This window comes from Schistocerca americana, chromosome 11, assembly GCF_021461395.2.
Source record: "Schistocerca americana isolate TAMUIC-IGC-003095 chromosome 11, iqSchAmer2.1, whole genome shotgun sequence".
Lineage (NCBI taxonomy): Eukaryota > Metazoa > Arthropoda > Insecta > Orthoptera > Acrididae > Schistocerca > Schistocerca americana.
Window position 1 is genome coordinate 117,711,838 of NC_060129.1, and position 144,179 is coordinate 117,856,016.

General features: G+C 42.0%; 1 long non-coding RNA gene across 1 annotated transcript; it reads left to right on the forward strand.

Moving 5' to 3' along the window:
• The first annotated feature begins 10,543 nt into the window (after nt 1-10,543).
• On the forward strand, nt 10,544-114,381 carry LOC124554201. Its single transcript, XR_006968288.1, has 3 exons — nt 10,544-10,596; nt 100,322-100,384; nt 114,346-114,381. It is a non-coding gene; the product is annotated as an uncharacterized LOC124554201 (long non-coding RNA).
• Nucleotides 114,382-144,179: the final 29,798 nt, after the last annotated feature.

Below are 144,179 nucleotides of genomic sequence, written 5' to 3' on the forward strand. Positions count from 1 at the left end.
CGGAAATGAAAGAGGAAGCCGCCTGGTCGAATTTTGCACAGAGCACAACATAATCATAACTAACACTTGGTTTAAGAATCATGAAAGAAGGTTGTATACATGGAAGAACCCTGGAGATACTAAAAGGTATCAGATAGATTATATAATGGTAAGACAGAGATTTAGGAACCAGGTTTTAGATTGTAAGACATTTCCAGGGGCAGATGTGGACTCTGACCACAATCTATTGGTTATGAACTGTAGATTAAAACTGAAGAAACTGCAAAAAGGTGGGAATTTAAGGAGATGGGACCTGGATAAACTAAAAGAACCAGAGGTTGTACAGAGATTCAGGGAGAGCATAAGGGAGCAATTGACAGGAATGGGGGAAATAAATACAGTAGAAGAAGAATGGGTAGCTTTGAGGGATGAAGTAGTGAAGGCAGCAGAGGATCAAGTAGGTAAAAAGACGAGGGCTAGTAGAAATCCTTGGGTAACAGAAGAAATATTGAATTTAATTGATGAAAGGAGAAAATATAAAAATGCAGTAAGTGAAACAGGCAAAAAGGAATACAAACGTCTCAAAAATGAGATCGACAGGAAGTGCAAAATGGTTAAGCAGGGATGGCTAGAGGACAAATGTTAGGATGTAGAGGCCTATCTCACTAGGGGTAAGATAGATACCGCCTACAGGAAAATTAAAGAGACTTTTGGAGATAAGAGAACGACTTGTATGAATATCAAGAGCTCAGATGGAAACCCAGTTCTAAGCAAAGAAGGGAAAGCAGAAAGGTGGAAGGAGTATATAGAGGGTCTATACAAGGGCGATGTACTTGAGGACAATATTATGGAAATGGAAGAGGATGTAGATGAAGATGAAATGGGAGATATGATACTGCGTGAAGAGTTTGACAGAGCACTGAAAGACCTGAGTCGAAACAAGGCCCCCGGAGTAGACAATATTCCATTGGAACTACTGACGGCCGTGGGAGAGCCAGTCCTGACAAAACTCTACCATCTGGTGAGCAAGATGTATGAAATAGGCGAAATACCCTCAGACTTCAAGAAGAATATAATAATTCCAATCCCAAAGAAAGCAGGTGTTGACAGATGTGAAAATTACCGAACTATCAGCTTAATAAGTCACAGCTGCAAAATACTAACACGAATTCTTTACAGACGAATGGAAAAACTAGTAGAAGCCAACCTCGGGCAAGATCAGTTTGGATTCCGTAGAAACACTGGAACACGTGAGGCAATACTGACCTTACGACTTATCTTAGAAGAAAGATTAAGGAAAGGAAAACTTACGTTTCTAGCATTTGTAGACTTAGAGAAAGCTTTTGACAACGTTGACTGGAATACTCTCTTTCAAATTCTAAAGGTGGCAGGGGTAAAATACAGGGAGCGAAAGGCTATTTACAATTTGTACAGAAACCAGATGGCAGTTATAAGAGTCGAGGGACATGAAAGGGAAGCAGTGGTTGGGAAGGGAGTAAGACAGGGTTGTAGCCTCTCCCCGATGTTGTTCAATCTGTATATTGAGCAAGCAGTAAAGGAAACAAAAGAAAAATTCGGAGTAGGTATTAAAATTCATGGAGAAGAAATAAAAACTTTGAAGTTCGCCGATGACATTGTAATTCTGTCAGAGACAGCAAAGGACTTGGAAGAGCAGTTGAATGGAATGGACAGTGTCTTGAAAGGAGGATATAAGATGAACATCAACAAAAGCAAAACAAAGATAATGTAATGTAGTCTAATTAAGTCGGGTGATGCTGAGGGAATTAGATTAGGAAATGAGGCACTTAAAGTAGTAAAGGAGTTTTGCTATTTGGGGAGCAAAATAACTGATGATGGTCGAAGTAGAGAGGATATAAAATGTAGGCTGGCAATGGCAAGGAAAGCGTTTCTGAAGAAGAGAAATTTGTTAACATCCAGTATTGATTTAAGTGTCAGGAAGTCATTTCTGAAAGTATTCATATGGAGTGTAGCCATGTTTGGAAGTGAAACATGGACGATAACTAGTTCGGACAAGAAGAGAATAGAAGCTTTTGAAATGTGGTGCTACAGAAGAATGCTGAAGATTAGATGGGTAGATCACATAACTAATGAGGAAGTATTGAATAGGATTGGGGAGAAGAGAAGTTTGTGTCACAACTTGACCAGAAGAAGGGATCGGTTGGTAGGACATGTTCTGAGGCATCAAGGGATCACCAATTTAGTATTGGAGGGCAGCGTGGAGGGTAAAAATCGTAGAGGGAGACGAAGAGATGAATACACTAAGCAGATTCAGAAGGATGTAGGTTGCAGTAGGTACTGGGAGATGAAAAATCTTGCACAGGATAGAGTAGCATGGAGAGCTGCATCAAACCAGTCTCAGGACTGAAGACCACAACAACAACAACAACAACTATATTACGCTGTAATAACAAACCTATTTTTCTATTGCAACATGAGTTATATTGTGTTATATGTATGATTTTGTCTGTTGCCTTAATGGCCTAACGACAGTAAAATTATTCTATTCTATGAAGTTTGCGGCTCTTCCTGGCCTGGAAAAGTACTGACTAAACCACAGGACTAGGCATTATCCACCTCGAAATTTGCGAACATACACAACACTTCCTATCTTAAACAAGCAACAGTACGACCAATGTAGCTGGAAACATTATGCGACTCGCTTCCTACCTATTACGAACTTCAGACAGTGACAAGAGTCGAGGGTATCGGCAGGCGGTGAATCGAGCTGACATCTGTTGGCGACGCCAAGCACCATTGGTGCTTTGTGTATCATTTATTTTATTACAGACTAAGGCGTGTGGAAGCAAAATGGTGTTAACAACATTTCCTTCACTACCTCAATTACTTATTTATACTTTGTTAAAAGAATAGCTATAAGCATCCATATTTCTTGATATTTTATGAAGAGAGAACACACAGTGACAAGAGTTGAGGGTATCGCCAGGCGATGAGTCGAGCTGACATCTGTTGGCGATGCCAACCAACACTGGTGCTTTGGGTATTGTTGATTTTATTACACAACAAGATGTGTAGAAGCAAATTGCTGTTAACAACAATATTTCCTTTACTACCTCAATTACTTAATTCTACTTCGTTAATACAATAGCTATAAGCGTGCATATTTTTTGATATTTTATGAAGAGAATATTTCATACCCAGTAATTCTTGTGGTATATGTACTGCTTATTTTCAGCACCAGCACCAGTAATAACCGTTTGTTTTAAATGGGTTTTAATAGACTGTAAAATTTTTGTAGGATGAGGATCATGTGATCCACGTCATTTATATAGGTAAACAGGATATTAGCGAGCGCATGTAGCATAATAATACTTTGTGATAATGGTCCTGTAAGTTACGAATTTATTGTCTTGTGTTTTCGAACTTAAGAATGAAGTTCCTTTATCAATGTACTTGCTATCCATTCTCCTACATACATGTAACGACCACATCCAATTCATTTCATGCAAAGCCGTAATTACGCCCACCACTCCTGACCCATGTATATTGTCCTGTCCTCCTCAGTAATTCGCAACACGCATGTCCACATAGCTCTCAAACCAACCCTCAGACTTCGAATAGTTCTCTCGCATTGAAACTCACGGGATTGTCTCATTGCTAATAGTCCAAACTGCTAATTGCTGTACTTCTAAACATACCGTTCGCACAGATTGGCGGTTTGGTTTTGAAAACATTCATTACTTTACAGTATAGCATCCCAGTCATCATCTCCAGTTACCATAAAAAAAATAGCTTTATCCTCTATGACTTCACCCATTTGGCAAATTCTACGTTGCTTTTTATCTTGGTGAACTACATTTCAAGCATACTTTCAAACTTACTACCTTAGGTTCATACCTCGATTTCCATGTTTTTTTGTGCTTTCGGTTGCAAACAACAAAGTGGAAAGGAAGGTGCTTGGCATAAAATTATTTCACCGTTTCGTCTCACCGAATGAAACTCGCTGTCAGCCAATGAGCTAATGATGTAAAGTGGTGGTTAAATGAAATGAATTTCTATTTTCATTCCAACTGGTTTGGAGTCAGTCTTCTCTCGCTCCAGTTATGATGACAAGAAGGTAATTTTTATATTATTATTATTATTCACAGACATAGCAGTGCATCCATTGCGTTTAGTAGTGAAGGCCCGGACGCAAAGAACAGCACAGGAGGTGTAATGGTGGGGACACTCTGCGTAGTGAAAAGGAGTGACGCGAGAGGGCAGCAGTTGCTAACAGTGGCGAGCACCATTCCCCCACGTAGTACGGACAGGTGCTGACAGAGGGCAAGCGCGAGGTGCAGAGCAGACTCATCTCCAAGTCCTGCGAGTTCCTGCTAGTCTGGTCCTCCACTGCACAGCACAACATCCCAACGTACCAGGAGAGAAAAGCAAGCGACTGGACAACGAATGAACGCAGTGGTTCTTTGTTGTGTTCCCTCCACGACTGCAGACTGCAAGCATTTCACAGAAATCTGACAGGGATTTTATCCGGTTAATAAATAAAACATGTAAAGGTCTGGAACAACAAGGCGACATTTGAGGGTTGGATTCCCTCACTTCCTGATCGAGGACTCACACTGCCTGGGCTACACTCAGGGTGTATCTTCGACGTGGAAGAGCCCTAACCATGCCTGTTGTGTAGTCACCTGTCTGAACACATTCACTGCTGCCCGCCGTCCCCGCCCAGTGCTCGTCACCGCCCCCCGTTTTAGTTCCTTTTCTACTTCGGCGACTCGTGTCGCCCTTGGGCACTGCCTGCAATCATGGACACCCCAACTACCACCATCATCTACACTTCCCGTTCACCTGCCCCCACTGTAACATCATGGAGTGCTTCCTCTGGGATTCACCCGTCTCATCCACCTCCCCTACTCACAGTCTCCTCCCCATCTATCTCCTCCTCATCACTGTATCCCCACCTGTATGTCACTCTTGCACTTACCCCTGCTCCTGCACCTGCTGCTGCCCCTGCCCCTGCTCCCACCCCCGCTTCCGCTCCTGTCGCTCGCCGAGACGACTTTCCCCCCCTCCCCCCTGCACACCCACACCCCTACAACTACGCATGCTTCCCTCGCCCGAGTCACTGCCCACCGCGCCACAGTCGCCGCCACAGAGCACCCTACCCTCTCACCCGGTGCTACTGCCTCACAGGAGGGCTTCACACCACCTCCCCATCCATCCAATACTTCATCCCTCCTCCCAGGCAACACCCGCAAAAAATCTTCCAAACTGCCCAGTGGCGACCTCTCCTCTACTCCCTTATCCAAAAAGCCACTGCCCGCCCCACCTCCCTCTGACCCCACCATGGATACCACCCCACCTCCCTCCTCTCCAGCCCCCTTCATGTATACCATTGTTCTAGCCAACCCTGATCCAAAATTCCTGGATGCCTGGATGCCCTCACCCTTGAAATCCGGAAGTACATCCCCAGTGCACCCATCACCCAAATTATCCCTCGCAGAGACTCTGTTGTCATCAAGTTTCCCTCTCCCTCTTTCCACACTGATCTTCTCTGGCATCTTCCCTGCATCACCTTAGGGCCCCATGCATACCTCACCCCATTCCTTACATCTTCCTCTCCTTGTCAGCCCCAACCCCCTCGTCGTCCGCTGACCATCACCGCCATCATCACAAAACTTGGCCCTGTGGTTTCGGACGCTGGGGTGTTGGCAGAACTGGATGCCTACCCCGCCCTCGAAGTCCGTTCGGCCCGCTGTATTTACAACTCCTCTGGCCCTACTTTCTTCATGCGTATATTTATAGAGTCCGCCTCCTCCATCGACCACCTCCTCACACAGGGCACCCTGATTTTCAACCGCCGCCACCCTGTTGACCTGTCCCGTTCCCCTCCTCAATCCTACTGCTGCCAGCGCTGTCTCCTGTACAACGACCACCTCACCCAAAACTGCAAGAACCCCCTTCACCTGCCCTGATTGTAAAGCCTCTCACTTCCTTAAACAGTGTCCCAACCTCGCCTCCCCCCCTTCCTGCAACACCTGCAACAAACCTCACCCCACCTATTCCTCCAAATGCAAAGCCAAACCCCCTCCCACCAACCCTGAACTCACTGTCCCCGTTCGCCCCACCAACCCATCCATCCCCCCTAACAATTCCCTCTGCCCTCCCCCTATGGTAGAAGATATCATCCGGTTCCTCACCATCGTCCTGCAGAACATCCACCCCTTCCAGTGCCCCCATACTCCAGCAGATTTCCCTTGCTGCCCACTCTCTTTTCCACTTAAACATTTATGCCACCTATTCCCACAACCAGGCCCACTTTACCTCCACCTGCCTCGACACCCTCGTTTAAGCCCCTCTCTCCCCTTCCCAGTACCTCAACATTCACTGCCTCCCTGCAAACAAATACCTCTTCATGCATACCCTCTCCCAGCACCAGGTTGACTCCTTCATCCTTAACGAAACCTTCCCCCAATCCCACCATGTTGTCCGCACCTCCCCCTATCTCCTTCACCATACTGACAATCCCCTTCCCCTAGCCCGAGGTGGGGTTGCTATAGGCCACCTCAAGCATCTCCTGTCCGGCCACAACCCCTCCTCAATGACCTGACCGAACACCTTCTCCTCAGCCTATTCCTTGTTCCTCTCCCACAGCACACCCATCCTGAAAGTAACTCCACCCCCCCATGTTATCCTCGCCTCCCCCAACCTCCTTGGTCGCATTGCCATTGATGTCCTCAATCCCGTTGGTAGTGACCATCTCCCTGTCCTTCTCACCATCTCTTCTACCCGTCCCACCCCTGCAGCCACCTGTCCAGCTACCCCCCCAAAGTCTGTCCATGACTGCTGCCGTGCCACTTGGGATGCCTACCGGGAATCCATTGCCTTACAGGTCGAAAGCCACCCCCTCACCTTCCACCACCCAGCTGACATCACCCATGCCCCTTCCTTCCTTCAGAAGACCATCACTGACGCTGTGGAGGCTCATGCCCTACCAAACTCATCCACTCTCACTGCCCTATGCTTCCTCCACAGGCCGTCCTTCTTCTGCGTGAATCCCGCAGGCTATACCACTCCTTCCTCCGCACCCGTGACTGGGATACACTCACCTGCCACTGGCAATTACAGCAACACATCTGGAACCTCCTTACAGCAAAGAAACGCCACGACTGGCGCCAGACATGCACATGCCTCAACTCCACCCTCCCTGTCAATTCCCCCAAGTACTGGTCAGCCTTCCACTGCCTTACTGGTAGCCATCCCACCCTGCATTACCCCATCCTCCATGATGATTGACCCTTTCCTGACAACCTCAGTAAGGCTAACTATTTTGCTTCCCACCTATCTGAGGTCTTCTCCATTCCCACATTCCTGACAATCCCCATTTTGATTACTCCCTCATCCCCACTGTCCTTGACCGCACTGACCTGTGTCCCCCCGCTCGCCCCTAGCTTCCAGTACTTGGATCGGTTACCCCCCTCAGACATCAACTCTCCCATCACCACACATGACATCACACTCGTCCTCAGCTACAAATGCAACACCACCCCTGGTCATAATGGCGTCACCTACCACCACCTCAACGAATCCCCCCTCCCATCCTTCTTGGCTGTCCTTGCTACCCTGTACAATGTCCTCCTCTCCACTGGCTTTTACCCCAACCTATGGAAGATATCCCATGTCCTGCTGTTCCGTAAGCCCAGTAAATACGCTCTGATACCGCTTCCTATTGTCGCATGTGCCTCATCTCGATGTTCAGTAAGGTTTTCGAAACTATCCTCTCCCATCATATTCACCACCATGTTAAACAGCATCACCTCCTTACCCTTCCCCAGTGTGGCTTCTGGTCTACCTTCTCAGTCAAACGACCAGCTCCTTAACCTTACCAATCTTCTTTCCCTGCAACTTAACTCCCGTCGCTCTGCTATCTTTGTTTCCCTTGACCTCCAGAATGCCTACTATCATGCCTGGCATCCCGGGCTCCTCTTCCAACTCCAGACCTATGGTCTCCCTATCAATTTCGTCCATCTCGTTGCTTCCTTCCTCTCCCGTCATCCCTCCTATGTCACTATCCACAATTCTATCTCCTGTACCTTCTATCCCTCCGCCATCATAACCCGAGGCTCCATTCTTTCCCCTCTCCTCTATCTCCTGTACACTGCTGATATGCCCAAACCTCCCCACATGTTCATCTCCTCCAATTTGCTGATGACACCTCCTTCCTGGTCCTTTATCTTACTCTTCAATGGTCCCAATGTACTCTCTAAACCCACCTTGACCAATTGACAACTTGGTGCAACCAGCGATTCCTCCGTATCAACCCCTCCGAGAACCAGGCAATCATCATAGGTCACATCACCCGCTCGTTCTGTCTCCATGATTTTTACCTCACCATTTATGGCCGTCCTATCCACCTCACTCCTACCTCAAATACCTTAGCCTCACCCGTGACCGCCACCTCATCTGGACTCCCCATCTCCTTACCATCCAACACAAAGCTCACAACAGACTCTGCCTCCTAAAACTCCTGTCCAGCTGGACATGGGGACTGCATTCTTCCACCGTCCTTTACACCTACAAATCCTTGATCTGCCCCATCCTCTGTTATGCCAGTGTCAGTTGGATTTCTGCCCTGCCAGCTTCTACAAAGCCCTCCAAATCCTAGAACGCCATGCACTCCTCCTCACCTTCTGTATCCACCTTCCGTATCCGCCTTCCGTCCCTCATGCGCATCCTCTATGACCTCATACTCTTCCCCCACCTTCTCCTTTTCTTGAACACATCTGCACCATGTATATTGTCTGCTGACTTGATCGCCCAAAACCCCCTCGTGTCCCACTTCCTCTCCACCCCCAGCCTGTTGCCGCACCTTTACCATTGTGTCCCACCGTCTCTCCATCTCCATCCACCTCCTTTCCCAATGCAACTTCCCACACCTAACCCCCTCGGATGATGCGCTTCACCCTAACATTTACCCCCTACCAACTCTAATCCCACCTTCGTCCTTCCTCCTCCTCAGGGCTTCCTCTACACCCCCCCACCCTTCCTCTGAGCAGTTTTCCCCCTCCAACAGCACCTCCGAATCCTGTGCTCCCCTTCTGTGTCTTGCACATCATCCTGCCTTGTCTTCCCTCTTCATCTCCCGCCCTGCCCGTCTCCAACCTCTTGGTGTGCCCCCTGACCACCTTTTCCTCATCCTCCCACCCCCACCCCACTTCCCCTCTTTTTCCCTCCTCTCCGACCTCCAGTCCCTCGGCAGGTCCCTACCAGTTGATTTTATTCTTTGTGAGTGTGCCGAGCAGGATTAGCCGAGCAGTCTAAGGTACTGCAGTCATGGACTGTGCAGCTGGTCCCGGCGGAGGTTCGAGTCCTCCCTCGGGCATGGGTGTGTGTTTGTCCTTAGGATAATTTAGGTTAAGTAGTGTGTAAGCTTAGGGACTGATGACCTTAGCAGTTAAGTCCCATAAGATTTCACACACATTTGAACATTTTTTTGTGAGTGTTCTGTTGTTCCTGTGGTCTTATTTTTTTTTAAGTGTCTCACGCTGTGTGATTTTTATACTGTGGACAACTTTTAACTTGTGTTTGACTACTGTGATTGTAAGTGCACAACAAATTGCCAGCTGTGTTCTTTTAACTTTATGTCGACTTTTTAACTGTCCCCCAGTGCATTGCCCCCTATTGGTGTATATTTTAACTCCCATCATGCCCATCTAATGTGTCTTTATGGCCACCTTATATCCCCTTTCTTTGTAAGCGTTCCCCTTTCATGTTTCTTGTAAAACCGTTTGGCTGAAGAGCAGTGGACTGTGCTGCTGCTAGCCCTCTCCTGACTATGGGGCAGAAGGATGTAATTTCAATACAGAAAAAAAAAATTGTTATATTTCACAGGCAGACACGAGAAAAAGATAGTAATGAAAACTCAACCCCCACCCCCATACATCACTCTCTTCTCGGAATCGTAATACAAACGCTCCCACTCATGTTCTCCAGGAATGTGAAACTCTTACTGCACGTAAGAAGCGCACCACTGTAATAAGTGTTTTTTTTTCTGTTTCCCTAGCATTTCATTTGATACAATATGTTATGAATTATGGAATTATTAACAGAAATTTCCTAATACTTTTGGTGCTAACGAACGCAGCTTTGTTTTTCGCCACCAATCGAATGCTCCAGTGGCTGCCACTGCGACACAGTTACGTAAAATGAAATAAAACTATTTTACACTAAACATATGCGGCGAAACACCGATACAAACAACGTCCGCCATTCTGTCACACACTCCGTCAAGCAAAATTTCTCGGAAAACACTTCAAACGCTATCTTTGACGAAAACGTCAAATGACTCAGTATACTGTCAAATGTTTGACATATTTAGTAAAGATTGACAAATTACTTGATCACATTCGGAAGTCTCAAAAGTTAACACACTGCGTACGATCACTGTGGCTGCCAATAGTATGTGACTCGATTTCGGGTAGTGACGAACTAGAGACGGCGATAGGAGACCGGGTTAAGATGATCGCCATGTTTTCCCGGCAGCGTATAGAGCTGACATCTGTCGGCGACGCCGAGCAACAGTGCAGCACGCATCAGCTGTGTGGATCTCGCAAGAAGAAGTTCAGCAGGAAAATACCGAAAGTAAGAGATATATTGTTATCGATATCAATTAATTATTTTTAGTTGCTTATCATAATTGGATTAAGTTCCATTATCTGTTAACAGCTTGTGAAGAGAATAATTCACACCCAGCAACGTACTTGCTAATGTGTTCGTTATATAGCGAAAACGAATTGAAGAAGGTTTATCTTGTTACAACTATTGTGCATAGAGATATTTTTGTAGGACGCAGACTATGTGATCTGCGTCGTAGAAATGGTCAATGTGAAGTGCGTAACTGTACTTTAGAAAACGTAATAGTTAAGTTTTGTAACCTTACAGGTAGTGATGGGCTAAACTGCGATTTTCCGATATCAGTGATTTCTGTGAATGCTACTTTTCAGTATCTGTTATTCTTAACTGTGATTTGTCGCAGTTAAGAGTCGCAGTTAAGGAACCTAAGTCGCGTATCCCTCCGCCACTGCTACTTCTGCTACTTCCGCGATTTCTGCGACTTCTGCTACTTCTGCGACTTCTGCGATTTCTGCTACTTCTGCGATTTCTGTGACTTCTGCTACTTCTGCGATTTCTGTGACTTCTGCTACTTCTGCGATTTCTGTGACTTCTGCTACTTCTGCGATTTCTGTGACTCCTGCGATTGCTGCGACGTACCACCGTATGAAAAAGTTACATTTGTCCACACAGAAAATTGCATCTCAACAAACCTGTCATTGGTAAGTATGTTTTACGTTTATTCTTCCGTTGGCTTTAATTTTGTATTAAAGAAACAACTGTGAAAATATTAATAGTGTAATTAATATGTAAGTAGCCGCACAGTACCGTAATAGTTCGTGTTTAGAAAATGAATTCTAACATATTGTTATGTTCATAGGTACCTGAACTACATTTCAGTCACTCAGTAAAGTGATAATTCAAAATATCATTGTCAACAGATCTGAAGAAATTGCCAGTCTTTAGACCGTTTTCGTCAGACGACAGGTTAGTTTCTAAGCGTTTTGATGGACTTAATTACTTCAGTGAGATCGTTCTTGCGAATGTGATATAGCAAATATTAGCAAATGTGATATAGCAAATATTAGCAATCTACTCTGTCAATTATATTGCTAGTAATTAGTGACAGCAAAAATTGTTTAATAATCCTTGTGTTTTTGCAGACGCAGTTCTGACTGATTACTGGTTGCTGTACATATCTATCCACATCAAGGCTGTTGAGAGAGACTCGTGAAGATTCAAGACAGCTCTTAGAGGATTTGCAGTTTAAAAGTGAAATAATTATGAAATAAGTGTATGACTGATTAAAGTGTTTGATTGAAGTTGTTGTGCGATTTTAAAGGAATAATAAATGTTAAATACATTGAGTGAATAATAAAAATCTCATTTTCCACATGTTAAGCCGTCCTATACCCGTAATTTTCCGCCACTTATTTATTGGTAAACACTTGTTGGAGAGTGACATGCCGCCCCCCCCCCCCCCCTTTCTCCACAATCTTGGTGTGACACTGACCTGTAGCATATCCCGAAGTCTACAATATGCATTTTGAGGCTGTTGATATGAAAGTGGGAAGTACAGATCTTCCAGTTAAATCAGGAATAGCTTAGTGCATTACTTGAAAGTGACACAGGAAAAGCTTACTTATGTAGGTGGTAGTAGTGTCGGCAAAAAGTTCTTGTGTGTGAAGTTGTCATGTAGAACTCCAGGTGTAAAACTTTTCTCCCGAGTCTTGAACTGTGAGGCATTCATATGACTGTTTTCATTTCTCTACACTTATACAGATGTCTGAGTTCTGCTGTGTTAACATTGCAAAGTCCTGTAGGCATGTGGAGTATTAACCAAAACTGTCATATTGGAAGCAGAATCAAACACATTTGTTACGTTACTCGATATTTTCAGGAGAAAAAGGCAATGTCGCTTCTTATTAATATAATACATTCAGAGTCACAGCAGTATTTGACCAACCATAACTGATGCTGAATGTGCATGTCGTCATATAATATGAAGAGCTTATTTCAATAGTGGTACAAGTCCATTACCTACACTTTTCTGTCTATAATGCTTCTGAAATTAGTGATCCAAACAAACATAAATAAAGGCTCATCTCTAGCAAGAAGCCATATGGTGAATATTTCTGGTATCTCAACTGCAGATTTTTCAGCACTCATTTAACTTTACGACTCTATATCCCAAAATTAACAAAAATGGACTTGTACCACTATTGAAATAAACCCTTCACATGCACACACAGCACATCGATCTCGTGAGGCACAAGGCTCTCATAACGTACATACGTCGGTCAACAGATGACACTAGGAGAAGTATGTTAACTGCGCTTTTTAGTTGCTACTTGCGACTCTTAGTTGCGATTTGTCACGGAAATCGCAGATTGACTCGGTAGCGAATAGCGTAGTATGAACTTTGCTCAACAGATGGCAGTGCTAACTGCGCTTTTTAGTTGCTACTTGCGACTCTTAGTTGCGACTTGTCACGGAAATCGCAGTTAGACTCCATAGCGTATCGCAGAGATGGACGTAGTACGAACTTTGACCCACAGATGGCACTGTTAACCGCGCTTTTTAGTTGCTACTTGCGACTCTTAGTTGCGACTTGTCACGGAAATCGCAGTTAGACTCCATAGCGTACCGCAGAGATGGACGTAGTACGAACTTTGACCCACAGATGGCACTGTTAACCGCGCTTTCTAGTTGCTACTTGCGACTCTTAGTTGCGACTTGTCACGGAAATCGCAGTTAGACTCCATAGCGTATCGCAGAGATGGACGTAGTACGAACTTTGACCCACAGATGGCACTGTTAACCGCGCTTTTTAGTTGCTACTTGCGACTCTTAGTTGCGACTTGTCACGGAAATCGCAGTTAGACTCCATAGCGTACCGCAGAGATGGACGTAGTACGAACTTCGGCCAACAGATGCCACTGTTAACCGCGCTTTTTAGTTGCTACTTGCGACTCTTAGTTGCGACCATGGAGGTAAAAGTAAGAGGAGTTGTCATGACGTCACAAACTTGAAGCCGACCCAAGTCAAGATCCGCCATGTTAGCTACCCCAAAACACTCGCTTCTGGTAGTTTGATTTCGTGTAGTCGTGAAGTGTTTTGATAAAAAATGCCGGCTTGCGTCGCTTACTGGTGTATTAATCGTTCTGATTGTAGTCTAAAGTTTAAACAAATCACATTTCATCCCTAAGTGGACTTATTTAATCGCTATTTTTTTATATATACTTGAAATTCTGATGCACTGTGAAGTAATACAGTATGGTTTTATTTCTGTGATTTGACTTTAGATTTCCTATCAGTCCAATGCGAAGAACTCTCTGGAGGTGAGCAATACACTTGGTTTTCATTGTTTGGTTATTCCCAAGTAACTGAAAAGTCCTGGCAATAAATATCCTGGAAATGTAGACTAATGTTTTAAAATCCGATAATTTAATATAAAAGTAGTGTAACTTCATGTAGTTAATTAAATCTTCAGTAAAATCTGTGGAACACATGTTACAGTGGTTAAATTATGAGTACTTAAGGTTTACATATTTGTTAAAGCAAAGTTCCCTATCAATGTCCAGGCTACTTAGATCATTATATTAATCACTGTGTTGTCGTGTTAACCTGTAAATTGCTGTTATTTGCCACACTGAATGTCACTTGGTATGTACAATTTAAAAACAAAGTAGATGTGTAAACTATGATGGGCCTGACAATCTTAAATTCCGTTTTTTTCCCTTCGTAATTTAACGAACCTTTCACTTTGTTGACATGACAGCTGGCTTGTTTATATCGTCCCTGCATACATCTATGGGACACCAAAGGAAATAAGGCAAGTTTCTTGCAAACCTGAACATTTGAAAATGCAACGAATACAAATCGGTGCCTGTAAACTATCAATCATTGTTTTGGAGTTCTGGCTTTATCAATTATCGGCACACACACAATGAAAGTGAACAGAAATGGATTATGAAAGCACGCTTTTCACAGCACATACTTCTCTTCTCGGTTATTCGTTGTATAAACAAAAAGGAATTACAGTACTGAGGCCAGAAGCTTCATATTTTGGTGTCGTATTACTGCATCGAATATGCATTTAAGACCAGAAAAACGATTGAAGTTGCATTCCTTATGCTGTGTTGTTCACTAAAACAGTGTAACATGTACTATATAAAATAAATATCGCGTGCACACGACAGAAATAACGAACACGAAAGAATTGTAAACACTCGTCTGCTAATGTTTTGGGGGATCCAAGATGGCGGCAGGCCCCACCCACTGGCTTCAAAACAACGTACAGCGTAAGTCTGTAGCGCCATCTCCCCTTATTCTACCTCCATGGTTGCGACTTGTCACTGAAATCGCAGAAAGCAGTGCTAAATTCGACCAATAGATGGCTCACGTCTTTGAATGTGAAATACTACTTGCGACTGCTAACTGTGACTGAAATCGCAGTTAGATTCTGTAAAGTTGCTACTGTGATATCTGTGACTTCTCAGTCACTGTGATTTCTAACAGATACGCGATTTCCTGCCCACCACTACTTACAGGCCTTGACATTATATTAGTGATGGGTTAAACTGCGATTTTCCGATATCAGTGATTACTGTGAATGCTACTTTTCAGTAACTGTTATTCTTAACAGTGATTTGTCGCAGTTAAGAGTCGCAGTTAAGGAACCTAGGTCGTGTATCCCTCCGCCACTGCTATTTCTGCGATTTCTGCTACTTCCGCGATTTCTGCGACTTCTGCGATTTCTGTGACTCCTGCGATTTCTGCGACTTACCACCGTATGAAAAAGTTGCATCTGTCCACACAGAAAATTGCATCTCAACAAACCTGTCATTGGTAAGTATGTTTTACGTTTGTTCTTTCGTTGGCTTTAATTTTCTATTGGAGATGCAACTGTGAGAATATTAATAGTGTAATTAATATGTAAGTAGCCATACAGTAGCGTAATAGTTCGTGTTTATAAAATGAATTCTAACATATTGTTACGTTCACAGGTACGCGGACTACATTTTAGTCACTCAGTAAAGTGATAACTCAAAATATCATTGTCAACAGATCTGGACGAATTGCCACTGCGTCTTTAGACCGTTTTCGTCAGACGAGAGGTTAGTTTCTAAGTGTTTCGATGGACTTAATTACTTCAGTGAGATCGTTCTTCCAAATGTGAAATATACCCCATTGAGTAGCTTTCATTACAGCAAATTTTAGCAATCTACTCTGTTAATTATATTACTTGTAATTAGTGACAGCAAAAATTGTTTAATAATCCTTCTGATTTTGCAGACACAGTTCTGACTCTGATTACTGGTTGCTGTACGTATCTATCCACATAAAGGCTGTTAACACAGACTCGTGAAGATTCAAGACAGCTCTTAGAAGATTTTGCAGTTTAAAAGTGACATAATTGTGAAATAAGTGTGCAGATGAGTGATTAAACTGTGTTTCATTGAAGTTGTTGTGCGATTTTAAAGGAATAATAAATGTTAAATACAGTGAGTGAATAATGAAAATCTAATTTTCCACATGTTTAAGCCGTCCTATACCCGTAATTTTCCGCCGCTTATTTACTGGTAAACACTAGTTGGAGAGTGACATGCCGCCCCCATCCCCCTCCCCCCTGTATCCTCAATCTTGGTGTGACACTGACCTGTAACATATCCCAAAGTCTACAATATGCATTTTGAGGCTGTTGATATGAAAGTGGGAAGTACAGATCTTACATTTAAATCAGAAATAGCTTAAGTGCATTACTTGAAAGTAACACAGGAAAAGCTTACTTATGTAGGTGGTAGTAGTGTCGGCAAAAAGTTCTTGTGTGTGAAGTTGCCATGTAGAATACCAGGTGTAAAACTTTTATCCCGAGTCTTGAACTGTGTCGGAACAATAGTGAGGCATTCATATGACCCAATAATACTGTTTTCATTTCACTACACTGATACAGATGTCTGAGTTCCTCTGTGTTAACATTGCAAAGTCCTGTAGGTATGTGGAGTATTAAGCAAAACTGTCATTTTGGAAGCAGAGTCAAACACATTTGTTACGTTACTTGATATTTTCAGGAGAAAAAGGCAATGTTGCTTCTTATTAATATAATACTTTCAGAGTCACAGCTGTGTTTGACCAACCATAACTGATGCTGAATGTGCATGTCGTCATATAATGTGAAGGGCTTATTTCAATAGTGGTACAAGTCCATTACCTCCACTTTTCTGTCTATAATGCTTTTGAAATTAATGATCCAAACAAACATAAATAAAGGTTCATCTCTAGCAAGAAGCCATATTTCTGGTATCTCAACTGCAGATTTTTCAGCGCTCATTTAACTTTACGACTCTGTATCTCAAAATGAACAAAAATGGACTTGTACCACTAATGAAATAAGTCCTTCACATGCACACACCGCACACCGATCTCATGAGGCACAAGGCTCTCATAACTACGTACGTACGTCGGTCAACAGATGGCACTAGTAAAAGAATGTTAACTGCGCTCTTTAGTTGCTACTTGCGACTCTTAGTTGTGATTTGTCACAGAAATCGCAGTTTCTCGGTAGCGAATAGCGCAGTATGAACTTTGCTCAACAGATGGCACTGCTAACTGCGCTTTTTAGTTGCTACTTGCGACTCTTAGTTGCGACTTGTCACAGAAATCGCAGTTAGACTCGATATCGTATCGCAGAGATGGACGTAGTACGAACTTTCGCCAACAGATGGCACTGCTAATTGCGCTTTTTAGTTGCTACTTGCGACTCTTAGTTGCGACTTGTCACGGAAATCGCAGTTGGACTCTATAGCGTACCGTAGAGATGGACGTAGTACCAACTTTGGCCAACAGATGGCACTGTTAACTGCGCTTTTTAGTTGCTACTTGCGATTCTTAGTCGTGACTTGTCACGGAAATCGCAGTTGGACTCGACTGCGAATCGCAGAGACGAGCGCAGTACAAACTATGGCTAACAGATGCCACAGTTAACCGCGCTTTTTAGTTGCTACTTGCGACTCTTAGTTGCGACTTGTCACTGAAATCGCAGAAAGCGGTGCTAAATTCGACCAATAGATGGCTCACGTCTTTGAATGTGAAATACTACTTGCGACTGCTAACTGTGACTGAAATCGCAGTTAGATTCTGTAAAGTTGTTATTGTGATATCTGCGACTTCTCAGTCACTGTGATTTCTAACAGATACGCGATTTCCTGCCCACCACTACATTATATCATCTTGAGTGTATGTTGCATAAATATGGTCATAAAAACACAATGAGGTGGGAGAGCATCGCTCATATTGCAGAAAGCATGAAACTTTCACTTAGGTGTCTTGGCAGTTACGTATTGCAGCAAATGCACTGCTTTCGTGTCGTGACTTAGACACTTTCCAATTGGCTGAGGACACTCTTTTGTATGTTCGACGTAACAGATTTTGGCAAACTCGTTTCCCTGTATTCTAGTGCCCAATTTTGATAGGTTTTGTGAGGGATAATTTGTATGTGCTCTAGTAGAGCATATCTTCAGATATAATTTATTGAGATTGCGTTCTGGGAATCGAGGTACTGAATTACCATTTGTGAGTGTGTCACTCACCCTTTTCTTACTCGCAGTTAAATTTTCCATTGTTTGTCACCCAGAGCAGGATGCAAAGTAACTGATGCATACAGATCAAAAAATTGCCATAGCAGATTGGACCATATAGCACAATGGTCAAATATGGCAGTTTTTCATCAAATATTCACAAGTTAACAGGATGCACCTCATAATATGTACATTTGTTAGAACTGAAAAACATGTTAAAACATTTCAAGGTAACTGAAATGCAGAGTTCAGTATGTTTTCTTGAAGTATAAAATCCATACTGAAATTTAAAACAATTCATACAGTGAAATGCGTTTGTGGTACTCATATCATGGCAGATCTGGCTCTACACGACTAACCGTTCTTGCCAAATAAGTTTGTATGAGGTACAGGCATATGGAGTTCCCTCAAGTACTCACTACAAGCAGATATATTTTCATTTTCTTAAAACTTCCCCAGGAAATCAGAGATGAAGTTAAGTTGCTGTTGAAATGCAATTTTTATCACAGTACCTGAACGCAAAAACAAAAGTATCAAATTATTTTGTGGATTTGCCTCAGAATTATTTATGATACACAAGTATTATTATGCCTATAGTGTAATAAACAAACATAGCACCTGTACAAAATTAAACACATAAACATATTCATACAAAAAACATATAATTATTCTCAAACACACATATAAATAACATACTCAAAAAAATTAAACTCACTGAATGAAGTGTTTTCTGTGTACAAAAAATTTGAGAAAAATGTTCTTGTAAGATTTTGTGGACTAAACAAAATACAGTCAAATACAAATTCAGTGCACATTGTCCAGAAGAGAACAACATCAACTGAAATTTTACTGTTTCATTTCTGAGTAGGTCTACTGTATCTATTCTGAGTTGTAGTTTAGAAATACCATTTTTGTGTCTGTAATTGGCTGAAGGCTTTGCTTGCATCATTAAATTTAGTGTATGTGCAAAACAAAGTACATGCTACCATTTGCACATCATCACTGCCTACACCATATTATGTGCATTATCTGTAGTGTAAGCTACAATTTTATTGGTAATACCCCGAGTTTAAGTCGTATTTTGCAAGTCACAGGAAATGTTGTCAGCTGTATGCTTGTCATGGAATTCAAAACTACACTCCTGGAAATGGAAAAAAGAACACATTGACACCGTTGTGTCAGACCCACCATACTTGCTCCGGACACTGCGAGAGGGCTGTACAAGCAATGATCACACGCACGGCACAGCGGACACACCAGGAACCACGGTGTTGGCCGTCGAATGGCGCTAGCTGCGCAGCATTTGTGCACCGCCGCCGTCAGTGTCAGCCAGTTTGCCGTGGCATACGGAGCTCCATCGCAGTCTTTAACACTGGTAGCATGCCGCGACAGCGTGGACGTGAACCGTATGTGCAGTTGACGGACTTCGAGCGAGGGCGTATAGTGGGCATGCGGGAGGCCGGGTGGACGTACCGCCGAATTGCTCAACACGTGGGGTGTGAGGTCTCCACTGTACATCGATGTTGTCGTCAGTGGTCGGCGGAAGATGCACGCGCCCGTCGACCTGGGACCGGACCGCAGCGACGCACGGATGCACGCCAAGACCGTAGGATCCTACGCAGTGCCGTAGGGGACCGCACCGCCACTTCCCAGCAAATTAGGGACACTGTTGCTCCTGGGGTATCGGCGAGGACCATTCGCAACCGTCTCCATGAAGCTGGGCTACGGTCCCGCACACCGTTAGGCCGTCTTCCGCTCACGCCCCAACATCGTGCAGCCCGCCTCCAGTGGTGTCGCGACAGGTGTGAATGGAGGGACGAATGGAGACGTGTCGTCTTCAGCGATGAGAGTCGCTTCTGCCTTGGTGCCAATGATGGTCGTATGCGTGTTTGGCGCCGTGCAGGTGAGCGCCACAATCAGGACTGCATACGACCGAGGCACACAGGGCCAACACCCGGCATCATGGTGTGGGGAGCGATCTCCTACACTGGCCGTACACCACTGGTGATCGTCGAGGGGACACTGAATAGTGCACGGTACATCCAAACCGTCATCGAACCCATCGTTCTACCATTCCTACACCGGCAAGGGAACTTGCTGTTCCAACAGGACAATGCACGTCCGCATGTATCCCGTGCCACCCAACGTGCTCTAGAAGGTGTAAGTCAACTACCCTGGCCAGCAAGATCTCCGGATCTGTCCCCCATTGAGCATGTTTGGGAGTGGATGAAGCGTCGTCTCACGCGGTCTGCACGTCCAGCACGAACGCTGGTCCAACTGAGGCGCCAGGTGGAAATGGCATGGCAAGCCGTTCCACAGGACTACATCCAGCATCTCTACGATCGTCTCCATGGGAGAATAGCAGCCTGCATTGCTGCGAAAAGTGGATATACACTGTACTAGTGCCGACATTGTGCATGCTCTGTTGCCTGTGTCTATGTGCCTGTGGTTCTGTCAGTGTGATCATGTGATGTATCTGACCCCAGGAATGTGTCAATAAAGTTTCCCCTTCCTGGGACAATGAATTCACGGTGTTCTTATTTCAATTTCCAGGAGTGTAGATAACAAATATGAGTTGCAGTTTTCATCAATGAAGTGATCAGTCACAGTGATAAAGCAGATGTAGGATGCAGCTTGCACTGCAGATCTTACTCGCACTGGTGTGTTGTCGAACACCTGAGAGGGTAAACTGTTGGAGAGTGTTTTTCTATTGGGAGGTACATAGTTTTCGTTTAATAAATAAGTAATTTTTCTAAACTCTACACTCTCAACTACATTAAATGGAAAATATTCTTTAAAAACAAATCTTAAAATCTGTTAGTCTATTTTGGCTCATTTGGATGAAGTCTTGGTGTAAATCACTAATCTTTGTTTCTCTACCACACCTACTCAGAACTGAATCTTGCACAGATTGTTCATCTTGACGCACAGGCACTGAAATAGATTCCTGAACAGTTGCTTTGGTAACTGAACTGGCTTCGTCACTGCCCAGATTCATAAAAACTGATTTCGAACGAGTGTCACTTAAATTAACTGTTTGATCCTTATATCGCAAATGTCTGTTTAAGCAGCTTTTAAACGTCAACACTGCCGAGCACAAGCTACATTTAACTTTTTCAGGATTCATCTTCATAAAATAATCCCACACCGGGCTTCGTAATGCCATAGTCGAACACAGAAGAGTCAACATTAACGGAAATGGAGGCGGGAGCAAACCGCAGAAACAGCAGGTTCATTGTGGAGAATAGGCACATTGACTATAGCCTCAAAAATAACGCCACGTAATTCGAATAAATAACAAAATACAAAAGAAAAAAATTCTGTCCCCCAAAGCATTTCGAACCATTACTATAAATCGAACATGCTTCCCAGCCCTTCCTGTTCACCATTACACCATCAATGATTCATCAATCAGATTGCTTGTAATATGATTACTGTACATGAACAGACAAGCGTATGTTATAAGAGATGTGTAATTTAACTGAATGTTTTTTACACATTTAATACGCACATCAAAAAAAGTATTGCATCACCCCAGTTGCCAGAACTCCTGGAGATAGACATTCACTGTGAATATTGTATCACAGACACAGTCCCTTTGATTGTTCAGAGATGTCACTAAACACGCCCAAAGATGTAAACAACCATGCACGAGCAGAGCCTAAACACGTCCAAAGATGTAAACAACCATGCATTAGAAGCACCTATTAGACAGATGGGGTCCGACAGCCAATCAGTTCCAGTCATTCCACCAGGAAGAAGGTACACGGCTCATGTTGTCTGTAGTTCAACCATGCCTAGATGGTCAATACCGCGGTTCTATCGCCTCCGCATTGTTACTTTGTGCCAGGAAGGGCTCTCAACTAGGTAAGTATCCAGGCGTCTCGGTGTGAACCAAAGTGATGTTATTCGGACATGGAGGAGATACAGAGAGACGGGAACTGTCGATGGCATGCCTCGCTCAGGCCGCCCGAGGGCTACTACTGCAGTGGATGACCGCTACCTACGGATTATGGCTCGGAGTAACCCTGACAGCAACGCCACCATGTTGAGTAATGGTTTTTGTGCAGCCACAGGATGTTGTGTTATGACTCAAACTGTGCACAATAGGCTGCATGATGTACAACTTCACTGCCGACGTCCATGACGAGGTCCATCTTTGCAGCCACAACACAATGCAGCACAATACACATGTGCTCATCAACATGCCAAATGGATCGCTTAGGATTGGCATCATGTTCTCTTCACCGATTGGTATCGCATATGTCTTCAACCAGACAATCGTCGGAGACGCGTTTGGAGGCAACCTGGTCAGGCTGAACGCCTTAGACACACTGTCCAGCGAGTGCAGAAAGGTAGAGTTTCCCTGATGTTTTGGGGTAGCATTATGTGGGGCCGTAATGACCGTATGATACGTAAATGCCATCCTCAGACCGATAGTGCAACGATATCGACAGTATATTGGGGAGGCATTCGTCTTCATGGATGACAATTCACGCCCCCATAGTGCACATCTTGTGAATGACTTCCTTCATGGTAACGACATCGCTCGATTAGAGTGGCCAGCATGTTCTCCAGACATGAACCCTATCCATCATGCCTGGGATAGATTAGAAAGGGCTGTATAGGGACGACGTGACCCACCAGCCACTCTGAGGGATCTATGCTGAATGGCCACTGGGGAATGGGACAATCTGGACCAACAGTGCCTTGATGAATTTGTGGGTAGTATGCCACGACGAATACAGGCATGCATCAATGCAAGAGGACATGCTATGGGTATTTGAGGTATTGCTCCCACCATTAGTTCCGTTCGTGTTGGTTCTTCTGTCTTCGGCTATGACATTATGAAGCCCAGTGTGGGATTATTTTATGAAGATGAATCGTGAAAAAATTAAATGTAACTTGTACTCGGCAATGTTGTCGTTTAAAAGTAGTTCAACTTCTTGCTTAAACAGACATTTGCGACATAAGGATCCAACATTAATTTAAGTAAAACTCGTTCAAAACCAGTTTTTTATGAATCTGGGCAGTGACGAAGCCAGTTCAGTTATAAGGTAGTTATAATTTCGCGCCTTACAAGCACTTTGGCGTGATATACAACCAGAATTAGGTATCGTTTGATAGGTTGTACATCGTATATTTGAAAATTTAAAGAAGATTGACATTGTCACGTACACCTTGTAAATAGTTGTTAATTCTTATTGCATGAAAGGTGACGGAGTGTCTTTATTATCAAAATGGCGTAATGAATGATTGCCTATACTAGTAGAGGTTGGAATGCCAGTGGAAATGAAACGGCAGCCATAACTCAAGCCCTGGGTGGAAAAGGCCGCACAGGTGCGTTGTTCCTGCTTAACGCAGGAAGTAGCCAAGACGGACGGTCGGAGCAGCTGAGCGCTGAAGCACAATACAGCGGCAGCTGGTTAGTGTTGTAGAGGGGCTTGAAAGGTAACCGAATAATACTTCGGAATCTCTGAAAATCTGGGACGCAGCAGAGAGGAACGAGGAAGCTTTACCTCGGAAATCACACAGTCTGGGATATTTCCGAGGATTTTTATTCTGAGAAGCGTACCATTGTATGTATTCCTAATTAACGGGAATAAGTATTTCCTCACAAACTTTCCGCGCTGGACGACGAAAGACTAAAACATGGTTGGTCGGTGTTTGGAAGAATCGGTAGAGAGAGAGAATATTCCGTGGTTTCGAGAATATGATTCGCTTTCTGCAGTCACGAGGGAGGGGAGCTGAGCTTTGCTGGGAAGCCAGCAGTGGAGACAAAGTGGGTCTTCCGTTTTGAGCGCCCGTGTTTGACGGTCGTTCAGTATCAGTTTTGTTGGTACAGATGGACTTGCAGTCTTTGCTCTCAAGAGATTTTATAGTTAACACGGTTCGGCACAGTACTATTGCTAACTTACAGGGTTCTGGACTTCGCCTCCGGATAGAGAGTAGGCGTTGAGTACACACGTTCAGTGATTGAGAGCACTTCTGTTTCTTCTCATGTAGAGACGTTATCTGAATTCCTCCCTTGTGGCTGGGAGTTCGCGTTTCTTGTCTGTAGAACACAGAAAAGAGAAGGCAGTATTAGATTATACTAGTCAGAGGACCGCCTTCTGCCGTCCTAGTGTTTGAAAGAGCTTTTATTCTGTGTCTGGAGTTCTTGCACCATCGCAGACTTGTACGAGAACCATCACTCCAAAATACTGGACGCAGTACATATGGTGATATTGCTAATTGCTTCGGCGTCATGGATTGTGCGGCTGGTCCCGGCGGAGGTTCGAGTCCTCCCTCAGGCATGGGTGTGTGTGTTTGTACTTAGGATAATTTAGGTTAAGTAGTGTGTAAGCTTAGGGACTGATGACCTTAGCAGTTGAATCCCATAAGATTTCACACACATTTGAACATTTTTTTGCCTCGGCATATTATGGCTGTAAAGCTAAACAGCTGTGATTACATAAGTTGTATTTCCATTGAGGTTGCACACCACTGTAGATCATCTTTGAAAGTATTGTCTTGGTACGTAGATGTCAGTCATCTCTCGTTATTTGTATTAGATTGCGTAGCCATAAAAAGGGGCAGATTTGGGCAATGTGTTAGGAAATTCATTTGTATCTCTTATGTCCATTGGACATTGATATATAAACATTTTTAATATATAAAGGGGTTTTAATCTACAATAAATGTATAAGAAGAAACAGCATTTATCATTTTGTAGTTACTAGACTCATGTTCATAAATTAAGGATAATGCTGATACATGGTGAAAAAACGCTCTGGTGGGTGGTTGTGGGTTCAAATCACCTCGGGGTATGACCATGCGGTGCATTTGACCTGCGCTCGTCGTACGGTGGCACTGGCAGCAGTCCACATACGCAGAGGTGTGTTGGTGCATGTCAGAGTATGATGGAGCGAGTAAGCGTGCAGACGTTTTCCGACGTGCTAATGGTGACTGTGTGTTGAAAATGGCTCAAAGAACACATAATGATGACGTTACGAGGGGTACAATACTAGGACGACTGGAGGCTGGTCAAACACAGCAGGTCGTAGCACGGGCCCTCTGTGTGCCACAAAGTGTGATCTCAAGATTATGGCAACTACTCCAGCAGACAGGAAACATGTCCAGGCGCTACAGTACGGGACATCCACAGTGTACAACACCACAAGAAGACCGATATCTCACCATCAGTGAACACAGACGGCCACGGAGTACTGCAGATAGCTTTCCTCGGGATCTTACCGCAGCCACTGGAACAGTTGTCTTCAGACACACTGTCTACAGACGACTGAACAGACGTGGTTTATCCACCCAAAGACCTGCAAGGTGCATTCCACTGACCCCTGGTCACAGGAGAGCCTGGAAAGAGTGGTGTCAACAACACAGTAAATGGTCATTGGAACAATGGTCGCAGGTTATGTTCACGGACGACTCCAGGTATAGTCTGAACAGTGATTCTCGCCGGGTTTTCGTCTGGTGAGAACCAGGAACCAGATACCAACCCCTTAATGTTCTTGAAAGGGACCTGTATGGTGGTCGTGGTTTGATGGTGTGGGATGGGATTATGTTTGGCGCACACACACACACACCTGCATGTCTTTGACAGAGGAACTGTAACAGGTCAGGTGTATCGGGACATCATTTTGCACCAGTATGTTCGCCTTTTGGGGGGTGCAGTGGGTCCCACCTTCCTCTTGATGGATGATAACGCACAGCCTCACTGAGCTGCCATCATGGAGGAGTACCTTGAAACGGAAGATATCAAGCGAATGGAGTGGCCTGCCTGTTCTCCAGTCCTAAACCCCACTAAGCACGTCTGGGATGCTCTCGGTCGATGTATCGCAGCATGTCTTCAAACCCCTACTACAATTCAGGAGCTCCGACAGGCACTGGTGCAAGAATGGGAGGCTATACCCCAGCAGCTGCACGACCACCTGATCCAGAGTGTGCCAACCTGTTGTGTGGCTTGTGTAGTGCACGGTGATCATATCCCATATTGATGTCGGTGTATATGCGCAGAAAACAGTGGCGTTTTGTAGCACATGTGTTTCGGGACGGTTTTCTCAACTTATCATCAATACTGTGTACTTAAAGATCTGTGTCTCGTGTGTTCCCTATGTGCCTATGCTATTAGCGCCAGTTTTGTGTAGTGCCACGTTATGTGGCGCTACATTCTGCAATTATCCTTAATTTATGAGCATGAGTGTAGTTTCACTGATTATTCATTTATTTTTATGTTTTAATTTATATGTTAAAGAGCAAGAAGGAGGAGATAATATCCCCATTAACAGATCTGCTTCAGGGGGTAGTCAGACAGGGCCAAATCTTCATTTTCGCATTCAGTATTTTCTGTTGTGCACATTCATTTTATACCCACCTGGAGTAGCATCTTGGATATGGCTTGCCCTACCAGGATTCTTCTTAGAGTCTTCTGATAGTAGTCATAAAGTGGCTTGAAACCACGGAAATTTTGAAAAAAATTTTTCCCATTTATAATGTTTAGGTGTTATTGATTGTGATCACCAGCCTGCGTGTATAGTCTGCAGTGGTAAAGTCACGCAATAACATTAAAAATAATATTTGTGTTTTTTATAGTATTTTTTCAGAGGCGTTGCATATCAGCCCGCTGGTTGCAATATATTGATATTTCTGTTGTCAAATGGCTCAAATGGCTCTAAGCACTATGGGACTTAACATCTGAGGTCATCAGTCCCCTAGACTTAGAACTAACTAACCTAAGGACATCACACAAATCCATGTCCGAGGCAGGATTCGAACCTGCGACCGTAGCAGCAGCACGGGTCCGGACTGAAGCGCCTAAAGCCGCTCGGCCACAGCGGCCGGCATTTCTGTTGGCATTTGCCATTGTATTTTGTTTGTATTGTAATGACACTGCTCGTCCACGACGTTGCCATTAGTTTAGCTTCTTTGTTGTAGATATTTTATGTTACATGCCCATTACATAATTAATGTGGGTAGAGTAAATTGTGTGTACTTTTAAGAGTGAACCCTTATCAGGAATCACTCCATGATAACTAGGGCGAAAGCGCGCTTAGTAGCAAAACAGATCACTAGTTGTAACAATATACAAATGGCAGGTACACGAGGCAATCAAGAAAGCAAATGGGATGAGAAAGCTTTGTTGGCAGCACAATGCAAAGGTGAGGAGAATACCGGTCGAAGGGAACTTTTTGACGATGATAGACACAGTCAAGTCCGTGGTAGGCAATCTGATAGCGAAGATGAGGAACAGAGACACACTGAGGCAATCGTGAAGATATGTGTCCATAATGTAGGAATTACTCAACGACGACTCCCTACCCAGAGGCGGAGTGCAGAATCCTATAAGTTTGCAATAGTACAGTGCCGATCCGTCTAACGCTGAACGCGGGACAATCGTGGTAGATCGCCGTCAGTGACATCGACACGAGCCAGCATATCAGGGGCAGGCGATGATGACTTTCTTGAATACTAAGAAATGGGAGGGAAAAGGCACAAGATCGCCTAAGAGTATAGGAAGAGAAAGTCACAATAGGAGAGAAGAGCTAGGTAACTCAGGTGTGCTGGACATCCTTGCATACCTAAAAGCAATGAGAAATGAAATGGGGAATAAAATTCAAGTCAAATAAAAAAGGGAATGATGAAGGACGCTCTGAAATGGGAAATAATATTCATAACGTTAGTGCTGAAATGGGTACTAAAATTCAAAACGTTAGTGCCGAAATTGGAAGTAAAATTCAAAACTTTACTGCTGAAATGGGATGTAAAATTCAAAACGTTTGTGTCGAAATTCAGTCGATAAAACTTGAAACGATGGAAGTGAAAAAAGAGGTGGTGACGCTCCGAACAAATCTACACTACTGGCCATTAAAATTGCTACACCAAAAAGAAATGCAGCTGATAAACGGGTATTCATTGGACTAATATTTTATACTAGAACTGACATGTGATTACATTTTCACGCAATTTGGCTGCATAGATCCTAAGAAATCAGTACCCAGAACAACCACCTCTGGCCGTAATAACGGCCTTGATACGCCTGGGCATTGAGTCAAACAGAGCTCGGATGGCGTGTACAGGTACAGCTGCCCATGCACCTTCAACATGATACCACAGTTCATCAAGAGTAGTGACTGGCATATTGTGACGAGCCAGTTGCTCGGCCACCATTGACCAGACGTTTTCAGTTGGTGAGAGATCTGGAGAATGTGCTGGCCAGGGCAGCAGTCGAACATTTTCTGTATCCAGAAAGGCCCGTAAAGGACCTGCAACATGCGGTCGTGCCTTATCCAGCTGAAATGTAGGGTTTCACAGGGATCGAATGAAGGGTAGAGCCACGGGTCGTAACACATCTGAAATGTAACGTCCACTGTTCAAAGTGCCGTCAATGCGAACAAGAGGTGACCGAGACGTGTAACCAATGGCACCCCATACCATCACGCCGGGTGATACGCCAGTATGGCGATGACGGATACACGCTTCCAATGTGCATTCACCGCGATGTTGCCTAACACGGATGCGACCATCATGATGCTGTAAACAGAACCTGGATTCATCCGAAAAAATGACGTTTTGCCATTCGTGCCCCCAGGTTCGTCGTCGAGTACACCATCGCGGGCGCTCCTGTCTGTGATGCAGCGTCAAGGGTAACCGCAGCCACGGTCTCCGAGCTGATAGTCCGTGCTGCTGCAAACGTCGTCGAACTGTTCGTGCAGATGGTTGTTGTCTTGCAAACGTCCCCATCTGTTGACTCAGGGATCGAGACGTGGCTGCACGATCCGTTACAGCCGTGCGGATAAGATGCATCTCATCTCGACTGTTAGTGATACGAGGCTGTTGGGATCCAGCATGGCGTTCCGTATTACCCTCCTGAACCCACTGGTTCCATATTCTGCTAACAGTCATTGGATCTCGACCGACGCGAGCAGCAATGTCGTGATGCGATAAACCGCAATCGCGATAGGCTACAATCCGACCTTTATCAAAGTCGGAAACGTGATGGTACGCATTTCTCCTCCTTACACGAGGCATCACAACAACGTTTCACCAAGCAACGCCGGTCAACTGGTGTTTGTGTATGAGAAATCGGTTGGAAACTTTCCTCATGTCAGCACGTTGTAGGTGTCGCCACCGCCGCCAAACCTTGTGTGAATGTTCTGAAAAGCTAATCATTTGCATATCACAGCATCCTCTTCCTGTCGGTTAAATTTCGCGTCTGTAGCACGTCATCTTCGTGGTGTAGCAATTTTAATGGCCAGTAGTGTATATAGTGAGCAATTATGTTATTGCACTGAAGGGATATGTAGATTTATCAATATTTTCTGTGCTGTTATCATGTTAAAAGAGGTTCTATAGTTCATAAAAGGGCAGGATGTCGAGAGTGAGAAAATTAGGGTATGTTTCTGTGTGTAGGCTAAAACTACATGCACAGCAAGCTGAGCATACAATTTGAATGGTGTCTGGCGTTTAAGATGTGCTATCTGTCCATGAAGGAATAAAGTAAAAATGAGAAACGTGTGGAACTGAAAAATAAAAATAAAAAAATAAAAAGTTTTAAAGATGTGTGAATAGGTAAATTTATTACCCAATTGAGGAGGAACATGTTATGAGAGAATTTCTGCATTTTGAAAAGATTTTAGAACCACTTCATGAAATGAGTGTCTATTTTCCATGTTTAGCAATGGGGCAACAAATGAGTGACTTGCTAGTAGTGGTTTGCGGAGACACGCAGGTGTGTCGTCCAAGTATGATTTGTCTTCATCCAGAGAAACGAGAGTTCACTAGGTGGCCTGCTCCACGTGGCTACACGAGAGCGCACCGTTATTTATATATGGAAGTGTTGTATTTATGCTGTTCAGAGAGACGGAAGGGGCTGGAAAGATAAACGGGTAATACTTCGGAAACTCTGAAAATCTTGGACGCAGCAGAGACGGACGAGGAAGCGTTACCTCGGAAATCACGCAGGCTGGGTTATTTCCGAGGAATTTTTACTCTGAGAAGCGTACCATTTTATGTATTCCTAATTAACGGGGATAGGTATTTCCTTGAAAACTTTCTGCGCTGAACGACAAAAGACTAAAATTGGTTGGTCGGCGTTTGGAAGAATTTATATAGAGAGAGAGAATATTCCGTGGTTTCGAGAATATGATTCGCTTTCTGCAGTTATGAGGGAGGGGAGCCAAGCTTTGCTGGGAAGCCAACAGTGGAGAGAAAGTAGCTCTTCCGTTTTGAGCGCACGTGTTTGACGGTCGATCAGTATCAGCTTTATTGGTACAGACGGACTTGCAGTCTTTGCTCTAAAGAGACTTTATAATTAGGCGGTTAGGCACTGTACTGTTGCAAACTTACACAAAATTCTGGACTTCGCCTCCGGGTAGGTAGTTGTCGCTAAGTACCCACGTTCAGTGATTGAGAGCACTTCTTCTGTCTATGCTCATGTCTATTGGACACTGATAAATAAACATTTTTAATATATAAAGGGGTTTTAATCTACCACAAATGTATAAGAAAATACAGCATTTATCATTTTGTAGTTACTAATTCCTTTAATCATTCATCTATGTTTGTGTTGTAATTTTTATGTTGAAGAACAAGAAGGAGCAGATCTTAAGATCTGCTGCAGGGGGTAGACAGACAGAGCCAAATCTTCATTTTTGCTTTCAGTATTTTCTGTTCTACACACTCATTTTACACCTGCGTGGGGTAGCTTGTGCGTCAAGATGAACAATATATGCAAGATCCAGGTTTGGGTAAGTGTGGCAGACAAACAGAGATTACTGGAATTGTATCAAGACTTCATCCAAACAATCCAAAATAGACGAACAGATTTTAAGTTTTGTTGTTAATGAATATCTTCCATTTAATGTAGCTGAGAGTGTGGAATTTAGAAAAATGACTCATCTATTAACTGAAAACTATGTTCCTCCCAGTAGAAAATCACTCTCCAACAGTTAACACTCTCAGGTGTTCGACAACACACTTGTGCAAGGAAGATCTGCAGGGCAAGCTGCATCCTACATCTGCATTATCTCTATGACTGATAACTTCATTGATGAAAACTACAATCTGAAGTCACATTTGTTATCTAGTTTTAAATTCTATGACAACATTTCCAGATACTTACAAAATGCGACTTCAACTTGGGGTATTACCAATAAAATGGTAGTTTAAACTATGGATAATGCACCTCATATGGTGTAGGCAGTGATGATGTGCAAATGGTACATGTACTTTGTTTTGCACGTACACTAAATTTAATTGTGCAAGCAAGCCTGCAACCAATTACAGACACAAGGACAAAAGCGAAGTCAATAGTGGAATTTTTTAAAAGAAGTCCTCAGGCACCTGAGAAATTACACAATATTCAGACGTAAATGGGCTTCCATATTGTAACACCGAAACAAGATTGCCCTATGAGATGGAATTCCGTGCAATCATCAGTGTGGGTTCACAAACAAAACTGTCCAATGAAGACTTGTCAGTTATTGAAAAATATTGTGAAATACTATCTCCTTTCGAGTAAGTCACAACAGAAATGTAAGCTTATCTTATTAATCAAAAGTTTACAAAGTCATTTTCTGAGACTGAAAATCTCAGATTACAGCAATGAAGCCATTAATACAGTAACTGCTAAACTTGAGGATGGAATCTGTACCCGCCTCATTCAAAAGTTTGCAGATAAATCAATTGCTTGTGAAGCAACATTATTGGGTCCCCGCTTCGGGTAGGAAATATTTCCAAAAACTGGGCATTGATTAAAAGAAGCAAAAGAGGTCACAATTAACAAATGGAGTGCAATACAATAGAAACCCACTCGGTGTTCTACAGACAATCCACCACCAGCCAAACCAGTTGTGGTGAGCACATTCAGTTCTAGCAGTGGCAGCATTTGGCAAGATTTTGACCAAGCTGTATGAGGCTTGATCCAAAGAGTAGACAATCCACGTGCTGCAAGTATAGTTGAGCTTTATAAATATATGAAGATGCCACTGAGACATGGATCACAAGATTTATTACTGTGGTGGAAAGAAAATCATGTGTTGTTTATTGTGTTGTTTCAAATAATGAAATGACATCTTTGTTTTATGGCCACCTCTGTTCCAAGTAAGCACATATTTTCAAAGCAGGTTAAACGATAACAGGCAGACGATCCCATCTTCGAAGTGAAAAAGTATCGAAAATAATATTTCTAAACTATAACTCAGAACAGATACAGTATATCTACTCAGAAATGAAACAGTAAAATTTCTGTTGATATTGTTCTCTTCTGGACAATGTGCACTGAATTTGTATCTGACTGTATCTTGTTTACTCCACAAAATCTTACATGTAGCTACCTTACAAGAACATTTTTCTCAATTTTGTTGTCTCAGAAGACACTTACGTTTTTGCTCACCATTCCATGAGTTTAATTTTTTTGAGTATGTTATTTATTTAAGTGTTTGAGAATAATTATCTGATTTGTATATGTTTATGTGTTTAATTTTGTACATGTGCTATGTTTGGTTATTACGCTATAGGCATCTTGATACTTGTGTATTATAAATAATTCTCAGCAATATAATTTAATACTTTTGGTTTTCAGATTCTGTTATAGAAATTGCATTTCAACAGCAACTTAACTTCATCGCGATTTCCAGTGGAATTTTATAGTAAAATGATAATATGTCTGGTTCCTGTGAGTACTTGAGGAAACTCCTTATACCTGTACCTCATAAAAACGTCTTTAGCAAGAACAGTAAGTGGTGTAGAGCCAGATATGCCATGATATAAGAACCACAAAGGCATTACACTGTATGAATTGTTTTAGATTTTAGTCTGGATTTTATACTTCAATGAAACATACCAAACTCTGCATTCCAGTTACCTTGAAATGTTTAACACGTTTTCCAGTTCCTTTAAATGTACATATTATGAGCTTTATCGAGCTGACTTGTGAATGTTAGATGAAAAACTGCCATACTTGACCATTGTGTTATATGCTCCAGTCTGTTATGGTAATTTTTTGATCAGCCACTTTGCAGTCCTGCTCTCTGTGAGAAAAAATGGAAAATTTAACTGTGAGTAAGAAAAGTGAGAGTGGCACACGCATTAATGTGAATCATTGACAATGAGTGCTATACTTCAAGGACCACAAGCGGACAGCTGAAGAAAGTTAAATGATAGTTACTCAGCTTTTGACTTTCCCGTAGGTCCATTACATGTCTTTAATATGTTCATTGTGCTGTGACTGGTTGGTGTACATAGTCCAACAGACAACATACTTGTTTATCTTCTAACCAATGTCTAGAGTTGTATTGAATAAATCAGAATAGTTGTGAATAAAATGTAGATCACAATTAGAGCACTTGGAAGGTTCTGCAGTTGTATGTTCAAAACTAATAAAATATAAGCTTCATAAAAAATCTACAAGTTTGTTATCAATGGTATAAATAAAAATATTACTCAAACTGGTTTAGAGCCACAATTATTGTTCTAGTTCTTTTGGACTGACCTCCAAATATTTCTCCACAATGAGGAAAACTGCTGTGTTCAAGTACTCTCTAAGTTTTCTTTTGAAGTCTGGTAATGCTTTCAAACTCTCAATTAGACTATTTAATAATAAGCATAATACTTTTGTGAAATCTTTATCAGCAAGTTTGTGTCTTGAAATAATGATCCTTATAGTTACTTTTTTCCCTTGTGTGATAATTGTGCCCTTCTTTGTTTAACATAAACACAGTTTATTTTTAAAAACATGATTTTTCTATATAGGTACACTCAGGAAACTGTTAGTATTCAGAATTCGTTGAAATGATTCCAGCTGGCCCTTGTGACCGAGCGGTTCTAGGCGCTTTAGTCTGGAACCGCACTACTGCTACAGTCGCAGGTTCGAATCCTGCCTGGGGCATGGATGTGTATAATGTCCTTAGGTTAGTTAGGTTTAAGTAGTTCTAAGCTCTAGGGGGCTGATAACCTCAGATGTTAAGTCCCATAGTGCTCAGAGCCATTTGAAATTATTCCTGCAAGAAGTCTGAGTAATATATGTTACTAATTTCTTCTGATGCTTTTATAGCACGTTTATATATTTGCTGCTCTGGTCCTTATTATTACGCAGTATGATAAATGTGACTGAATTAAGAACACTGGACTGATACCAAAATTTGGTAATTTCCAAGAATGATATCGAAGTCGCGGGGTCCAAAGGATACATATCGAGCGTGCGATTGTGAATCGATTATGCGACTCTGTTGGTGGGCGTTATGTTCAATTATTTGCGATGGTCATTTTTATCTGTTTTCCGTCGTTCCATTAGTTGCTCTAAGTTACATATCTCCGCTAATTAATGGCACAAAGGGAATTGTTCCCGTAGCGCACACATCACATGACGACAACACTGCCGACGAGTAAGGTAAGTCATCTCCTTTGTAATTACAAGTACTTTTGTAACGGTCTTCTTTTGTCTTTTCTGTAGTGACCACCGTAAACACCCATAACGCCCGCCATCATAGTAGCGTGATCGATTTACTGTCGCACGCTCGATAAGTATCGTTTGGACCCGCGACTTCGATAGGCTATCATTCTTGGAAATTACCCACAATTTTTTCAGTTTAGTGCCACTTAATTCCAAATTCACAAGAATTGATAATTCCTAGCTGCTGGCAATAGGAAGAATTTCTTAAAGCAAATTATTAGCTATAATTCATGGTGGCAAAATGGTTCAAACAGATAAGTGCCCCTATTGTTGTTACCATCGAGTAGCTAAATAAATGATGGATGAAGTAGTGTATAACTTATGGGCATAATTTCTTAATTCAGTACCTCGATTCCCAGAATGCTACCTCAATAAATTATATCTCATGATATGCCTCTTCAAGATGACAATTCCTGTATTATGTATATGATAAAATGGATGATAATTGAATTGAATGGTCACTATCAAAATTAGGCACTAGAATACAGGAAAACAAATTCGGCAAAATCTGTTATGTCAAAGATATAAACATCTGTCCGCAGACGATTGGAAAGTATGAAAGTCACATAACACGAAAGCAGCGCATTTGATGCAGGAAATACAAAACTGCCAAGACACCTGACAAAGCTTCATACTTTCTGCGATATGAATGGCGCTCTCGCACCTCATTTGCGTTTATATGGCAATATTTACACAGTAGACACTCAAGATGATATAATGTATAGTCCTATACGACTACAAAACACAAACTGTTTCATTGTATCGAAACATTACAGTGTACTGTTTTATTTGTTTCGAAACCGGGAAATACAGAAGCGTCCGATCTTACCCGTCGGCTTTGACCCATGACGTCACAAATACCGCGGAAACGACTATAAACAATTCCAATATGGCGGATATAAAAACATCGCATACGTATTGTAAACACTGAAATACACAAGTTTCACAAAAAGCCTAATGACTGTAACGGGACAAGCGTGGGAAATTAGGGGTTTTTGGGTGCAGAGAAACTAAATATACAGAAATGTAGCCACCGACCGCCATTCAAAACCACGCAAAACAACGAAATAAATCAACATCACAAAAGTGACCAAATACCAAAAAACACATTCCTATCCATAATCGGACACTTCCCTTAACCTATATAGCTCAACAGAACCTACCGATCACATCCCCCAATAGAAAACTAAGAAACGAAAGCTTCCCTTACACCTACATACATCGGCACTTATGCAGTTTAGCAGGTACGGAAAAAATTTTTTAATTTTTTTTCAAAATTTGATCATCATGTGTCGTTATGCGGTGGGGGGAGTCTGCAGTGCCCCCCCATCCCCCCACAGGCTTCATTAGTGTCAAATCAATATTTTCGAATCATAGGCGGCCGCTGCCGCGGCCGCATTCCAAAAAAAAACTCCCAACCTAACCTCAAGTGGGCTACGCTACAGATCAATATGTTCATCAAATTGCTTCATATTACGTATACATGTTCATTAGTGTCAAATCAATATTTTCGAATCATAGGCGGCCGCTGCCGCGGCCGCATTCCAAAAAAAAAAACTCCCAACCTAACCTCAAGTGGGCTACGCTACAGATCAATATGTTCATCAAATTGCTTCATATTACGTATACATGTTCATTAGTGTCAAATCAATATTTTCGAATCATAGGCGGCCGCTGCCGCGGCCGCATTCCAAAAAAAAACTCCCAACCTAACCTCGTATTCAGGGCTACGCTACAGATCAATGTGTAGGTCCCTTACGTCACGGGTCAAAGCCGACGCGTGAGATCGGATGTTTCCAACCTATACCCAATACACAAAACATACATAAATAACCAAAAAAAAAAAAACGGAACTTACCTCAAAAAAGTTCCAGCTCCACAAACTAGATTGGCCACCACAATCACACACAAATGCACACACGCACGCACGCACACACACACACACACACACACACACACACACACACACACATACAAAAACACACACACACACACCAACGAAAAAATACTGAACTAAAATAAAAACCCAACCCACCCAAACGTCAACCCCCTCCCCCACAACTCCAAAATACAACACACAAACACTATACAACAAAATAAACCACCCACCCACCTACCCAGCCCACCCTAACTAACCACTTTCGGTCTATACATTTTACCCACAGCCCTTAAAAAAACCCGAAGAATGCAATAGCCCTCTGGGACACTCTTCCGCCAACAGTACTCATCTAAATGAGACTGAAGGTTGGAAGAGCGCCTCTTCCCCCTCCCAAGAACTGACTTAACCGCTCCCCACATCCCCTCAATTGTGTTAGTGCAAGCCCCAGTATCATAATTCTTAAACTCTAGACTGTGGTTCACTACTAAATGATTAAATCCCCTCTCACCCAACCCCCTATATGAAGAAAACGCATCTGAAACTACTGTGGACCCCGGCTCTACATACTCCTCAATTAACCCCACTAATTCAGGCTTCGACCTCCCCTGCACAACCCTAAAAACACATTCAGTACCCCCACCCCCCTGAACAACAGCCCCCCACACCCAAAGACCAGCCACAGACTTCCCCCTCCCATACTTCCTTTTACCAAACTGCGACTCATCCACCTCCACAAGCACCCCATGCCCACCCAACTTACCCCTGTACTTAATAAATTCGGAACACACCTCACGACAAAAGGAATACCAGTCTAAAACAGTCCTCTCACTCACACCAGTCTCAAACGCGCAAAAACTCTGCCCGCAACTATAACAAAAATAATACGTAATAAGCACAATCTCACGCATGGCCAATCTAGACTTCTCGAACCAGGTACCACGCCTTACAGAACGCCATATGCCATCTTTCCGGCAACACCACATGTATCCGTCCCTGGTCCGAGAGTCCGGAACTTTAACCAATTTCATAGGTTCACGGCACACACCGCACTTCACGACCTCGGCAATTAAGCCAAATAGCTGAAGAAATTTAATCAGCTCTAAAGCTGTCTCCCCCATCATCGCCCTCAACCGAACACTGTTAAGGCGGTCTTTCATATCCATTCCTGAACAAAAAACCACAACCAAATACACTCAATAACAAACTCACCCGACGTACAGCAATGAGCATTAAATTAACCATTAACTCACTAATAGAAATTCCGCTTCAAATCCAACACCTGAGCAACAGAAAACTGACCCCACCACACGAAACAAACGAAACAAACGAAAACCATGAACACACCACCAGAGAGCACGACAAACAAAAACAAGACATCTACAAACATGCCACAATCGCAAATCAAACTCCGCGCCGTAATGACGTCACACACCACAACACGCTTACGTCACGGGTCAAAGCCGACGGGTAAGATCGGACGCTTCTGTTGACCCCGAAACCGTTAGTTGTTTCAGTTTGCCTATCTCTAACCATTACCGACTACTATGACAACCAAACACATTTATTCTAACCTGCTTGATACCAAGAAGCGTCTCGCGGGCCCCGAGGAATCATGACGTCATATCATGGCATGACTACGTCTCTCATGCAAGCCAATATCGCTGGTAGTTTTCGAAACGCGGATATTCTTTGCACATGGCATGCTGATGCCTTGTGGATTTGTGTATGATGGCGGGATTTGTGTGCGTTAAAGCTTTTCAATCACGGAAAAAAATTGATAATACTTGCTGCAAAAGGACGTGTTTGCAGACGAGAAAGGATAGTTTATATTCCAGACAATGGACGGTAAGTAACTTCCGTTAGTAATCTTATCATGCACAAGAAAAGTAAAATGTATGGTAAATCTACAGAAATTTCATTCTTTGTGCCTATAGTATTCTGATGCATTATGTTACTCAGTAAAGTTTCTTTCAATGCATCTATGTGGATTATTTGTGGTAACGGCGTATTCTCATAACAAATGGCTTCGGTATTTAAGTTGCAATCATCGTAACTTTTTCCTGATCAAAAATTGTGTAGTAACTGTATTCTAACAGTAACCTGCACATTTGAAAACTTTTGAATGTTCACAATTAATCATTGTTCATAGTCAGTATTTTTGACAGTAAAATAGATATGAATTGCAGTGACTGAATCCAGGTTTGTGCGTGGTGTAATGTGTTTTTGTAATGGATGTTTCAGAGTTTCTGAAGTGAAAGTCCAAGGAAGAGAAGACAACGAGAAGTAGCTTTTTTGTCTGTTTCATGGTTTATAGGCCTACTGGGGAAACTCGCCATGTAAAAAAACGAGTAACGCATCCAGCTTGGTACCTCCATGGTGATGTGGAAATCCGAGCATTGTTAATAAAGAAATTAAATCTGTGTGTGTCTTTCTTTTGATTCTTTTATCATGTTGCTTGTAGTAGACCAAATTTAATTAAAATACCCAGGTGATAATTTCAACATAAATTGGACTATGTGTGTAGCTGCTTCTCACAGGCAAAGCATAAATATTCACCATCCTATGGCATGCGTGTTCACTAGTCAGTTATGGCAAAAGAAATCACTGACTCAAAGCATAATTTGCTTGGTAGACATAATTGGAAATGGCCTTTTTAGTTATAAGTTTACATTATTAGATTATAGTACTCCCTGAGAGATTATCTTCTGCATTTCTTGGCCCTGACATGATTGGGTCTGGAATACAGCATTAAGTGCGCTGCTCTGCTGTCAGCAGCATGGTAGTCAATGTGTTAAGCAGTCGTTTAGGAACTAGTGTGAAGTATATGCATCTGTACAGCCTTGGCTAAAAAGATACAGCTAGAATGCTAATTACTGTTTCAGGAATTATCCTTTACACAGTTAAATATATTATGTTAAATATGTATCTAAAACTGAATTCATGAATAACTTTGTAGTCATTTAAGTAAAAATACCGCAAACCGAAAAATTGTCTTGAAATGGTAAGGGATATCAAATATAAGTAAATATTTTTCCTCGGTAAGATTAAAGTGTAAAATTGCTGATACCTGGTTGTTACCATGAGATCAGTGCTGGCCCCGGCAGAGCAATCTGCTGTGACCACCGGCACCTTCATGCCAGCCAACGGGTTAATACACAAAACAGGGCAGTGCAAGACTTGGTCCGTAATTGTCATTGGTTGAAGCAACTAAAATTAAATTTCTGAGGTATGCTGCAACTGTGTTATTGGTATATTCCCCAGCACGATTTAAAATCTTTGCATTGAAATGGCACTGACAGTGTGTAATATATTTTGCAACCGAGAATAGATAAAAATTTATGTGGGAATATATTTCAAGAACCTCTTTCAAACCAAACCTGACAATTATATTGACACACCAGTAAACCCACCTGAATGGCACATTGGGTTACACAAGCATTAGCTGTAGAAGAGGTAATTTACACAGAAAACTTTTCATACAAATTTTATTGTAAAGCACACTGAAGTTAAGGGAAAGATGCAATGCCTAGATGAGATAAATATGGACACACAATAACTCGTTTTGCTCAGATATATGGAAAATTAACTGTAGTATTATATGATGTATAACATATATATGACATATAACACATCTGAGGTGCAAATTTGTGGAGAGGAGAGATTACATTGAACCTGTTGTGTATGGTGCATATTTCGTTGCAGTGCTGGGATGATGTCATCCAGATTTCAAAATTAGGGGTCTTGTAATGAAACTCTCATTAGTTTTAATATTTAAAAATAAACACGCCTGAAAAAGGAAGCTGAATAGGACTTTAAATTAAATAGCATAAATTTTCTTGTTTTGCACATTCACTGCAGCTGACACTTAAAAGCTCTTATTGACCTTTGTGTCAGCCACAGTGAACATGTTGAAGATTTTGAAGTAACAAAGTAGTTGTTGACATTCTGGTATTAATGGATGGCAGCAGGAAACACAGCAATGAAATAATGTGAATGACTTAAACCAGGAATTAAACAAGTCTACATAGCTTTGAACACAGTCATTTCACACTTCTTAGTCACTGCATATTTGTGTGCTATAACTAATACAGCAACCTTTCATTTTCTCATCTTTGATCTGGGACACATGTCACATCTTACTTATTTTCCTAGAGCAACTCTAGGTTTACTAGATCCACATTTCAGAATTCTGGTAATTGTAGTCCTACTTCATGCTGAAAGTGTGGGTTGATAGCTGTCTCTTCAGATATGATCTCATCAACTGCCATTTCAGAAACTTGAAGGAAAAATGTGATTATTAAATTTTCTGTCAGTGATGAATATATCACTAATGTATATACCACACAAATATTCATGATGCTATAGAATAGTGCAGGGCCATCTTCTGGAACACCTGCTGGGTAGGCTAAACAGTGCACTTCGCATCCAGTGCATCAATTTCTTCATAGGTAGTATCATAGTACACTACTATCTCAGGCTTGATTGTTGCGATGCTCAGTGAAACAGCATTATGCCTTGAAGACACTAAACTAACAGCCTTCTTAAGTTTTTGAATGAAGGATATAAGTAAGTAATATATCCAAAAACAATTAAGTTTTACATTTTGCTGTAAGAAACTCGTTTTGAATCTTTCCTTTTATTATTTTGTACATGTGTGACCTTTTTGTGTCCTCTTCCCAGTTTGACAAGTACATCTGATTTACTTAATGAGGATATTTATGGTTACAAACAAAAAAAAGAAAAAACATGTGGCGACAATGCAACCTGCGACCAAAGATCATCTTCCAAAACTTTACGAGCCTCCTGCGAACAAAGATCATCTTCCAAAACTTTACGAGCCTAGGAAGTAAGCACAATGATTTGGACATAATAGCATGTTTTAATAAACCAGATGTTTCAGTTATTACTGAGCACTGGTATACCAAAAAAGAACCTTATTATGCACCAATTAACAAAAAATTTCTGCTCGTCTTTCAGTAGGGATATCAAGCCTTATGGTGATGTTGCAAAAGTGCCAATAGTTGGTGCTCAATTCCTTACATGTTGAAGGTGTTACTGAACTTTCTGCGATAAGCTATAGATGGGAAAGCTAATCTCTATCAATTGCTTGTAGAGAGAGATAGTTGTTCACAGTTTAATAAAACCTTATCTAACACAAATCAGTTTTCACTCTTAAGAATGGCGAGTGGCATACACTGATCTAAAATTACTGACATGTAATACAGGGTACCCAGGACTTTGTACTGGGATACTTTCTTTTGTCGATTTATGTAAATGACAAAATACTGCTCCCCAAATTCAAGGATAGTTCTGTATGCTGATGCTACATATATTGCATGCAAGTGTAAAAGTCATGAGCAACTACAAAAACTATGAAACTGTATTACAAATGAAATAATTCAGTATTTCTATGAAAGTCATCTCATTGTCAGCACAAGATAGCAGCAGTAATGGATTTTCACCCCACAAGACAGATTTTGAAATTCAGTTGTGCACTGGAACTGATATTGTCATCAAAGAAAACTACTGCTTGGTTACAGTTAAACTTTCTATATTTAACATGTTATTACATGGAAACTAAGTACTGTACAAGAACACAACTTGGTAGCATTAATGTCAAGGACATAAGCAAGAGAAATAATGCAGAATCAATTCAATTGAAACACTTTTAATGTTTCCAGAATGAGAAACATCCCCCAGGCTGTGGCTAAGCTATGTCTCCGCTATATCCTTTCTTTCAGGAGTGCTAGTTCTGCAAGGTTCGCAGGAGAGCTTCTGTAAAGTTTGGAAGGTAGGAGACGAGATACTGGCAGAAGTAAAGCTGTGAGTACCGAGCGTGAGTCGTTCTTCGGTAGCTCAGATGGTAGAGCACTTGCCCGCGAAAGGCAAAGGTCCCGAGTTCGAGTCTCGGTCGGGCACACAGTTTTAATCTGCCAGGAAGTTTCACTTTTAATGTGCTGCTACAGTACACCACACCAGTACCATTACTGGTGACGGTGATGGTGGCTGCTATGAAAAGCTTGCGATTTTATTCAAATCTGATGTGGCAAGTTAACAAAACTTTTTATCCATGTGAGTAAAATTATTGTGTAAAATTGATAGCGCAGCTTCTTACAAAAGTCTTTTCAGAGCCCTTCGGAGTCTTTCACTTACATGTAACATATTTACTCCCTAAAAGTATTTGTTGTTCATAATAGGGGTAATTTTACTCTGTTCAGTGAAATGAACTTGCAAAATACTGGAAGTAAAAACAATGTCCATGTAGGCTATACATCCCTGCCTACGATTCAGAATGGAATATCACATTCTGATTGAAAGTCTTTAACAGGTTGCTGCTGGACATCAGGCAGAAAACTGAAAATCCTAAGGTAATAAAAAAATACAAAGTAAAAAAAATATTTTATTAGCTTCTCCTTCTATAAATATAATTAAACATAATGTTTCGACTCACGAATGCAATTGCTAGTTAATGTTAACACTAAGGTTCAAATTAACAGGATTTTAATGTTACCATTATATGAACAGCTGACAGTACTCATTGTAAAATTATGAAATGACTTGTATAAAGTATGAGAGAAAAACAGCACTTAAAAAAAAAAAAAAACAACCTTTCTAGCTTTCAGGGTTGTTACTTCTTTCCTCTGGGAAGATGAATATAGTTTGTGACTGGAAATGAGGGGAAGATCACTTACACCACCCGTATAGAACAATTATGTGACACATTCATGAGTACTGCTCCGATGTTTGAGATCCAGGTCAGATTTAAGCAACACATTGAAGCAACTCAGAGTCTGGATGCTATATAAGTTACCAGTAGTTTCAAACTATGTGTGAGTATAATGAGAATCCCTGGAGGGAAAATAATGTTCTTTTTGTACAACACTATTGAGAAAATTTAGAAGGCATGAGAAATCTGGGTTCGGATGGTAGATAGCCTTTCTTCCCTCTCTCTGTTTGCGAGTGGAACAGGAAAGAAAATGATTTGTAGTGGTACAAGGTACCCTCCACCAGGTACCATTTGGTTGCTTGTGTAGTATGTATATACATCAAAATACGGAAGAAAATTGTGACTGCCTACTACATTAAGAAGTAATAGTTGAACTAACCTAAGCTTTGTGATTTACTTCAAATGTTTTGTCCCACTGATACACTCTGACAATCAGTGACTTGCATTTATAGCAGTCTTACAATTTGGAGATGTCAGTAGGCTTACTGCTTGGATCTATTAATATTCCCTCATTGAGCTCTTTTTATCTTAAGATCACATAAACTGGATTTTTGAGAAACTACATACAGGGAGATGTGATTGGCATATAGCTGTTTGTTTACAGAAAAACAGCGATCAAAATTTAAGCATATCGGTAACACACACTGGGCAAGAGCACATATCTGGGCTAGAGTAGTATACTGGATTTCGCCCCCTTCCCCCCCCTTTCCCTAGAAACCTCGGCTGGAGTAATAACTATTTGTAGCATAGTCTGAGGTCTACATTAGGTTGAAAAGCGATAATTTCGTCGACAATTGTGGAACACAGCGAATGAGAAATAACGGTTGTGATAACAGACAGACGTGTGGCTTTGCCTAATATATGTTTGCGGTGTATTTAAATGCACTTTCCCACATTTAATGCATTTCTCATAATAAAAAAATAAAACTAATGGGTCATCCCCAAAAAACATATATTAGAAAATGAACAATCATCCGACGTGTTTTGATGCATATTACTTACAGATATCGTACACAAACTGGAAAAATGGAATGGGCGTTCCACTACATATTCTTTACCATATTTGATTTGTTTTTCCGCATTTGCTACTGCTGGTATGGGTTCAAAGACAAATTCGTGCTGCAAACGTCTCAGTGGTAGTTAGCCTACATTGGAAAGCTGCAGTTAATGCGTTAAAAACATTTATACACATTGTCCTCAATGCGTAATATGTGTTTTGCCTTTCGACCAATAATTTGTTATTAGTTGTTATCACGTACGACTCTAATATGTAACTTTGACTATGCTGCGGATTTATCATGTCACTATAATCCAGATTATTCACATTCAAACCTTCTTTCTACATTTAATTATGTTAATGGAAGCTTCATTCAAACAATCTGGATTGATTTGACGTTCCAAAACGACAGCTGATGGCAAGTCTGTATAAACGCTGTGGCCAACGTGTGACGTCACTTACGTCAACAGAGTTGTTTACAGGTCTAGTCACCAGGCAGCGCTGTCACGCTTTCAGCCTTACTGATGACGTCATGAAGCGATTCTCGGGGCCCGCGAGACGCACGTTTGATACCATCTCCCTTGTCAAAATAATATTGTAGTTTTAAAACTAATTATGAAATGCTTTGATAAATTCAAAATCGTTATGCAAACCTCTAAAACACTGACAGATGGCTATACGGTCTTCCGGCCCAAAGTCATAATTATCAATAAATAAATATGGACAGAATGGCAGGAGGTAGAATAGCATCTTCGTATTACTATCTTAGTACAGAATGCTCTTCTGTTATTGGCTGATTCTTAACCGTTAGGCAACTGTCCTTGTTGTGTCGTCTGTTTGTGCTGTTTCAAAATAATTGATTTGATTCTATAGGTAATAAATTAGCAACAACAGATTTTGTACGCGAAAGAAATCAAGATGAACGTGTATAATGGAAGAGTATTTTTTGGTGGATATTGTCAATTCCTTAAGTTAACGAGGAATTACACAATATCTTCAGTAACTTAACAAGAAGTGTGCCCGATGTTTACTCGACTTTCGTGAAACCCTTTGAGCACATTTGCCAAACGATGTTATTTTTTGAGATAGCGAAGTAAGTGATTAAATAGTCGGTCACAAAACTCAACTGTAAATCTTAACTCGAAGTTGTAGCAGCAAGTAAACAACTCTGTGTCACTTCTTGTTACTGTTAAAGAGTCAGCAGTTAAATTATCTTCCAGTGACACGTTTCAACTTGGCGTTTCCATTATTGCTGGGTAAAATGTTAACTATCTGCTTCCAAACAAAAATTACTTTCAGAAATAGAGATCAACTGGACAAGGCACCACGAGTAAAGTTCGTACGTGTTCAGGTAGATGATAAGCAGAAGTGGCACTAGCATGTGGATAAGTTAACCGAAACGCTCTGTTCTGCCTTTTTTGTAATCAGAAATCAACTTACGGTTTAGTGTAGGCAAGAGACACTTTCTTTCAGCTCTTCCCCGTGGCTTAATATTTCCTGACATTGCAGCTAAGATGAAAAAAGTATATATTCTACTGAAGTGTGCAATGACAATTTTATTTAAACTTGATAATCTTGCATAAGCCTCTTCAGGGATGCATGGATCCTTATATGACAACACGCATACTCTCTACCCATAATTGTGGTTAATCATAAGAGTGAATGGGTCGACAGAAGCGTCCGATCTCACGCGTCGGCTTTGACCCGTGACGTAAGGGTGTTGTGGTGTGTGACGTCATTACGGCGCGGAGTTTGGTTTGTGAGTGTGGCGTGTTTGTAGATGTCGTCGTGTTGTGGTTTGTTGTGCCCTCTGGTGGTATGTTCAGGGTTTTCGTTTGTTTGGTGTATTGGGCTCAGTTTGATGTTGCTCTGTGGCGAGCGCTGCTTGCGTTTTTTTGAAGCGGAATTTGTATCAGTGAGTTAACGGTTTTGTGTGAAGGTTAATGTAGTGATGATTGCTGTACGTCGGGTGGTTTTGTTATTGAGTTTAATCGGTTGTGGTTTTTTGTTCAGGAATGGATATGAAAGACAAGATCAATAGTTCTCGGTTGAGGGCTATGATGAGGGACACAGCTTTAGAGCTGATTAAGTTCCTACAGCTTTTCGGCTTAATTGCCGAGGTGGTGAAGTGTGGTGTGTGCCGTGAACCAATGAAATTGGTTAAAGTTCCGGCCTCGCGGACCAGGGACGGTTATATGTGGCGCTGTCGCAAAGACGATATATGGCGTTCCATACGCCGCGGTACCTGGTTCGAGAAGTCTAGATTGGGCATGCGCGAGATTGTGTTACATATTATTTTTGTTATCGATCCCCACAGAGTTTTTACGCGCATGAGACTGGTGTGAGTGAGAGGAGCGTTTTAGATTGGTATTCCTTTTGTCGTTAAGTGTGTTCGGAATTTATTAAGTACAGGGTCAAGTTGGGGGGGGGGGGGCATGGGGTTGTTGTGGAGGTGGACGAGTAACAGTTTGGTAAAAGGAAGTATGGGAGGGGGAAGTCTGTGGCTGGTCTTTGGGTGTGGGGGGGCTGTTGTTCCAGGGGGGTTCGGAATGTGTTTTTAGGGTTGTGGAAGGGAGGTCCAAGGCTAAATTAGTGTGGTTAATTGAGGAATATATAGAGCCAGGGTCCACAATAGTTTCTGATGCTTTTTCTTCTTATAGGGGGTTGGGTGAGAGGGGATTTGATCATTTAGTAGTGAACCATAGTTTAGAGTTTAAGAATTATGAGACCGGGGCTTGTACTAATACAATAGAGGTGATGTGGGGGGCGGTTAAGTCAGTTCTTGGGAGGGGGAAGAGGTGCTCTTCCAACCTTCAGTCTCATTTAGATGAGTACTGTTGGCGGAAGTGTGTCCCAGAGGGCTACTGTAGTCTTCGGGTTTTCTTAAGGGCTGTGGGTAAAATGTATAGGCCGAAAGTTGTTAGTTAGGGTGGTCTGGGTAGGTGGGTGGATGGCTGTGGCTCAGGGTGGGGTGGGTGGTTTATTTTGTTGTATAGTATTTGTTAAGGGGGAGAGGGGGAGTGAGTTTGTTTTTTGTTTTAGTTGTGGAGGATCTACTTTGTTGAAGTTTTTGTTCAGTTGTAGTGTGTGATTGAGATTTTTTTTTTTGTTTGTGTTTTTTTTATTTTGGGGGTGGGGGGGTGGGGTGTGGGTGGGTTGGGTTTTTCTTTTGGTTTAGTATTTTTTCGTTGGTTTGCGCGTGTGTGTGTGTGTGTGTGTGTGTGTGTGTGTGTGTGTGTGTGTGTGTGTGTGTGTGAGAGAGAGAGAGAGAGATTGTGGTGGCCAATCTAGTTTGTGGGGCTGGAACTTTCTTGTGGTAAGTTCTCATTTTTTTGTTTTTGGCGTACGTGTTGTGTATTGGGGTATAGGGAAGTGTTTTTATTGGGAGATGTTTTTGAGTTACATATGTCAAAGGTAGTGGTCGATCCTAATTTATGGGATCGGGAGCTGCTGTAGATCTGTGTAGGTCAAGGGAAGTGTTTGTTTGTAATGTTTGGCAGTGCATTTTGATTTTTGTATTGGGAGATGGGATCGGGAGTTGCTGTTGAGCTATATATGTCAAGGGAAGTGTTCGATCCCAATTCATGGGATCGGGAGCTGCTGTAGATCTGTGTAGGTCAAGGGAAGTGTTTGTTTGTAATGTTTGGCGGTGCATTTTGATTTTTGTATTGGGAGATGGGATCGGGAGTTGCTGTTGAGCTATATATGTCAAGGGAAGTGTTCGATCCCAATTTATGGGATTGGGAGCTGCTGTAGAGCTATAGCCTATAGGTTCCAGGTGAATTTAAGATGTACTCAACAATTCACGACCAAAATAGTAGAGCTAATTTCCATATAGACTAGGCATCCCTCTCTAGAGTTCAAATGGAGTTTAATATTACTGTCTGATGCAATCTTGAAGTAATTATCGTAGTTTTCAGTTTGAGTAGATTAGTGCTGAACATAATTTGCTGTCGGTGTACTTTATACCATAGTGGTTGCTTCTGCCTGTTAATGTATAATTGACTTCTTCCACATCCACACACATGGACTGACAAAAAAACAATGTATGAATAAATAAACAAATGTGTCCCATGTCCAGCTATGCTTGTAAAAGTGATATTACTACTACTACTACGAACAACCACCCTCCCCTCCCCTCCCCTCGCATTCTGGAGTGCAGAGTTTTGTTTGTATATAGAGTGAATAACCACCAATGCTCTGGAATATAATAAGCCTTCTGTGTCACCTATAAAATTTAGCTCTTAGGGTGAGACACATCTAAAAATTGATAAACTCACTCATAGCAAAGATGGCAATTTTAGAGCTTTGTCTCCCTCCTCACGTGGAAAAGTATCTGCGAACACCCCTGCTACCTAAACACTCTCCACAGGCTCTGGCAAGCCCAGTGGTACCAACTGACTGCTGTGTCATCCACTGTTAGTGGTGTCATTGTATGCGTTATAGAGGGGTGGAGTCTGAACACCACCCTTCCAGACACTGTCAGGATTAACATGCAGTTACGGGATACCAATTCTTCCATTGGATGCTTCAGTTTATTACTGGTTGATGAATGATGGGGAGTGTAAGCGATAAATGATGAGTCAGTTTTCAATATGGAAAGACGTCCGAGACCTAGGTTAGCTTAGAATGTGAAAATTTTGTTGAGAGTTGGCAAAGCCAACATATCGCAATACAAAAATACTATTGCCGTAATAAATTGATATGTAGTATAGCCCATGATACACATTCACTTGAGTGTCTTATTTCCAACATTGTTGAAAATTCTGATGATATGGTTAAATTCTAATGTAATAGGATAAAATAATAGTTAACTCTGTTTACAAAGTATAGGAAATGATGAACAAGCAAGCTACTAAGAACCGTTCTGTATGGACTTATCAAGTGTAGCATGCAATGGCAGACTAAGGTACACTGTAAGTGCACTTTCAAGTTTTTAGTGACCATCAGCCGCTAGTACTCGATTGAGTAACCTTCAGTTCATTACCAGCACACCCCCTTTTTTCCTGTGCTTGTATTGAAGAATACGATACAATCTGTCATGTTTGATTAGTCATTACATTAATCAGTATGGCAGCTATATCGTACAGTCATGTGGGCATTACAAAAGTGTCCAATTCCACCCATCTGCTTTGACCCATGACATCATCCGTAAGGTAAAAATGGGTACTTCCAGCATGTACAGAATGACGACAATGATGCCACTACAGACACATGTGAACAAAAATAAAAATGACACAATAACGTCTCATTCCAAAAACAAAATAAAACTAATGGGACAGCTGCGGAAAATTGAGGGTGTAGGGCAGGGGCAAGCTAAATATACAACAATAAAAAAACACCACACCATCCCAAAACAAATTATAGCATTCCACTACAGCAATAAAATCACAGGAATCGGACATTTCACTTGACATGTATAGCTCAGCAGTAGCAGCTGATGCCAAAAGACCAACACTTACAACTCAGAAAAATGGAACCAAACACCCAAATATTCAAGAACAACGAAACTGCAGTAAAATTAAATAAATAAATTAGACTTATGTCTGCACTACAAACACCTAAGCAATCAGACCTGACAAACACCCACACACATAAACAAAAAAGAACCTTTATCACTCACTGAAAACACTTCCACAGTCCATATTACCGCACCAACAGCCTAAACACAAAACAACATTAGCTTGGTGACAACCAAAACTGAAACTCACCACGTGCACATCCACCTCCAGAGGGCACCAACAAGTACAGTAACACTACATCCACAAACACAATCAACTCAAAGGCTGTGCACCATAATGACGTCACACGCCACACTGTTACTTCATGGGTCTAAGCAGACGGGTGGAATCGGATGCTTCCGTTGATTTGTCACATACAGTTCAACTATAAAATATCGAGACTTAGCTAGAATATGGGAGTTTTTGCTGATGATATCCTTTTGGAAGTACTGCTTATGAACTGTACCTCACAGCAAGAATATACGAGGGCAGTTCAATAAGTAATGCAACACTTTTTTTTCTGAAACAGGGGTTGCTTTATTCAGCATTGAAATACACCAGGTTATTCCCCAATCTTTTAGCTACACAACACTATTTTTCAACGTAATCTCCATTCAATGTTACGGCCTTACGCTACCTTGAAATGTGGGCCTGTATGCCTGCACGGTACCATTCCACGGGTCGATGTCGGAGCCAACGTCGTACAGCATCAATAACTTCTTCATCATCCGTGTAGTGCCTCCCATGGATTGCGTCCTTCATTGGGCCAAACATATGGAAATCCGACGGTGCGAGATCGGGGCTGTAGGGTGCATGAGGAAGAACAGTCCACTGAAGTTTTGTGAGCTCCTCTCGGGTACGAAGACTTGTGTGAGGTCTTGCGTTGTCATGAAGAAGGAGAAGTTCATTCAGATTTTTGTGCCTACGAACACGCTGAAGTCGTTTCTTCAATTTCTGAAGAGTAGCACAATACACTTCAGAGTTGATCGTTTGACCATGGGGAAGGACATCGAACAGAATAACCCCTTCAGCGTCCCAGAAGACTGTAACCATGACTTTACCGGCTGAGGGTATGGCTTTAAACTTTTTCTCGGTAGGGGAGTGGGTGTGGCGCCACTCCATTGATTGCCGTTTTGTTTCAGGTTCGAAGTGATGAACCCATGTTTCATCGCCTGTAACAATCTTTGACAAGAAATTGTCACCCTCAGTCACATGACGAGCAAGCAATTCCGCACAGATGGTTCTCCTTTGCTCTTTATGGTGTTCGGTTAGACAACGAGGGACCCAGCGGGAACAAACCTTTGAATATCCCAACTGGTGAACAATTGTGACAGCACTACCAACAGAGATGTCAAGTTGAGCACTGAGTTGTTTGATGGTGATCCGTCGATCACCTCGAACGAGTGTGTTCGCACGCTCCGCCATTGCAGGGGTCACAGCTGTGCACGGCCGGCCCACACGCGGGAGATCAGACAGTCTTGCTTGACCTTGCGGCGATGATGACACACGCTTTGCCCAACGACTCACCGTGCTTTTGTCCACTGCCAGATCACCGTAGACATTCTGCAAGCGCCTATAAATATCTGAGATGCCCTGGTTTTCCGCCAAAAGAAACTCGATCACTGCCAGTTGTTTGCAACGCACATCCGTTACAGACGCCATTTTAACAGCTCCGTACAGCGCTGCCACCTATCGGAAGTCAAAAAAACTGTACGAGACGAAGCGGAAATGTTTGAAAATATTCCACAAGAAATTTCCGATTTTTTCAACCAAAATTGGCCGAGAAAAAAAATGTGTTGCATTACTTATTGAACTGCCCTCGTAATTTGGACATGATTGTTTTTGATTTCTTATTTATCAGTGTCTTGGATTTGCAATAATGGACTACCCAACTATCTGGATCAAAAAAGAGGGGCCATGTGACACATCTACTGTGCCAGAGTCGATGGTAAGTCTTGTGTTTCTTGCTATTACTTTGTTAATCTGTAAGTGCAGTAAGCAAATGAGATTTTAGCCATGCTTAGAAGTATGAGTAGTGCAGAGTAATAAAAATTCCAGTAAGCTTTTTATCTTTGTTTACATTTTTTTCATGTAGACTTCAAGCTAATGACTTTTGCAGACATACTTAGACTGAGTCATAAATAAATATCAGTAACAATTTTATAAACTAGTGATACATATATTCATCTTAATATTCTTAATACTGTGTATTATGTGTTACAACGGAAGTTCTGTAGCTTAGAATACACTGAGTGAATACAAACACTTATTTCTAGAAAGATTCCAATTTCTGGAACAGCTGTGCTACAAAAGTTTTAATAGCATGTGGTAGTTTGTTGAACCACAACGGTCCATTAATATAAGGCCAATTGTCAACTATTTTTAATTTTGCCGTCAGCCTGTAGTAGTTCTCTTTACTTGTGGCTTCGGATAAAAGTGCGGTGTCAATGGGTTTTCTGTTTTGTGTTGCTGTTGGTGACTGTATTTGTGGTGAAAGATGGGAAGTGAACATGACAAATAATGAGTTGGATGATTAGACAGGAAGACAGAACCAGTGTCAAAATAGTGTTTGACAAACGTCATCATGATGTATCAAATTACATGTTGTCATAATGTATTGTGCAGAATGTTGTCGTATCAAGCATAATATTTCATAAAATATGAACTGTACTTTTAGGTTCCTGCAATACCACAACCTTGGAAATCTGGCATTTCAAAAATATCCCTCAAAGTTTTTAAAATGATCATTAGGTTACGCTGCAGCTCAGTCAGTCATCACAGCCAGGTTACCGCCAGTCCCATTTGTTGGCTTCACCAACTCTCAACAAAACTATTATGTTGCAATATGAAACAATGTCCCAAGAAATCCTGTCATATTCTGAGAAACATACAATACAAGAAATACATATGAAAACCAGTAACCATCTTCATGATAGCCAGATTAATAATCATCCCACATGCGATCCATGTTGAAAACAAAAGTAATGAATTTGCATCTTCTGCTGAAACATGTCATTAGATTAAGTGATTCTCATTGACTACTGTTTACTATCGTCCAGTTGGTTACAAGCAAAGGAAGCAAATTGCCAACAGCAGCGCAGAGCGGAAGAGCCACCATCACCATAAGTGCACTTAACTCTGGCATCATAATTATGTGTACTACTGCACTTGTTTAGTTTGTTCCGATTAATGGCAAGGCAGCTTAAGTAACACATTGGACCACCCTTGATATCTTGGTTGTAGCGACAGACTGATCTGTAGTGCAGCCCAAGGTCCGGGTTAGGTTGGAAGGTGACAATGAGATCGTGAATTGGCAAAGCCAGTGAATGTGAAAGCAGAAAATCTGGTTATGGTAACAAACTGACCTGTGGCAAATCCTAATCTGCACCATATTGAAAAATGCAAGGGTAGTCCAATACGTAACTTTCACCAGCAAGGCTCCCTGGACATTAATTGATGCATTAACCAAACTGCTCTTTTCTGTGCTACCAGCATTCTGTTCAGGTGTAGGCCTGCCACGCAGTTCCACATTTTAACACAATAATTAAGAAATTGATAAATTGTTTTATAGCACACAATTTTAAAAGTTTGGCATGGAACTGTTTTTGCCATCTGGATTATCAGATAAAAGCCACTGCTGATTTTCCTCATATACAGAATTAATGAGGTTTACCCTATGAAGATTTTTGCCCAGGTGTGCACCAAGAAATTTAATATTATCTGTCTCTGCTGCTGATATACCAGGTATATTGTTTACTTCTATCTGATTCAAGCTGGTTGTTTTAAATGTTTGCAGGTGGGATTTATTGATGTCAAGAGGTTAAGTCTTGGTGTAGAAAATACGTGGTTACTTCCAGTGCTTGCTTAGTAGCAACTGATTGTAAAGCCTCAAACTTTTTTCTTATAACATAAAAGGGAGAAATCATCCACATAGTTTACTAGATGGTGGAGGATTCTATCACACTATTGACAAAAACCAGCAATAGGAAAGGATCAAGAATTGACCCCTGCAACACCCCTGAATCTCTAGGAGGCTCGAATTCTATTGACTTTATTATCTGTTTAGTATGCAAGTTTGGTGTACTGCTTGCAATTTGTTAAGTGTTTGCACAGTAACAGCATGGGTGAATCTTTGGTGTTTTATGCTTTCAATTTCCTTTTAAGCAAGCAAGCCAAGGTTGACTGAGCCAGAGGCTTTGGAAAGATATAAGAAAATGTCTGTTGCCGTGATGCATTGGTCTATATGTTCACTCAACAGGCCATGGTGTGTGACTGTAGTATGTGTTGCATTTCCTGTTGGTGATATGTAATGTTTATTCAAAAGGTTATACATTGATTTTAGATCTTTTATGATATTACTATTCTCTATAATGTTAATGGTTTGCTGTTTCTAGTCTTGGAAGTGTTTTTTTGACTAGTTTTCAGGAGGCTTTGCCTACATTAGTGGAGTGTGATATTGCATTACTGTGGATCTGTTTTCAAAGCTTTGAAAGCTCTACCATAAAGTTGCCTTTTTTTAAAAAACTGTGTTATATTTTTGTTCGCAGTTTTGTTCATTTTTGCAGGACATCTAGGTCTCTGCCTTAAAGTTTAGTAAGTTTCATTTGGAAGTCTAATTTTTATTTCTTCTTCTCTGAGTGTGTTGGCCCTGTCTGCATCTCTCTAATGGAGCAGCAGCAATTAAAATGTCACATGTAAAACTCATCTAACTTGTCTCTTACCCTACCGTATGGTAGATTATATCCCCTCTGTTCTCAGCTAGATTAGTTCATATGATTTTTATTCTTTCAAATTTTCTGTTTACTATCTGCTGCACAAGCTTTCCTGGGTAACAAAAATCTGTGTTGTGATACTAACAGTGTCTTCAGCAATTTTTGTTCATCATTGCATAACAGTCCTCAAAGCAATGAGTAATTGTGATGTGTGTTCAGAATACAGGTGGTGGGTGGACAGGGTTTAAATTTAATGTTCAATGAATTTACGGCTTTAACTGTAGGCTAATGCTGACCAGATTTTTAATGGACTTTAATTTGCCACATGAAGATTATTTTGCAGTCGCAGAAAGAACAGGACTTTAGGTCAGCTGAACACAGAGTCATCAACACAAAATCGAATATAGGTACCGGAGGAGTATGTCTGATAATAACCAAGCATATTGAAAAGTTGGTCAACTATTATGAGCAGTGTAGTGAATGCATTATTATAGACAAGATAGATACAAAACTGCAATTCATCGTGGCAGAAGTATAGAAACCTACTAGCTACACATGTGATGAAATGATTGTAAAACTGTATGATGTGAAAAACGAATTTTTCAATGTTATAAGAGAGAATTTTTTGTTTTTTACATTAGTGGTACAGTAACTCTATAACAGGAGAAAGAAGAGAGGTGATAATAGCAGAACATATACTAGGCATAAAAAAATTAAGGGGTAAGGAGTCATAGAATTTTGTGCAGAATGTAGCTCTACAATTGCGAAGATAATCTGAACAAATAGGAAACAAATTGTTGAAAAAAAGCTCTCACATTCTTACAGGAGATTACACTCTTCTTGAGAAATTGTGAAGTTATTTTTCCTGTCTGATAAAATCCTATCCGATCAAAAGTATTGGGCGCCGTTTGTTGTTGTTGTTGTTGTTGTTGTTGTTGTTGTGGTCTTCAGTCCAGAGACCGGTTTGATGCAGCCCTCCATGCTACTCTATCCTGTGCAAGCTTCATCATCTCCCAGAACCTACTGCAACCTACGTCCTTCTGAATCTGCTTTGTGTATTCATCTCTTGGTCTCCCTCTATGATTTTTGCCTTCCACGCTGCCCTCCAATACTAAATTGGTGATCCCTTGATGCCCCAGAACATGTCCTACCAACCAATCTCTTCTTCTAATCAAGTTGCACCACAAATTCCTCTTCTTCCCGGTTCTATTCAGTACCTCCTCATTAGTTATGTGATCTACCCATCTCATCTTCAGCATTCTTCTGTAACACCACATTTCAAAAGCTTCTCTTCTCTTCTTGTCTAAACTAGTTATCATCCATGTTTCACTTCCATACATGGCTACATTCGATATAAATACTTTCAGAAAAGACTTTCTGACGCTTAAATCTATACTCAATGTTAAAAAATTTCTCTTCTTCAGAAATGCTCCTTACCACTGCCAGTCTACATTTTATATCCTCTCTACTTCGCCCATCATCAGTTATTTTGCTCCCCAAATAGCAAAACTCCTTTACTACTTTAAGTGTCTCATTTCCTAATCTAATTTCCTCAGCATCACCCGACTTAATTCTACGACATTCCATTATCCTCGTTTTGCTTTGGTTGATGTTCATCTTATATCCTCCTTTCAAGACGCTGTCCATTCCATTCAGCTGCTCTTCCAGGTCCTTTCCTGTCTCTGACAGAATTACATCATCATTGGCAAACCGCAAAGTTTTTATTTCTTCTCCATGGATTTTAATTCATACTCCAAATTTTTCTTTTGTTTCCTTTATTGCTTGCTCAATATACAAGTTGAATGACATCGGGGATAGGCTTACAACCCTGTCTCACTCCCTCCCCAATCACCCCCAGGGGGTCCACAACTCTTTTGTGGACACGTGCGTAGCGAGCACGGGACCCCAAGCTAATGTGGCCCTCCTTCCTTTCCAGGCTGCATACCTTCCCTTCCCTTTCCGCATCCTTCCCCGTCCCCCATCTTCGCCCCCCCCCCCCTCACCTCTGGCTCTTTCCTTCCCTTTCTCCCCCTCTGGGAGTATGGTTTGTGCCTACGTCCGGAGACGGACGCTCGAAACTGTTCCAAATTCCTTGCTTTCTACACTTGCAAGTCCTCGTCCTTCCTCTGTCCTTCTCTTTTCCTTCCCTCTTCTCTTTGCCCTTTTCTCCGCTGCGGCGTTTGAGACCCCCCCTTCTTTCCTTTCCCTTTCTCTTTTTTCCTCCCTGTGCGTGTCTGAAGGCCGACCCACGCACTTCCATGCGTAGCCGGTGACGGGGTAACGCGTAATTCCCCGCCCCGGGTAGACAGCTAGGACACGTACGTACCCCCTGGTAACGGCCAGGCCCAGGGAGGGGTGATTACCTGAGCTGATACCTTCCGAAAGTGCCGATTGGTCCCTCCGTCCGTTTGTCGGGAGGTGTGACCTGAGGTGTGAACAATCACCTAAGGCGGGTGTGCCCTCAGTGAGGGCCCCCACAAGGGAGGAGCGCGCCATCGGAGACGCCGGTAATCATGGGGGATTCTTCCGCAATGGTTTCCTCACCTTCCACTATGTCTGCTCACAAACGTAAGTTCACTGAGTCTCAGCCACAGACGGTTCTTCCATTGTTGCCACAGTTCCTTGTTGTTTCTCGGTCTGACGAAGGTCACGACTTCTCCACGGTCAACCCTTTCATTATTCAGAAAGGTGTCGACGCAATTGCAGGTCCTGTAAAGTCTTGTTCCAGATTACGGAATGGCACCCTGTTGTTAGAAACACACAGTGCCCTCCAGGCTCAAAAATTGCTGCGTACTTCTCTGCTCCACACCTTCCCTGTCCGGGTGGAACCGCACCGTACCTTAAATTCCTCGCGTGGAGTCGTTTATACACGCTCCCTCGATGGATTGTCTCACGAAGAAATTCAGCACTACCTGTCTGACCAGGGCGTAACGGCTGTTCATAGGGTTATGAAAAGGGTTGACACGAGCATCATTCCAACCCGCACTGTCTTCTTGACATTTGACAAAGTTCAACTCCCATCGAAAATCAAAGCAGGCTATGAGATAATTTCCGTGCGCCCTTACGTCCCAAACCCTACGCGTTGCTATCGATGTCAGCGGTTCAATCACACCAGCCAGTCCTGTTCCAATCCGGCCAAATGTGTTACGTGTGGCAAGGATGCCCATGAGGGTGCTTGTCCACCTCCATCCCCTCACTGCATCAACTGTATGGGTGACCACGCTGCTTCCTCTCGAGATTGCCCCGTTTTTAAGGACGAAAAGCTCATCCAGGAAATAAGAGTGAAGGAAAAGGTGTCGACCTTTGCTGCTCGAAAATTATTCGCCAGTCGACAGCCCACCGTGCCTCAGACAGGAAAATACAGCACTGTCCTTGCTTCTCCTCGGCCAACAAAGGAGGCGGCCACGCAGACTTGCGACCTCACCTTTAGTACCACGGTCGTCAGATCGGCCAGCGCAAAGATTGCCCGTTCAACCTCACCTCTTTCGCCTGCCCACTCTATGGCTCACCCTTCGTCGGGTTCTGCTAAATCTCGAGCCCAAAAGTCAGACGCCAAGTCTTCGAAAAAAGAACATACTCGTGAAGAGTGTTTACGTACCGCAACTTCACAACCATCGGTTCCTCCTTCATCTAAACATCATACTTCCAAGAAGGCTACAAAGAAACACAATTCCTCTCCTTCTCCGCCAAGGCGAGTCCCATCTACAGCACCACCTGGCGGAAATCGCCCTCGGCCGTCTTCTGTGTCGCCGAGGCGTACTGCTGGTGGCTGGTCAACCGGCCGATCGCTGGTGGCAGGAGCTGCTCCTGACCAACCTATGGATCAGGATCTTCTGCCTTCGACTGAATGCCATTCCATGCTGTCGGTCGCAAGCTCTGAGCAGTCGTTGAGTTGACAGCACCCATGGTCACATTCCTCCATTTTCTGTTCACCCTATGTCCATTATCCACTGGAATATCCGCAGCATTCGAGCCAATCGGGATGAATTGTCGATCCTCTTACGCTCCTACTCGCCGGTCATCTTCTGTCTTCAGGAAACAAAGCTGCGTCCCCATGACTGCTTTGTTCTCCCTCATTTTCAGTCCGTCTGATATGACCTCCCATCTGTTGAAGGCACTCCAACCCATGGAGGACTCATGATTCTTCTCCATGATACTCTCCATTATCACCCAACAGTTCCTTCCAAGCTGTCGCCGTCCGTCTTTCCCTTTCTGGATACACATTCTCTCTTTGTACGGTATACATTCCATCGTCCACACCAATGGCACGAGCTGATATCCTTCATCTTCTTGGTCAGCGTCCACCCCCCTATTTGCTGGTTGGGGACTAACATGACCACCACCCGCTTTGGGGATCTCCACATCCTTGTCCATGTGGCTCACTATTGCTAGACGTCTTCCACCAAGCGGATCTAGTTTGCCTCAACACTGGGGTCCCCACATTTTTGTCTGCCTCCACAACAAATTTATCTCATTTGGACCTTGCGGTCGGTACTGTTCCGCTAGCTCGGCGCTTCGTATGGTTCGCCCATGATGATACACACTCGAGTGACCACTTTCCATGTGTCCTTAGACTGCAGCCTCAACTGCCATATATGCGCTCGCGACGGTGGAAGTTTGCCCAAGCCGATTGGACACTTTTTTCGTATCTAGCGACATTCGATGACCGTCACTTTCCCAGTGTCGATGATGAGGTCACACATATTACCGACGTTATTCTTACAGCTGCGGAACATTCAATACCACGCACCGCCGAATTGCCCCGGCGCCCCCCAGTTCCTTGGTGAAACGAGGCATGCCGTGACGCAATACGTGAGCGGCGACGTGCTCTTCGCATTTTCCGTCACCATCCAACCTTGGCCAACTGTATCCGATATAAGCAGCTCCGTGCGCGATGCCGTCGCATCATCTGCGATAGCAAGAAGGCAAGCTGGAAATTCTTTATTAGCTCATTTAACACCTTCACTCCCTCCTCGGAAGTTTGGAGTCGGCTTCGACGGTTCTCAGGCGCGCCTAGTTTCTCCCCGGTCTCTGGGCTCACTGTCGCGCATGTCACATTAGTGGACCCCGTCGCAATTTCTAACTCATTGGGTCAGCACTTTGCTGAGATTTCGAGCTCTTCAAATTACCCGCCAGCGTTTCTCACGAAGAAACGTGCAGCGGAAGTGCGACATCTTGCTTTCTCCTCTCAAAATCACGAAAGCTACAATACTGTTTTCTCCATGCAGGAACTCCAACATGCCCTCTCTTCTTCTCGCTCCTCCACCCCAGGACCGGATGGTATCCATGTCCAAATGTTGCTGCATTTATCAACCCATATTCTGCGTTACCTCCTTCGCCTTTATAATCGAATTTGGACCGACAGTACCTTCCGCAGACGATGGCGGGAAGCTATTGTCGTTCCCGTTCCGAAACCTGGAAAGGACAAACATCTCCCCTCTAGCTATCGCCCCATTTCTCTCACGAGTAGTGTCTGTAAGGTTTTGGAGCGTATGGTGAATTACCGTTTAGCTTGGTGGCTGGAATCCCACAATCTTTTAACACCAGCCCAATGCGGATTCCGAAAGCATCGTTCTGCAATTGACCATCTTGTTGCTCTCTCCACTTATATCATGAACAATTTTCTCCAGAAACGCCAAACGGTAGCAATATTTTTTGATCTGGAGAGAGCATACGATACCTGTTGGAGGACAGGCATCCTCCGCACACTGTTCTCTTGGGGCTTTCGAGGCCGGCTGCCCCTTTTTGTTCGCGAATTTATGGCAGAGCGCACATTTAGGGTGCGGATGAACACTACTCTCTCCCGTACCTTCTCCCAAGAAAACGGGGTATCCCAGGGCTCCGTGCTAAGTGTTGTACTGTTTGCCATTGCCATCAATCCAATTATGGATTGTCTCCTTCCTGATGTCTCGGGCTCCCTCTTTGTGGACGATTTTGCGATCTACTACAGCTCTCAACGGACCAGCCTTCTTGAAAGACGTCTTCAAGGATGTCTCGATCGCCTCCACTCGTGGAGCATCGAAACCGGCTTCCGTTTCTCACCCAGTAAGACCGTTTGTGTTAATTTTTGGCGACGTAAGGAGTTTCTTCCGCCCTCCTTACATCTAGGTCCTGTCAACCTTCCGTTTTCCGACGTCGCTCAATTCTTGGGTCTTATGTTTGACAGAAAACTGTGCTGGTCCTCCCACATTTCCTATCTTTCGGCTCGCTGTCTGCGTTCCCTTAACACCCTCCGTGTGCTGAATGGTACCTCCTGGGGAGCGGACCGAGTGGTCCTTCTCCGCCTCTATCGCGCCTTAGTGCGCTCGAAATTGGATTATGGAAGCATAGTCCACTCCTCTGCTCGGCCGTCTATTCTTCGGCGTCTCGACTCTATCCACCACCGTGGATTACGTTTAGTGTCTGGAGCTTTTTACACCATCCCTGTGGAAAGCCTTTATGCTGAGACTGCTGAACCTCTGCTGTCCAATCGTCAGGCAGTCCTTCTGAGTCGTTATGCTAGCCATCTGTCTTCCATGCCTGCTAATCCGGCCCATGACCTTTTTTTCGACGCCTCCTTTGATGTAGGGTATGCAGGCCGCTCCTCCTCCCTGCTACCCCCGGGAGTCCGCTTCCGTCAACTGCTCCATTCTCTTTCCTTCCGCTTTCCCAAAACCTTCTTGACAACTTGGGGTACAGCACCGCCTTGGCTCCGTCCCCGGATCTACTTGCTCCGTGACCTTTGTCGATTTCCCAAGGATGGTACCCCTACACTTGTTTACCGTCGGGCATTTGCTGCTCTATGTGCACAAATGACGGACGCCACATTTATTTACACCGTCGGCTCGAAAACATCATTAGGTGTAGGGAGTGCCTATATTGTTGGTGACACCCCAAATCACTTTCGGCTTCCCGACCAGTGTTCGGTTTATACTGCGGAGCTTTACGCTGTTCTCCAGGCTGTCCACTACATCCGCCGCCGTCAGCGGATACAGTACGTAATCTGCTCAGATTCTCTCAGCTCTCTCCTCAGTCTCCAAGCTCTTTACCCTGTGCACCCTCTGGTCCACCGGATTCAGGACTGTCTGCGCTTGCTCCACCTGGGGGGCGTCTCGGTGGCGTTCCTCTGGCTCCCGGGACACGCTGGTATCTGTGGGAATGAGGCAGCCGATATAGCGGCCAAGGCTGCACTATCTCTTCCTCGGCCAGCTATTCAGTCGCTTCCCTTCACCGATCTACGGAGCGGTTTATGTCGCAAAGTTTATGTCTCCAAGCTCTTTACCCTGTGCACCCTCTGGTCCACCGGATTCAGGACTGTCTGCGCTTGCTCCACCTGGGGGGCGTCTCGGTGGCGTTCCTCTGGCTCCCGGGACACGCTGGTATCTGTGGAAATGAGGTGGCCGATATAGCGGCCAAGACTGCAGTATCTCTTCCTCGGCCAGCTATTCAGTCGCTTCCCTTCACCGATCTATGGAGCGGTTTATGTCGCAAAGTTGCTCATTTATGGCATGCGCATTGGTCAACACTTCCCCATAATAAATTGCGGGAAGTGAAAGCCCTTCCTTGCGCTTGGACCTCTTCCTCCCGAACGCGTCGTCGGGAGGAGGTGATTTTAGCTAGACTCCGGATAGGGCACTGTCTTTTTAGCCATCGACATCTTTTAAGCGGCGATCCTCCCCCACTCTGTCCCCACTGCTCTCAGCTGTGGACGGTAAGACACCTTTTAATTGAATGCCCCTATTTTAATCCGTTACGCTCCCGTCTACAGCTATCGCCTGATCTATCGTCGATTTTAGCAGATGACACGCGCTCAGCCGACCGCGTTCTCCAGTTTATTAGTGCCAGTGAAATGACGTCAGTCATTTGAAGCTTTTTTTGGGGACAACCAACCCCTTTCTGTAGTGGATTTTTAAGCATTCCTTCTGCTTTTAGTTTCTCAAATTTTATGACTTTGTTCCCATTGCTGCTGGTTTTGAATTTCGGTTTTTTACTGTTTCCTAAATCACGGGCTGGGCGCTAATGACCATAGAAGTTTTGCGCCCTAAAACCAAAAAACAAAAACAAAAAACGTCCCTCCCCAATCACTGCCTCCCTTTCACACCCCTTGACTTTTATAACTGCCATCTGGTTTCTGTACAAATTGTAAATAGCCTTTCGTTCCGTGTATTTGACTGCTGCCACCTTCAGAATTTGAAAGAGAGAATTCCAGTCAACATTGTCTAAAGTCTTCTCTAAGTCTACAAATGCTAGAAACATAGGTTTGCCTTTCCTTAATCTATCTTCTAAGATAATTCTTAGGGTCAGTATTGCCTCGTGTGTTCCAACATTTCTACGGAATCCAAACTGATCCTCCACAAGGTCGGCTTCTACCCTTCAGACACCTATTACTGGGCATTAATATGGACTGTGTCCACCTTTCACTTCTGTGGCAGTTTGAACTGTGTGTGCATGACGTTCAGTGTGGTGTCTGAATGTCTGTGGAGGAATGGCAGGCCATTCTTCCTCAGGAGCCAAAATTAGGGACAGTACTGATGTTGAGTGCTGGAGTTAGAAATGAAATTGACATTTTAACTCATCTCGTACATGTTCCACTGGGCAAGGCAATCTTTTTCGGGGATGTTATTGTCCACAAACCATTACCACATATTTGCTACTTTGTGACAGAGTGCACTGTAATGCTGAACACCAGTCATCATCTCTGAACTGTTACTCCACTGTACACGGCACATAATGCTGTGAAATTCAACGTGTGACAGTTGATGTTGTGTGTGTGTGTGGGGGGGGGGGGGATGTTGCTTTCCATTTTAGTCAAGTTTAGAGTTGTGTCCTTCAAAGTAATTCCCTTCTCATTGCACACACGTTTTCCAGCGCTTTTGCCATTGATGGTAACATTTCTGGAACTCATCTTCTGTAATATCCTCCAAGACCCTCGTCACAGCTTTTTGGACATTTTGTGTTGTTTAAAAATGGTGTCCCGTGACCACCGTTGTTTTGACTCTTGGAAATAGAAAAAATGTTGCACAGAGCAATATCTGGTGAATAAGGTGGCTGTGGTATTACTGAAATTTGTTTGAGGCTAAAAATTGCTGTACTGACAGAGCAGTATGGGATGGCGCATTATCGTGATGCAGAATTCAATTATCAGCAATGTTGACACGGACATGAAGAACTCTTTTACGAAGTCTTTCTAAAATTTCTTTGTAGTAATATTGGTTAACTGTTTGTCCAGGAGGCCCCCACTCTTCACGAACAATTCCCTTGGAATCAAAAAGGCCCTGCGGTCTTCATCTTCAACTTTCGTTCTGCCTTCAGTAAACATTTTATGCCAACAAAAAATTTGAGTTCTTGACATAGTTTCTTCTCCAAAAGCCTTCTGAAGCTTACTGTAAGTTGTCGTCACGTTTTCACCCAATTTAACGCAAAAAGAAAAGGCGTACCGTTGCGCAATACTATGCGGTTCAATTTCCATTACGAGAGACACAAACACGTGTTAACTTATTACAGCACAACTCACGACTGAGCAGTTGCATTGATGTGTCACTTGGAATAGAAGCAGCTTATACAGGGTGTATACGCCCCGGGACAACCGGGAATTTTTTCATCCGGGAAAAAACCCGGGAATTTTTTAGAAGTCTGGTAATTTTTCATTATTTTTAGTTTTCAGTTAAATATTTGTAATTTTGGCTGGTAAGAACTAATACTCTGACAAAGAATTTTACTGTATCTCACCACTGCAGAACAGTACTGCTGCCATAAAACATAAACGAGACAAAAAACTTAAAATAAAACTTAAGTTGCAAAGGAAATGGGCCATTTACAGCAACGAAACGCAGTGCACACACAAGCGTCTGCCACACACAAGCGACTGCCAGCAGCGAAACGTGTCACAGGCTATAGGACGAAGACTGTGCAGTTCTTCATAACAACAAACTGCTTCCGATGACCGTGACGTCACAACTGTTCACAACAGGTTCGTTTGAAGAGATGCTAGCGGGCTCATGAGCGTGCGCTGTTGTCACGTATGAGCAGTACCTTCTGCCGCTTCTGCCTACTTGAAGTGTGACTGCTAGGAGTGTTAGCTGTATCAGCAGTATCAACCAGCAGCCAGATGCTACCCGAAAAAAATTTTCTGGCAAACCCAAGCTGCTAGATTCGCACATGCACAGAGCAGTCTGAGTTGTAGTTGGGTGGGGGAATAGTCTCCACTTTTAGTGATTTTGCTAATTACTCTTTATATACAGCTCTCATGTTAAATGAAACCTAAATATAATTCTGTGGCCGGGAGCTATCAAGTGAATTAAAATAATTCACATAATTACGGAAGGCTGAAATATGTTATTAGTTGCAGTTTTCTGATTTGATTTTATTTCCACGTTTTTTGCAGTCGAGCATTAATCGCCTTGCAGAACAATGAAGTTATTATTGTCGAACTGCTAAAGAAATTTGCCTTTTATTAGTCTTTTTTGCAGAAGCAGTAAATTTATTTGAAACGAATTGTTTCATTCCACACCATTGGCTAGTTTAAACTATTTTCGAACTTTAAAATGCACGTTTTTATCTTCCGGCACGTAGGCCATTTTGCCATGATGAAGAACCAAACATGAGATAATACAGTACCGGTAGTCCAAGAGAATTTGCATCCCGAAAACGTTATGTCAGGTTGGGGCCTACATCTCTGTGATTCTGGGCACACTTTAAGCCGAATTATGTATTTATTTACAAAATTCCGATGTTTTCAGAGCATCATGTGATGTCTTGTTTCGTTTTTGACGTAATATAAGATCTCTTAATGCTATGCAAGATCTATAAATGCTATATACATACGGGCTTTCTACGTCATCGTAGTTGCACGTGGGCAGTAACACCTGTTTTCTGGTGTTGTCTGATAATTGGTGAAACGAATTCTAAAGCGTTTCTTTCAAAGTAAATTTAATTGTATGTAAGGTGAATTATGTTACGTACGAGAATGTCCTTTGAATTTCTTAAATCACAGAGCATTTGATTCGCGTTTAAAGCCTGACACTTTGAAGACCAGACACTTACGTCATTATTTAAAATTTTACTGTCATATTTGAGCGATGTATCTTAAAGTGCAAAACACGCAAAGAAGACAAATACTATACGTGAAAGCTTAGCTTTTCTTTTAGCTGCACTATATACATTAATTTTTCCTATTTGTGTGTTAACGCTTCATAACAGTGATGTTTCTAGTGGCTGACTACATCACGTGCCCTGTCCTCAGGATGTGCTGTCATCGGCTGGCGAGATCACGTGATATGAGCTATGACTGGCTTACAAAAGCATCGCAATCTCGATTTCACTGAAGTGCTGTGATTGGTGGAACTCGAAGATATGCTTTCGTAATACGAAAATAGGCAGCATACATTTTGCTCCACATAGAAGCCTCTCCCAACACGCACGGGTGTGTTTTTATTTTTTTCGGTGTGTGTTCATTTTCTAAAGTGCCCGGAAGTTCTAAGCCTGTCTGTAAAACCTAAACCATTCAAAGATTGATAAGTTTCAAGTTTACTGCCACTTACATGGGGACGATGTGTATTTTCAACTGAGAGAAAGTGTAATTTTAATTGGGAAATCCGAGAAAAATCCGGGATTTTTTTTTTCCTTGTCCCCGTATACACCCTGTTATAGACCAAGGTCAAAGATATTGTGCCTACGCAAGCCTGCAGGGTTGCCACATCTCCCAAAGAAAATCAGTCTCATTAATTTATTGTCGCACCTCGTATGTTCATAACCTTCTGCACTTAGTGTTTTGTAATAGGCAATGTGCACACCACACACTAACCATGAAAATCACCCCTGTACTATAACACTACTTCCTCCATACTGCAATGTTAGCACTAAATGTGGTGGAACATGATGTACTTCAGGCATTTGCCAAATCTAAGCCCTTCCATTGGATTGCCAAACGGTATAACACGATTCAACATTTATGCACTGTCAAGTTGCATCACTCATCACACCAACTCAAGTGTCGCTTAGCTTTGATTATACACACATCAAAAAAAGTTTTACATCACCTCGGTTCTGAGCATTCTGGAACCTGTACAGCAAATTGGAACAGAAATCAACATATACATCATTTCCGCCCTTTTTATTGCTCATGAAAACCACACATTGCATGTTGTACCACCATACAGCGAGACCTCCAGAGGTGGTGCTCCAGATTGCTGCACACACCGGTACGTCTAACACCCAGCAGCACATCCTCTTGCATTAATGGATACCTTTATTCTTTGTTGCATACTATTCACAAGTTCCTCAAGGCACTGTCGTCCAGATTGTCCCACTCCTCAGTGGCAATTCTGCTTAGATCCCTCATAGTGGTTGTTGGGTCACATCATCCATAAACAGTCCTTTTCAGTCTATCCCAGGCATGTTCGATAGGGTTCATGTCTGGAGAACATGCTGGCCACTCTAGTCGAACAATGTCGTTTTCCTGAAGGAAGTCATTCACAAGATGTGCATGATTGGGTTGCGAATTCTTGTTGATGGAGATGAATGCCTCGCCATTATGCTGCCAACACGGTTGCACTATCAGTCGGAGGATAGCATTCACATATTGTACAGCCGTTAGCGCCTTCTGTGACCACCGGCAGCATACGTTGGCCCCACATAATGCCAACCCAAAACAGCAGGGAACCTCCACCTTGCTGCACTCGCTGGGCAGTGTGTCTAAGGAGTTCAGCCTGACTCGGTTGCCACCAAACACATCTCTGACGATTATCTGGTCGAAGGCACATGCGATGCTCATCAGTGAATAGTACGTGATGCCAATTGGGCCACCTCTACCGTGCTGCATGGTGTTGTGGTTGCAAAGATGGACCTCGCCACGGACGTCAGGAGTGAAGTTGCACATCCTGCAGCTTATTGCGCACAGCTTGAGTCATAACACGATGTCCTGTGACTACACGAAAAGCATTATTCAATAGGGTGGCATTTCTGTCAGGGTTCCTCTGAGCCACAATCCGTAGGTAGCGGTCGTCCACTGCAGTAGTAGCCCTCGGGCGGCCTGAGCGAGGCATGTCATTGACAATTCCTGTCTCTCTGTATCTCCTCCATGTCTGAACAACATCGCTTTGGTTCACTCCAAGACGCCTGGATACTTCCCTTGCTGAGAGCCCATTCTGGCACAAAGTAACAATGCATATGCGATCGAACCACGGTATTGACCGTCTAGGCATGATTGAACTACGAACAACACGAACCGTGTACCTCGTGGAATGAATTGATTGGCTGTCAGACCCTCTCCGCCTAGTAGGCGCTTCTAATGCATGGTTGTTTACGTCTTTGGGCACGTTTAGTGACATCTCGGAACAGTCAAAGGGACTGTGTCTGTGATACAATATCCACAGCCAACGTCTATCTTCATGAGTTCTGGGAACTGGGATGATACAAAACTTTTTTAGATGTGTGTAAAACTGTGTCTTATGAGGAGCTACTTGGCCATTGTGCTCCATTCTTTTTGATTCCTTTACACAGTCACTGTGCTAGTTGGACTGCTGGTAACACTTCAGAGTACACAAGTGATTCCTTTTGCCGATACAATTGATTTTTTACACCCACCCTCTGCAGTACTCGATGGTCCCTGTCTGTCAGTACACAATGTCTACCTTGTCTTGCTTTAGTGTGGTTGTTCCTTCTCCTTTCCACTTCATGATCACATCACTAGTCTATTTGGGCAGATTAGGAAGGGTCGAGGTGTCCCTGATAGATTCATTATGCCAGTGACACCCAATGACTAGTCCATTTTTAAAGTCAGTGAGCTTTCCTGATCAAACATTTCTGCTATTAAAATCAAAAAATGGAAAATTGAGGGTGGAATATAACAATATTATGAAAAGGAAAGTTACTACTCACCATAGAAAACACACACACACACACACACACACACACACACACACACGCACACACACACACACACATTGCAGTCTACATCTACATTTATACTCCACAAGCCACCCAACGGTGTGTGGCGGAGGGCACGTTACGTGCCACTGTCATTACCTCCCTTTTCTGTTCCAGTCGCGTATGGTTCGCAGGAAGAACGACTGTCTGAAAGCCTCTGTGCGAACTCGAATCTCTCTAATTTTACATTCGTGATCTCCTCGGGAGGTATAAGTAGGGGGAAGCAATATATTCGATACTTCATCCAGAAACGCACCCTCTCGAAACCTGGCGAGCAAGCTACACCATGATGCAGAGCGCCTCTCTTGCAGAGTCTGCCACTTGAGTTTGCTACACATCTCCGTAACGCTATCATGGTTACCAAATAACCTTGTGATGAAACGCGCCGCTCTTCTTTGGATCTTCTCTATCTCCTCTGTCAACCCAATCTGGTACGGGTCCCACACTGATGAGCAATACTCAAGTATAGGTCGAACGAGTGTTTTGTAAGCCACCTCCTTTGTTGATGAACTACATTTTCTAAGGACTCTCCCAATGAATCTCAACCTGGTACCCACCTTACCAACAATTAATTTTATATGATCACTCCACTTCAAATCGTTCCGCACGCATACTCCAGTTACAGAAGTAACTGCTACCAGTGTTTGTTCCGCTATCATATAATCATACAATAAAGGATCCTTCTTTTTATGTATTCGCAATACATTACATTTGTCTATGTTAAGGGTCAGTTGCCACTCCCTGCACCAAGTGCATATCCACTGCAGATCTTCCTGCATTTCGCTACAATTTTCTAATGCTGCAACTTCTCTGTATACTACAGCATCATCCATGAAAAGCCGCATAGACCTTCCGACACTATCTACTAGGTCATTTATATATATTGTGAAAAGCAATGGTCCCATAACACTCCCCTGTGGCACGCCAGAGGTTACTTTAACGTCTGTAGACGTCTCTCCATTGATAACAACATGCTGTGTTCTGTTTGCTAAAAACTCTTCAATCCAGCCACACAGCTGGTCTGATATTCCGTAGGCTCTTACTTTGTTTATCACGCGACAGTGCGGAACTGTATCGAACGCCTTCCGAAAGTCAAGGTAAATAGCATCTACCTGGGAGCCTGTATCTAATATTTTCTCGATCTCATGAACAAATAAAGCGAGTTGGGTCTCACATGATTGCTGTTTCCGGAATCCATGTTGATTCCTACAGAGTAGATTCTGGGTTTCCAAAAACCACATGATACGCGAGCAAAAAACATGTTCTAAAATTCTACAACAGATCGACATCAGAGATATAGGTCTGTAGTTTTGCGCATCTGCTTGACGACCCTTCTTGAAGACTGGGACTACCTGTGCTCTTTTCCAATCATTTGGAACCTCCCATTCCTCTAGAGACTTGCGGTACACGGCTGTTAGAAGGGGGGCAAGTTCTTTCGCGTACTCTGTGTAGAATTGAATTGGTATCCCGTCAGGTCCAGTAGACTTTCCTATGTTGAATGATTCCAGTTGCTTTTCTATTCCGTTGACACTTATTTTGATGTTAGCCATTTTATCATTTGTGCGAGGATTTAGAGAAGGAACTGCAGTGCGGTCTTCCTCTGTGAAACAGCTTTGGAAAAAGGTGTTTAGTATTTCAGCTTTACGTGTGTCATCCTCCGTTTCAATGCCATCATCATCCCGGAGTGTCTGGATATGCTGTTTCGAGCCACTTACTGATTTAATGTAAGACCAGAACTTCCTAGGATTTTCTGTCAAGTCGGTACATAGAATTTTACTTTCGAATTCACTGAATGCTTCACGCATAGCCCTCTTTACGCTAACTTTGACATTGTTTAGCTTCTGTTTGTCTGAGAGGTTTTGGCTGCGTTTAAACTTGGAGTGAAGCCCTCTTTGCTTTCGCAGTAGTTTCCTAACTTTGTTGTTAAACCACGGTGGGTTTTTCCCGTCCCTCAGAGTTTTACTCAGCACGTACCTGTCTAAAAGGCATTTTACGATTGCCTTGAACTTTTTCCATAAACACTCAGCATTGTCAGTGTCGGAACAGAAATTTTCGTTTTGATCTGTTAGGTAGTCTGAAATCTGCCTTCTATTACTCTTGCTAAACAGATAAACCTTCCTCCCCTTTTTTATATTCCTATTTACTTCCATATTAAGGGATGCTGCAATGGCCTTATGATCACTGATTCCCTGTTCTGCACTTACAGAGTCGAAAAGTTCGGGTCTATTTGTTATCAGTAGGTCCAAGATGTTATCTCCACGAGTCGGTTCTCTGTTTAATTGCTCGAGGTAATTTTCGGATAGTGCACTCAGTATAATGTCACTCGATGCTCTGTCCCTACCACCCGTCCTAAACATCTGAGTGTCTCAGTCTGTATCTGGTAAATTGAAATCTCCACCTTACTGATTTAACGTAAGACCAGAACTTCCTAAGATTATCTGTCAAGTCGGTACATGCTGAGAAAATTTATGTGAAATGTATTCCAAATTTTCTCTCAGTTGCTCTGCCACTAATGCTGCTGAGTTGGGAGGTCGGTAAAAGGAGCCAACTATTAACCTAGCTCGGTTGCTGAGTGTAGCCTCCACCCATAATAATTCACAGGAACTATCCACTTCTACTTCACTACAGGATAAACTACTACTAACAGCGACAAACACGCCGCGTCAGGCAACTGAAACCACACTATGAGCAACAGCACCAGCGCATAATGAAACCCTTCCTAAAAACCCAGAATTCTAAACCCCTCACCTGGCTCAGATTCATTAATGACATCTTTGCTATGTGGATCGAAGGTGAGGACACCTGGTCCTACTCAACCCAACAAGCCGCCTTCCTAGATGTTGACCTCTACCTCAAAGATGGCTACATTAGTACCTCTGTCCATATCAAACCTATTAACCACCAGCAATACCTCCAGTTTGACAGCTGCCACCTGTTTCATACCAAGAAGTACCTTGTATACAGCCTAGCCACCTGTGGCTGTCACCTGTGCAGTGATGAGCAGTCCCTTTCGAAATATACCGAGGGTCTCACTGAAGCCTTCACAGACCGTAATTATCCTCCCAACCTTGTACAAAAACAAATCCCCCATGCCTTATCTTTCCAGTCTTCCACCACCTCCCAAAGTCCCACCGTCCGGCCACAGAGGAGCATTCCCCTCGTAACTCAGTACCACTCAGGACTGGAGCAACTGAATTACATTCTCTGCCAGGGGTTCGATTATCTCTCATCGTGCCCTGAAATGAGAAATGTCCTGCCCACTATTCTTCCCACCCCTCCCACAGTGGTATTTCGCCATCCTTACACAACCCCTGCTCCCAATCCCTTACCTCATGGCTCGTACACCTTCCATAGACATAGATGCAAGAGATGTCCCATACATGCTCCCATCACCACCTACTCCAGTCCGGTCACAAACATCATCTATCCCATTAAAGGCAGGGCTACCTGTAAAACCAGACATGTGATCTACAAGCTAAGCAGCAACCACTGTGCTGCATTCTGTGTAGGCGTGACAACCAACAAGCTGCCTGCATGAATGGCCACCGACAGACTGTGGCCAAGAAACGACTGGGCTACGCTGTTGCTGAATAAGCCAAACATGATATCCTTCATTTCAATGATTTTTTTATACTGTCGCATCTGAATGTAGACTGGCAATGGCAAGGAAAGTGTTTCTGAAGATGAGAAATTTGTTAACATTGAGTGTAGATTTAAGCGTCAAGAAGTCATTTCTGAAAGTATTTGTATGGAGTGTAGCCATGTATGGAAGTGAAACATGGACGATAAATAGTTTGGACAAGAAGAGAATAGGAGCTTTCGAAATGTGGTGCTACAGAAGAATGCTGAAGATTAGATGGGTAGATCACATAACTAATGAGGAAGTATTGAATAGGATTGGGGAGAAGAGAAGTTTGTGGCACAACTTGACCAGAAGAAGTAGGTAGGAAGTGGTAGGACATGTTCTGAGGCATCAAGGGATCACCAATTTAGTATTGGAGGGCAGCGTGGAGGGTAAAAATCGTAGAGGGAGACCAAGAGATGAATACATTAAGCAGATTCAGAAGGATGTAGGTTGCAGTAGGTACTGGGAGATGAAGAAGCTTGCACAGGATAGAGTAGCATGGAGAGCTGCATCAAACCAGCCCCAGGACTGAAGACCACAACAACAACAATGTGCTTGTGACATGTTTCACTTGGTCTGAGAACAGTACATATAACTGTAATATTCTCTCTTTTTGAAACCTGCAGCTTTGAAAATGATTCGAAGAGGTAACTTTACTGAGTAAAACACTTGTAACTTGCTTCACTTGGTGTGTTATCAGTCACAACACACACCCTCAATTTATTATGAGAACACATACAGATTGGAAACGTAAGAGTGTCAGTGAAAATGAACCTACAGTTGTGGTCCGTAAGAACTTGGAGAGTGAAGCGAAAAACATGTTTTCATTCTAATACAAGCTTTCAGTATTAGAATAATATTATATCGTAACAAACTTCCTGGCTGAAGTGCACTTATGGTGTTCCAGGCTCTTCCACCACATGCTGCTGTAGGCAGTTTGTCTGTTGACCATAACTAATGAGATGACAGTATAAAGTAACATTTCAGGATCGCTGAAGCCAATGATTTTTTCAGCATAAATTGTGAACTGACGTATTTTCCATATGGCGAGTGGGAAGAAAATTTGACTTGCTGACAGACTGACTTCTAGTGCAGCCGGAGGCTAGGTTGGAATATGACAGTTCCATTGTGAATTGATGAGGCCAATGAATCTCAACATGAAAATACAATTGCCATCATGGATTGATGTATAATGTAGCCCAACCTATATGTTTGTCATTGCAGTAACCTATTTGTATCACTTATTTCCAATTCTGCCAAAAGTTCTGATTGCGTACTTAAATTTCTTCAACAGCTACATCCACATTGATATTCTGCAAGCTGCTCTATGGTGTGTGGCAGAGGATACCCTGTACCATTGCTAGTTTTTTCCTTTCCTGTTCCACTCGCAAATAGAGTGAAGACTATCTATGTGCCTATGTATGAGCCCTAATTTCTTGTATCTTATCTTTGTGGTCCTTAGGCGCAATATATGTTGGTGGTAGTTGACTCATTTGGCAGTCAGCTTCAAATGTGGGTACTATAAATTTTCTCAGTAGTGTTTCTCGAAAAGAAGATCGCCTCCTCTCCAGAGATTCCCATTTGAGTTCCTGAAGCATCTCTCTAACATTTACATGTTGTTCAAACCTACCTGTAACAAATCTAGCAGTTTGCCTCTGAATTGTTTAACTGTCCTCCTTCATTCATGCCTGGTATGGATTCCAAACATTGGAGTGGTATTCAAGAATGGGTCCCATCAGTGTCCTGTACACAGTTTCCTTTACAGATGAACTACACTTCTCTAAAATTCTCCCAATAAACCAAACGAAGTTGATCATCACCTTCCGTGCGTACCTCAGCAATACAGATAGCCGTACCGTAGGTGCAACCACAACGTAGGGATGTCTGTTGAGAGGCCAGACAAACGTGTGGTTCCTGAAGAGGGGCAGCAGCCTTTTCAGTAGTTGGAGGGGCAACAGTCTGGATGATTGTCTGATCTGGCCTTGTAACATTAACAAAAATGGCCTTGCTGTGCTGGTACTGCGAACGGCTGAATGCAAGGGGAAACTACAGCCGTAATTTTTCCCGAGGGCATGCAGCTTTACTGTATGATTACATGATGATGGCGTCCTCTTGGGTAAAATATTCCGGAGGTAAAATAGTCCCCCATTCGGATCTCCGGGCGAGGACTACTCAAGAGGACGTCGTTATCAGGAGAAAGAAAACTGGTGTTCTACGGATCGGAGCGTGGAATGTCAGATCCCTTAATCGGTTAGTTAGGTTAGAGAAAAAAAAAAGAAGAGGGAAATGGATAGGTTAAAGTTAGATATAATGGGAATTAGTGAAGTTCGGTGGCAGGAGGAACAAGACTTCTGGTCAGGTGAATACAGGGTTATAAATACAAAATCAAATAGGGGAAATGCAGGAGTAGGTTTAATAATGAATAAAAAAATGGGAGTGCGGGTTAGCTACTACAAACAGCATAGTGAACGCATTATTGTGGCCAAGATAGACACAAAGCCCACGCCTACTACATTAGTACAAGTTTATGTGCCAACTAGCTCTGCAGATGATGAAGAAATTGAAGGAATGGGTGATGAGATAAAAGAAATTATTCAGATAGTGAAGGGAGACGAAAATTTAATAGTCATGGGGTACTGGAATTCGATAGTAGTAAAAGGAAGAGAAGGAAAAGTAGTAGGTGAATATGGAATGGGGGTAAGGAATGAAAGAGGAAGCTGTCTGGTAGAATTTTGCACAGAGAATAACTTAATCATAGCTAACACTTGGTTTAAAAATCATGAAAGAAGGTAGTGTATGTGGAAGAGGCCTGGAGACACTGTAAGGTTTCAGATAGATTATATAATGATAAGACAGAGATTTAGGAACAAGGTTTTAAAATGTAAGACATTTCCAGGGGCAGATGTGAACTCTGACCACAATCTATTGATTATGAACTGTAGGTTAAAGCTGAAGAAACTGCAAAAAGGTGGGAATTTAAGGAGATAGGTCCTGGATAAACTGAAAGAACCAGACACTGTAGACAGTTTTAGAGGGAGCATTAGGGAATGACTGACAAGAACAGGCAAATAAATACAGTTGAAGAAAGATGGACAGCTTTGAGAGATGAAATAGTGAAGGCAGCAGAGGATCAAATAGGCAATGACAAGGGCTAGTAGATATCCTTGGGGTAACAGAAGAAATGTTGAATTTAACTGATGAGAGGAGAAGATATAAAAATGCAGTAAATGATGTAGGCAAAAAGGAATACAAACGTCTCAAAAATGAGATCGACAGGAAGTTCAAAATGGCTAAGCAGGGATGGCTAGAGGACAAATGTAAGGATGTAGAGGCTTATCTCACTAGGGGTAAGATAGATACTGCCTACAGGAAAATTAAGAGACCTTTGGAGAAAAGAGAACCACTTGTATGAATACCAAGAACTCAGATGGAAACCCAGTTCTAAGCAAAGAAGGAAAGCAGAAAGGTGGAAGGAGTATATAGAGGGTCTATACAAGGGCAATGTACTTGAGGACAATATTATGGAAATGGAAGAGGATGTAGATGAAGATGAAATGGGAGATATGATACTGCGTGAAGAGTTTGACAGAGCATTGAAAGACCTAAGTCGAAACAAGGCCCCGGGAGTAGACAACATTCCATTAAAATTGCTGATAGCCTTGGGAGAGCCAACCCTGACAAAACTCTTATCATCTGTTGAGCATGGTGTATGAGACAGGCGAAAAACTCTTGGACTTCAAGAAGAATGTAATAATTCCAATCCCAAAGAAAGCAGGTGTTGACAGATATGAAAATTACCCTTTACAGATGAATGAAAAAACTAGTAGAAGCCGACCTCGGTGGAAGATCAGTTTGGATTCCGTAGGAATGATGGAACATGTGAGGCAATACTGAACCTACGAACTATCTTAGAAGATAGATTAATTAAAGGCAAACCTACATTTCAAACGCTTGTAGACTTTTGATAGTGTTGACTGGAATTAGATTAAGAAATGAAACACTTAAAGTGGGACTGATGACCTCCGATGTTAAGTCCCATAGTGCTCAGAGCCGTTTGAACTTAAAGTAGTAGATGAGTTTTGCTATTTGGGGAGCAAAATAACTGATGATGGTCGAAGTAGGGAAGACATAAAATGTAGACTGTCAATGGCAAGGAAAGCGTTTCTGAAGAAGAGAAATTTGTTAACATTGAGTATAGATTTAAGTGTCGGGAAGTTTTTTCTGAAAGTATTTGTATGGAGTGTAGCTATGTGTGGAAGTGAAACATGGACGATAAATAGTTTAAATAAGAAGAGAATAGAAGCTTTCGAAATGTGGTGCTACAGAAGAATGCTGAAGATTAGATGAATAGATTACATAACTAATGAGAAGGTACTGAACAGAACTGGGGAGAAGAGGAATTTCTGGCACAACTTGACTTATAGAAAGGATCGGTTAGTAGGACATTTTCTGAGTCATCAGGGATCACCAGTTTAGTATTGGAGGGCATCATGGAGGGTAAAAATCATAGAGGGAGACCAAGAGATGAATACAGTAAGCGGATTCAGAAGGATGTAGGTTGCAGTAGTTACTTGGAGATGGAGAAGCTTGCACAGGATAGAGTAGCATGGAGAGCTGCATCAAACCGGTTTTTGGACTAAAGACCACAAAAACAACACGGCTGTGTTAACCAGTACACTACTTCTAATGTATTTGATCATTACAGGTTTGTTCTTCCTACTCATCCACATTAACTAGAATTTTTCCACATTTAGTGCTAGCTGCCATTCATCACACCAACTAGAAATTTTGTCTAATTCGTCTTATATCTTCCTACAGTCACTCAACTTCAACACCTTACCATACACCACAGTGTCATCAGCAAACAACCACAGAGTTTTGTCCACCAAATGATGTATGTGTATTGAAAACAATGGTGATTCTCTCACACTTTCCTGGGGCACTCCTGATGACACCCTGGTTACTGATGAACACTCACTGTCAAGGACAACATACTGGATTTTATTACTAAAGAAGTCTTTGAGCCACTCACATATCTGTAAACTAATTCCATATGCTCATACTTTCGTTGACAGCCTGCGATGGGGCACTGTGTCGAATGCTTTCTGGAAATGTAGAAATATGGAATCTGTATGTTATCCATCATCCATAGTTCACGGTACATCATGTGAGAAAAGGGCAAGCTGCGTTTTGTACAAGTGATGCTTTCTAAAACCATGTTGATTTGTGGGCATAAGCTTCTCAATCTCAAGAAAATTTATTATATTCAAACTGAGAATATGGCTAAGGATTCTGCAGCAAACTGTAGTTAGGGATATTGATCTGTAATTTTGTGGATCCATTCTTTTACCCTTCGTATATACAGGAGGCACCTGCACTTTTTCCTAGTCGCTTGGGATTTTGTGCTGGGCAAGAGACTTGAGATAAATAAAAGCTAGGTAAGGGGCTGATGCAGTAGAGTACATTTGTAAAACCAAATTGGGATTCCATCCGGACTTGGTGACTTATTTGCTTTCAAATCTTTCAGTTTTTTCTCCACACCAGGGATGCTTATTTCTGTGTTGTCCATATGGCAGTCAGTCCGATGGTTAAATGACTATGTTTGTATAATTCCCCTGTGTGAACAATTTCTTGAACATGAAATTTAAAACTTTGGCTTTCGTTTTGCCATCTTCAACTGCCACATCAGACTGGTCAACAAGGGACTGATTGGAAGCCTGAGACCCACTTAATGATTTTGCATAGGGCCAGAATTTTCTTGGGTTTTCTGCCAAATCTTTTGCTAAGGTATGACAGTGCCAGTTGTGCTTTGCACATAGATTTTTCACAGATGCCTGAATCTCTACTAAGCTTTGCTTGTCATCATTTGTGCATTCTATTTGGAACTGCAACTGTTACAGCCTCTGTTTCCTCAACATGTTTCAAATTTTGTTATTAAACCATAATGGGTCTTTCCCATCCTTTTTCCACTTACTAGGCACATAACTTTCCAGATCACAATTTACAATCTGCATGAACTCTGCCAGTAATGCCTCTAAGTGCATCTTATTGGAACTGAGTGACATCAATTCACTCTCCAAGTGACATGTTAACAAGTGCTTACCTGCTTTTTCTAGTAGAAACACTCTCCTAACTTTCTTGACTGATTTATTAATTTTCATGACCAGAGTTGCTACAATTACATCATGATCATTAATCCCTGTTTCTATACTGACATTGTCGATAAGATCTGGCCTGTTTATGGTTACATGATCTAAAATATTTCCGTTGTGTGGTGGCTCCTGAGCTACCTGCTCAAGACAGTTTTCAAAAAACATGTTCAGTAGTATTCCGCACGACTGTTCATCTCTACCCCCTGCAATGACTCCATAGACATCCCAGTTTGTACTTTGTAGGTTGAAGTCACCTCCAACTAGTACTGCATGATCTGGGTATTTATGCACTACAGACTGTAAACTTTCTTTGAATGGCTCTAGAACTGTCACAGTGGAATTTGGTGACTGGTAAAAACATCCAACAATTAACTTGGTTTCACCTACGCCTGTTACATATGACCAGATAACCTCACTGTCACACTCCACCTCGGACTCAATAGGGACAATATTTTTGTCAACCGCATGAACACCCTCCCCCCTCCCATAGCCTATAATTTGTCTTTCTGATACACATTCCATGACTCACTACGTATCTCAGAGCTTTCCACTTTGGGGTTTAGACAGCTCTCACTCCCAAGAATAATTTGATCACAAGAGCTTTCCTGGACAGCAGTAAATTCAAGAACTTTGTTATGAATATTTTGACAGTTTCCTTGTAAAATTTGGCAGTCAAAGTGTCTTTAATCTGAACGCGGTCTGACTTCCTTTGCTGCACATCGACTGGCAAGTGTTTATCAGAGTACCTCAAACTATCATCTAGCCTAAAAAATCCTCACATGCACTCCACAAGTACTCTACTACCCGAATAGCTGCATCCTTTGTGTAGTGCACCCGTGATCTATTCAAGGAGTGCTACAAATCCCCAACTGATAATGCAGGTCTAGAAATCTGCAGCCAAGACCACCACAGAGGCCTTTGGCTGAGGCCCTCAACTCGGCTCCAAATTAAAGGACCCCATCAGCTCTGGGAACAATGCTGCATATGGCGAGCTCCGCTTGCACCCTATGTGCGAGGCCAGCAGTCTTTACCACCTCCGCCACCCACCTGTATGAACTGGGGAGAGATGTGGTTGATGCTGACGTGGGCCACAACTTGCAGACGACTACCGTATTTACCTGAATCGAAGCCGCACTTTTTTCCGGTTTTTGTAATCCAAAGAACTGCCTGTGGCTTAGAATCGAGTGCAAAGTAAGCGGAAGTTCTGGAAAATGTTGGTAGGTTCCGCCACAACTAACTTCTGCCGTCGAATATATGTAGCACTACACATGCATGTTTTGCAGGCACAACGATAAATACTGGCGCCAAAACCTCTGCGTCAGTAAATAAGTTAAAAAAAAAAAAAGGTGGAAGACGAGCTTTTTTCTACGCCCCGAGTTTCCACCACTGCATTTTCATACATTATCCAACGAAGTAAATACAAATTCTGTATTGTTCATCTTCGAATGTAGCAGCATTTCAGTGTACTACGAAAATCCGACTGGCAAGACTGTTTAGGATGTTTGTCAATATGGCCAACTCTACGTTCTGAATTTTTTCCTACCTGTGAGAAGATATGGTTGCTAATAAGAACTTTTTGAATTGTGAATCACATGCAGTATTCTCTTCACCATAAGATTAATACGAATATAAAAATGTTGCCATGTATTCTTTCGTGTTTGCTGCTATCTCATTTAAGTCCTGTCTGCCTAATAAACTACGAAACTAGAGTGAGACAACAGCAAACGCGGAAGAATATACATATCAAGTCATGTTTATATCCATATTATTCTTATGCCTAATAGTGATAGTCAGAAATGAAGCATGGCAATTGACTAGATTTTTAAATCTAAGAAGACCCTAATTTCTGTGCAGAATGTAATATACTAAAGAGGCGTCTGCAAAGATTTTCAAACGGAGAAAAATTTTCGCTAAACTCTTGTTCAGAACATCTATCATACGCAGTCTATTATTTAGTTCTTGTTGATCATTATCAAAGAAAGCAGCAGTGTAAGTAACAACAAATAGCAGTCTCTTGCCATTGTTTAGTTAATGAGACGATTTCTCTCTCTCTTTTTTTTTTTTAATTGTAAGCGGCGGTAGTGCGCACAAAAGCAAGCCATGCCATGAGCGGCGACAGGCCGTAAACACTCATTATCAGAATGTGACAAACAATGCATGACACAGTACAGTAATGCATTTTCAGGTTAGAGTGACGTAAGCACCTATAACAAAGAAAGCAGTGCTTATCAGATCAAAGAAAAATGAGCAATCAATTCAAACCAGACGAAGCACGAGAAAAAGGAAGGGTACCCGTATAAATACGGACGGAGCGCCTGACGCATAGCAATGGCTACCTGGAAAAGCTTAACTGCTAAGCTTACGACTCGAACCAAACTACTGTAGCTGTATCTCCATTCATTTGACCTAAATTGTGTCTCGTATTACAATGGACCAACTTTGTTTCTATTTGGAGGTGCGGCCTAAAACTTTTCTCTCCCCTTGAATTTCGAGTCTCAAATTTCAGGTGCGGCTTAGATTCGGGATTTCCCCCCCCCCCCCCCCCCCCCCCTCCCCCCTCCCTTGATTTCGAGTCTCATTTCTGATGTGCGGCTTAGATTCGAGTAAATACGGTACATGCTGCATGCTCAATAGCCGCAGTCAGTGCTGCCTCTATATCTCGGATGAGACCCCTGGCAGACACACCAGGTGCACATTGGTTTTCTTTCCAGACCTGAACGCTATCTGCCTTACTTCATCATCATTTCCTTGGGCCTTTGTCCCACCGCAATGTGGGGTCAGCCTCGTTACTATGGATTTGGCAATGTTAGTGTCAGAGGGTGGGCAGACGTCCTTCCTCTTGCCACCCCGTACCCCTCAGGACAAAATTAGTGTACCCCAGCTGTCGGTGTCTAGTGTAAGCCATGAAATAATGCAAACGTTTTTTCAAATATCTGCGAGTCGTGTAACTGAGGCGGGACATGGGGACCAGATACCACATCCAGGCTGGCCGGCACTCCAGGCCTCATCGTTAATCCGCCAGGCGGACTCGATCTGGGGCCAGCGCACCTACCCGAGTCCAGGAAGCAACGCATTAGTGCTCTCAGCTGACCTGGCAGGTGTATCTGTCTTACTTAGTAGAACAAAATACAAGCTAACTTTATTTACAAATCGTAGGAAATTATGAACTAACATTCTGATTGGCTACCAACAGCTTCAACAACTGACTTATGATTCACTATGTTCACTTCCCATCATTCATCATGTGAGCAATTACCAACAGCAGCATGTAGTGGAAGAGCCATGATACACCATAACTGCATTTTTATCAACTTCCCTTTTGAAATGGCCATTGGTTTTAGAAATGCCATTTTGCTTATAATTATATGCAGAGTTGATCCAATTTTTATCATGAGTTACCAATAAATACTTTAGGTCCACCTGTCCCTGCCTTTTGGGTAAGTGTTAGCTTTTGCTTTAATTTAACTTCCAATAATACCTCACCAGCTGAATTTTGAGTGTTAACTCCTACAAAGACTGCACTGCTGATTGTGCGGTTACAGACTTCTTTTTGATGTTTGCAATACATTCTGCTTCAGCAATGGGAACTTACTTCTCTGTGAGAAATGGTACATTGTGTACGTGAATGTTGATTTATCAACTTACTTCATCAGCTTGATTTGAACTTGGAGACTGACTCCAATATTTAGGAGCATTATGAGTCCTTTTTGTGTGGAATGAACTGTTAGCTGGTTGGTAATATTTAGGAGGCTATCTGGGTGCAAATATGCAGCAGCCCAAAACCATTGCACATTGTCTGTTGCCGGGCACACATGTTACCTGCTTCATTGGTTTCATGCTGTCACCTCTCTAACATCCAGAGGACTCTGAAACACACAACAAACCACAAGAAGTACCATTATTGTACCATATCTAATGTTAATGCATTACGAGCCACACTTGAAAACATTGCCTCTGAAATGCACACCAAACAATAAGGTGCACAGTTTTTATACCATACCTCTATGTTAATCTATTACATCAATCCAATCTCGCTTATTTTCCAGTATGACATCATAAATGGTGATCCTGCTAATCTATTTAGTACATCCAATTTTCGTACTGGTACATTACTTAACAGAAAGCTTCTTTCAAATGATGTTCTTAGCCTGGTCTTTTACATTTCCTATAGTTTGCAAGACTCCCGTAGGTATATTTGTCTTTTTTTATGTCATAATAACAGGAGGTATTGAAACTTCCTGGCAGATTAAAACTGTGTGCCAGACCAAGACTTGAACTCGGGACCTTTGCCTTTCGCGGGCAAGTGCTCTTCCATCTGGTAGAGCACTTGACCACGGAAGGCAAAGGTCCCGAGTTCGAGTCTCAGTTCGGCAGACAGTTTTAATCTGCCAGGAAGTTTCATATCAGCGCACACTCCACTGCACAGTGAAAATCTCATTCTGATTACAGGAGTTATTGTCACTGTTACTAAAAAAAGAATTCTGTGACCATGCTGACCAATATTAACTGATTCCTGAAGGTCTGAGTGATGATTACTAAACATCTCTACTTGAGTGCTGAATACAGTTTTAGATTAATTATGGCAATTTATTAAATAACTAACTTCAAAACTTAGTACGACAAAAAGAGGAATGAGAATAGTGTGTTTCATTCCTTTTGCTGAGTAATATGTACACTCCTGGAAATTGAAATAAGAACACCGTGAATTCATTGTCCCAGGAAGGGGAAACTTTATTGACACATTCCTGGGGTCAGATACATCACATGATCACACTGACAGAACCACAGGCACATAGACACAGGCAACAGAGCATGCACAATGTCGGCACTAGTACAGTGTATATCCACCTTTCGCAGCAATGCAGGCTGCTATTCTCCCATGGAGACGATCGTAGAGATGCTGGATGTAGTCCTGTGGAACGGCTTGCCATGCCATTTCCACCTGGCGCCTCAGTTGGACCAGCGTTCATGCTGGACGTGCAGACCGCGTGAGACGACGCTTCATCCAGTCCCAAACATGCTCAATGGGGGACAGATCCGGAGATCTTGCTGGCCAGGGTAGTTGACTTACACCTTCTAGAGCACGTTGGGTGGCACGGGATACATGCGGACGTGCATTGTCCTGTTGGAACAGCAAGTTCCCTTGCCGGTCTAGGAATGGTAGAACGATGGGTTCGATGACGGTTTGGATGTACCGTGCACTATTCAGTGTCCCCTCGACGATCACCAGTGGTGTACGGCCAGTGTAGGAGATCGCTCCCCACACCATGATGCCGGGTGTTGGCCCTGTGTGCCTCGGTCGTATGCAGTCCTGATTGTGGCGCTCACCTGCACGGCGCCAAACACGCATACGACCATCATTGGCACCAAGGCAGAAGCGACTCTCATCGCTGAAGACGACACGTCTCCATTCGTCCCTCCATTCACGCCTGTCGCAACACCACCGGAGGCGGGCTGCACGATGTTGGGGCGTGAGCGGAAGATGGCCTAACGGTGTGCGGGACCGTAGCCCAGCTTCACGGAGACGGTTGCGAATGGTCCTCGCCGATACCCCAGGAGCAACAGTGTCCCTAATTTGCTGGGAAGTGGCGGTGCGGTCCCCTACGGCACTGCGTAGGATCCTACGGTCTTGGCGTGCATCCGTGCGTCGCTGTGGTCCGGTCCCAGGTCTACGGGCACGTGCACCTTCTGCCGACCACTGGCGACAACATCGATGTACTGTGGAGACCTCACGCCCCACGTGTTGAGCAATTCGGCGGTACGTCCACCCGGCCTCCCGCATGCCCACTATACGCCCTCGCTCAAAGTCCGTCAACTGCACATACGGTTCACATCCACGCTGTCGCGGCATGCTACCAGTGTTAAAGACTGCGATGGAGCTCCGTATGCCACGGCAAACTGGCTGACACTGACGGCGGCGGTGCACAAATGCTGCGCAGCTAGCGCCATTCGACGGCCAACACCGCGGTTCCTGGTGTGTCTGCTGTGCCGTGCGTGTGATCATTGCTTGTACAGCGCTCTCGCAGTGTCCGGAGCAAGTATGGTGGGTCTGACACACCGGTGTCAATGTGTTCTTTTTTCCATTTCCAGGAGTGTAGTATGAAACACATCGAACATTATTTCAAGTGTGCGTGAGTGATGTTAACAGGACAAAAGCAAGCCACCAGCAAATACTGTCATGCTCTGTGAGAGAAGGGCTGTGCAGCCAGAATTGTTAGTTGAAAGTATGTATCATATTGTTAGCAGTAATTACTGGCTTTTGCGGATACTGTGCGTTATGATGAGCTTAGCCTAAGAATGATGTGTCCATACTAATTATGTACAGTGAAAGTATATTACAATTTTCCTTATGAAATGTCTTCAGTGTCTTATAGTCAACCCATTTTTACATATCCACAGTACAATTAATGGTATCATACAAATAATTTATTGTTTACATACCTAGTGTCCATTGTAAGCTTGTTCTAAGAAGAACATGAAACTATAGATCAGGGATAGTCAACCTTTTTTCCTGCTGCCCACTTTTGCGTGTCTGTTAATAACAAAATTTTGTAACCACTTGCGGGTTCCACAGTATGATGATTAACAAAATAGGGAAGTAACTTCACTTTACAAAATTTACAAAGCAGAGTTACAGCAAGATAAAACACACAAAAGTATTTACTTACCAAATACTTTGTCATCGAGGTTTCTACAGCTGCTGCCATCTCTCTCATCCCAGTCTCCATCGTTCACAGTCATACTAGTCTCCTTCATTAAGACCTCTTGCCGCCATTGCTTTGTTGGCGTCATCTTTCCAGCATCTCGCAGGTCTACCACACTTTCTTCTTTGATGTGGAGTCCATTGCCATACACGTTTTGGCCATCTTGTGTCTGGCATATGCTGTAAGTGACCATACTAGAGTCGGCGCTTCCTTTCTGTGTAGTCTAGGATTGTGCTTCCGACATTAATAACCTCTCTGATCCTATCATTTCTAATATGATCAAGCCTGGAATATCCACAAATCCGTCTCCAGAAATCCATCTTGACAGCCAGCAGGAAATCTTTCTGCCTTTGAGTTAGTTCCCATAACTCTGCACCATATGTTGTGGTACTTTCAATAATTGTGTGGTAGATGGTATGTTATTTTTCTGTGCATTATGTTTTTGTTCCAGAGAATACCATTTAGTTGTTTTATGGCTCGCTTGCCCTGGCCAATTTTATTGTTTATATCATCCATATCATCTATCTTAGAAGCTGAATTAAGGAAAGGCAAACCTACGTTCCTAGCATTTGTAGACTTAGAGAAAGCTATTGACAATGTTGACTGGAATACTCTCTTTCAAATTCTGAAGGTGGCAGGGGTAAAACATAGGGAGCGAAAAGCTATTTACAATTTGTACAGAAACCAGATGGCAGTTATAAGAGTCGAGGGACATCAAAGGGAAGCAGTGGTTGGGAAGGGAGTGAGACAGGGTTGTAGCCTCTCCCTGATGTTATTCAATATGTATATTGAGCAAGCAGTAAAGGAAACAAAAGAAAAATTTGGAGTAGGTATTAAAATTCATGGAGAAGAAATAAAAACTTTGAGGTTCGCCGATGACGTTGTAATTCTGTCAGAGACCACAAAGGACCTGGAACAACAGCTGAACGGAATGGGCAGTGTATTGAGAGGAGGATATGAGATGAACATCAACAAAAGCAAAATGAAGATAATGGAATGAAGTCGAATTAAATCAGGTGATGCTGAGGGGATTAGATTAGGAAATGAGACACTTAAAGTAGATGAATTTTGCTATTTGGGGAGCAAAATAACTGATGATGGTTGAAGTAGAGAGGATATAAAATGTGGACTGGCTGTGGCTAGGAAAGCATTTCTGAAGAAGAGAAATTTGTTAACATGGAGTATAGATTTAAGTGTCAGGAAGTCATTTCTGAAAGTATTTGTATGGAGTGTAGCCATGTATGGAAGTGAAACGTGGACAATAAATAGTTTAGAAAAGAAGAGAATAGAAACTTTCGAAATGTGGTGCTACAGAAAAATGCTAAAGATTAGATGGGTAGATCACATAACTAATGAGGAAGTATTGAATAGGATTGGGGAGGAAAGAAGTTTGTGGCACAACTTGACTAGAAGAAGGGATCGGTTGGTAGGACATGTTCTGAGGCATCAAGGGATCACCAGTTTAGTATTGGAGGACAGCGTGGAGGGTAAAAATCGTAGAGGGAGACCAAGAGATGAATACACTAAGCAGATTCAGAAGGATGTAGGCTGCAGTAGGTACTGGGAGATGAAGAAGCTTGCACAGGATAGAGTAGCATGGAGAGCTGCATCAAACCAGTCTCAGGACTGAAGGTCGCAACAACAACATCATCCACACTTCTACCATTGGACGAGTGTCACTCCCAGATACTTAAAATTATGACACCCTTTAACAGTATCAGCACTGAGTTGTAAGTCGTTAACAGCATTTTCTCACACTTTCAGATATTCTGTTTTAGATACATTTATGACAAGACCCCATTTTTCATATTCTTCTTTTAGTCTGTTGAGCATGTAATTTGCATCTTCCTCATCTACAGCTACTAGCACTAGGTCATCAGCAAAAAAATAAAGTGAAAAAGATCTCGTTGTCTATGGGGATACCCATTCCTCTTCATTTCCTTTTCCAGGATTTCAGTGCCTCCTCTAGGTAGATCTTGAAGAGTGTAGGGGCGAGTGTTCATCCCTGGTGTAGTCTCTTTGTCACCTCAAACTCTTGAGATAGTTGATTTCTCATTTTTACCATTGCCATACGACCTTGGTAGAGGAGTCTGACAGCTATCACATAGCTTGGTGACACGCCATTATCAATTAGACCTGTCCATAGCTTGTTCTGTGGAACTATGTCGTAAGCTTTCTGGAGGTCTACAAAGACAAGGTGGTTCATAAGGGCCCTTGCTGTCCTTTTCTCCACTAGATTTTTGAGGGTAAATACTCCATCAGTACAGGAGCAACCAGGTCTGAATCCATTTTTCTCTTCAGATTCAGTTATTTCTTCCTCTATCCTCCTTTTTAGGATACGGCCATAGACTCCACCATCGATAGCATCACACTAATACCACGATAGTTTGCACAATTTCTCCTGTTGCCTTTCTTAAATATTGATGTAATTGTTGCCTTTTTCCACTCCTTTGGGGCTTCAACACCTCTAAACCATTTATCAAATAAACCTATCAGAGTTTTGATGGTGCTGCTTTAACCAGTTCTATATAAATTAATCCTGGACCTGGTGACTTTCTGTTTTTCACGGCATTAATTGCATTTTGGACTTCCATGAAGTCCAAAATGAAGTGAAACCTAATAAAAATGTTTTAAATGCCCTTACAACCAACTGCCCACTAAAAAATCTCACATCTTTATGGTTTTGTGAATACTGGCTGACAATTGCTCCACCATAGCTGTGAATTTAATTTTTTAATGTTGTTTGTCTCAAGTTCAATCCACTGGTAAAAGATGTTAGCTTACGCCTGTGACATGATTGCATTGTGGCATTCGACGTCATCTGTGTGCCACCAGAGGTAGAATGCAATACAAAAATATTTATTTTACTTTCGGAAGTGGGTCTCATTTGCACTGATCTGTGTCCTAGCTCAAGGTCTAGGATAGAAGAAGACAACAGTTTGGTTGTGAGCTGTCAAAATTAACAAATCTACTGGCCATTAGAATTGCTACACCACGAAGATGACGTGCTACAGACACAAAATTTAACCCACAGGGTGTTGTGATATGCAAATTATTAGCTTTTCAGAGAATTCACACAAGGTTGGCGCCAGTGGCGACACCTACAACGTGCTGACATGAGAAAAGTTTCCAACCGATTTCTCAGACACAAACAGCAGTTGACCGGCGTTGCCTGGTGAAACAATGTTGTGATGCCTCATGTAGGGAGGAGAAATGCATACCATCATGTTTCCGACTTTGATAAAGGTGGGATTGTAGCCTATCGCGATTGCGGTTTATTGTATTGTGACAGTGCTGCTCGCGTTGCTCAAGATCCAATGACTGTTAGTAGAATATGGAATCAGTGGGTTCAGGAGGGTAATACGGAACACCGTGCTGGACCCCAATGGCCTTGTATCACTAGCAGTTGAGATGTCAGGCATCTTATCTGCATGGCTGTAACGGATCGTGCAGCCACGTCTCGATTCCTGAGTCAATAGATGGGGACATTTGCAAGACAACAGTCATCTACACGAACAGTTCAACGATGTTTACAGCAGCATGGACTATCAGCTTGGAGACCGTGGCTGCGGTTACCCTTGACGCTGCATCACAGACAGGAGCGCCTGCGATGGTGTACTCGACGACGAACCTGGGTGCACGAATGGCAAAACATTATTTTTTTGGACGAATCCAGATTTTGTTTACAGCATCACGATGGTCGCGTCCGTGTTTGGCGACATCACGGTGAATGCACATTGGAAGCGTATATTCGTCATCGCCGTACTGGCGTATCACCTGGCGTGACGGTATGGGGTGCCACTGTTACACGTGTCGGTCACCTCTTGTTCGAATTGACGGCACTTTGAACAGTGAATGTTACCTTTCAGTTGTGTTACGACCCATATTTCTACCCTTCATTAGATCCCTGCAAAACCCTACATTTCAGCGGGATAATGCATGACCACATGTAGCAGGTCCTGTACGGGCCTTTCTGGATACAGAAAATGTTCGACTACTGCCCTGGCCAGCACATTCTCCAGATCTCTCACCAGTTGAAAACGTCTGGTCAATGGTGGCCGAGCAACTGGCTCGTCACAATACACCAGTCACTACTCTTGATGAACTGTGGTATTGTGTTGAAGCTGCATGGGCAGCTGTATCTGTACTCACCATCCGAGCTCAGTTTGACTCAATGCCCAGGCGTATGAAGGCCGTTATTACGACCAGAGGTGGTTGTTCTGGGTACTGATTTCTCAGGATCTATGCACCCAAACTGCGTGAAAATGTAATCACATGTCAGTTCTAGTATAATATATTTGTCCAATGAATACCCGTTTATCATCTGCATTAAATGTGTTATAGTAGAGGCCCCCTGTCAGTTACAGGTCCCGCTCAGCAGACAAGCAAGGTGGGCTGCGAACCTCCCTTCAAGAGCTCATATCAAAACATCACCAGTGAATGTAAACATCAACAGACTTTCCACATAAACCTGGTACTACTTTGTGAAAAGCCATGTGACAGAGATCCACCAATTGTAAGTAATTTGACTAAGTGTAGCACTCCACAGAATCAGTGTTATAAGCATGTCAACAGAGTCGAACCACCAGTGTGAACCTACAACTACGACAGCTCCAGCCGATACCTAGGCTGGCTCTAGCCCAGTAGACAGCTGTGGTCGTCTTCTGTAGAAATGTGTATCTTGTTGGACATAACGCCACTTTGGAATTGCGTAGCATAGTATTTCCTTTCACTGTCTTGTAACTTTTATCTGGCTTTTGCCACCACAAGAATTATTGTGTTACTAGTTGTTCTTGTGTTTGTAAATTATTGCATGTCAAGAAGGCGTTTTGCTAAATAAAGTGTGTTCACACATAATCGTTAGTTCTTTCCTGCCGACTGCAGGACACTACATGAGTGGTACTGAAGGGTTCAATATTTCTGGATGCTATAGCTTTTCACTTTTGTTTCAAATAACTATGGAAATGAGGAAAAAGTATGTGTTTTCAAGAAGGGTCATCAAACAGATGCACAAAACTGTAGGTGTACAGCTCTAACATCGGTCTGTTGTAGTATTTAGGAACATGTTGTAGGCTTTCATGTTATGACATTTCTGAAGACCAGAAATCTCCTTTGTCAGAACCAACATGGGTTCCAAAAACAAAGATGGTGTGAAACCCAGCTCATTCTGTTCATCTACAAGATCCAGAAACTAGTAGGTACAGGCGCCCAAATTTATGTCACGTTCCGTGACTTCTGGAAGGCATTCATTACAGTTCTGCACTGCCGCCTAACAAACAGAATATGAATGTAAGGGATATCAGACCAACTCTTTGATTCAATTGTAGAGTTTCTAGCAAACAGAACACAGCATGTCATTGTGCACAAAAAGAAGTCTTCAATCATAAAAGTAATTTCAGGCATACCTCAGGGTAGTGTTATAGGACCATTTCTTTTTACAATGTATGTAAGTAACCAAGTAGATAACTTCAGAAGATCCGTGATGGTTTTCGCAGATGATGCTGCTGTGTGCAGGGAAGCCATGACACTAGAAAAGTATAACTGAATGCAGAGGATCAGCACTTGGTGCAGGGAATGGTAGTTGACTCTCAACATAAACAAGTGTAATGTATTGTGAATACACAGACAGAAAGTCCCTTTATTGTTAGATTACATAATTGCAGAACAATGTCTCGAAGCAGTTACTTCAATGAAATGTCAAGGAGTACACATATGGAGCAATTTGAAGTGGAACAACATAAAATTAATCAAAAGTAAGACAGATGCCAGACTAAGATTCATTGGAAGAATCCTCGAGAGATGTAGACCATCAACAAAGGAAGTAGCTAATTGCAAACAGCATTCAAAATGTTTTGCACAGTTGTTTCTAATTTTTTTATTTTTTGCAGGAGGAGAATGAAATTCTTTTGTGAATGTACTTGGAACATTTAGCTATACATTGAGCCCACCTACTCGATGTAGCCTCCATCAGCTGTGACGCACCTGGCCCAACGTTCTTTCCATGATGTAAATGCACTTTGGTAAAATTCTGGGGATTGACTTTTACACCATCGCTTGACTCAGGAAATAAGGTCTTTCTCACTAGCAAATGTTTTACTGTGCAGTTGGGCCTTCAGCCGACCAAAGAGGTAAAAATCAAACAGAGTCAAGTCCGGACTTTAGGGAGGATGAGGAATGATTTTCCAACCTATTTTCCTGATTTTCTCCTGCGTCATAAGGACTGTATGGGGTTTGGAATTGTCATGGTGTAGTCTGATGAGCTGACATTGAAGCTGTGGTCTGTGGGCCTTGATGGCACGTCGCAGCTTGTCCAGTGACAAATAGTAATGGTCCTGGTTAATTGTGGAGCCAGGTTCCAAAAAATCATTGAAAATGACACCACACTGATCCCAGAAGAAGGGAAGTGAACGTCTTGGTTTCTTCTTCTGAGGGGAACTCGGATGATGCCTCTCCACAGATTGGGTTTTGCTCTCAGGATCAGACAAAAGCAAGCATGTTTCATCCTGGGTAATGATGCCCTCGAAACACTGTTTCCACTCTTCATGAGACCCTCACACACATTCTTCCTCATCATTTTCATTTCCCTTGTCAATAATTTAGGCACCCAATGTGCACAGATTTTTCTGTACCGTAGTGACAGTACCAGCGATACCACACTACCCCATGACAAACAAGTCATTTCAGCAAGCTGTCGTGTCATCACACATCAGTCATTTTGGTTGATTTGATCAATGGTCTCCCTATTGACATCACTCACTGCCGTTGATGATCTACCTACTGCTGCGTTTCACTGTGTCCTCCTCATAAACAGGAAGCAACTTCCTGTGAATCAATGTGTCAGAGTCATAGTCGGTCTTGAAGAGGAATTCCATCACTGACAATTGCACAACCTGACATCTACTTCATGGTCCATTATGGCTCACAAAAAAAAAAATACTTTTATATACCAACTTATAGCTAAATGTTCCAAGTTTGTTAAAAAAAAATTTCATTCTCCTCCAGCAAAAAATAAAAAAATTAGAGATGACTGTGCAAAACTTACTGAACGCACATTGTACAAAACAATCATTTGACCAATACTTGAACATGACTTGTCAGCCTGGGATCTATACCAGGTGGGATTGGTAGAGGAAATAGTGAAGATCCAAAGAGCAACAGCACTTTTTAACAGATTCATTTAATAAGCACAGAGATATCTCCAGATGCCCAGTCAGATCCAGAGCAGACACTGCAATAGAGGCTTTCTGCATCACAGTATGATCTACTATTAAAATTCTGAGATCATGCATTTGTAGAAGATTCAAGCAGTAATTGCTTCTTCCAGTGTTTATCTCACAAAAAGACCACCGAGGTAAAACCAGGGAGATTCTAGCCCACACGGAGGCTTACCAGCCGTCATTCTTCCCAGGAACCATTCATGACTGGAACAGGGAAAGAGGTATGTGACACTGGTTCACAAAGCATCCTCCGCCACACACCGTAAGGAGGCTTGCGGAGCATAGACGCAGATGTCTTGCACACTAGTTTTGTTGTGAGACTTGTAAGGTACCATTATCAATTCAGTATTAAGAATGTGGATATCAGATGCTAATGCTCTTACATTGTAATTGGTGTTGTAGAATTCCAGGAAGTTGTAGGCCAGTGGTAGTTGTGGTGGGGGAACTCTTGGGAAACTGGGCATGCATTTGTATTGTAAGAGATAGTCAGCCAGCAAATGTGGCAGGGCTGAGGCCCAGAGATGCAGAATAAAGGTTTAATTCCAAGGTATATTGAGTCTGAAAGTGAAAAGATGAGATACAAGAGTAGTGTTTGGGATGAAATATTCAACGAAAGTAATATATACATCAAAAAAAGTTTTGCATCATCCTGGTTCCCAGAACTCCTGTAGATAGATGTTGACTGTGGATATTGTATCAGAGACACAGTCTCTTGACTGTTCAGAGATGTCACTCAACCTGCTCAAAGATGTAAACAACCATGCATGAGCAAGGCCTATTAGACAAAGGTGGTCCGACAGCCGATCAGTTCCGGTCATTCCACCAGGAAGGAGGTACACGCCTCGTGTTGTCTGTGGTTCAACCGTGCCTAGACAGTCAACACTGTAGTTAAATCGCATCCACAATGTTACTTTGTGTCAGAAAGGGCTCTCAACAAGGGAAGTGTCCAGGGGTCTCGGACTGAACCAAAGTGATGTTATTCTGACGTGGAGGAGATACAGAGAGACAGGAACTGTCGATGACATGCCTCGCTCAGGCCACCCGAGGGCTACTACTGCCGTGGATGACCGCTACCTACAGATTATGGCTCTGAGGAACCCTGACAGCAACACCACTGTGTTGAATAATGCTTTTCATGCAGCCACAGGATGTCAAGTTACGACTCAAACTGTGCGCAATAGACTGCATAATGCACAATGCACAACTTCATTCCCGGCATCCATGGCGAGGTCCATCTTTGAAACAATGATACTGTGCAGTGTGGTACATATGGGCCCAGCAACATGCCGAATGGACTGCTCAGGATTGGCACCATGTTCCCTTCACCGATGAATGTCGCATATGCCTTCAACCAGAAAATCATCAGAGACATGTTTGGGGGCAACCCGGGCAGGCTGAACGCATTACACACACTGTCCAGTGAGTGCAGAAAGGTGGAGGTTCCCTGCTGTTTTGGAGTGGCGTTATGCAGGACCAATGTACGCCACTGGTGGTCACAGAAGGCACTGTAATGGCTATACAATACGTGAATGCCATCCTCCGACTGATAGAGCAACTAGATCGGCAGCATATTGGTGAGACATTCATCTTCATGGACGACAATTCATGCCACCATCGTGCACATCTTGTGAATGAATGACTTCCTTCAGGATAATGACATTGAGTAGAGTCGCCAGCATGTTCTCCAGATATGAACCCTGTCGAACATGCCTGTGGTAGATTGAAAAGGGCTGTTTATGTACGATGTGAGCCACGAACCACTCTGAGGGATCTACGTCAAATCGCCCTTCAGGAGTGGAACAATCTGGACCAACAGTGCCTTGATGAACTTGTGGATAGTATGCTGTGACAAATACAGGGATGCATCAATGCAAGAGGATGTGCTGATTGGTATTAGAGGTACCAGTGTGTACAGCAATCTGGACCACCACCTCCGAAGGTCTCGCTGTATCGTGTTACAACATGCAATGTATGGTTTTCGTGGGCAATAAAAAGGGTGGAAATTATTTTTAGGTTGATCTCTATTCAACTTTTCTGCACAGGTTCCGGACTCTCGGATCCGAGGTGATGCAAATTTATTTATTTATTTATTTTTTATTTTTTTTTATTTTTTTTATGTGTGTATGTGAGGTAAGTATGATAATGGAAAGTAACAAACATCTGTTGTCAAGCAAACTGAATTTTTTCCAATCGAGAGAATCTGATGAGGGACCATTACCTGTATGCAGGTGAATTAGTAAACTGAATTTAATTGAGAGACTATTAGCATTTCGTCTGTCCCTAGTGCATCCCTGCCTCCAACCCTTCCCTCGTGGCTGATATCCTTCTACTAGACCTAGGTGCAAGACCTGCCCCATACATCCACCCACCACCACCACCATTCTGCATGCACATCACAACTAGCAGACTGTCTCTCCACATGAATGGTCACCCTCAGACTGTAGCCTAGAGACAGCTGGACCACCTACCGTATTTACTCGAACCTAAGCCACACTTTTTTTCCAGTTTTTGTAATCCAAAAAACCGCCTGCAGCTTAGAATCAAGTGCAAAGCAAGCAGAAGTTCTGAAAAATTTTGGTGGGTACCGCTACAACTAACTTCTGCCATCGAACATATGTAGCGCTACACAGGCATGCTTTGTAAGCACAAAGATAAATACTGGCACCAAAACCTCTGCACCAGTAAATAAATTAAAAAAAAAGGTAAAAGACGAGCTTTTTTCTCCACCCTGACTTTTGACTACTGCATTTTCATACATTATTCAACGAAGTAAATACAAATTCCGTATTGTTCATCTTCGAATGTAGCAGCATTTCAATGTACTTCGAAAATCCGACTGGCAAGACTATTTGGGATACTTGTCAATATGGCCAACTCTACATTCTGAATTTTTTCCTACCTGTGAGAAGAGATGGTTGCTAATAGGAACTTTTATGAATTGTGAATCACATGTAGTATTCTCTTCGCCATAAGAGTAATAAGAAGATAAACATTTTGCCATGTATTGTTTCGTGTTTGCTGCTATCTCATTTAAATCCTGTCTGCCTAATAAACTACGAATCTAGAGTGAGACAACAGCAAATGCGGAAGAATATACATATCATGTCATGTTTATATTCTTATGCCTAGTAGTGATACAGTCAGAAATGAAGCATGGCAATTGACTAGATTTTTATATCTAAGATGACTCTAATTTCAGTGCAGAATGCAATGTACTAAAGAGGCACCTGCAAAGATTTTCAAACGGAGAAAATTTTTTGCTAAACTCTCGTTCAGAACATCTTCTTTCATACGCAGTCAATTATTTGGTTCTTGTTAATCATTATCAAAGAAAGCAGCAGTGTAAGTGACAACAAATAGCAGTCTCTTGCCATTGTTTCGCTAATGAGACGATTTCTCTCTTTTTATTTTTTAATTGTAAGCGGCGCTAGCGCGCGCAAATGCAAGCCATGCTGCGAGCGGCGACATGCCGTAAACACTAATTATCAGAATGTGACAAACAATGCATGACACAGTACAATAATGCATTGTCAGGTTAGAGTGACATAAACACCTATAACAAAGAAAACGGCGCTTATCAGATCAAAGAAAAATAAGCAATCAATTCAAACCAGATGAAGCACGTGAAAAAGGAAGGGTACCCATATAAATACGGATGGGGCACCTGACGCATAGCAATGGCTACCTGGTAAAGCTTAACTGCTAAGGTTACGACTCGAGCCAAACTACTGTAGCTCTATCGTCATTCATTCATTGTGTCTCATATTATAATGGACCAGCTTTGTTTCGATTTGGAGATGCGGCCTAAAACTTTTCTTTCCCCTTGAATTTCGAGTCTAAATTTCAAGTGCGGCTTAGATTCGGGAAATTTTTTTTTCCTCGATTTCGAGTCTCATTTTTCAGGTGCGGCTTAGATTCGAGTGCGGCTTGGATTCGACTAAATACGGTAGTTGTTGAACATGCTGCCAATACAGTATGCTTCATTTTTAATTACTGTTTCACAGCCTGTGCTATGTGGTTTCTCCCTTCCAATACCAGCTTTTCTGAATTGCACAGCTGCAAACGCTGTGCAATGTGTATATTGTTCCCATAATCACTCGTGGCCTTGACCTCCATTAGTCCCCGTCCTCCTCCTGCCCATCCCTATCCACGATCCCTTCCCAGTACTACACATGCCTCTTGTTTTCCCCCTTCCCCCTTTCCCCGCTCCCCTCCAACATAGCCTTCCGATGCTGCACCCAGCAGCCCTATCCATCGTCACTGTATTCTTGCACGTTCCCACAGGTACACAGCTGCTCTCAACCATGTACAGTGAGACACCTTTTACTTCAGTGCCCCTGTTGTCATCCGCTACACACCCGTTTACTGCTCTCGCGTGATATATCATCCCTTTCTAAATGATTAATGGAAAATCTCATATAAAGATGTGAAACAAATACTAACAGAGAGATAGAGGGGCTGGCCAGTACTTACCTCAGCTCAGTACAGCCGATAGATACACATAAAACAGAACTGAAAATTTACATTCCTAGCTTTCGGAACTTTGTTCCTTCGTCAGGGAGGAGAGAGGAGAGAAAAGGAAAGAAGGGAAAGTGGATTCAGTTACTCACAACCCAAGTTATGAAGCAACAGGGAAAGGTAAACAGGGAGGGTAGCAAGGATGGAGGCATGGTTGTCAGAGGGAAGCCAAAGATATTCTACTGTAAGTACTGTGCCAGCTTCAAACCAAAGAGGATGCATACAGAAGTAAAGATGTATATAGTATAAAGATAAACACAACTATGTAGGATGGAAAGACGTGTGAATGGCTAAAGAGGAAAGGGAAAGAGGAGAAGACTGAATGGGAGTGAGGTTGTTTAACGTAGGTTCAGTCCAGGGGGATGGCTGGATGAAAGGATGTGTCGGAGTGCAAGTTCCCATCTCCACAGTTCCGAGGGACTGATGTTGGGTGGGAGAAGCCAAATGGCATGTACATTGTAGCAGGTTCCTAGGTCCCTAGAATTATGCTGGACAGCATGCTCCGCTACTGGGTATTGGGCATCTCCTAGGCGGACAGTTCGTCTGTGTCCGTTCATGCGCTCAGCCAGTTTAGTTGTCGTCATACTGATGTAAAAGGCTGTGCAGTGCAGGCATGTCATGTCCAATACCCAGTAGCAGAGCATGCTGTCCAGCATAATTCTAGGGACCTAGGAACCTGCTACACCGTACGTGCCATTTGGCTTCTCTCACTCAACACCAGTCCCTCGACTGCGGAGATGGGAACTTGCACTCCGACACACCCTTTCATCCAGCCATCCCCCTGGACTGAACGTACGGTAACCGACCTCACTTCCATCTACTCTTCAGTCTTCTCCTTTTTCCCTCTCCTCTTTAGCCATTCACACGTCTTTTCATCCTACATAGTTGTTTATCTTTATGCTATATACCTCTTTACTTCTGTATGCATCCTCTTTGGTTTGAAGCTGGCACAGTACTTAACAGTAGAATATCTTTGGCTTCCCTCTGACAACCGTGTCTCCATCCTTGCTAGCCTCCCTGTTTACCTTTCCCTGTTGCTTCATAACCTGGGTTGTGAGTAACTGAATCCACTTTCCCTTCTTCCCTTTTTTCCCCTCTCTCCTCCCTGACAAAGGAAAAAAGTTCTGAAAGCTAGGAATGTAAATTTCCTGTTCTGTTTTGTGAATCTATCGGCTGTACTGAGCTGAGGTAAGTACTGGCCAGCCCCTATCTCTTTGTTAATATCATCCCTTTCAGCAGATGATGCGCTCAGCCGATCGTGTCCTTGAGTTTATCAGTGTCAGTAAGATGACATTGGTCATTTGAAGCCCTTCTTATGGTAAAGCAACCCCCCCTTCATTAGTAGTTTTCTAAGATTTCCTTGTGTTTTTATTTTCCCTCCTCCATGAGTTTCGCTCCCTTTGCTGCTGATTTAACATTCGGCTTTTTACCCTCCCCTAAACCACAAAATGGGCACTTATGACCGTAGCAGTTTTGTGCCCTAAAACCATAACAAAAAAATGAGCATCTTCCCTGCCCCTCCCGTGTTCCCTACCTCCATTATCCACTCCACCTAGATTGCTGTTCACATCAGTTGGATCCCGTGTGTGTGTGTGTGTGTGTGTGTGTGTGTGTGTGTGTGTGTGTGTGTGTGTGTGTGTGTGTGTGTGTGTCTGTGTGTGTGTGTGTGTGTGTTTTCTCTATGAGGACTATTTGGAAAATAAGGTCTGAATCACCACAGCTAATCAAATATTGCACGAACATCAAAACATGCATGCACCGCAACTCCTGGCATGCCTCACTCATCAGATGATACCATTTGCATTGGTATTGTCACAGTGTGCTGTTTCCATTGTCAATTCAAAATGTTAAAAGCATTTTATCAATCCACCAACTGTGAAATGTGGTCAGCGATTTGGTTTTTGACAGTAAGGAACGTTGCAAGAGCAAAAACTTGTGGATAGATAATTGAGGTGTATGACCTCACTGTGATGAGTAACGGCAAAGCGCATAAGTGGGTGAGAGGTTTCAAGGGAGGGTGGGAAAATGTGCAGTCGGGCCAACTGTTGGTGATATCTGAAGATTTGGTCAAAGCTGTGCACAAAAAGATTTGTGAAGACCAGCGATTCACTTTGTCAGATTTAGTACTGGAATTTCTAAATGTGGGTAGAACAACATTGCACAAAATTATCTAAAAGGTTCCAATTTTGCAAACTGAGTGCACATGAAGTTCCTAGGCTGCTTACTGAGAAACACAAGATGAAAAGAATGGCTTGTGCATTTGATTTTTTTGGACTGATATCATAAGGAAGGTAATCAGTTATAAAGATCATTGTCTCGGTATGAGGCATGGGTTTCTCATGTGACCCCTAGAGTCTAAATGTCAATCAATAGAATAGTGTCACACATTATCACCAATAACAGTCGAGGCCAAGCAGACAATTTCAATAAGCAAGATTATGGCAACTGTGTTTTGGGATGGGAATTGAGTATTGTTAGTCAGGTTTATGCAGTAAGGGACAACAGTAAATGCAGCCATTTACTACACTACCCTGACTACACTTCAGTATGCAGTACAGAACAAGCAACGTGCCATTCAAGCATCTGGAGTTTTGTTCTGCACGATGACACCAGATCCCAGATCTTTTGGATCAGATCTTTTGGATTGGAACATATATTTTGGACTGGAACACATCTTTTGGACTGGAACACATCTTTTGGACTGGAACACATCTTTTGGACTGGAACACACCTTTTGGACTTGAACACACCTTTTGGACTTGAACACACCTTTTGGACTGGAACACACCTTTTGGACTGGAACACACCTTTTGGACTGGAACACACCTTTTGGACTGGAACACACCTTTTGGACTGGAACACACCTTTTGGACTGGAACACACCTTTTGGACTGGAACACACCTTTTGAATGGGAGTAGACTGTCAACCCACTCTATACACTCCAGACTTGGCACCGAGTGATTTTCACTTGCTCTGCTACCTAAAGGAGTTTCTTGGCAGCAAGTGATTTGCAGCAGATGATGAGGGCAAAGAAGCAGTTAAAGACTTGTTATCCACACAGGTGGCTGATGTCTATGACTTGGGGATACATAAGCTTGTAGAACATTATGGCAAATGTTTAAACAACTATGTAGAGAAACCTGTAATTAATTCTATGAAAACAGTTTTTTGAAAAAATCTCTGATGTTTTGTAAGAAAATGGACATTACTCTCCAGATAACCTTTGCACTTTGGAAGGAGGACTTTCTCCGAAAGCCTGGAATAACCACTTGTGTAACTCATGTGCTGTATCCTGTTTACACTCATCTGATAGCCACAAAATTGAGAAAATCTTTCTGTTTAAACAAATAAGGTACCAGTTATAAATGATATCTGCTCTTCATTAACTTGAAGCGGTATTGGCAGGTATTAAAGAGCAATGGTTATTGCAGCAATTTATAAAATTGTGGAGGTGGCTGTATAGAGCCACACTACAACTTGAAAATATGGTGATAATGGTTATAGAGGTAGAAGGTTGAATTGCAAGATCCTGATAAATGTTGCACATATGTTGTGTTTAACGTCATTAACACAATTTTATGTCAGCTGTCTGAAATAAATCTTACGGACTTAGTATCACTCATAATATATTTTTCAGAGTGAAAACTAGTACAGAACTAATTTTAAAAAGATTTTTCTTTTAATTTATTCTTAAGAAGTACTGTATTTCAAGTGGAAGATAATGAGACTATTGTGTGGTGATCATGACTATTAAATACACCCATTACAGTTTGTTTTATTTTTACCACAGGTCCAGGTTTACCCATCCAATGTGAAAGTAGAAGAGGATATGCAAGGGGGTATGAATCCGGAGGTAATTCTACGTTTTATATGGCTGTATAGAATTAAGTACTGTTATGCTTTGGTAATACTGGGCGTTTCAAAATGAATATCGGGGTTTTACGGCTTTGTGGCATTTATTTCATTCAACTTACAATTATAAATAATACATCAAACGAAAGAGCAACTCACAGTTTTGTCTGTATACCTGGGCACACACACACTGTTTCCTGTGTTTTCTGTTAGAAGGTGCTAGTAGCAAAAATGGCAACTATTGAACTGGAAGCTTTTTGTGTTTTACAATTTGCAAGGACTGAATCCTTTGTTACAGTGTGATGTGCATTCCGTATTAAGTTCCATTGTAATCTTCTGAGTGATAACAACATGTGTAGATGGTATCGTCAGCTTGAAGACACCGGTTGTCTTTGCATAGGGAAGAGTACGGGATAACTGAGAGTTACTGTAAAACACACTGAACAGCTGAGAGAGTCTTTCATGCATAGCCCCAAGAAAACAGTTTGGAAGGCTAGTCGTGAATTAGCAATTACAGTGATGTTTGTGGAGACTTTTAAGGAAATGTTTACAACTATGTACTTGTCATTTGGAGTTGGTACAAGCTCTGAAGCAAACAACTATGGTTTATGTGCTATCTTTGCAAATGAAATGTTGCTGAATGACAGTGAAAATTTTCTGGATCGTGTTGTCTTCAGTAGAGGTGGTGCAGTAGCAGTGTGATTTCCTTAAATTTTTTTCTGCCACATCATGTTGGAAAGTTTATTGGCATGTCTTCTTTGGTATAGCAACTATAACATGTATCTTATCTTGGTGCACTAGTAATATTGCTGTTCCCTCAATTGGAGGAAGCTGAACCACAGAACTTTATTTGGCTGCAAGATGGTGCCCTGCCTCACTGACATATCTCAGTATGTGATGTGATAAACAAATGTTGTACCTGACCACTGGATTGGTCAGAAGTGGCCAGATGACAGAGCTTGTCTGGCACAGCTTCCATGTTAACTTGACACCATGTGATTTTTGCCTATGGGGTTCATAAAGGATCATGTGTACGTGCCTCTGGTACCACGTGATGTACCTGACTGAAGCAATTGTTGCAACAGTTATTCCAGATACACCAATCAAGGTTAAGTACAGAACTCGCCTATTGATGCAATATGTGCTGTACGACAAATGGTGCTTACATTGGACACTTGTAAGAAAAACTATTTCAGTTACTCTTTCATTTGGTGTATTATTTATAATTGTAAGTTGGATGTAATAAATGCTACAAACAAATTGCCTGTCTGCTTTGTTTGATCATTTTTTCTGACATTTTGCCAGCATGAGTGGGTGGCTTTGTCAAAGTGTTGCTGTCTTGTCACCAGCAATGCCAGCCACTTCTGTTGGTGAAATGTCAGAAAAATCATCAAACAAATGTCGGCTGAAGAACCCTGAGACTGAAGCCGACAAGCAATTTGTCAACAAGAAGCCACAAAAGCCTTAACCATTTTGAAAATGCTACAAAGCCTTAAAACCCTGTCCATTTTGAAACACTTGGTATTATGGAGAATGTAATGGAGTGGATAACCAATTTACTTCTGATATTTGTGTACTCAAAATGTTATCTAGGCTTTTGCAGTTGTGCTTGCTAGCTCTGCAGACAATGAGGAGATTGAGATAGTGTTAAGATGAAATAGAAGAAATTATTTAGGCGCAGTTATGGAACATCTGGTAGAACATATATAGCTTACAAATAAAGATAACAGTTTAAGTGGCCATAGTAATGTAGTGGGTAAAGTACGAGACTCCAGCTGTGGTGGTCCTGGGTTCATTCGGTAGTAGGGGCAGGAAGTTTTCCTTGTTCCAGTTTTCATGAACCCACTCTACTGTGCAGGCTGTGCAGGAAAAGTTATCTCCATAAGGACACCGTTACAGTGTGGCTAATGGCTGTATAGTACTTTAGTAGAGCTGGCCATGATGTCTCCCCCGATTCTGCATTGCCCATGTGGCTTCTCATTCTATGGGCGATGATTCCTTTGCTACTCTGGGTCCAAGAAAAGTTGCGGGTTTTTTAATTATCACTGGACTATCAAAATCATGATGCAGTATTCCACGGTTTATTTGCAGCAAAAACACATATTTATTGCCATAACTACATAAACAATTACACTCAACCGTGGCCAACACTAAAGTGGAAGTGGCCGAAAACCCATTGTAGACCAAAGATCACAGTCATAAGCTACAAAAAACACATAATTCCAATATCGATTATTTATCGCAACACCTAACTTAGTATTATCTTAAGCAAAAGCTTTTTTAACACGACTTTAGTGTATAATATAATAAAATGATTTCTATTTGTCAGTTCCATTACAATAGCCCCCCAAGAATTTTGTAAGTATGAAAATGCGAACAAAATTCTGACACCAGAATAATGGGACTGCCAAGAATCTGATTATAAATATATTGAAATTTTTAATAGTACTGTTTCCTTTGAATTATGCTAACACTGAAATTGTTATACAAAGTGAAGGAAAACATACAATTGTTGATATTAAGGTAAATGAAATACCAAAGAAGTTTTACAATTTTCACTTAGAGTCCATAATGCTGTAGCACTTCACATTAAGCCATTGAAAGATTGTAACTTTTAACTACTGGTTTGTTTTATTTTCTTTTGTTGCCCACTTTTCACACCTCTCACAGTAATGTCCCATATTGTCCATCTGCATATAGGTGACTTCCGTTAATAGGTCTGATTTCTGCTTGTCCTGCAGCACGTCTGTTCCCAAAGCTTAACTGTCTGTATCACTTCATTGACTATAATGCCATGTTATCTAAAAATCACACACAGAGATCACCTTTTGGTTAAGTAATGTTTATATGTAAGTACATGGTTAGGATACATAGTTATCCTTCTGGTAATGTTTATCTAGTGGGAGTAGTTTACAGAATATGTCTGAGTAATACTACACAGGTATGAACTGGACCAAAAAAGATCCTTTAAATAATAATAAATTCAATAAACATGTAATACAAATCCATTAACATATTGGGTGTAAAATGTATCACAGACTATAACACTTACTTCAAGGACAAACAAAAAATTAACTTGTTTTCAAGAGTAAAGTTACAGGCAGTTTGTTACAAGGGTTCATATTCACAGTAAAAGTGCAAAGGTAGAATCATGGATGGAAATTTTGGAATGGTATGTATCTATCAAAATTAAAAAATATTACTGCCTATGCTTTTGCAGTGGTTGAGAAAGAAATATACAGTAATTCACGTGGTTTACTAAAAATGATTCTCTCCTTGTAGAGTTGGACATTTCAAGCACTTAAGTGTGTAGTAATTAGGACTCTGCCTTTAAGAGCAAAAAAAATTAAAAAACTTAATTGTTGCAGGACAGATTTAGTGCTGATTAGTGGCTTGCATTTTAAATGATGTCTCAACAAGTGTGGTGTGAGAAAGTTACACAAGCTAAAATTACACAAATTATCAAATATCAATGAAATTGCATAAACATACAGAAATATCAAGAACTAACATGGCAAGCTTATTACACAGAAAATTCATTGCAAACACTTCATACAGTGAATACATATTGAACAAATAATAAACATTTTCAAGAGCCCAAAACTGTATCAAAATCAGACAATTTTTGTATATAAAATTTCATAATTTCCAGTGAAAAACTTTTGTTGAGTCACCTTTTAACTTTCTCAGAAAAGTCTTACCCCTTTTGTTTATACAATTTCAACGAAATAATATTCCTTAGCCCGAGAACTTTCCTGGATTAAGATACACCAACCGGTATGCATTAGGGTGTGGATGCTATACAATCTCGAATGGACCCATGTATATAGCAAAGAATTTCTTTATTTCAGAAGTTGGAATTTTTGATTTCTCATGTGATTTTACTAAAACATAATCTCCTACTTTAAACTTGGTTGCTTTGATCTTGCCATCATGTTATCTTTTTCTAATTTCCCCCTGTTTCATCATGGTTTCTTTGACTATGGCTTTACATTCATACATAGTCATCATCGTACATGGTGGAAATTCTATGAGTTCAGTGATAACGTTGTCTGGTTTTAGATGAAACATAATTTCATAAGGCGAAAATCCTGTGGAAGTGTGTTGCAAGCTGTTCACAACATCTTCAAAGTCTCGTACTTGGTCGTACTATGTAGGATGTTTATGACTGCAATATGTACGACATAAACAACCAATCTCACACATATACCTCTCAGCTGGGTTTGACGACGGATTATATACAGATATTTGAACATGTTTGATTCCAGATTTATCAACAAAGGCTTTCCAAACTTTTGACAAAAACTGAGAACCGTTATCCAACAAGATTGCTTTTGGTTTCCCAACGTTTAAGAAATAAGTCTTTTTCAACTTTTGCAACTATCTCCTTACCTGTGGCTTTTCTGACGTGATACAACTTGATTAGTTTAGAAAATACATCCACCATGACAAAGATGTAGCAGTGGCCACTCCAACTCCTTGGAAGAGGCCCATAGAAATCAACAGCAACTAAGTCTAGAGGTTGTGCAGGAATAATGTTTTGCATTTCACCTTGACATTTTCTGTTACTTACTTTGACTCGTTGGCACTTATCACAAGTTCACAATTCTTTTCTAACTTTCTTGGCCATATTGTAGAAGTATATGTTTTCTTGTAATTTCTGCACACACTTCTGTATGCCACAATGACCATAGCTCTCATGAGTATACCTAATTAACCTCTCAGCTTCCTCCTCAGGCCAGCATAGTTTCCAATTGTCCGAGTCTTCATCAGTTCTCCTAAACAGAGTACCTTTAAACATCTTATAGTACTTGTCTAAGTTTTCATAGTTCCTTTTCCCTAAACTGCTCTTTACTAATTTCCAATTTGCATCACAGTTCTGGCTCCTCCTGATTTTATCACACAATGATCTAAAACCTTTTTCATCTGTGACCCCTTTAATATACCTCCCTTTAAACTGTTTTTCTTCATTCTGATCAAAAATTTCTGTTTCCCCTCCTCCTGGTATCCTGGTAGCCTTGATAGAGCATCTGCAACTATGTTGCAGTGCCTTTAATATACTTAATTTCAAAGTTGTAAATACAATACCCATCTTGTAAGCCTATCATGATAGAGCTTGCATTCCTGTATATAGCTTAAGGCTTTGTGATCAGAGTACACTATTACCTTATGTTCAAGTAAATAAGCCCTGAATTTTGAAAATTATCACTGTGTGGTTAATAACTCTTTTTCCGTGACTGTATAGTTCTTTTCATGCTTCAGTAACATTCTGCTTGCAAATGCAATTGTAGCATGAACTGTCTCCCCATTGACTTCTTTTACTTGAAATAATTCAGCACCTAGCCCATAATCACTGTTGTCAGCATGTAAACAGAAAGGTAACTTGAAATCAGGTCTGTGTAACAGGTTATGGCTATTCAGTTCCTTTTTTATTCTGTCGAAAGCCTCTTGACAATCTTTACGCCATATCCAAACAGTGTCCTTCTTTAACAAGTTACTTAGACAGGGTGTGTTTAAGCTTTGTTTACTTATAAATGTTTTGTAGAAGCCACATAGCCCATAAAATGATTTCAATTGTTTTCTGTTACGGGGTATAGGAAACTCTGCAATAGCTTTAATTTTGTCTGGATCAGCCAAAATTCCTTTTGCTGTTATGACATGTCCCAAAAATTTAACTCGGGTACTGTAAATTTGCACTTTTCTAGTTTTAGTGTCATTCCCCCTCTTCTAAGTTTCTCATATGCCTGTCTTAAAATCCCAACATGCTCGTTCCAATATTGTCCAGTTACTAAAATGTCATCTACATAAATCACTAATTTGGATAAAAGTTCCTGCCCAAGCACGTGGTCTAAAGCTCTAATGAATTCTGCTACCGATGAGTTCAAGCCAAAAGGGACTACACAATACTGATAGCAATGGCCATTGTAAAGAAAAGCAGTGTATTTCCTAGATTTGGGTGCCAGGGGTACTTGGTGAAAGCCTGAGGTTAAGTCTAGACTTGACATTAATTCTATGTCCTTGAACTTGTGCAACAGCTCATCAATGTTTTCAGGGGGGTCTGTTTCCCTGTATAAGATCTTGTTTAAAGGCCTGGAGTCAAGAACTATTCTCACTCCCCATCCCTCTTTGACACAACTACCAGTGGGTTATTATAAGCACTGATACTCCTTTCAATAATGCCACACACTTCCATCTTATGTAATTCCTTCTCAGCTGTTGTACATTTTGCTATGGGCACACCATATGGTTTTATGAAAAATGGGTCATGTGGTCTTACTAGCAAAGTACATTCATAACCCCTAACTTTCCCTGGAAGGTTGCTAAAGACATCACTGTATTCCCATAACAAAGACTCTAGTTCCTGTTTTTGCTCATCGTTTAGATTGCTAGCTTCTGAAATCTTAGTGTTTACCAGTGTGTTGAAATCTACTTCACTTAAATCTAGCTTTGTTATGTGTTTGTCAACATGTCTTTTCTCCTTTACAAGATTTGTAGTGTTAAATTTATCATTACACAAAACTGTATTTGATCTGACAAACTTGGTGGAGATACACCCCCTATTTGGTGTTGTTATGATAAGTTTTTGTCATCCCCAGTCAAATCTTGCATCTACACTCCGAATCCATGACATCCTGAGAATACAGTCCTCACTGAGGCCTGGTATAATTAGGCATCCATGTGTAAATGTGCCTCCCTCAATTGTAAAAGGTAACAAAGTTTGACTTTTCACAGTTTTACTATGTTTTCCTGTAGCCCCTCTTATTTTCACCCCAATGACTGGCATTTCAATGTAATCTTTCTTGCACTTCAGCTTTTTGTTTAGTATTTCAGATATTCCTGACACCTAACTCCCTGTGTCTATAAGGCACTTGCCTTCCCAGGTACCATCTTTTGCTCTAATGAATGGACTACCTATGTCATCACTTTTTTCAGGCTGAACATATTCATACAATAAATCATTTTTAATTTCACTAAAAGAATGACTTCCTGACTTACAGGTACCTATATTACTGTCACCTTTATTATCTATGGTTGTTACATTAACACACACATCATTACCACTGTCACTTGCATTGATAATTTCATTAATCCAAATATTTTCACCCATATAACATTGTGCATCACTAAGGTATTTATCCTTCAGTTGGTCAACAATAATATGTTTAGTATTTTGCCACCAATCAGGATACAAAATTTGAGACATAGTACAAATCATTTTTCTAAAATTGCTATCATCTCTAATTGCATCACTCTTTAGCCACATATTATAAAGAAATAGTTCACCTTTGTTCATTGCAAATGGTAGCCTACTTGCACAGTCAGTTCTACTGTTCAGGGAATCTTTATCATCTGCCCAGGTTCCTTCATAAGATGTTGGATTACAGAGCCTATTGGTTGTGACACTGGCATTAACACCACTTAAACTGTTAATAACATCCTTGGGTACATCTACAACATGCATATCAGTTTCTCCCACAACACCTAATGCCTCCATTTCCTCTTTCAAGCAAACAAAATATTTTTCACCATCCTCATGTATAATTAAATCTTCATTTTCCCAAATACTACAGTCATCAACCTCTCTCTCCCGAAAACTTAAAACGTTGCTTTCACACCCAAGTGTATTTAATTCTTGGCTCGTTAAATCAGTGTCAACAATTTGCTCACCTGGTTCCCTCGTCAGTGCATCAATTCCTAAATCATTTAAATTGTTAACCTGCTGGTCCTCTGACAGACTACAAGCTTCTGCCCATTCATAAAATTCAACTAAGTCAATTATTTTCTCTGGCTCTTTATTACAACCAATGTGTTCATTCTTAACAAGTACTGTGTTTAGAGGGTAGTACACATTCATAAAATAACTACTCATTACTTGAGACGTATCTCTTGGTGCAACATAGTCACTGTTATTCGTCCATCTATTATCTATGCTTTTCGCCCCTACCTTGTGGACCGTCAATGGAGCGCATGCTAGTTTTTCACTTCATGACTTCCCATAGCATTTTGACTCCTGGTGTTACTACGTTCATGCCAATTCCTGTTTTCAGACTCCCTGTTATTACTTCTGTTCCAATTGTTCCCAGATTGTCCTCTTGAATGGAAATTATAGTTTTCCCTTGAATGAAAATTATTATTAATATTGTGACTATTTTGTTGCCTATGATGAAAACTATGGTTGTTGGGCCTAATGTTTTTGCTCCTGTTAAAATTAGTGTTTCCCCAACTATGATCCCCACCTCTTTGTGTGTGATTGAAATAGTTTTTTGGTTTCCCCACTTTGTCTATAATCCTGTCAAGTTTGTCCACGTAGTTTAGAAATTGTTCAATGTTGTCATCTGGTCCATACATTAGGGCCCATTGCACATCTGTTGGAAACCTTCTCTTTAAAGCATCTAGCTGTGTGAGCTCATCAGAGGGTTTACTCAAATGTACAAGCTTCTTCAATTGATTTTTACAAAACTGTTTCATAGTCTTCTGTGTTTCTCTATAATTTGGTCCATTCAGGAACTCGCTCTTTATCCTGGCTTGTTCAGTTTCAGACCAGAACTGTTTTAAGAACTCAATTTCAAATTCTGCATAAGACATGCCCATAGAAATTTTTTTAAACTTAACTTCACTCATATTGGGCAAAAAATTGTGTCTACAACTCTGCAGAAAGTCAACAGGATGCAAACTACACTCATTAGAAAAGTTTTTAACTGGAATATTGGATAATAAGGTACATGTGTTCATAGAAAAATTTTTGTTAGCTACATCATTGCTAAATATTTCAAACTTCTGGTTTAACTCTGATACTGTATCAGAGGTCCCATTGCACATCTCATGCAATCTCATGGAGTTTTACTGTGTTACTGACTGATTCCACATTATCATTCACAACATTTAGTTTCGAGTCTACTCTACTTTCAAGATCTACTGCCATAGCTTTTACATTTACACAACTGTATCTATTTGACTATTAATATTAACAAAACACTTTGCATTTTTCTCTCTGTTTGTGACCAGCTCATTTTTTACAGACTGAATTTTGTTACTCAGACTAGATTTTACTTCTTCCACTTTAGATTCCACCGCCAAAATCTTTATTTCTGCCCTGCTAAGTTTCTTGTCTATCTTTGATATATCGTTGCGAAGTTTATTGCCCCAAAGTAAGACATTATCAATTTTTTTGTTCATAGCTCCCTCTAAACGCGAAACTTTCTGATTTATAACCCGAAAACTGTCTGCGACCGTCTGATTCATGTTTTGCAATTGTTCTTCATTAGCTTGTAAGCGGGCTGCAACTGTTTGATTTAAAGCTAACGATTGTTCCATCATTTGTAACAGTGATTTAATGTCCAACATCTCACGTTCTGATGAATTAAGGCTTTGATCCGCTTCTTTGACTGACTGATCTTCCGTTTTCATCAGCATGTCTACATCCCCAAAGACTAACAAATTTTCACAATCCTGCTCGGATTCAGCACCACTTTCCTCTTTCACAATAGTCATTTTCGTGAAATTTCACACACAAAATAATAAAAGGAATAAACAGCACTACACGAATGTACTTATCTTTTCAGTCTGGGTCCTCACTCGTGTGGTCAGTCCACTTTACTGTTTCGTTTCATCCTCCTTGACTTCCATGTATAGCACTTCTTCATACCACGTGGTCATTAGACTTCTGCAAAACAGATTTCATCAATCCAGTACATATAAATGTCTTAATCCCGGCAAAGAGCCCCCAGTTGTCATGCACCCGCTCTACTGTGCAGGAAAAGTTATCTCCATAAGGACACCGTTACGGTGTGGCTAATGGCTGTCTAGTACTTTAGTAGAGCTGGCCATGATGTCTCCTTTGTTGATGCTGCCGAGTCTGCGTTGCCCATGTGGCTTCTCATTGTCTAGGCGATGATTCCTTTGCTGCTCTGGGTCCAAGAAAAGGTGCGGGTTTTTTAATTATCACTGAAGTATCAAAATCATGATGCAATATTCCACGGTTTACTTACATAAACAACTACACTCAACCGCAGTCAACACTAAAGTGGAAGTGGCCGAAAACCCGTTGTAGACTAAGATCACGGTCATAAGCTACAAAGAACACACAATTCCAATATTGATTATTGATCGCAACACCTAACTTAGTATTATCTTAAGCAAAAGCTGTTTTATCATGACTTTAGTGTATAATATAATAAAATGTCTATTTGTCAGTTCCATTACAGGTTCTTGTAACAGGGCCACGTCCGCTTCCTGCCTTCTCTGGCAGCGACTCAGGGCAGAAGAGGCCCCTTTTACTGTGCTGCAGATTAATCTGTAGCACCTCCAGTCTCCATCTTGCTTCCATCTTTGAGGTCTTTGAGAAGCCTGACAGTGTGACCTACAAGAACACTAAAAACAATTTCAGGTCCTGCTCCCGCATCACCTTCAGGGACTTCTCTCCGACCTCCTTCACCAGGGTTCGCCCTTCCAGTGCAGCCTTCTGGTTGACCAGTCTTCTGTCAATACTTTTGGGTTTTGGGCCCCTATTTTCCCAAACTAAGTCTTAGAAGAGACATCCTTAAGTATCTGTGGTTCCCATATTGGTATCTTTGCAGTCTTAAGAAGCTCCACTGCCATCTTAACCAACAGCTTCGCATCTTTCCATGGGGATATCATGAGCATCTTGTCCTTACGCCATTCCACCATGAGTACCGCCTCACAGACAAAAATGAGGGCACCATGATCTAGATAGACCCTCCTGAAGTTGGGTCTTGGGCCAGTACAACCCCCCCCCCCCCTCCTCCCCCCCCCTGCCCCCGCCCCCGGCCCAGCCTTTTCAAAGAGGGCCATCTGTACCAATTCCTCCTGCTGTGAAGTGATGGCCACCAGTGGATAGCCTTCCTGGATAACTGCCACCCTAAGAAGCGAGAGTGCAGTACTATAGGTCTGTTTCCCTATTTCTGGCCTCGGTTTTTTCTGGACTCTCTTATCCAGGAAGGAGGGAGTCTTTGATTCCTCCTTATCCACTGGCTACCTGTCTTTGATGTAGTGGGGGTCTTCTTTTCACCTTTAACCTGAGACAGTTTTTTCCTGGGTGTCTTAGGTTCAAGTCTCTTTAATTCCCTCCACTTGTCTGTAGGAAACCATTCTCTTCCTTCCTTTTTCCTCTGTTTCCTGAGTAGTTTCCTCCTCTGAACCCCAGACAAGCCTTTGATCTGGTCTAGCTTCTCTGTTACAGTTCCTATTTCTGGCTCAGGTCTAGACCATGATTCAATAATGAGAATGCCTTCCATCGGTACTGAACCCGATGTTTGGATATCTCAGGTCTCAGTTTGCCACTCAGTTTGTTTTTCTATGTTTTCTTTAATTGTGTCCATATTGGTCCCACGAGATTTGGGGATCTACAAGGTCCACAACACATATACCCCCCCACGGTGTAAGGCTGCTTACTCAGGGAGGTCGCCCGGTATCCATGAGGCTACTTTTGCGACACATCTTCCCATGTGCCATGCACCCCTCGGCACCGATGGCATCACACCTTGTGTCGGGTGAGGGAGTTGGGTAGGACTAGAAGTGGATAGGGAAGATGGGATGTTGTGGGACACTCTTAGTCTGATCCATCGGCTGAGGCCTTTCCAGCAGTAGGTCCTCAACCTTCGGCATAGCCCTCAGCTTCATGCAGATAGTTAAGCCTCTCCATCCGCACGGACAGTGCTTCGTCAAGGTGGTGTCCCCCAGACAGGACGCTAATACATTCATCATTCGTCTTTTCAACAGTATGAGTATTAAACTGGTGCAATCCTCCTGGGTTTTCCTTTGTAAAGGAACATTTGAAAACAGAGTTAAGAATTTTAGTTTTTGCTTTGTTACCCTCAGTTTTGTTTCTGTCTCAGTTGCTAGTTTCTGTACCCTAAGTATGGTGACACTAACATTCTTTATGTATGACCAGAATTTCTTTGGGTTTTCTGAAAGAACGTTGTACAACATTCTGCTGTAGTAGTCACTTAAGGCTTCACACATTGCTCTCTTGAAGGCCAAACGTGTTTAATTTGGCACCTGTCTATCTATGATCATTTGCTTTGTTTTACACCTATTATGCAGCGATCTCTGTTTCTTTAGAAGTTTCTCTGCTGTACCTGTATATCATGGGTTCCTCTCATTAGGAATAGTTCTACTGGGTACATATTTATCCAATACTTGGTCAACTATCCTTTTATAATTGAATATCCTCATTTATTCAGTTGAGGAGTTATTGTCATTATTATCTGTAGAAATGTGTTTCCTAATCGACCACATGGTGATCTTAGTTTTGTAATTACCTCCACATTTTCTTGGCTGAAGTTCCTACATATTTTCCTTGTGCACTCTGAATTTAGTTTTGATAGTGATACAAATTGCTCTACATGGTCTGATACTCCTACATGTAGGACTTCTTTCCTTTCACATTGCAGTTATAACTGCTTACAGTATTATCAGTAAATGTTGCTTTTTAATGTGAAATAAATTAATGTGAAATAAATTTGCCATCAGCACTTGCATCTGTGTTGAAGTCAGCAAATATAACTAGTTTGTCGCACATTTTTCCAGTTTTTATTTTATACAACACTGTTTTAAATTTCTCTAAGAATACCAAGCTCATGTGGTACCCAGGGATGTGATGCATGCTGACGATTAATATATTATATGTTTGTAACTTCCGTGCAACTACTTTCAAATGTAATTCCTCCACTTAGATGGCTAAAACTCTCTCTGATTTCAAAGTCTACCGAGGACTGAACTAGTACGCAAGAGCTTCCATACCCATGAACTGGTAGCCAGTTCATAGCCTGTAAGTTTATTGAGGAAGTGGATATTTTTAATTTTAAGCCACTGTTCATTTAGATAGATTACCTATACTGATAGTTACACAGTTTCTAAATGAATTCCCATATCATAAAGCTTGTTAGTCATTACTTACGACCTACCTTCAATCATCAAATACATAATAAAATTATGACTCCATACACTATCAGGTAAAGCATTTTTAAAACTACAAGGAGTTCCATTTATCTAATGACCGCACACACATGGCTGACTTTGCCGGCCACTGGAGCCATGCAGGTCTGTCGAATGCGTCCTCTCTCTCTCCCTGTTAGTGCCACAGTAAGTGCCTTTCCAGCCAGTGCCATTTGAGCAGTAAAACAAACATCATGAGTCTAACAGTGAATCTGCAAATGCAACAATGGCTATGCCGAAACACTCCAGTGCACCATGAGTGATCATTTATAATTTGTATGTGCGTCCAGAGCCCACTCGTATTGTCCAGAATTTTTTAAATGCTTGAATTCCAAGTTATGATGCAACTCACAAGTTAGTGAAAACATTTCAGAAATGGGAAGTCCTCATGACAAGAAGTGCAGAATCTCATCTTGATGACATTGCATATCACTTGGACAATATCCTTAAAAAGTCTTTTGGACATCTTTCACATTGAACACAAATTTCATGCACCTCTGTACAAAGAACTTCTATATGGGCTAAAGTCATATAAAGAAACAGTAGTGGAAGAATTTAAACATGGTGATCAGGCTGTCCATGTTAATATTTGCAAGTGGGTTTTGAAATATGTGCCTGACTGTGAAGTGGGTTGATACCTCATTCTGTTTTCAGATGAGGTACGATTCAATTTATGCGAGTATGTTAATTCTCAAAACTGTCAATGTTGGAACACTGTCAGAGCTATTCTGCTTCACGAGGAACCCATTCATAGCCAGAAAATAGTGTGGTGTATAGTAAGAGGTGACAGAATAATGGGGCCAATAATTTTAATGACACAGTTAACAGTGAAAGGAATGTGCAAGACTTTTGTAACCAATTTTAATTAATAGATTTGAAGAGAATGAAGCATTGTATTTTTTCAACAAGGTCCAGTTTTTTTGCATGCAATTCACAAAATATTTAAACAACAATATCTGGCACAGTTGAAGTCCCAATTTAACCCTATGACATTATTATTTGTAGGGAGCACTAAAGGCCAAAGTAGCACAACAAATCCACACACGTTACAGGAACTCAAGGACAATATCCATGGGTCAGTTCATTCACTTTCTCAAAGAGAAGTACATTGTGTGACAAATAATTTCTTCAGTAGATGTGAGGAATGTGTGGAAAAAAATGGCAGGTAGTTCCAGCATCTCAATGCATGACATAGGTGAGTACAAAATTTATTTACATATACACTGGCGAGAAAAAAATCACAACACCAAAAATAATTAATGTAGAGTAATTAAAAATTGTAGGAATAGATTTGGCTAGATAATGTTTTAAGTAGCTAATGTTGTAAGGTTACAGGTTACATAAGTGTGAGATACCATTGCAAATATGAAATGCTGGTGAATTAATAAGTGGTGTAACCACCAGAACTTTGATTGCAAGCATGCAAACGTGTATGCACTGTGTTTTACTGGTGGTGGATGTCAAGTTGTGGGACGGAGTTCTATGCCTGACACACCTGGTCGATACAGGGATGTGTGGATGAGGCTCGAGTTGTCATCCAGTGATGTCCCACTTGTGCTCAATTGGAGTCATATCTGGTTATCAGGCTGACTCAGGTAACACATGGACACTGTGTAGAGCACGTTCGGTTACAACAGCGATATGTGGGTGAGCATTATGCTGTTGGGAAAAACCCTGGAATTCTGTTCACGAATGGCAGCATAACAGATCGAATCACAAAACTTATCCATTATAATTATCCAGGCTGTTATGCCGTGGTCGGTTGATGAATTCTGAGGTGATTCCCAACGTTTCGTCTCCGACTGCGGGAGACATCTTCAAGGGTGTCCGTAGCTTGATGGAAGGTCCAACACACCCACTGGCTCGCTACTGACTGCTGCTAAATTCCCTGTCCGCGCGCCCCCGCGCCGCGGCGTGACGTCACGTGTTTTGAAAACGTCAGTGCAATTGGCCGCTGTCCGTCGCCGTCGATCGCTGTTGCCATCACCCAGTAGTGGACGAGTGGTACACATCTTCTTTAACACCGGCATCCATATACCGTTTAATTTGACGCCCTCCTCCTTTCGGTTGAAATTATTTGGGTGTTTAGCGATTTCGATTGCCTCCCTGTACAGCCTTTCGTAGTATCCGCTTGTGGCCGCTAGTACTTGCGTCTCCTCGAAACGAATATTGTGGTTCCCAGGCTGGAAAGCATGCTCCGCAACAGCTGATCGTTCCGTTTCTCCTCTTCTACAATTTCCCTTGTGCTCTTCCAAACGTTTAGAAACAGTTCGTTTGGTGGTACCCACATAAACATCACCACAGCTGCATGGGATCCTATACACTCCAGATTTTTCCAATGGTTTGCGAGCGTCCTTGGCAGGTCTAAGGTATTCCTGTATCTTCGTGGTGGGCTTGTAAATTATGATAATATTCCACTTCGTCAAGATCCTCCCTATTCTTTCCGTTACATTTTTAACAAATGGCAGGAAAACCTTAGATTTTGCAGTAGCCTGTACGTCAGTATGATTTCTGCATGGCTGTCTCAATGCACGTTTTATTTCGGCGGACGAATATCCGTTCTTCGTTAGTGCATTGTGGAGATGTTCCATCTCAGCGTCGAGCAACTCAGGTTCACAAATATTTCTAGCTCTGTCCACTAACGTCTTGATAACACCCCGCTTCTGTTGTGGGTGGTGGTTCGAATCCCGGTGCAAATAACGGTCCGTGTGCGTGGGTTTGTGGTACACTGAGTGGCCCAAACTACCATTTTCGTTTCTAAACACAAGCACATCGAGGAAATGTAGTTTGCCGTCTACCTCCTCCTCCATAGTAAACTGAATTATACTGTTCAGATGTTCGTGGAACCGGCTTAGTTCCTCCCTACCATGTCTCCACAACACAAACGTGTCATCCATGTATCGGAACCATATATTTGGTTTCTTGCTGGCAGTACCTAAGGCCTGTTCTTCGAATTTCTCCATAAAGAAGTTTGCAATTACAGGACATAGGGGGCTTCCCATAGCTACGCCATCCGTTTGCTCATAAAACTGTTCATTCCACTTGAAGTACGCAGTCGTCAAACAACACTTAAACAGCTCTAAAATATCGGCAGGAAAAATTCGATCCAGCTGTTCCAATACATCATTAAGTGGAACCATGGTAAACAGCGATACCACATCGAAGCTGACCAATATGTCCTCCGGCTGGACCACTATGTCATTCAATCTGCTGATGAAATGTGTCGAATTCTTTATATACGAGTCCGAACGACCCACATGTGGTTTTAACAGCGTAGTCAAAAACGTTGGGAATCACCTCAGAATTCATCAACCGACCACGGCATAACAGCCCGGATAATTATAATGGATATGATATTTCCGGGCGTGAAAGTTTACATTTTAGAATCACAAAACTGACATACAGATTTGCAGTTAGGGTGCATGGGATAAACAGGAGAGTGCTCCTGCTGTCATAGAAAATCACACCCCAGACCGTAACTCCAAGTGTAGGTCCAGTGTGTCTAATACACAGACAGGCTGGTTGCAGGCCCTCGACTGCCCTCCTCCTAACTGACACACAGCTGTCACAGCACCGAGGCAGAGTCAGCTTTTATCAGAAGACACAACATACCTCAACACTCCCCTCTCACTTTACACCACTGCAGTCATAAATGGTGTCAGTTTGGGATCAGTGGAAACCGTGCTACAGGATGTGTGGCTCGGAGATGTCCTCAAAGTAACTGATTTGTAACAATTCAATGTGTCACTGTGGTGCCAACTGCTGCTCATATTGCTATTGCAAATGCAATACAATGCTCTAGAGCCGTACGCCGAACGTGACGGTCTCCCCTCTCGGTAGTGCTGTGTGGCCATCAGGAGCCCGTCTTCTTGCGACTGTACGTTCTCGTGGCCACTGCTGCCAGCAATAATGTACAGTGGCTGCATTTCTGTCAAGTCTTTCTGCAACAATGTAGAATACCATCTAGCTCCCCATAACCCTATTAAATGACCTTGTTCAGACACAGTGAGGTGTTGATGGTGGCATCTTTGTCACCTTAAAGGCATTCTTGACTAACATCATTTCACCATGTTCAATCTCAAAGGTAATTAATGCTCAGGACCATTATAGCGTGTACAGGGTGTTTCAAAAATGACCAGTATATTTGAAATGGCAATAAAAACTGCTGGTGCTACTGGCATCACTCCTATGTGACTGTCCCAAAATCTGAACAGACATCATCTTTCTGATGTAGCAACAAGCCCACCTACTTTCGTTTGTTGCCCAACTCCTCCTTGCTGTTGCTCCCGTCTACTGCACCATGTGTGCAATGATCAGATAAATGGAAGATCCTGTAGTTTGGTTGCAAGGTAAAGGTGTATCGAATACTTGCTCTGCGTGTTAATATTGGGCCAGATGAAGTTTGGAAAATTAGCCCATTTCTCTAGTTTCTCTGCATTTGAGCATTTAAGGTAATGGCTTGTTTGTTTTTACAGCTGCTCTAGCACACTATTTCATCAACAGCTTTGTTTATATCTGATGTGATTCTGTTCTTACTAGATCCAATCAGTTATTGCCTGTGCATTGCAAAACTAGCCTTTTCATAACTGTTGTCATCAAGAAGGTTTACAACAGAATTGACACATTCTTTTTCTACAGTGCTTATCACATTTCTGAATTTTACCCCATGCTTAACAACACCTGATGTCTCTTTAGCAGACATTGATACAAAGTTTGAAACAGTGCATGATTGTCTTTGAATATTTTGACTTGAATATTTTGACTTGAATATTTTGACTTGATGTATTCATTTTTGGGTGACTGCAGAATTGTTCTTTGCAGATTGTGTATTTGTTTTTGAAGGCTCACTTTTACAGGAGTCTTTTAACACATTGGTGCTATCTTCTACATTCCCAAGTACAAACTTTTTATTGGATTCATTTCGGATATGTGTAAAGTATCGTTCCTCAGCTACTATTGTTAAGCAATTTCTTTCTAAATTGTACTTTTTATTTTTTTCAATGTAGTGTATTTCTCTGTTACCCATGAGCTAAATGTTTCAAAACTATTACTTTTGTCCACTTTTAAACTATTTTGCATTTCATTTGTGACACTTCATCATTTTTGTAGCACTCGAATTATTGAGGCCTTGTCTCTGATAATAATGGTGTTCTTTTTTTCATGTTTTTGTTACACAAGCAGCATACAATTACGAGTAGGCCACCGTTCCCAATATAATATTTGTTCTGCAACAGTTTTTGTGAAACCTATTGCCTATTACAACTATTGCCCTGGATACCTTTCCTAAATTTTTGTAATGCACATTACAATTCTTACATTTTACTTAACTTTTATCGGAGCAGTTTACACCTAGTCCAATCATTGCCATCTTGTAAAACTCAACAATCAAACTAAAATATTAAATGGCATTAACAGCATCCCCCTTACACAGAGGCAATCTTACCTCCTTAACGGTAAGTTGAGAGTCGCACTAATAGGCTCTGCCTCAGGCATGAAAATAGCTTCAGAATGGATGAACATAACATGTGGATTGTCGCAAGGATCATTACGTGACCCACTCTTTTTTGTAATCTACATAAATGATCTTGCGTTGACTATAAGGGTCAGTTCAAAAACTGTAATATTTGCTGATGACACAAGCATACTAACTGAGAGTCCAAACTCAGTCCTGGCAGTCATATCTCAGATGAGAGCTTAATATGCATACAAGTGTTTCGCGGCTAACGGTTTAAGTCCTAACCTCACACAAACTCATATTATGGAATTTCCAGCTAACAGTAATTACTTTTTAACAACATGAGTAGACATTAATGGTCTTACACTGAAAATCCTTTGGGTCCTGATGGATAGTAAGTTAAAATGGTGCCAAAACATACATAAATTAATGAAGAAGCTCTGTTCGAATATGCTATGCCAGTAGATGCATCTCCTATTGTGTTGATCTTAAGACGAGAGCATTGGTTTGTTTTGCATGATTTCTGACCCTGCTGCCTTATGGGATTTCTTCTGTGGCAGCGCACCTAAAGTAAATAAAGTTCAACAGAACCGACCAGTAAGAATATTGTGTAAAGCAGATAACTGTATATCTTAGACAGGTATTTTTAAGGAGCTTGAAATTCTTACACATTTACTTCTTAACATTTTTTTTGTTGTTGATAAAGAAAATCAGGTTCAACGGAGCTGTGATATTCACATTAAGAATACAAGACATGAAAATAATTCTCAACCAGACATTGCATTGTTGTCCAGGGTGGAGAATAGAGCTATATATGCTGGTGATAAGATACTTAGCAGGCTCCCATCTAACATAAAGCCAAAAATTTGGGATCTCTACCAATTCAAAAAATAATTAAAAACGCATCTCATTACTCACTCTTTCTACAAATTATCTGGGCTTTCATAATTAGGGGACCTAAATATCTGTGCATGGTAGATAATAGTGTTTCTTATGAAACTCTATAACAAGTAACAATGCACTTTAAACAGGGCTCAGTATTTATAGATGTAAAAATATTTTCTTTGAAAGAGAGAGCAGTAATTAAGTGAATACTACACTACTAATAGTGGATAAACAACAGTCATGTAATATAACTAAGTATGTAAATGACATAAAGTGGAATAGCATTGAGCAGTGGAGTGATACTTCTCAATATGTAACAGAGATGGAATGTCTATGCTTTGTTTGTCTCATATTAATGCACACCATCATTCATTCCACATCCCTGAGGGTTCTCATTGGTGGGATCTAGGGAACATTAGAAATGAATGAATGAATGTGTAATGCTCTTTACCTTATGAATAACTATTTTTGTTTTTGTTTGAGTGTTGCAAGCTTGGAGAGTAAGCAACAGATTACAGGTGCAAAAGGCCTTAGGGTCAAACATCAGTATTTGCAATTCTTTTTACTTCTTCTTCTATTATTGCTTGCTTCATCTCTGCTACTGATTTAAAAAGTGAAAAATTGCAAGCTGCTCCCACTGTCAGACTACATTAAACTGAAATTACTGCCTGTGTACATTGTTAGAGAGCTTGCAATTAAAAAAAATATAATAATAAAAAAAAGCAAAGGGAATATTGTGTGGTGTAAGACCATTAATTAATTAATTTATTCATTGGTGCTGTGTATCTATAACTGCAGAGTATAAAAATATATTGGTCAATTTCTTAAGTACTACAAATATTTCTTGAAAGTTTACAAGTCATTCTTAGCAAGAAATGATACTACACAATATTTTGTTTATTTGTACACTCTACTAATGCAATCCAAACTGGCACTACAGTTCTGTGTTTCTACATACTCAAGTGAAGCTGGGCTTGACCGGTAATCTTTCACAATAAATTTGAAACTGTTTACATCCATTTGTTTACTTGTTTTATGTAATTCTTTATAAAATTCAATGCCATGACATAATATGCTGCTCTGTAATAGTGGTGTATTTCTCTGTTATACATGTACAGTATATGTGGTGTGAAAATTTATAACAAAGAAAAGGGGAAAAGATTTCCTCAGTATTAATTTAGAATGCTTGATAAGCATTTGTATGACAAACAGATGCAGAATAGTTGTTATTAAGGTGAAGAGTTACCAAAGGACAATCTGCAAATTTGAGTGGGAGAGAATGCATACTTAAACTACTGTCACACAGAGCAGGAATTCGGATGTCAACATTGGCTGAGCTGAGTTTCTGATATCAGAGTGAGAAAAAAGCATGTCGAGGAGTACTTCCAAACGTGCAGACCAATACTGAGCATGTCAGATGTTCTAAACACACATTGGAATGTGGACAAATGAGATGGAAGAACGCCAACTAAGTTACTGACAGGTCATCTCTTCTTTTGGTAGTGCTAGAAAGAGCATCAAGGCCACTTAAGATACGAGATGAATTACATGTTTTGACAGATGTGATGAAAGGAAAGGAATGTTTGTACAACAGGCAAACTATTATAAAAACTCTCCAAGGTAGATTGTAACTGGGGTGTTTTGAAAAGTGAAAATCTTTCAGCCACAGCTATGCAGTCCAAAGGAGTCTCATGTAGAATTTTTAAATGAGCAAAATGTGTTCAACATTCATATCAACAAGAAAAGAGAAGGCATGCAAAGTTCTTAGATTTGTCTGTTAATGATGCAGTATGTAGGATGGAATATTTGATTGAGCACTATGTTCACAAAAAGCTAAAACAACTCCATTGACATTCATGGCACTTGGCCACAATTTTCAGGTTTGATTTCTGTTTGCATGTGTAACTGTTGCTATATGGATTGAAGCTGAGAAAACTGCAGAGAGAGAGAGAGAGAGAGAGAGAGAGAGAGAGAGAGAGAGAGAGAGAGAGAGAGTGTGTGTGTGTGGGTGGGTGTGTAAGTGTTAGGCCAATAAGTGCAAACGTGTGAATGGGAATAAAAACTTATCAAGTAGTTTCACACAGTCAGTTGTGAAGTGCACCTGCACAAACTGTACCAGTTCACATTTGTCAAAACCATCTTTGTCTAGCCAAGGAAAACTTGATGTTCAGCACAACAGTTTATTACATCTAGATGTGCAATATGAGATTTTCACTCTGCGGTGGAGTGTGCACTGATATGAAACATCCTGGCAGATTAAAACTCTGTGCCAGGCCTAGATTCAAACTCGGGACCTTTGGCTTTTGCAGGCAAGTGCTCCACCAAATGAGCTACTGAAGGACGACTTACGCCTCGTCCTCACAGCTTTAGTTCTGCCACTACCTCATCTCCTACCTGCCAAACTTCACAGAAGCTCTCCTGTGAACCTTGCAGAACTAGCATTCCTGGAAGAAGGGATACTGTGAAGACATGGCTTAGCCACAGCCTGGGGATGTTTCCAGAATGAGATGTTCACTCTACAATGGAGTGTGTACTGATGTGAAACTTGCCCATGAAAGGCAAAGGTCCCGAGTTCAAGTCTCGGTTGGTCACACAGTTTTAATATGCCAGGAAGTTTTAGAAATGAGTGTGTGTCATATTATGCATCAGCAGCTAGGTAGTAAAGGCTACTGCTCAGTGATGCTGCACTAATACAGCGAACTGGTGTTTATGTAGGGGCCTTATTTCAGTTCTCTTTAATTGTTTTGAAACGTTTCAGATAGCATAAATGTGTCTATGCCCATTTTCCACTTATTGCTTGCGGTACTATTGTTGTAATGTACTAACAGTTGTGATTAACCAAATAGTCAGCTTTGACTAGCTGAAGTTTACTGTTGTATGGTTTTATTTTCTGTCCATTGCAATTTTAAGTGAATAATTTGAGTATACACCTCCCATAGTCAGGCCTGTATGCTTTATCAAAATCTTTGTTTTATGTTTCAGGCAGAAGATAGGAATGAAGTGCCAACCTATTCTAAACTGGAGGTGCAGTCTGTAGCAAATTATGTGGAGAGTTTGCATAGCAATAGTAGTAATACAAGGTGTCCAACAAAGGACTTCCTAACATTAGAATTAAATAACATGGAAATAGTAGAATAGACATTATGTTTACTGTGAAAGCAGTAAGAACTTTATACAGAAGCTTTGAAATAATAGTTACCAAACATGGAACTGTCATAGCAAAACAATGTACTTATAAAGTTCAGAGCAATCAGTTCCACAAATCAGTTCATCAAATTCAAATGGACAGGCAGCATGTAAATGTTGGGCCGGTGGCAGCTGTAGTTACTCTTGAAGATGTCAGCACACTTTCTGAAAGTATTCAGCAGAATATGAGGAAATTTGTCCAAAAAATTTCTATAGAGGCTGGTTTGAGGTGTTCAAGCATGCATATACTACTGAGAAAAGGTCCACACATGTTCCTATAGAAAATCCACAGCCACCAGGTCATATCCGTAACCATTGTGAAATAAAGGGCTTACTGCAGACCGAATTCTCACAATAACTGAAGGATTTGGTGCTGGCTGCATCTGGTTTTCTGGTTAATGATACATCCATCTGAATGTGTTGGAGAATAAGAAAACTGTCAGTTTTGGGGTACCGAAAAGCCTCTTTTGTATGAAGAAAAACCATTGCATTCTCCTAAAGCTATTGTTTAGGCTTGTGATATGCAGCAGGCATACAATCAGCCCTTATGTCATGCAAGAATCAGTAGCTAGTAAACATTACTTTATAATTTTTGAAAAGTTTGTCATCAAACAATAAGCTTTAGAGCCTCAATGTGCACTGAGTGATTCATGCAAGATGGGGCCTGATCACATGCCACCAAACAGATGTTCCACTTTCTTGAGGAATACTTCAAGAATAGGGTCGTTGTGTGCATTATCCCATTTTTATGGGGACAGGCATGGAAAGCCTCCATATTCACTCGGTCTGACTTTTGGGACTACTTTTCTGGGCCACGTTGAAATACATCATCAACTGGGACCATCCCACCACACAGGATGAATGTGAACTGTTGATCTGCATTGCAACTGAATTCATTTCCGTACACTTCAAGATGTGATAAAAATGATGAGCAGTGAGCATTTTGAAAAGATTATGATGTGATTGCCAACGCTGTTTGCAAAAGATAAAATTTATTTATGCATGCTGATAAAAGCGTAAATTGTACAGTGCCATTAGCAGTTTTTCTAAGTATTATACAAAACTTCTGTACAAAATTCTTTGTGTTCAAAATTAATCTACCATTCATTCAATTCTTTTCTTTTCTTTTCTGTGTCAGTTAATTATAAACCAGGGAGTCCTTGGTTGGCTACCCTTTATATTTATAGTTAATGAAAACCCAGCAACTACACACACAATTCTTCAGTCAGCAGATCTTCAAACTTCCACTCCTAGGTACTCCACAATGAAAAAAAGGGAGCAGAATGATGAATATGATTCTGCAATTGAGTCAATCACTAATACACTGCAAGAAGTTGATGATGAAACAGATATTTTTGCTAAATTTTTGGGAGCAGAAATCAGAAAAATTGTGTCAAGGAGAAAAGGGATGTAAACCTAATATTAATTAAAGAGTTATGGAAATCATTAGATGAATAAATTTTATGTTGGAATGTAATTTGCTTCAGGACTATGGAATTGTAATCTGCACCTGTCCCACTATCTGTACGCTAATATTAGCTTATGGGAGAGAGAAATAGGGGAACATCCATACACTTCTAGGCAGTGTTCATTCATATAATCAAGCAGAGTGCATTTATTCACAGGCTGCTGCAAATAATTACCCGTTTGCAGCAAACCTCTGTGGATGTGATCAAGTGGGGGACAGATTTGTTGAATGAGAGTTTTATTTACATTCTTGTGCATCAAGATCAGAACTTATTTGGAAAATTTATTCTTTTATTCAACCATCCAGTGTGAGTCATGTTACAAGGAGCATATTAAGTATTGTTTGATAACATATTCTTCAGGACTGTATATTACTTTATATTTCACACAGTACAACCTACTAAATTCAAAGTTAGTAAATATCATACAATATGCTCATTATTAATTCCCCCACTGTGCTTTGGTTTTGTATGGCAGTATCCTTTCAGTGAGGTGAAATTTATTGCCTGTGTAACTCAAAGGCAGTGTGAAATGTAGGTAAGTTCAGTCACCTATGAAATTAAAGGGTCACATATGATGTATTACTATTTGAAAACATCACTGTCTGTGTGAAGCCAGTATGCTGTGTAAATTATTTTTACAGAAATATGGCCTCAGCTTTGCACACAGTTAAATAACAGGAAATGGCAGTGACCTCTGCATAACATCACTCTGTTGTAAACCAATAAGTAAGTTCACCTACTGGTGCATATTTATGTCACCATTGTGCATTTCCATAATCCTTGGTATGTCACCAATTTTCTGATAAACTTTTTTTTTTCATATGTTTAGTTTCACTTTACTCTGTTACTACCTTCATTCTAATTTGATGCCAATGCACTGCATAATCTTATCACCTTTCTCACTGATCATGCATCCTATGACTTATGTATTTTCCCCTTTTTTTATTTTTTTTTTTTTTATTTTTTTTTACTGTGAACTCTGTTCTTCAATATTGCTGTAGAGCTTCATGCTACATTCAGTGATGTGGTTATTTAATGCCAAGAGTTTGGAAAAAGTAAATATAATGTTCAAGGCAGCAATTTATTCTGGTACATGTTGTGTTTGCTAAGACTGACTAAATGTTTCACATATAAATATAGTGTGTAAAGTTTTGGCAGAATGGAAATAATTTAGGAGTAGAGGAAAGCCTACAAAACAGGAGCATCATTGAGTTGTCAACAGATACACAAAAAAAGAATGGAAATTTTACTAGCTTTTGGATAGGCCTATCATACACTGAAGACTAGCCCCAGCCGGCCTTTTTTGTGCTGTCTGGGGTTTGAGAATTTTTTGACTGGTGAGGGTTTTTTTTTTTTAATTTTGGCCTATATGTGCAAAAATACATTTTTAAACATTCTCTTGCATGCTTCTCTCATCCAGTCTTGGAACAAATGCATACAACAATAGTGAGTTATGGCTACAGGTTGTGCCACAACTTTTCACTTTGTAATTTGGAAAAACAACAAGGGCTATATTTCTGTGCTGTTTTCATGTGTCCTGTAACTCATCTGTGCATTTTTTATCATTTTATCTCGGTTGTTTTTTATCTCATCATTGAGGAATAGGCAAAAAAAGTGTGTTTTAATATTAATCTACAAAAGGAATACAAATTTGTGAAATTGTGTAATGACAGTAACAATGAATATATTTATTGCACCATATGTAATGGAGAACTTCCTGCTGCATATAAATGGAAAGGTGATATTAAAGACAATGCAAAAACAGCAGTATGTAACCTAGCAAATGTATACCGAACAAAGTAATGTAAAATGCCTCTATGTAAGTAATTAATCACTGGGACATCAGGCAGGAATTGGTGTCAAGAGAAAGGCAAGCAACAACATTTATGACACACATCAAACAGGACAGATTATAGATGTGGTATGTCTTCTTGTAAAACTGCAGGACTGTAGACAGGAAAGTAGCATATAGTAAACAGATTATGGTAGTGGGCCAGCTCTTGTCACGGGAGTACAATCCTGATGCAAATAGAACCCGGTTGCTGGTGTTTTCATTGTACTCTACAGAGCATCCACTTGCTATCAGATTCTCTTGACTGTGTACATGAAAATCCAAGATTACATCTCAGGAATTTCAAGTGAGGAGGAGGTGGATGTACTGGAAAAGGTCATGTGATGTTGTGGTACTATTACTGACCCTAGGAACTATATGTGCGTTACCTACATGCCAGAGTTTGTGCGCTTGGTGCACACACAAAAGCTAGATTCTCAATACAACTGCAACCTGAAAGCAGTCCACAAAAAAGTCACATTAATAGGTAGTTGCTGTTGTGTCAAAAAGTTATTTACATGTCTTGGTCTCCCTCTTTAATGTTTGCCCTCATACTACCCTCCAGTAACCAGATTGATAATTCCTTAGTATGTCTCATATCAGCAGATCCCTTCATCTTTTCTCCCCAATTCTATTTAGTACCCCATCATCAATAGTTAAGCCACTGGTGAAGTATCAGTGCAGCAGCAGTGCAGTAGCGAGTCACATATTTAGCTTTCATATTTGTTTTTTAGTTTGATTCTTAATTTCTTTCTGAGTGTTTGTGCGCTTACATATTTAATTACATAAAATCCTTGCGTATTCTTCTATTCGAAAGGAGTAATATTGCTTATTGATAGCTGTAGAGTATAAATTCATGGAGTTGTTTGTCAGTTGTTTGTTTTGGGCAGCCAGTGCACTTTTGACACAGCTCAGTGAGCCTTGAGCAGCCTCTGGTGAAGTATCAGTGCAGCAGCAGTGCAGTGGCGAGTCGCATATTTAGCTTTCATATTTGTTTTGTAGTTTGATTCTTAATTTCTTTCCAAGTGTTTGTGCGCTTGCGTATTTAATTACTTAAAAACCTTGTGTAATATCAAATTTGAGAGGAGTAATATTGCTTATTGATAGCCGTAGAGTATAAATTCGCGGAGTCATTAGATATTAGCAGTAGGATGGATAGGGTGTGTGCGTGCTGTGTACGGGCGCAGGAGGAACTGGCTGCGGTTCACGAGCAGCTGAGCGTGCTGTTGGCCATGGTCAGCCGCCTTCAGGCTGCTGCCTCGAGGTGCAGCAACGGCGGAGGGTCTGGAGCGTCGCTTGAGACATCCCAGGTGTCGCTTTCTGCATCCGCTGACTCAGCCGCCGAGTGTACCCGGCGCGTTGGGGCCGCCCTCACCTCAGGGTGAGTGGCGGACTGCAACGTGTTCGCGTCGCTCGAGGCGGAGGGTCAATGTGGAGGCTGGCCGACTGGCCTCGCCCTTTCATCCTCTCAGTGGGCAGGTGGCCGCTCCTTGAGCAGGGCCCGAGTGGGCACACGGGGGCAAAGGCTTGCCGGTTATTGGGAGCTCCAACGTTAGGCGAGTGATGGAGCCCCTGAGGGAAATAGCGTACAGGGCTGGAAAGAAATCCAATGTGCACTCGGTTTGTCTGCCGGGGGGCCTCATCCGAGATGTGGAGGCGGCCTTGCCTGCGGCTATCGAGTGTACAGGGTGCAGTCATCTGCAAGTATTTGCTCACATTGGCACCAGTGATGCCTGTCGCTTGGGTTCTGAGGCGATCCTCAGTTCGTACAGGCGGCTAGCGGATTTGGTGAAAACCACTGGTCTCGCACGGGGGGTGCAAGCAGAGCTCTCTATTTGCAGCATCGTTCCCAGAGTGGATTGGGGTCCTTTGGTTTGGAGCCGAGTGGAGGGCCTCAACCAGAGGCTTCGTCGACTCTGTGACGGTCTTGGCTGCAGATTTCTAGACTTGCGCTATTGGGTGGGGAATTGTAGGATGCCCTAGATAGGTCAGGGGTGCACTACACAAAGGAAGCGGCTACTCGTGTAGCAGAGTACTTGTGGCGTGCACATGGGGGTTTTTTAGGCTAGGCAGTAGTGCGAGGTGTCCTGATGTACAATCACCAGTCAATGTGCAGGCAGGGAAATCAGGATGCGCTCAGTGTAAAGACACTTCAGCTATGAAGATATTAGCAGTAAATTTTCAGGGTGGTCGGAATAAAGTTCGTGAATGTACTGCCCTCCAGGAAGTGTGTGGCACTGCAAATTATTCTCGGGACTGAGACCTGGCTGAACCCTGAGATAGGAATTTCTGAAATGTTAGGGTTGGAACATGTATCGGAAAGACAGATTAGACACCGTAGGAGGTGGTGTCGTCATTGCAGTTGACAAAAATATTGCGTCTACTGAGATCGAAGTAGAGTGTGATCGTGAAGTTATCTGGACACGTTTAACAGGGCTAGCGGAAATAAAGTTAATTGTTGGGTGTTATTACCGGCCACCAGGTTCCACCGTGGCAGTTCTAGAATCATTCAAAGGGAGTCTACATTCTGTTTCGCGGAAGTACCCGGATTGTGCTATATTAGCCGGAGGCGACTTCAACCTACCTAGTTTAGCCTGGGATGTCTATGGATTCATTACAGGTGGTACAGACAAGCCGTCACGTGAATTACTTTTGAACACATTATCCGTAAACTGTCTTTAGCAGCTAAATCAACAGCCAACACGTAATGGAAATATTTTAGATCTGGTAGCCACGAACAGACCAGACCTTATCGACGGTGTCAGTGTTGAGACAGGGATTAGTGCTCATGATGTTGTCATTATGACTATGGTTACAAAAGTTAAAAAGTTGGTCAAGAAGGCTAGGAGAGTATTCTTATTAGAAAGAGCAGATAAGCAGTTGTTAACATCCCACTTAGTAAATGAATCAACTTCATTTACTTCCGGTACGATGGACGTGGATGAATTATGGGGAAATTTTAAACACATTGTAAGTCAGCGCAACTTGGAGAATGCTCAGGAAGAAAAGGGAGTTGCACTCGCATTACAAGAAAGATTGGGAGAATGAGGGCAGGCAAAAATTAGTAGAGGTTCATGGTTCTGTAAAAAGAGCGATGCGTGAAGCATTCAACCACTACCACCGTCACACCTTAGCAAAAGATCTTACTGAAAACCCAAGAAAATTCTGATCTTACGTAAAATCAGTAAACAGGTCGAAGGCTTCCATCCAGTCGCTCACTGATCAGTCTGGCCTGGCAATGGAAGACAGCAAAACGAAAGCTGAAATTTTAAATTTAGCATTTGAGAAATCTTTCAAGCAGGAGGATCGTACAAACATACCGCCATTTGAGTCTCGTACAGATTAGTGTATGGAGGACATAGTGATAGACATCCCTGGGGTTGTGAAGCAGCTGAATGGGTTGAAAATATATAAATCGCTAGGTCCTGATGGGATTCCAATTCGGTTTTACAGAGAGTACTCTTCTGCATTGGCTCCTTACTTAGCTCGCATTTATCGCGAATCTCTTGCCCAACGTAAAGTCCCGAGCGACTGGAAAAAACCGCAGGTGACGCCTGTATATAAGAAGGGTAAAAGGATGGATCCTCAAAATTACAGACCAATATCCTTAACATCAGTTTCTTGCAGGACTCTCAAACATATTCTCAATTCGATTATAATGAATTTCCATGAGAGAGAGAAGTTGCTGTCCATGCATCAGCACGGCTTTAGAAAGCATCGCTCCTGCAAAACGCAACTTGCTCTTTTTTCACATGATATCTTTCGAACCATGGATGAAGGGTATCAGACAGATGCCATATTCCTTGACTTCCGGAAAGTGTTTGACTCGGTGCCCCTCTGCAGACTCCTAACTAAGGTACGAGGATATGGGATTGGTTCCGAAGTATGTGAGTGGCTCGAAGACGTCTTAAGTAATAGAACCCAGTACGTTGTCCTCGACGGTGAGTGTTCATCGGAGGTGAGGGTATCATCTGGAGTGCCCCAGGGAAGTGTGGTAGGTCCACTGTTGTTTTCTATCTACATAAATGATCCTTTGGATTGAGTGGATAGCAATGTGCGGCCGTTTGCTGATGATGCTCTGGTGTAGGGGAAGGTGTCGTCGTTGAATGACTGTAGGAGGATACAAGATGACTTGGACAGGATTTGTGATTGGTGTAAAGAATGGCAGCTAACTCTAAATATAGATAAATGTAAATTAATGCAGATGAATAGGAAAAAGAATTCCATTATTTTTGGATACTCCATTAGTGGTGTAGCACTTGCCATAGTCACGTCAATTAAATATTTGGGCGTAACATTGCAGAGCGATATGAAGTGGGACAAGCATGTGATGGCAGTTGCGGGGAAGGCGGATAGTCGTCTTTGGTTCATTGGTAGAATTTTGGGAAGATGTGGTTCATCTGTAAAGGAGACTGCTTATAAAACACTAATATGACCTATTCTCGAGTACTGCTCGAGCGTTTGGGATCCCTATCAAGTCGGATTGAGGGAGGACATAGAAGCAATTCAGAGGCGGGCTGCTAAATTTGTTACTGGTAGGTTTGATCATCACATGAGTGTTACAGAAATGCTTCAGGAAATCGGGTGGGAGTCTCTAGAGGAAGGATTAATGAGCAGAGAGATGGAAAAGGCGAGGGGTAATAATGTCTAGGTGGAGGGAGAGAGGAATGCTGTCTGGTGGACTATGCAGGGACTAGAATGCCAACAGCCACAGCATCAGGAGGTCATGGGGTAGGCAGATAGGGAAAACAGAGCAAAAAAGGAGTGGGGAATGGGTAAGATGGGAAAGTGATTTGGCAGAGGGCAGCAAACAAAGTGGGTGGGAGGAAAGAATGAGGAGGAGATTATAGCACAGAGGCAGTGGAAATGGTTGGGTGGAGGGTGTGGGGACAGTACGTTATTATAGGTTGAGGCTGGAATAATTCATGAGAAGAAAATGTGTAGCAAGAATAACTATGACCGGTCCCATTCAGGAAAGCTGGTGGTGGAGGGGAGGGTCCACCTGGCTCATGCAGTGAAGAAGCCGCTGAAATAGAGCAAGTTATGTTTACTTCCATGTTGTGCCACATGTTGGTGTACTTTGCTCTAAGCCATAGTTTGGCAGTGGCTACTCATACTGGTGGACAGCTAGTTGATAGTCATACAAAATATAAAATAGCTGTGCAATGATTGCAACAGAGCTGGGAACTGAAATGGCTGCTTTCATAGGTGGCTCTCACATCCTCAGAATCTCATGATTTGATTTTTTTTATATTCCATGACCCATGTGTTGCCTTTTTTGATGTCCATGTTACATCGTTCTTTCATGACATTGTTCACACCATTCAACTACTCTTTCAAGTACTTTGCTGCCACTGACACAATTACATTGTCATCAGCAATCCTCAAAGTTTTCATTTCATTTTGCTGATCTTTATTTGTTTCTCCTAATTTTTCTTTTGTTTCCTTTATCAGATGCTCACTGTACAGACTGAATGAAGTTGGGGTTAAGCCACAAGTCTGCCTCACTTCTTCACAAGCACTGGTTCCCTTCCAACTTTTATCACTACCGTCTGGTTCCTGTACAAGTTGTAAATAACCTTTTGCTCTCTGTATTTCATCCCTGACACCTTCAGAATCTTGAAGAGTGTATTTCAGTCAACATTCGCAAAGGCTTTCTCTAAATATGCAAGTGCTATAAACATCCCTGAAATCAGCTCCTACCAGCTTCCCCATTGTTTTGTAAATAATTACTGTCAGTAGTTTGCAATCATGACTTACTAAACTGACGCTACACTGTCCAGTCACATTAATGTTACCTCGCCGCAGAAGCTGAATAATCAGCTTTTGCTGCACAGACTGCTGCAAGACGTGCAGGAAGAGTGTTGGTGAGGTTCGGGAAGGCACTAACAGTGATGTGGAGACATGCCGTGGCCAGATGCACTATGTTTCTCAGTTGTGAATCTGTGGCAAGAGCAGCCCGATTGGAGGAGTCCCGAAGATTCTCGATTAGCTTTAAAACTGGGGAGTTTTTCTGGCCAGGGAAGTATGGTTAACTCATCCTGTTGCTCTTCAAACTACACATTCATGTACTCTGCAAGCTGTATCACACGTTGCATTGTCCTGCCAGTAAATGCCGTCGTACTGAGAAAAAACAAACTGCTTCCGTGGTTGGACAAGGTCCCCATAGATAGACGCATACTTTTTTTGATTCACTGTGCCTTCAGGAATGGCAAGATCACCCAGGGAATGCCAAAATAACATTTCCCAGACCATAATGCTCCCTCCTCTGGACTGGGGCCCTCCCGTGATTGTTGCAGGGTATTTGTGTGCATGTTTCACACTGTACATGCCAACAGCAACCTGTCCGATGGAGCATAAAATGTGATTCATCTCTAAAGGTCACGTGTTGCCACGCACTGGACATCCAGTTATAGTAATGATGTGCAAATTCCAGCCTTTGGCGATGACGGATAGCATTCAGCACAGGTGTATAAAGCAGGAACCTGATGCGGTGGTCCACATGCAGCATGCTTGCTGAACGGTAATTGAGGAGACACCGTTGGTAGCCCCATGATTCATCTGAGTAATGAGCAGCTCAGCATGTGCATATCTATTCACCCATACACATTTCTGCAGCTATTGCTTACCCTGTCATATATGGTGTGTGTTGCACCACTGTTGGCTCAGTGCTGATTATAAATAGCACCATTTTACTATACATGGAAGCTTTAACTGTGGAGACACAGTTAGCCATTTTGGAAGTGCTTTCTTGCTTTGTGTGAAAGCCAATGATCGTACCATTTTGGATGCCAGATAATTCACTCAATTTCTACATTACAACAATTACTACACTGTTTTCCACATCCTCCACATGCTTTATAGGACCCTCCACTGCTAGTGATACCACCTGCCACCTATATGGGATCATTGCACATTGACACCTGTCGTAAGTGGTGGTCACATTAATGTGACTGGACTATGCATTTACGACCTGTCAGCACCTGCTTTCTTGAGACTGGAATTATTACATTCTTCCTGAAGTCTGGCAGTATTTTGCTCATTTCATATATCTTGCACATCATGTGTAATAATCATATTGTGGCTGTCTATCCCAAGCATCTCAATAATTCTGATGGAGTGTTGTCTACCCCAGAGGCTTTGTTTGAACTTAGATCTTTCAGTGGCATGTCAAATTCTTCTTTCACGATCATATGTCCCATCTTGTCTTAATCTACTTTCTCTTTCTTTTCTGTAATTTTGTCTTCAAGTTCATATCCCTTGTGGAGCACCGCCTTCCAACTTTTCAGTTTTCCATTCTTTGCTTCTCGCCTCAGCCCTTGATATTCATACAGCTGCTTTCCTTTTTAGTAATGCATACTTCTACTGCCTTGCATTTGTCCTTCAGCCATTCCTGCTTAGCCGTTTTGCCCTTTCTACCAGTCTCATTCTTGAGACATCCATATTTGCTATTCCGTGCTTCATTTGTTGCATCTTTATATTCCACCAAATCTATTGTGGAAGTGCAAGATGCTGTCTGTGCCATGTACTCTATTGTGAAGTGCAGGATCCTCCACAGCCATCTTCATCTGACGAAATTTTTCAGATTTTGATAAATAGTGACAACAAACATAAAGTGCAGCTGATGAGGCTAGAAGATTTTGCTAAGAAGGAACCAAAATAGAAATCAGTTTTGAGAAGGAAAGTAAGTTGTTTGAAACTACAGAACTCACACTATAAACAGAATGTGCAAACTACTCATAGCTCTGTCATAGCTGAAATTTGTATGTGGTTACAAAGGCTGTGACTGGTTAGTTAATCACAGTTTTTCACTGACTCCTCAACAAACACTGAGCAGGCAGCTCCATAATCTCAATTCTATTCTTATATTTTACTCCAAATGTTGGCTCTTACCAACAACAAAAGCAAAATCAACTATTCTGTGTTTCCCGAGATGGCTATAATCCCAAATAAATAATTTGATGCCACAAAAGGTTAATTCTTTGGAAATGTGACACTTCCATGTCTTGCAGACATTGCAACATATGTCTGTGTTTCATGCTAGGGGGAGTAATTACACATTGGAAGCAGGCCATTGTGTATCATTTCACCCGGTGAGTTTCCAGTGGACCAGTTTTATATGATACAATATTGAATTTAAATATGTGCACTGAAAATGTTGGGTTAGGCATACGCTGCATTATTTCAGACATAAGTGGAAATCATTTAGAGTCTTGACCAGTCAAAATTCAGTAATGCAGAAATACATTTTTAACCCCAAACAGCCACCAGCAATACTTATTTTATTGCAGACATTTCACACCTGCTTAAAGATATCAAAGCATCTCAGTTGTCAAATGTTATCATAACAACACCAGAAAAAAATTAATCAAAAACATTCTATTCTCGCAGCAATTTTGAACTGTCATCATTTGAATTATCTTTACAATTTTGAGAAGGACAGTGACTTAAAGCTAGCTCCTAAGCTTGCTACATATACAATAAGACAATGTTAATTTAGTAAGAAGAATGTGTCAGCAGCTAGTGCATTGCTGAGCCGTAACACTACTTGTGGGCTGAAGTTAACAGCTACTGACAACAAAAGCTGTAAAAAACACCATGGTTTCTTGAAATGCTGAGCAACTGGCTCTCATTAGTGATATCAAGGAATGCCAGGAAGTTTCATATCAGTGCACACTCCGCTGCAGGGTGGAAATTTCATTCTGGAAACATCCACCAGACTGTGGTTAAGCCATGTCTCTGCAATATCCTTTCTTCCTGGTGTGCTAGTTCTGCGAGGTATGCTGGTGAGCTTCTGTGAAGTTTGGAAGGTAGGAGATGAGATCATTTGAAACAGCAATAAACAAGACTCAAGATCAGACAGAAGGGGTTGGGGTGATGGGGGGTGTGGGTGGTGGAAGTGAATGAAAGTTTGTGCAGGAAGGAAGGAAAGAAATGGACATTGAGACTGGGAAGTAGGCAGAGGAGATGGACAGAGGGAAGATTAGATGTGTATCAGTTCCATTACATATCTAGCAATTTTAGTAAGAGCAGGCATTGCACTTAAAAGAATTTGTGATTTTATAACCCTGACTTATTAATTACTGACAGTTGAGTGATATTCAGACCTATCAGCACCTGCTTTTTTTGAAACTGAAATTATTACATTTTGCTTGAAGTCAGAGGACATTTCGCCACTCTCATAATGCTTGCATACCAGATGGAATAATTTCATCATGGCTGGCTCTCCCAAGGCTTTCAGTCTGACAGAATATAGTCTAGCTCAGGGGCCTTGTTTCTTCTGTCTTTCAGTCCTCTGTCAAATTCCTCTCCCAATAGCATATCTCTTGTCTCATCTTCATCTACGACATCTTCACATTCAATAACATTACCTTCATCTCCATTGTATAGACTCTCTATATACTTCTTCCACCTTGACCTGCAGGACTAGTTTTTTGTCTGAGCTCTTGACAAACATCACCTGCTTCTGGTTTCTCCAAAGTTTTCTTTACTTTCTGTAGGATAAATCCTTCAAAGTTTCTATATTCCTTTATTTGCAACATTACTTCATTATACAGAACGCTCAAGAAGCATACACCAATCGCACACTTTGCAAATGTAGTTATTTAATGATGTTTATCAAATGTTTGTGGTTTTGTTTTTTCTTTCATTGGTTTTCTATTCCCCCCCAATGGAGTGGACTGGCAGAAGCTTAGTATGCCACTCTTCAGCCTACAGAATTTTAAAAACAACATAAGAAGATTATAATGATAAAAGCAGGTGAGAAAGCAGTGACTTTTAAATTTTAAAAATGGTGGAAATTTGTGGGAGTTAAGATATAATACGAGAGTTGGTGAAGATAGTTGAAAAACACAGTAAGCAGACAGGTACAGTAGTAGACAGACACTTTAAAAACACGGCGACAGTCTCGTTCCTGTTAGCAAGAGATAAAAAAGTCACACCTAGTAACAGTGTGGTTTCTGTTTGCTACACTTCGGAAAAGACGCACAACTATGAACACTCACTTAACCCTACATAATGTCTGGAGCCTTTTCAGACCCCGAGGCTCTTTTAACCACAAATAAACAGTTTCAGTGTGGGTGTAGACTACTCATCCTCCAGATATGCTGTTCACGGACTTTATTATAACTGGGTAAAATATTTATGATTATATCACAGTTTGTAGTACAACAATTTCAAATTTTTGCAGTGGGGTCAGAAAATACCCCAGGTATACAATATGTGATTTTCAGCATTATATGTTAGTTTTGTTACGAAAATAAATCTTAGCAACAGTGCACCTCATCAACCAACATTCTTTTGTACATTGTTCAAAACAATGAATAGAAAACACATTCACATGCATTGTTACAACAAATTCACAGTTTGTAATTGAATTTGATGGAAGGAAGACATGGTGTTATAGTTTATTCATCATGGTGATATACTTTTTGCAAGGAGCTGCAGTCTCAAGCAGCATTTGGCAGACTTGACGGAAGAGTGATAGAGATAATGAATCAATTTTTGGAAACAAGGCTGACAATGATGCTGATGGAGCTATGATAGAGACAGATATACAAGTCAGAGATGAAGTGGATATGAGTGATTGTGAAGAAGATGATGACGGTATTCTGGTAACGTTTGTGTCTAGAAGTGGACAGATAACATATAACATAGTACCACTTTATGCGCGCATGCTAGATTTCAAGGAACGTAATATGTGAAACTGTGCATATTCCACGGCCCCTTAGACCACAGTTACAGTTAAGGACAGATAGTTTCAAACTTTTTATCACATGCAGAGTGCAATAGTAATGTGTACCAATAATCATGCAAAATATAGTAAAATTCTCTACCCAACTCTTGAATGCTGCATTGAACTTGATTCTACAGAGCTGCAGGCATTCTTTGGTCTGCTTATAACAGCTGGTTTGCATAAGGCACGTGGAAGCCTTTGGGTGAATTTTGGAGTACATTCCTTCGAAACCTGGAAAGAATGGGATAAAACTGTGGGCTGCTGTAGATTGTGAGACCAGTTATGTCATTCATGCATAAGTGTATATGGAGAAATATGCTGAAGGAAGGGAAATAAATCAAGGGAAACGAGTGGTACATGATTTAGTTGATCACCTGAAGCGATCTGGTAGGAACATTACCACTGATAACTTTTTCACAAGTTTTGATTTGGGACAAGAACTTCTTGCTAAAAAAACTGACACTTGTGGGAACTCTTTGGGCCAACTGAAAAGAGATGTCAAAAGAAATGTTGCCATCAGAACAGAGGCAACCATTATCAACCACAACAGAATACTGTTGTAGCTTCATATATTCCTACACAAATAAATTACTCATTTTGTTTTCTACTCTGCACCAAACATTTCATGTAAGTGATAAACCTGAAATAATAATGCTCTACAACTCAAGAAAGTCAGGAGTTCATACAATTGATAAGATAACTTGACATTATTCAGTGAAACATGGAACAAGAAGGTGACCACTTGCTGTATCATGTTGTTGTTGATATATTAGATGTAGCTTGTCTCAATGCTTACATTCTGTATTCCAATTTATTACATGATATGAGAAATAAAAATGAGAGGAAAGAACTCCTCTCAGAACTAGGAAATCAACTAGTCATACCTCACATTGAACGACAAATCCTGTCACCCCTGTGCAGAACACAACTCATTCGTTCAGCAGTAATATCTTCAGGCTTCAAGGACCTTCTGAAGGAAAAGCAGCATGATAACCAGGAAGCCGATGTTCCAGTTCTGAAAAGAAAATGGTGTGATTCCTGCCCAAGGTCAAAGGACACGAAAGTGAATCAACAATGTGATGGATGTCACAAGTTTGTCTGTAAAGAACATGCTACGATAAGTGTGTTGTGTAATGATTGATTGTCATATGACCTAGAAAGCACATAGTAGTGTACTTCAAATAAAATTCCATATAAGTGATATTACACATAATATAATAAATTACAGTATTGTTACATATTCTATAGGTTATGAATATTTTGTGTTAAAATAACTTTTGGAACTAAACAAATGTGTTTTCATATTTGAAACAAATGCAGTAAATAATTACAACTTATATGTAACTTAACATCGTGCATATGTTTCTCAATAAATTATTTTTATTTTTGTGGACATATTTCAAATTTTATCACCATAAAGTTGCTTGAATCACTCGGGGGGTCGAAAAAGACCCCAGGCATACAATATGCTTGTCCAGAGCTGATGACGTGTGAGGGTTAATAGTGACATATTTTCAGAAAGTCTCTCATCCCCTCAGGAGAGGAATTTCGAAAATCACTTCTTAAGTGAAGATTACAGTGTGAGATTCACACACTCCACACATCTAAAGTTTCTAACCTTAGTGGTTTAGGTTGGACAATCTGTCAGTTCGTACATTGTCTTATATATATATATATATATATATATATATATATATATATATATATATATATATATATATATATAGGGAAACAATCCACATGGGAGAAATATATCTAAAAACAAAGATGATGTGACTTACCAAACAAAAGCGCTGGCAGGTCGATAGACACACAAACATACACACAAAATTCAAGTTTTCGCAACCAACGTTTGCTTCATCAGGAAAGAGGGAAGGAGAGGGAAAGACGAAAGGATGTGGGCTTTAAGGGAGTGGGTAAGGAGTCACTCCAATCCCAGGAGCGGAAAGACTTACCTTAGGGGGAAAAAAGGACAGGTATACACTCGCGCGCACACACACCCATATCCAACCGCACATACACAGACACAAGCAGACATTTGTCAAGGCTAATAGTTTGATGCCTTTGCCTTTACAAATGTCTGCTTGTGTCTGTGTATGTGCGGTTGGATATGGGTGTGTGTGCGATTGTATACCTGTCCATTTTCCCCCCAAAGGTAAGTCTTTCCGCTCCCGGGATTGGAATGACTCCTTACCCTTTACCTTAAAGCTCACATCCTTTCGTCTTTCCGTCTCCTTCCCTCTTTCCTGATAAAGCAACCGTTGGTTGCGAAAGCTTGAATTTTGTGTGTATGTTTGTGTTTGTTTGTGTGTTTATCGACCTGCCAGCGCTTTCGTTTGGTAAGTCACATCATCTTTGTTTATATATATATGCATAAAAAAGTTTTGCATCACCTCAGTTCCAAGAGTTCCGGAACCTGTACAGAAAATTGGAATAGAGATCAACATAAACATGATTTCCACCCTTTTTATTCCTCATGGAAGCCACACATTGCATGTTGTACCACCATACATTCAGACCTTCAGAAGTGGTGGTCCAGATTGCTGTACACATTGGTACCTCTAATACCCAGTAGCACATCCTCTTGCACTTAAGCATTCCTGTATTCATCGTGGCATACATCCACAAGTTCATCAAGGCACTGTTGTTCCAGATTGTCCCATTCCTCAATGGCGATTCAGCGTAGATCCCTCAGAGTGGTTGGTGGGCCACGTCGTCCATAAATAACCCTTTCCAATCTATCCCAGCCATGTTCGATAGGGTTCGTATCTGGAGAACATGCTGCCGACTTTAGTCGAGCGATGACGTTATCCTGAAAGAAGTCTCTTATAAGATGTGCACGTTTGGGACACGCATCTGCGTCCATGAACTCAAACGCCCCACCAATTTCCAGCGGATATGGTTGCACTAACAGCTGAAGGAGGGCATTCACTTATTGTACAGCAGTTATGGCGCCTTCAATGACCACTAGCAGTGTACATCGGCCCCACGTAATGCCACCCCAAAACAGAAGGGAACTTCCACCTTGCTGCCCTCACTGGACAGTGTGTCTAAGGCGTTCAGCCTGACTGGGTTGTCTCCAAACACGTCTCCGACGACTGTCTCGTTGAAGGTATATGCGACACTCATCAGTGATGGGAACATGATTCCAATCCTGAGCAGTGGATCTGGCATGTTGTTGGGCCCATCTGTACTGTGCTGCATGGTGTCGTGGTTGCAAACATGCATCTCACTATGGATGTCATGAATGAAGTTGGGCATCATGCAGCCTACTACACACAGTTTGAGTCATAACACGACGTCCTGTGCCTGCACAAAAAGCATTATTCAACATGGTGGCGTTGCGGTAAGGGTTTCTCTGAGCCATAATCCATAGGTAGCAGTCATCCACTGCAGTAGTAGTACTTGAGGGGCCTGAGCGAGGCATGTCATCGACAGTTCCTGTCTCTTTGTATCTCCTACATGACTGACCAACATCACTTTGGTTATTCCAAGATGCCAGCACACTTCCCTTGTTGAGAGCATTTCCTGGCACAAAGTAACAATGCGGATGTGATCGAACTACGGTATTGACCGTCTAGACGTGGTTGAATTACAGATTACACGAGCCGTGTACCTCCTCCCCGGTGGAAGGGCTGTAACTGATTGTCTGTCGAACCACCTCCATCTAACAGGTGCTGCTCATGCATGGTTGTTTACGTCTTTGGGTGGGTTTAGTGACATCTCCGAACAGTGAAAAGGACTGTGTCTGTGATACAGTACCCACAGTCAACTTTTGTCTTCAGGAATTCTGGGCACCGGGGTGAACCAGAAAAAGTTTTGCATCACCCCTGTTCCCAGAATTCCTGAAGACAAAAGTTGACTGTGGGTACTGTGTCACAGACACAGTCCTTTTGACTGTTCTACATATATACGCAAACACTATTGGCCATTAAAATTGCTACACCACGAAGATGATCTACTAGAGATGCAAAATTTAACCGACAGGAAGAAGATGCTGTGATATGCAAATGATTAGCTTTTCAGAGTATTCACACAAGGATGGCGCCAGTGGCGACATCTACAATGTGCTGACATGAGGAAAGTTTCCAATCGATTTCTCATACACAACCAGCAGTTGACCGGTGTTGCCTGGTGGAACAATGCTGTGATGCCTCGTGTAAGGAGAAGAAATGCATTCCATCACATTGGAAGCGTGTATTCATCATCACCATACCGGTGTATCACCTGGTGTGATGGTATGGCGTGCCATTGGTTACATGTCTCGGTCACCTCTTGTTCGCGTTGACGGCAGTTTGAACAGTGGACGTTACATTTCAGATGTGTTACAACCCGTGGCTCTACCCTTAATTCAATCGCTGAGAAACCCTACATTTCAGCAGGATAATGCACGACTGCATGTTGCAGGTCCTGAACGGCCCTTTCTGGATACAAAAAATGTTCGACTCCTGCCCTGGCCAGCACATTCTCCAGATCTCTCACCAATTGAAAACGTCTGGTCAATGGTGGCCGAGCAATTGGCTCTTCACAATATCCTAGTCGCTACTCTTGATAAACCGTGGTACTGTGTTGAAGCTGCATGGGCAGCTGTGCCTGTACACGCCATCCGAGCTCTGTTTGACTCAATGCCCAGGCGTATCAAGGCCGTTATTACGGCTAGAGATGGTTGTTATGGGTACTGATTTCTCAGGATCTATGCACCCAAATTGTGTGAAATGTAATCACATGTCAGTTTTAGTATAATATATTTGTCCAATGAATACCCGTTTATCATCTGCATTCCAGTCGACACGGGAATAATGGTGGACGTATTTCAGGCAAGGGTCACTGCAAAGATCGGGACGGGGGCGACGACCATCTGAAATGGTGAGGAGGACAGGGACATGGTCACTACCAATAGGGTCAAGGACATCCACCACTATACGGCGAAGGAGGTCAGGGGAGGAGAGAACGACATCTGGAGTGGTATTGGATTCAGTGCGTATGTGCTGGGGAATGGGAATGAGGTTTCCATGGAGGGTGTGGTCTGAAGAAAGGTTTCATTGCGGAGGAAGGCATCCACGCGGTGGGTTGTGAGGGTGTGCAGGAGGAGGTTCTTATTGGTGGGAAGGGAACGGGTGTTACTGAACAAGATATGGTGCTGTCACGCTATGACAGGGGAGAAGGTAAAGTGGGATTGGTTATGGGAATAGATGGCATAAGTGTTAAGGTGGAAGATGGATTGGGCGGTGAGGGATATCTGCTTGAGGGTGTGGGGCTGCTGGAACCTGTGGACATTCTGGAGGACAATGGTGATGAATCTGATGATGTCCTCAGCAGAGGGAGGGGGGGCGGGAGGGTGAAGGGAATTGCCAGGAGGGGTGGGGGCTTCCAGAGATCGGATGGGGATGATGAGTTCAGGAGTATAGGGGTGGTAGGGCCTTGGACTTCTGGGAGCAGGTAGGGTGCGGAAGGTTGCAGGTGCAGGAAGGAGTGGACCGGAGGTTGGGACACTTCCAGAGGAAGTGCTCCTGTTTACAGTGCAGGCAGACATGGGCCTCCCGGCACTCAGATGTAGGGTGTGCATTATAATGCAGGCACCTCTGGTAGTGGAGTGATTGAGGAGGGCAACAGGAGTTGACTTTGTACTGTCGATGAAATACGAGGGCACCCTCCTTCAGGAGAAGGTCGATGGAAGGGGCACGTTCAGAGGAGACCCGCATAAGATGGGTGAGCCCAGCTGGGTCGAAAAATCCGGCATACCGCCTATATTTCTAAGTACGGGTGCAGGGAGGAAGAAGAGGCTGGGATTTTTTGAGAGCGGAGGAAGCGGGGGTGCCACTGAGACGCTTAATCACGACCGAAGGGTGAGAAGGGGCGTGGGGGATAGGAGCAACCGGAAGATGGTGGGAGGTAGCAGGTCCAGGTGTGGGCACCAGAGGTGGTGTGCACAACGATGACGGGGAAGGCGATGGTGATGGCGACGGCAACAGTTGTGTGTGGGCCGTGGCAACAAGGTGAGGGAGGGGAGGGAAGGGATCAGAGGAGGAGGCAAGGGGAGAAGGAGCCGGGGACAGGGCGACAAAGAGTGCAGGAGAGGGGAGGGTGAGAAGGGGGGATGCAATGGTGGTGGGGCGGCGGCTGGGCACACCACGTAATCGTGGTGGCAGCGGTGGACGACGAAGTAAAGATGATAGTGGTGGTGGTGGTAGTAGTTGTGGGTGTAGTCGTGATTACAAGAATAAGAAAAGGACAGGACTGTAAAAAACAAAAGAAGAAAAGGAACTCACGAAGGCGGACGGACGAATGAAGACGTACGGAAGACAATACACGGACGGACGAGGGCTGATGGACGAAGACGCTGACTGGAGCCAAAGCCACACTCCGCTGCTGCCGGTGGGAGGGTGACCGCAGGGGTTGCTGGGAGGCTGGGCTGCAGGGTTGGCTGGGCTGCTGCTGCTGCTCAGGGACGGCTGCTACTGCTCCTGCCGACTGGCTGGCTGGCCGGACCTGGAACACCTAACACTTCGATAAATGCCTATGCACTGATTGAAGGGCAGTATTCTTTCAAGGAACCTCCAGATATGTTCAAACGTACCTGCGTTCTCTATTTTAATTTTAAAAAACCTACCTGTTACTAACTGTTCATCTAAAATTATGAGCCATATGTTTGTGACTATTACAGCGCCATCTATCACAAAGCAAAAAAAGTGGTCCAACTAAAACATTCATATTTCTTTACGTACTACACGAATATGTAATAAAAAATGGGGGTTCCTATTTTGAAAAACGCAGTTGATATCTGTATGACCCATGGCAGCGCCATCTAGCAGGCCAACCATAGCGTCACCGGGTATCCTCCTTCAAGCTAGACAAGTTTTTTTCTATGTAGTGTTTTCGTTTGACGCTTATTTCGTGAAATACAAAAGCTAAATGGCTTTTTCTTTATTGTTATTTCAACACCTTTTACAAAAGGTGGGCTGGTTGTGAAAATAGTATGCCGCTCATTGGCAACAGACAGTACAAATAGAAAACATGAAGACACAGAAAAACATATCATAACGCTGGACAAAAAACAATAGACACATGAGCAGAAACACTGAGCTGTTCACAGGTGTAGCAAAAAGATTTTAAGAAAATGGTCAGCACTGTACACGACCACTGAAGACTTAGATAACATACGTGAATGAGGGAGCATAGTGTGGAGAAAACACTGATGCACTAACACTATAGCATACACACAGAACTGATGGCGATGATCTCCGGCATGCGAATGTTAACGTGCCGAGTGCGAATCTG